We start from the raw sequence: 144179 nt of genomic DNA on the forward strand, positions 1-144179 counted from the left end.
TTTTTCAACTCACAAAGCATTCTTGCTGTCTGGGTGAACCATCTGTGATAGCTCTGTTTTGGCTGATTTTTCTTTTGTGTCAATGGCCAACCCATGGGGAAAGGACTAAACATCGTAGAAAAAAGTTCAACTTGATGTGTATCACCATTTCATTAAAGCAAAGAGAATTGAAAGCACTTTATTTATGTTAAGAAGTGTCCCTTAAAATTGCGGTACTCAGAAAATTGGTTATTTTAGATCTCACGTTCAGTGAATACAAAATGTACCCTCTGTGTAGCCCGTCAAGAGAAGGAATGAACATAATCACACAATCACTGGATTCAGCATGTTAACTACATTTTCAAGGCTTAGCCACTCTAATAAGTGGGACTGAATCCTAAAGGAAATACATATCTATTTAATGTAAATATCTTATTTCCTTGAAGGTAAAAATCTTTAATAAAAAGTACAATTCAGATAGTTATGGAGAAGCCATACAAAGGAAAATGCAGTCTTGGCTAACATTCATTGGATACTTACTATGTGTCAATCTTGATTCTGTTGTTTCTACACGGGTCATACAGTTTATTCCTTACTACTAATCCTGTCAAGTGTGTGTTACTATTATCTCCATTTTACACATAAGGGATGTGAGATAATGAAAGATTAAGCAATTCAGCCAAGGCCAGAAAGTTGGGATCCAAATGCAGGTAGTGAAGGAGCTGGGAATCAACTACAGGGCAGACAAATTACAACCAGTGCTAACCATATTCTTTAATGTGGTCAAAGTAAGGTAGGCTTTGCACCTAGTGAGAAGGGAAACTGAGACCTGATTCTGCCACCCAGTAAAGGTCTCATCTTGGCTACTTAGCCCCTTCTCAGTGAGGTAATGCATTTCAAAATAAAGCAATCTAGAAACTGAGGCTAATGAGAACGTGACTCAAATTCTTTCCTTGGATTTTGGAACACCATGAGGGAGAATGTGCACACTGCAACAGTAATTTCTTAAAGCCCCTCCCAGGAGTTTCCTGTCTTCTTCCCTACCCCTATTCTTGAAATGTAAGAGATGGAGGGAGGGAGAAAGATATTGAGAGAGCCAAGCCAAAATTCTTCTTAATGAGCAAGGGCAAAGATATAGCTTGTAGCACTCAGATAGTACTAGCTTTTGTTTGGTTATAACATTATTGTTATACATTTAAAGGCATTGATGACGGTATATATTTTGGACACTCTGAAGTTTGAAAATGTTAGATGTTAGAGCTTGGCCAGCTGGTATCGGAAATAAAAGCACACAGATTAATAATGGATTTATGGCTTTTTTTCATATTACACAATCCTTTCAAAATTGAACTAATACTATCATAATTACCCAAGTGGGTAGGCAGGGATAAAGGTAAATAAGAACAAGACTTCTAACAGATTCATTAAAGCTTGTCTGCCCAACTATCAAGATGGGCTGGCTGGTTTAAATAGGAAAGCCTTTGTTGTAGTGAGGTTTGTATGTAGGTGGTTCATAAGAGGTTCTGTATGAGAAATATTGATTACTAATACCATTTTACTGGGCAATAGTGCTTCAGTGAGTTTGGAATTGAGGGACAATTTCATCTTTCCTTTTAAGTGACTCAAATGAACATCTCATGAGCGGACACTTTCATTTTATCTGTAAGCTTCATGACATCATCTCTTTAAGCCACAGACATTGAGGAGGGGCAGCCAGTAGCTAAGCTGTAGGAGCCAGCTTGATTTTGTGCTTTATCCAAGAAGAATTCAACTTCCAACCAACCTCCCACTTTCACCAACAAGAAATTATGGCCAAATATGGCCAAATCCACCTCAAACTTAAACACAACTTGGGAAGCCCTACCTTCAAATGATAATTAACTATTTTTTATATTATCCACTTATCCTATTAATTAATTGGCTTCTGTAGATCTGAAATTGTATTCACAAAGACAAAAGAAAACCAATATTTATTAAGTTCCAGAATCCTCCAGGGCTTTATGTTAGAATGTAGCAGGTGGACCCTTCATATATGTTCATTTATTTAATCTTCACAACCATCTTCTAGACAAGGGATCATCCCCATCTTAAAGTTAAGAAACTGAACTCGTGCCACCACATTTAAAGAAGGGCTAGAGCAAGGTTCAAACTCAGACTTAAACATCTGGTTTATTTTTTCAGTATGTATTTTCTTACAATAATAGATAACAGGTTTCCCATATACCCTACACCCATATTCTCCTATTATTTTAACATCTTATATTGGTTTGTTCTATTTATCACTATTAATGAACCAATATTGAAACATTATTAATTCCATAATTTTTTCAGATTTCCTAAGGTTTACTTTAACGTCACTGTGACAGCCCACACTTAAGGAATGAAGAGTTATGCTCCACTTCCTTAAGAATGGATACATTATCTGGATAAATTATCTATTTTTCCAGATGAATTATTTGGAAGAATTCTTCTGCATGGGACATTGTTTCTTCTCTTCCATTTGTTTCCCCCATTTATTTATTTCTATCAGTATGTACTCATGGATAGCTATTTTACACTTCGGGTTATGATTTAATACTACTTTGTTTTGTTACTACACGTCTGAAATCCAGGTGTTGACAAGACCATGTTCCCTCCAAAGCCTCTAGGGGCAGATCCTTCCTTGCCCTTCCAGTTTCAAATAATCTCAGCTATTCCTTGGTTATGGCAGCATAACTCCAATATCTGCCTTTGTCTTCCTGTGGCTGTCTTCCATCTTTTTGTCTCTATCTCTGTGTCTCTTCTCCTCTTGTAAGGACACCAGTCTTATTGGATTAGGACCCACCCTAATGGCCTCATCTTAACCTGATTACATCTGCAAAAAACGCTATTTCTGAAGAAAGTCGCTTTCATAGGTAGTAGTGGTTAGGAGTTCAATATAACTTTTTTGGAGGGACACAATTTAACCTATAATGACACGTATAGTGGTTTCAGAATTGTTAACCCAGATGTGCATGGGAAACAGCTTGTTCAACTAGAATCCAGTTCTTATGTACAGTTTATTTTGCCCTTAGTCTCACAGACACTCCTCTTTTCCATAATTAATTAGATCAACTCCTTTCCCTCCATCCTCTTCAATGAGGTTGTTCCATACATTTTTAATAAAAGATTCTGTTTTTCATATTCATTCATAGAATGTGAACATTCTCTTCTCACCTCCCCGACCTCTTAAATATTTTTTAAAATGTGCTACGTCTCTTAAATGATTTTTTAAAAATGTGCTTACATAAAGGTTTATTCTTTGTGCTATAAAGTTCAGTAGGTCTTGTCAAACTCATAATATTGTGTATCCACCATTACAGTATCATCCAGAATAGTTTCACCATCTCGAAAAGTAACTGGTGCTTCACCTCTTCAAACTTCTCCCACCCAGCCTCTGTCAACCATTGGTCTGTTTACCATTTTTATAGTTTTGCCTTTTCCAGAATGTCATCTAAGCGGAATTAAACAGTATGTAGACTTTCCAGTATGTAGCTTTTCCTCTACTTAGCAATATGCATTTGAAATTCATCCATGTGTTTGGTGGCCTGAGAGGTTTTTCCTTTATATCATTGAATAGTATTCCATTGGATGGATGTATTACAGTTCGTTTATCCATTCACCTATTGAGGGACATCTTGGTTGTTTCCAGCTTTTGGTGATTTTGAATAAAGCTCCTGTAAAAATTCATATGCAGGTTTTTGTGTGGGCACAAGCTTCCAAGTTAGTTGGGTAAATAATTAGAAGTATAATTGCTGGATCATATGGTAAGATTATGTTTAGCTTTGTAAGCAGCTGCCAAATTGTCCTCCAAAGTGTATGCATCATTTTGCATTCCCCTCAGCAATGAGTGAGAGTTCCTGTTGCTGTGCATCCTCAACAGCAGTTGGTGTTGCCATTTCTTTGGGATTCGAGCCATTATAATAGGTGTACAGTGATATCTCATTGTTTTTATTTTTATTTCCCTATGAATAAGTCATATTGAGCATCTTCTCATATACTTATTTCCCATTTGTGTGTCTTCTTTGGTGAGAGATATGTTTAGATCTCTTGCCTATTTTATAAATTGGATTGTTTCTGTTCTTATTTTGGAGTGAACATCTAGTTTTAATGTATAATTTCAAAATATTGGGTAGGAAGGATGATCTATATGGACCAGGAACTCTGGCATCTCATACCAGCCTAAACCTGTTCCTATCAGGCAAGTATTATGATTCCTTTTTTAAAAATGAAAAATCTAAGTGATCAAATCTAATATTTAGAGATCAGACCTAATATTTAGAAACTACACAGCCTGTAAGACTAAGATATCCCTTTTCTAGTAGAATTTTAAAGTGTCTTTCAGACCTAACAGCTCCCTTTTTTATTAGAAATATGTTTATATCCTATTTACTATCACAAAATGATATTCATGAATAATATAACCTACTTAAACACATAATAAAAAATTAATATAAAACCCTGTGATATGAAAGAAAATAAGAGAGAAGTAAGAGAAAAATAAAATTTGTTTTTGTACATGTAAATGCTTGTGGAGGATTATATTAGATTATGATGCTAACAGTAGTAGCACCAACTTATAATTAATAAATTTAGGTGTAAAGGATCAAAAGCATTTCCTGAGAAAACACTCAGGAAATTAAAAGAGAATTTATATGAGTAGACACTAGAATAAAAACTGACCAGATTAAGTATTAGTCAACTAGACTTATTTGACTACAGTAAAAGAAGGAAAGATACTGCTTACGTGGAATAGGGAAAACATGCCAGGATAAATTGTAAAATCTAGGAGTGAAGAACCAAGGAAGCCAAAAGTCTTTGAAAACAAGGTGTATCCAAAAGTCACATAGGATATGGAAAAATTCTTTATTGGATGGAAGTGTCATGCATAGGAGCATGTTAACAATCCCTGGCACCCATCTCTTAGATTCCAGTCGTAACTCTCATTCACTGTGATAACCCAAGACATACTCCAAATTTCCGTAATGCCCCCTTATTTTAAACCCATACATTAATCATTCTAACTTGTAATATGTAATTCGAGGATTGTTGTGACTCAAGTTAAATTGTAAAATTTATGAACATTTCAGAATGTTTGGGAAATTTTAATTGATGGCCATAAAAGTGTTGAAGATCAGTAAAGTACCAAGCTTAAATTTGTCCAACTCATGGCCTTGAATCAAATGGACCTTATCTTGGATAGCACATGGGCTTTATGAAACTTAATAAAATATAATAGATAGAAGAGAGTTAGATACTTTAGATTTAGGCCCAAACTGGCCCAAATACATTAACATTGTCCCCATGGTTCTGCCTCACGTGCCTCTCAGCCACGGAATATCTCTCTGACAGTAACACTGAAGAATGGGCTGTGAAAAAATCATTGGTTTCATTTTAATGAGCATGCATTAAGATCTTTCTTGTTGCCAAGAATTGTGCTAGGTAAATATGGAAGATAGCTATATAATAAAAAAAAAACAGTTCTTCTTTTCGGCTTTTTAACCTTCCTGACTCTCATTTTGAAGATTAAGGGCATATGACAATCACAGTCTTAATAAACCAGTATGGCCTTGTCATCTTTGAATTTATCTGAATTTTCTTGGCATCAACTTATATTTTCAACCTGGGTCACCTCTTGCAGTAAAATATTTTATGGATTTATTCCTTTTTCTGTCAAACAAGCATTGCTTTTATTAATTCACAATTTCATTCTTCAATTTTAAGGCTCTCTTTTCTCATACCAGCCAGACAAACAGAAAAGAAGAGTAGTCAAGCTAGGGCAGGAGTGTAGGGGGTTCCTGGAATTTGGGGACTGAGGAAAGAAAAAGATATGACCACTAGGTTGCAGTAGCACACACAGGGTTGGTTTGGGTGCCTCTGACAGGTTTGCTTGTGGAGAAATCCCTCACATGATGAGACTGTCTAGAGGATACAGGATGAGGGACACCATCCAGAAGGGGAGAAGGACAAGGAAGTCCTGGGGGCAGATGGATCAGACAAGAGGCTTAATGTCTAGGTGATGTTGCCCAGTGGCATGATGGGAAATCTCTGGGTCAGAGAGCTCCTAAGGGCAGTAGCAGCTTGGGGTATGGACCATCCCAGGGCCATATTTGATCTATGACTAGCATGAGTTGGACAAAGTTTCATGGGGTATGCACAGTAGGCAGGCTCTAAATGGCGAAAAATCTGCTTATTTGGGTTATGTTTAAAACAACTACATGTGTAAAAAATTGTGTTTCGTGCCAGCAGGCCTTTGAGCTATTGAGTCTCTGCTGTGAAGAAATAAACAACCTAGGGGCTAAAATATGGAGGCCAACGTAGGCTCATTTATATAACAGAGATCTCTGTTTTTTTGGTAAAAAGAAGGTGGGTTTGGAGTCAGAGAGATCAGGATTTGAAGTCCCTATTTTCTCTCTTATTAGCTGTGTGACCTCTGTAAATTCCACTTTCTTTAAAAATCTCAGCTATCTTGTATGAAACAAGTGGGTCATAATAGCCAACTGATAATACTGACATGAGATTAAATGAGATAACACATGCTAAACACCAGGTATATAGTATTTGTTCAATAAATATTAAGTGCCTCTAATGATTCTTTCCCATACTTTGGGTAAGTTTTAATCTGAGTACTCTTGGATAACTGAGCTTCATCCAAGCGCCTGCATGCAGTTTATTTTGGGAAGTGATCTCAGGGAAGAGGAGTCGGGGCTAGAGAGAGGGAATTAGGGAAAGCTTATGTAGCAGATGTGTCCGAGAGTCTGTTTCACAGTTGCCTGCTATGGTCTGAGGAAGATAACGAATGTGCCTCAGGATTATTCATCAGAGGGACAAAAAAGGAGCCTTTGTCTTGGACACTTCTCTCCTTCCCACCCAAATGGGATAAGTCCTTCTCATTTCTAGTCTGCATGCTTGTGAGCACAGCAGGCTTTCAGCGGCTGTCTAATAATACCACCCCTGCAAAGCCAGAGAGGCAAAAGGGCAGAAAGCTAGAACATTGGTACCAGTGGGGTGAGATGCTTTTATACCTATGTGGAGCTGGTTACTGCAGCAATGGTTGGAATACACCACGGTCCAAAATGATGACGAAGGGGGAGCACCTGATGTGTTCAACAGAGAATGCTAAGTGAAACAGAAGAGAGATGATTATCCAATAATGGGCAAATCCATCTTGGGAAGAAGGGATTATTTTTAATAAAACCAAGAGCTAACATTGATTTTTCAGCTCGAAAGTATAACATCTTTGTAAGCTACATGCTCTACAGTTCTCCTTGATGATTTTTGAACAGGGCTAATTTTAGATATTTTCGATTGCCTATTTCTCTGTAAGAAGATAAAATGGTAAAACACGTGGTGTCTCCACTCTGTTAGATTCTTTTGGTTACAAGAGATTGAAGCTCACTGATTTTACTTAAGCATCAGTGATTATTTACAAGGAAACACATGTGCAAGAACCCATGGCACATCTTGAGATAGGCATAGTTAATTTGTGCAAATTCCATTGTACTGGTTTTTCTGAGGGTGAAGAGGAATAGTACATTTAAAATGTGTGGGACAGTCCTGTGACTATTCCGTTAATAAACATGTGCCCAAGATTGAGCCTGAGCTGGAAGATGGGAATTTTCTGTTTCCTTGGTCATTCTGTCTTACAGCGAGAAAATCACTTGAAACCCTGGGGATTAGTGTTCAAAGAAGCATATTTTTCACGCAAAATTTCTTCCAAAAGCAAGACAGTCACTTCATCTGGTACTCAAGGAAAGAAACCGTGATTTGTTCCAAAGCTAGGTGAAAAAAAAGATGTTTTGGTCTCTTTAGTGGCATTCTCCCAAAGGATTTTCAAGGGAAATGATGACTATCTTCAGTGTTTATCGTATGCACTCACCGTGGAATCTGAATTCTGAGAAAAATGTGAGGCAACTCATAACATAGACCAACAGGAGGGAAGAAAAACTAGTAATGCCCGTGCCACTGAAATGTTTTAGTTCTTTCCTTTTTTTTTTTGATGTCTTTCTCTACTGTTGATCTTTCTTCCCTTTATGCTTCTTTCTCATAGTTTGGGTTTATTCATAGATTTGACATATCAGGGCCTGTCATGGATCAAATTCTGTTTCACGCATCTTTTGATCATCCTCCTTCTGCTAACGGCCTAATTTTCTGGTCTTGTTTTGCTTTGTTTGTCTTATTTTCTTTTTAGCTTGAATTCCTGAGACTCTATTTGACCTAGTCCATTATTTTTTAGGCTGTAACACCTCAAGTGACCAACTGGAAAGTTTGCTATTTTGCAATGTCATTGTCCTAGAATCCCATCCTCTTTGGGGATAGCACGGTCATAGAGTCTGCATAAAGATTTGCAAAGAACAAACAGGGGCTATGGGCGAGAGTTTATACAGAAAGGGGCTGTGGCTGTGGCAGGCGTTCTGAGAAGTGGTTGACTATCAGTTATGTAGTGTAAAAAAAAGAATGTCTTTTACTTCACTGGCCAATAACCAGATAATATCCTGTATATCACTCAGATAAAATTGCAGCTGGAAGCAAAGCTTCTTTAGCAAGAATTCTGAATCCAAGGCTTCTTGCATTTGTCTTTTCTTCTTGTTTTTGAACTTTCCAGTTGTCCTCAACATAAAAGACCCATGCTTTTTATTCTTTGACATTCTCACTTAACTCTCTCTTGATTAATAAACAAACAACAACAAAAGTCTTATTCTAAGCTTCCTTGGGGACGAGTGGAGTCAGATTAACTTACAAGTTGTGGGTATCAAAATTAAAGTTCCTTCTGACATTTAAGAATATCCTAAGCTGGCCCGGTGGCGCAGTGGTTAAGTGTGCACATTCTGCTTCTGCAGCCCCTGGTTCACCGGTTTGGATCCCGGGTGCGGACATGGCACTGCTTGGCATGCCATGCTGTGGTAGGTGTCCCACATATAAAGTAGAGGAATACCGGCATGGATGTTAGCTCAGGGCTAGTCTTCCTCAGCAAAAAGAGGAGGATTGGCAGCAGTTAGCTCAGGGCTAATCTTCCTCAAAAAAAAAAAAAAGAAAAAGAATATCCTAAGCTGATAAGGACAAGGGCTAAGCCTCAACCAAGGGCAAAGAGGAAATATTATGTGGTGACAGAGCCACTGACATCTGCTTGAACGTCAGCCAGTTTGGACAATATTTTGTTGGCTTTAATAAAAATGCATTAGTTCTATTAAAGGTTAAAGCATTCTCTCTTTAGAACATCGTTCTCGAATAGTGAGAGAAACAGTATTCCTTATTACTGTAAATTAGCCAATTTCTTGCAGAAATTGAGTTCGTATATTTATAGTGGACAATGTATAAAAGAAAGAAGGATAAATGAGATAATATGCTGTGTGGAAAGGAGAGAAATAAAATTCATCAAAATTTAATTTCTAGGTTTTTTTTTTTAAACTCAGTCATGACTGAGCATGTTTTTTATAGAAGATAAAATATATCCTCGGATTTAGTTAGATGGTTTTGAAATCTATATAAATTATTTCACTTTGTAAGGGCTTCAGGATATAGCTCTTTCTCTGAGAGAGGTGGTCTCATTATGTTCTCAAATGATAGAGTATGTTTGGGAATTTAAAAAGATGTATGTTAATTAAATTCCACATCTCTTTCTAAATGTATTTTGCCATATAGGCTGTTCTCAATGTCATTACAGTATTCTCAATGTCATTATGAAGTATAATGATGCGAAATTTGAATCATTGAGACAAAATTTAACATGTATTTATCCATCTATATTTTCATCCTTAAACAATTAGTAAATGTCCACAATGGGAGAAGAATCTGCTTGTGTTTGAATAAGATGCAGAGGTGAGTAAAAAACAGAAAAAAAAAACTCAAAGAGAAAGATGACCATGCATAAACAATTATAATTAAAAGCAGTATATATCAAATGTCATAACAAAGGTAGCAATAATCTCATTTCCAAGTCAAACATTGGAGGAATTAGCTGGATGCATCAAATTAACTGGATGGATCAAGAAAGGCTCCACAAAGAAATAGGCATTTGGATGATTCCCGAGGAAGGTATGAAGTTTAAGGGGTATTGGGCAAGGAGGAAGAGAACTATAGGCAAGAAAAATAGTACACTGAAGGGTGAGGCATGAAAAACCGTTTGGGGAAAGTTTATGATAAACGTGGAGTTGATAAAGGAAAATTTGAGACAATAGGGCTGAGAAGGAAGACTGAGGTAAGCATGTTGGATACCTCGAATGTCAAGCTAAAGAGTTTTCGTCATTTTCTCTTTTCAACAGATGTGGCATAAATAGGTTAACAGAAATATCAGCAATTAATCTGATGTGTAAGCCCTCTTTGACCCCTGAGACTGCATAAGACAGTTCAGCTACTTATTGTTATGTCTTAAAGACAAAAGAAATTTTCCTCATGCATCTGAAACTGCCTTTGAGAGAGGCATTATATCCCCAATGATGGAAATGTTGGGCTATCTAAACTGCCACTTTCTTTTATAGATTCATTTTTCTTCACAAATTAGCTGGAAGAGAAATATTTCCTTAGTATTTGATACAGTGAATCCCTGAAGAACAAAACCACACGTCATCCCTTATATTGTCAGGTTTATCCAAGAGGAGCATCTCAGTGAAGCTGGAAGATGGTCATGTTTTCTGATCTTGATTGTCAAGAGAACAGACATAGTCCAGAGCAGAAAAAAAGTTGTTCAATGGGCAGTTCAAACATCTCTGCCCAATAGATGCTCAGAGATGTTTGATGCTTGGCGTTAGTGGGAATATGTTAACTTCCCTTAGCTAGGAGATATGACATCATTAATAGGTCACTGTCATTGGTTGTCTGGGTCTCCTAATAAAGGAGTATAGATGGAGAGATGCAAAGAATATTAGAATCTTCAGTAAAAGAAAAGTCAACATATTCAAACTTGCATACTGAAAGCTGATGAAACTGAGAGAGGGTGTGGTTTAAACAGCTTTAGCAAGAAGAGAGAGAAAACAGTGAATGTAACCTAGCTAAAGGGACACTTTGCAAGCCAAATGTAAGGCACAAAACTTTGCACTCAGGGATATTCAATAAATATTCATCAGTGATGATGAGAATCAGAGGATGGTTTAAAATTTAAGAAATCAAGCATATGTGATTTTATTATTGGAATTTTTTCTCAATCCAGACAGTTTCGTACATTGATTTCAGGTTCACATAGAAAAGTAAATTGTACATTTCTCTCTTGGCCTCAGTTTTCTTACTTATGAGATGAAAGATTTGAATGTCAGAAAATTGCAGACCAAGGGTCAAATCTGGATTGTTGCAAGTATTTGTAAATAAAGTTTCATTAAATACAGCCATGCCTATTCATTTGCATATTGTCTACGGCAGCTTTTGGGTGATGACAGCAGAGTTATGTAGTTGCAACAGAGGCTGAACGTCCCACAGAGCTAAAATATTTACTATCTGTCCCTTATAGAACTAGTTTGCCTACCCCTAGACTGGATCTCTTAAGTCAGTTGAAACAGCACACAAGTCTAGGAGTAGATTCTCATGGTAATTAGAGCTGTTGTCTACTATGCAATTCTTCAGCAAATGTCTTCCAGAATACGACACATTTGTATTGCTGAGAAACACCGGATTGAGGGGTTTCTGTGTGCTCATGCACAGTCACTGAAAAGTAACTTGAAAACCACAGCCTATTCTTCTAAAGAAAACCAAAGTCTAAACAACCATTCTCCCTTCTCTCACTGGGACTGCACAATTATTGCTGCATTAAACTTAATTATTTCAGACTTCATTAACTTGATATTTGTTATAATTCAGGCAGACTGGGCTGTGATATACCATTATGGCTTTTTTCTTTTCCGTTAAGGGTTTGTTGGAGATGAACATAATGAAAGGAAGTTTATAGGAACACATTTTACCTATAAACTGAACCCTCTTGAATCATAAGTTAAGTTGATTACAATTTTCTCCCCACTTTTTCAGTTTGTTTTTGAAACAGATTCCAAAGGATCTCCTCCTTGAAAACCTTAGTTTGCCGTTTGAATAAAAGACTTAGCCTGTGCTTTGCATTCAAAAGACACAGGTCTCCTTTCCAGGTCTGAAGCTTTGTCATGTTACTTAATTCCTTTGAGTCTCATAGTCCTAAAGTTCTTTGAGCCTCTTCCCATCAAGTGGTGGGGACTATGCAACTTTTCCTTTGAGTTTGGGTGGCTTGTGACTCTTCAGCCAACAGAGGTGCTTCTATGTGACTCCCAGAGCTTGGTCATAAAGATGACATAGCTTCTGCCTTGGTGTTAAGAACACTTGCACTTGGAGCCCTGAGCCACCCGGTAAAAAGTCTGCCAATGCTGAGGTCAACATGCTGTTAGGAAGCCAAACCATTCAAAGCAGTCTTGGTTTTCAAGTCATTGTGGAGCCTGACTTGAGAATGAAGGAGATCCAGATCATTCCATCTTACAATTCTTGAGTCATCCCAGCCTTTGAATCTTCTCAAAAGAGACCACAGAAATCATTGAGCCAAGAAAAGCCATCGCCATAAATAGTAAAATACAAAATGAGTAATAAAATGGTTATAGTTTCAAACCACCAAACTTGGGGGTAGTTTATTTAGCAACAACAATAATAAGGCTGTTCTATCATCTGCAAAATGGAAACAATAATAATAAATGTAATACAACTGTGTTGGGAAGACTAAATGAAATAAATAAAATACTAAAGTGCCTTATCTATCACAAGCAATACGTTGTAGCTATTAATATATAGCTCCTGAAAGTGATTCTTTAATTCCAATCTTTTTGTGACTGGGTTTTGTGTTTCTTTTACCCATTCTTCACAGCACGCACATACCCACCCTCACTCCCACCCAAGTAGAAACTATGAATCTAAAAATATCAAGCTCAGGGGCCAGCTGATGGCATAGTGGTTAAGTTCACGTGCTCCACTTCAGCCGCCCAGGGTTCCTGAGCTCAGATCCTGGGCGTGGACCTACACACCTCTCATCAAGCCATGCTGTGGTGGCATCCCACATATAAAGTGGAGAAAGATTGGCACAGACGTTAGCCCAGGGACAATCTTCCTCAAGCAAAAAGAGGAAGATTGGCAACAGATGTTAGCTCAGAGCCAATCTTTCTCACACACACAGAAAATCAAGCTCAGACGTTTAATAAAATAGATGATTAGTAATACTTATGTACTCTATTCAAGAAACAAATCCCAATGCGGTCAATATTGGTTACTTATTTATTTACCCATTTATTCAAATAAACATTTATCAACTGCCTACTATGTGCCAGAACCTCTCATATAGCCCATGATAATCAGCCATGGGAAAAATGTATGCTTTGCATTTGGCCAAGCAAAATAGTCATTGCAGTTCCTAATTTAGTAACACTATCCTTTCTAGCAAGAATTTTGTGATCCAGCTTACATCTTTTCACATCAGACACTTGCATACATGTTGAGACAATAAAAAGTCACCAAATCTCAGGATTTCCTTACATTGAGGAGTTAAATCCAAATATTTCCTCCAAATTTATCATGCTCTTTTGTTTTGTTAGGAAACAAGGAGATGTAGAATTCATGTGGCAGAGACCATCAGTGAACAGTGTGAGATTTAAATGCATGGGGAATTGAAGTGACATTTTTTTATCCAAAGCAATTCCATTCAAAGCCACATCATTGGAGAAGGGCACCAGTACTGATGAGAACAAATGTGCGTTGAGACCATTCTGTGTAGACAAATTGTCCTGCTCTTAAGCCTGCAAACAAGCACTCTGGTAAACTATTCTTTGCTTAAGGATCATAATTCAACTCGTTATTTGTTCCTTTTGAAGACATTCACACCGGCTTTGTTAAATTAGGCAGTAATTCTTCGATTATGTGGTGTCATCCTAATGGTTATGATCTTGTGCAGAACACTTAACAGATGACAATGGGATGGGAGTGCAGAGATGTACTACAGACTCAAGGAACAGTTGAATTCAGCAATAATTTGTTGGCTGAGAGGCCTCTGTCTTCTTGCAGACGTTAGCAGAGATAAAAGAGAATATTGAATTGATGGTGGTTTGGGGTTAAGTGCTAAGCACTGTTACAGGCACACCATGTACATTTTCCCATTTCATCCTCATGATAACACTTCAAGGGAGATATTGATCTTACAGTCTCCAGAAAGGGAAAGTGAGGCACCAGTTAAATAACTTGCTTAACGTGAAACAAGTTGAGACCTTCTGAAGTGGGAGCATGTAGCTGTCTCTTGGGGGAAGCTATTTAAGCCCATAAATCAAATGGTTGAATAGTGGGTAGAAATCTCTCTAACATTTTCTTTAGAGTGCTTATATGTGGTTGTAAATATTTTAAAAATGATTTTAAAAGGATGCATGCTCCATTAGAAAATTTGGAAAACAGCTGTTAAAGAGTAAAATAAACCTTTAATCCTACCACCTACAAACAGCCATTGTTAAGACTCTGAAGGACTATGATTTCTGTCTTTTTGCTATGACTTTTATTGACTTTAAATGCCTCCCTCTTAAACTAGAAGTAATGCACGCTCATTTGTGAAAGGCAGATATTTATAAAGAAAAAAATTAAAATCATTGGTAAGTCCACAATCTAGATATGTTGACATTTGGGGAAATTTTCATCCAAACACATGCATACACATATATTCATAAGCATAAGTGTGTATATAAGTATACAATTTACATATATTATACATTTTCTAATAATTTGACATCATACCCTAGTGTAATTTTATATCTTTATAAATCCATTATTATTATCTTGTTAGAGAAATCAACCATTTAAAACAGGTTTATTAAGAGAGGGAAAAAAGAAGGGAGGGAGGTGGAAAAGAGAGGATGTGGAGGAAGGGAGATATAGGGAGGATGGGATATGGGGGAGGGAGGGAGACAGAAAGAAACTAGTCATATTTGTCATATGACTTCTGGCTTTATCAGCCTTAATTATAACTGCAATTATTCATCTCCATCTATAATTTTTTTCTATTTAAGTCTTTGTGGAACATCATCATCAGAGATTATGTCCACCCTGGGAACAAATTTATGTTGTGCTTAATAGCACAGAAACAGACTTATAAACCTTGTAATCACAGGACATATCCCAACATCACCATCCTCATCACCATCATTATTACGATCATTATCATCATCATTTGCCGCTTGTTGAGTGCTTAATCCTACCAGTTCTTCAGAATTTATGTGAGGCATCTCATTTAATCCTTACCATACTCTAAGACTGGAAAAAAATTCTAATTTTGTTTTACAGATGTAAGAGCTGAGATCCAGAACTATTAAGAAAATTCCCCAAGTGCTCATAACTAAGAAATGGTGCTGGAATTTGAACCTAGGTTTCCTGATTCCTTAGACCATGACTACGGTCCTAGAAATCATACTATATTGATCTTCTTGATCAAAAGTTGGGACTGTAGCTTAAGTATTTGCTAAATAGATTGACAGTAGCACCACAGGTCACAGAAACATAAAAGTGTCACTTTTTAAAAATGGAAAGAGTCTTGGTTGATAGCATAGTGTCCTCATATGAAACATGAAGTAAATGGAACACAGAAAAATGAAATGACTTGTCCAAGCTCACCTAGCAGGCTGCAGACTTTGCCACATGATTTCCAGGCCAGTATCCTTTAAAGTAAAAATAAGCCACAACTGAATGGCAGGAAGGATGGTGTTCTGAAATAATAGCACTGAGATGAATTTCCAAGTCCAGCTCTGTCATGAACTTGTCATACGACCTTAGTCAAGTTATTTAATCTTTCAAAACCTCAGTTTTTGGAAAAAAAGTGCAACTTTTCTCTTCCATTTGTTTTTCTTGTGAAAGAATGAGGCTTAGAAGAAGTAATACTCAAAGACATAAGCTGAAAGTGTAGGCTTTCAAGCCTAAAAATGGAGTCCAACTCCCCCAGTTACAGGTAGACCTTTCCTTGTGTAAGTCACTTGACCTCTCCAAGTTCTCATTTATTTTATCCTTAAAATAGAGATAATAATAGTTCCTACTTGGGGGTTGATGTGAGGATAAAATGAAGAAATCTAAATAAAATACCTGGCTCGTTATATGTGCTCAATAAATGATAATTATCTAAAGTCCTGTGAGGTTTTGAAATTAAGCATTAAATATCAGAAAATAGTCATTGAATATCTACCACATCTCCAAGGTCACCTACCAAAACCAGCTTGAAATATATATTGCTTACAGAAACTCTTTATTTCAACTTCCCTGAATGCTAGGTCTTTAATTTGAGGAAGTAATTTTTAGTTCATGTTATTGTAGAATCACAGAGAGAGAGTTAGGGAAGACGATTTTAGAATATGCCCTTCACAAGGTTAAATCCCTTGATTAAGTCTGTGCCAGCTTTTTTCTCTCCCTAGAATTTCGATGTGACAACTCTTCATTGTAAGTGTGTATCCAGATTTATGGATTGCTTTACTTTCCTGGGTCTCTTCTAGTTCAATTTTCACTTTTTCAAGGTAAAAAGGAAGCGGATATACTATTGTCTTCATCACTGTTATCAGAGGTAAGGATTACAATGTGGTGTTCTTATCTGATCCTGTGATGACATTCTGCTGTTTGGATACATTTTATAATACAGCACTGCCTTCAAATGGCATTGTCTTGATTTTCTCAATTACAGAAACTATTGGCATATGTTCACGTATTGACTAGAACTAATTATCATTTTCAGCTTTGTCCACAATTAGTAAGAAAAAACAGAAACAACGCAGCAGTTGTTTCTAAGTACATCCTTAAAAGACCAGTCAATTCTTAAGTCTTGAGTTTTTGTCTTTCTTAAGTCTTGAGTTTTCTATCAAACCATTCCTTGGTAATTCAGACATAGCGGAAGAGTGGTGGGTATGTGAGGTTATATTTCCCCCTAAAGTAAGGTATACTTCTGAATATTAGACATTTATGAAGAAAAATCCATTTGCTTCTGTTCTATCAAAGGGATTCTCATGTTCACTAAACAAGGTTAAGGGAAAAAGTTGACAGGGTAGCACTATTCCCTCTGCCCGCGAATATTAAATGTCTTCCATTTTATATGATAAAATATTCTGGGCGCCTGACTTATAGCCACTTCTATAGACTTAGGCTCTTCCAGGTGGTGAAGGCAGAGAATGACTAAGCGGATGGGTTTAATTTTGAGGAAACAAAAGGAAGTCAGGATGTTCAAGAAGCTACCTCAGTAACTGATCAGTGATTTCTTATAGAAAAATAACATTCATCCAAAATATCCCTGTAACCCGAAAGCAGTTCTAACAATGTTTCATTCTCGTCATTCAGCTCGTCTTTGCCTCTGTGCTAGCTATGCTGCTTCTACAGCAACTCCTAATGCTGGTTTTATTTATTAATACTCACTTTGTGCCAGTTACTGTGTTACACACTTTGTGTGCAACTATGTAATCTTGCCTTCAAATACCCTAAAACAGAACTTCTGATGGGATTGGGTTACACGCTCAGTGTGCCATGCTGAATGCTCTTTTGGGCTGACTTCTGACCCCAGGAGATCTCATAAGCAAATGTCCTGTTTATAAATGACTTCGTTTGGCTCAGGATTTGAATCAGTAGGTAACTGCATGATGATGTGACAAAGTATACATGGTTTCATCCTTTAGGTCAAGGAACCTCTTCAGCTGTTTTGTTGCCAGGAACCATATAACAAGTAGGTCTATTGAAGCTTCTTTCTGTTTCAGGCAAAAATGGAAAAATTATAGTTACTATTACTAGTAGCATTAGTGTTATTATTACTACAATCTGTAACAGTAGGGATTATATCAATAACCTCCCTTTACATTAAAACCTTTCTCCTTTATGTAGATGAAACTTGCTGATGTACATTTATGTCACGCTACGTCTTTGCAAGAAAATAGTGTTCTTTGTTGAACATCTAACGAGGGAGTTTATGCTTGCTTTATGCATGTAAATAAAGAGGTTAGGGCTGTAGGAACTACCCTGGTGGTTTATTGGAAGCAACCTGTTCTAATTTCAGTGGAGCAGAAGGCAGGAATGGCTAAAACTGCATTAGAAGATAAAATATCAGTTGGAGCAAATAGTCCCAGGGCTTTTATTTTGCAGTTTCTTCACTCTGGTTTACCACAATAATCCTTCTTTCTGATAAGAATACATGAGTGTTCTTTAAATATGGAGAATTATTTTTCTTGTTTTTAAAAATTTCTTGAAAGCTTTAATTCCTTCGGATGTCAAATGCACCTAATTAGTATAAGCTGATGTGTGAATCTTATTCAGTTTCCTAAGACAAGAGGGGAAAAGTCTTATTTGCATGAGATTTAGAGCTGCAAATTTTAAAGCTCAGTTAAAAAATAAACCATCGTACATCTTAATTAACCTAGGAAATTTATCTGTAGAATGACAGATAGAAGCAAGGTTTTTTTAAAATTTTTTTTTAATTTTTTTAATGCAGCTAGATGTATAATGTAATGGAAAGTATTTTTGAATACAAGTCTGGATGCTGGTTCAGATTGTGCCACTATTTCTGTGATACTGGGCAAATTATTTGATATTTCCGATTTTGACTTAAGATTCCTTTCTGCAAAAAGTATTTTGATAATATGATTTCTGTTTCCTCCAAAAAGATTTGGGAATACATAACTATTATATATATATAAACTTTAAACTGATTTTCTTCTTCTCTTACCATCACAAAAATACCATAAGGAACCATTAAAATTATTGACTGCACATAGATTCCTAATCAAGAATATTTGATTTATTATATGATTGTATATATTCAGACATTCATAGGGATTTGGGGATACATTGAGCCCTAGATAAATGTTAGTATCTTTCTGATAATTTCATGTTTCTTTCTAATAGGCCTTCTTGAAGTACTGGGCGTCTTAACTGAATTATGGAATGAAGATACTCTTCAGTCCACTAAAATCTGGAAATAACATTCTCCCCTACAAATCCTATGCCGAGTTCATCTATGACCTTTCTACCCTTGCTCCACAGCAGACACCACCCCCACAAACAACTCACAAACATATAGAAGCTTTGTAGCAGCATTGAATGCTGAAGATCAGCTCTCACAGGGCAAAGTTTCAAACATTTTGTAAATCTCCTCCAGAAGGAAAAAAAATGAAAACTTTAGCAATTGCTCTAATCCCTTAGGGATGAACATGACAGCTGTTTTAACATCTGGGAAGTCATGTCTCTCATCAGCTCAGCAAAAGAGCTGTAGACTGCTGAACCTATCAGAAAGAAAGTGTGCATGAGCAAACTGTCTTAGAACTTCCACAAGACAAATTGATCTAACAGCTTTGCTCCTTTGCATAGTTTATAACCATAAGCTGTCAGCAGGTTGATTCGAAGACCTGGGAATGTTTCCAGCTCTCCGTGATTCTGAAGTCCCTGCTAGGGTCTCAGACTAGGAATGCTTTAAGGGGAATGAAAGCTCCTACTTGATAATTAGTATTAGTGATCTGAAAGAAAAAAAGATACCCAATCAACTGGATTTAAAAGCTGACTGAAATACTACATGGGCAGGAGGAGTGAAAAGGCTTTTAGAAGGTTTTATAGAAAAAACTGTAGATTAGGAGGCAGCACTATACATATAGTTAACCATTGATAAGAGCAATATGAATGGATTTGCCCCATCACCATCATTGGCCCACAATGTATTTTAAACAAATGTCTAAATATAGCTTCTAAGATATCATTCATTCACTTACTCAATCAATCATTCATGCCTTCCACATACTTATTGAGTACTTATTTGATCAGTCATCTACTGTACGTCAACTTTAGGTCAAGTGCTAAAATATACGTTACTTCTCCTCTCCTCATGGAACTTTGTGGGGAGACAATTGTTAACAAAGCATTCCAGGCGAAGAGAACAGGATGTGAAAATGTCCTGGAACATTTGAAAGGAGCATGATGACTTGAAAGAAAGAAGATCAGTGGTGCTGAAGTGTATAGGCAACATCAAGCCAAGACTCTGCAGGCCACATTAACTTTAGATTTTATCCTAAACATAGTTGGAAGCTTTGGAGCTTTAAATGGGTGAGAGGAACAAATACGATTAGATTTTCATTTATCACAGATCATTCTGGCAACTGGTTGGAGATTTGGATGGGAACATGTGGGAAAAGGTGGAGAAATGGCTTCAGAGATGTAAGTTAGGGAGCTCTTGCTGTGGTCAAGAAAGGAGATGATCTGGTGACATGACCAGGTGTGGGGATAGAGAGAAGTGAACAGATTTGAAAGACTGAGAGAAGAAGAATATATGGGATTAAGCTGTCCATTTGGGTTATTGTGCATAAGGAATAATCTAAATTATTGAATTTCTCAAATCTGGAATAATTTTACAGCAATACTTTTGCTGAGGGTTAGTACAAATGACTATAAAGTATTGCTAATTTCTTTGACATTTGCTTTCATATACTGTATATATGAAATATTACTAGGAAATATCATTTAATAATTTCTAGCCCTTTTGGAAGTTTTAGTAAAAGCTGATGGTTTCAATAGGACGACAAAAAATTGTCTTTAAAACATATTTAATATGAACTGCCTCTTATTCCTTTATAGTAGAAGTTGGCAAACTGCAACCCACGGGCCAAATTCAGCTCATGGCCTGTTTTTGTAGGTAAAGTTTTATTAGAACACAGACACACCCCTTTGTTTTACATATTGTCTATGGATGCTTTTGAACTATAACAGCAATGTGGAAGAGTTACTATGGAGACTGTTTGCCCCACAGAAGCTAAAATATTTATTGTCTGGTCCTTTACAGGAAATGTTTGCCGATTCCTGCTCTCTTAGTACATGAACTGATCTTAGAATATTTGTTTACTTAGTTGATTCGAACACTTTTTACTGGATATTTTACAGCATAGAAAGTGAATCACATTGTAAAATTGTAAATTTTTGAAATGTCCATCAAAATCCTCATTGCGTTAAAGAATTTAAACAGATATCTTTACCACTGAGAAATAGTTACTACAAAGGAGAGAAGAATTACCTTGGCCAGATCCATTTTTTAAAAATACAGTTGCCTTTAAAGATCTCAAGAGGTGGAGAATTGGTATAGAATTTTATGTTACTTTCGGATGCCAAATTCTGTAAAGAGATCCATCTATCTCACATTTAAGAATTTCAAAGACTATCTTAAATGTAGCAAACTGAAATGCTGAAATACATAAATTAAGGCAAATGAATGTTTACAAGTGTTTGGCTTGTGGAACAGTGAATATGGTTAAATAAATGTACAGAATTCTTTCTGCCACACCCACCTAGCTGAGATAGAATTATATATTTTCTCTCTATATTAATAGCTGTGAAAGTCTTCCTGATGCTACCTAGATATCACATAGCAAAAAAGAGGGGCTTTTAAACTTTTCCCTAGAGGCTTCTCATCTTGATTGCTTGTTATAAAACCATTAGCCAATGTCAAATCAATTTCACTGGATTCCTGCAAAAATAAAGTTTAGATCTGAATTAACTTTTCACCAAATGGTTTTCACAAAGCATGAAATTACCTCAGTGCTGAGACTCACCAACTGAAATTATACCCTTGTCAGAATTTTCCTAATTAGTCATTACTCATGGCGACTGACTGATTCGTTTTTCCTTTGCACATCTAGAGCTATCTGCATTGAGAGAGGATGATGCTTCTGCTCACCGATTGTTACTGGAAACTAGCTCTGTGAGGACTCCTCTTGCAGCTGAGAAATTCCTTGTGGAATGTGTTAAGCATATCTTTTGCAATGGCAGCAACCAGAGCCACATTCTCATTGCTGCTAAGTACCAAGACAGCATCATTAGAAGTATACCATTACATGGTAATATGCATCTTACAGACTACACTTTATATGTCAATGACCCCATTAATAATTCAAAAACAATCACCTTGGGGCTGGCCCAGTGGCACAGTGGTTAAGTTCACACATTCAGCTTCTCGACAGCCCGGGGTTTGCCAGTTGGGATCCCGGGTGAGGACATGGCACCGCTTGGCAAAAAGCCATGCTGTTGTAGGCGTCCCACGTATAAAGTAGAGGAAGATGGGCATGGATGTTAGCTCAGGGCCAGTCTTCCTCAGCAAAAAGAGGAAGTTTGGCAGTAGTTAGCTCAGGGCTAATCTTCCTCAAATACAAAACAATCATCTTCACAAGGGAGAAAGGGTCTGAGTATTAACTGTAATTTTATCTTCATTGGTGTTCTCCTTCAATATTCTTGGTAACCTAATGCAAACCTGTTCATTTTTTCACCTTGTGAAACTAAAAACTATATATTTAGTGAGAGGGATGAGATAAGTCAAGACCAAAATATTGATTTTAAAATACTGAGTGCAAAACTAAAAGAATTAGACATAATAATACTTTGCATATATTCTTCAGTAGAAGCAGATGGATTCCTTCCTCAAACTTAAGGATTATGTCTCTTCTGTTCCATCAGATCTCAATATTATTTGCCATGTTATCATTGAAATTGCAAAGAGATTATTCCACAATGTACCAAAAGTCTAATTAAGCAAAAGGACAATCTCCACATTTTCATTCCTTTCTTCAGTCATGAAACAGCTAATACAGGCCAACCCTGAATGTGCACAAGTGAATTCAGACCTGGTCTTTGATATCAATGACTAACAATTAGCCAAGTGAGGGAGGTAGAGGGACAGCAGATCAGGCAGAGGTGTTACTGAGCAAGAGAACATAGAAGCCAATACTACCACACCGGCTTTTGAGAGAAGAATGTGCTTTATTGCATGGCTGACCAACAAGGAGACAGGAGGCAAGGCTTAAATCTGTCTCCTCAAGCTGAAGCTGGGACAGAGTTTTAAGGAGCTGGGAGTGTGAGTGGTTATACAAATGTTAACTGGCAGAATCTGATTGGAGGGTGGGAGTGTAACAATCTTATAAGTCCAATGTGCTACAAATCAAGGGACCCCTCATTTCTTATTAGGTTCCCCATTCTGCTTTCTCTTCACAATGAATTCCATAGTTAGGGAACTTCTGGTTCCTAGGTGGTTCGAGGTCATCTGAGGACAAGGTTTCCATCTTCTGAGCATGCTCCACCTACCTAACTTGCAGTTTTTTCCCATTGCCCCTGCAAAACAACTTTGATACGTCGTTATTGATACAATAGGGCCAGTACCAATTGGTCTATGACCACATGTGCAAAAGCGTGGTGTGAGAAAGACAGTACAGCGCATATTTGTGCCTTGAATAAAGTCCATGCTCTTAGTAGGGCCCCACAAAACTATATGTCATTGAGCCCCTCCCTCCTTCCTCACATATATTATTCTTTTTCTTCATATGATAAACTAATTTCCATCTCATGACCTTTGCATTAACAGTTCCCTAAGCCTGAAAAGATCTTTTCAAGCTCTTAGCAAGACAATTTCCTTCTTAAACTTCAGATCTCTGATTAAATATTGCTTCCTTGGTGAGCTCTATCTCCATCCCTGGACTGACTCCTACTTCATTATTCTATTACCTCACCTTCTTCATCTATTTTATCACACACACTGTATGTCATAATTTTATTTGCTTTTTGGTTCAACTAGTTATCTTTCTTCCCCACTAGACTTTAAATACCATGATGGCAGTGAGTATGAATGTCTCTTTGATTCATGATTGTGCTCCCAGGGCCTAACACAATGCCTTGTTATGACAGAAGCATAGTAAATATTTGTTAAATACATATTCTAAAAATCTAGTGGATAAAATCCAATGATGATGCTGGACAGTCCATCAGAAGTCAAATCATGTAGACCATGAAGACCTTATTAATAAAGACTTTAAAGTTTATCTCAAGAGCAGTAGACAGCCTTGGATGGTTTTAAGCTGGGGAGTTAAACTATTAAGCTTCATGGACTGTCCTTTCTTATCTCCTGCAACTTGTCAATACTTACAGTTTGTCTTTGTAATCCCACAGCAGCTTCCCGCTGTTGAGTCTTCCATGGATTTCCAACCAAAAATTGACTACTCCCGTATGTATGCCTCTATTATAACAGTTTTCTATTGGTACAATTATTTGCTTTCCTTAGAGGTGTTACCATGAAATTCTGAGCAACTAGAAAGTAACGACAATTTTATTCTGTTTCATGTAGTGTTTGCTCTATAGCAGTTGTTCAATAAATATTTACAAAATGATGATTGACTGTAGTAAAGAGAATTTAGTATATTACTCTACAGGAATGGATGGGTAGGAGGACTACAAGTTTTGGCTAAGTTGCCTTGGGCAATAGATTTTAGAACCTTTGGTACTCACATGACGTATTTTTAACCCTTTGTATACTACTGACTTGGTGAAGGTTAGCTCAAGGGACAAGTTAATTGCCAAGGAAGTCAAGGATTTGTAGTAAAGGAAAATCACCTTATTAGCTGCATACACAGGTAGATATAATAAAAAACAAAACTCTGTTTCCTTTATCATTTCTGCCTGAATAATTCTGCCCTAACTCTCATCAACGTGTACTAATATTTCCAAGATCTTTGGGTGAGGTAGGGCTGCTTCACTCTAATCCACTGCTGGCATTATACATTCTGGTTTCTCATCTCTGTATTGAAGAAGACAAAGGCTGCTTTATTTCCATGGGTATCTGTAGCTTAGCCTACTCATGTGCTACAATAGCATAACCAGAAACCAGCACAATTTTGAGTGGGTCAGGGGTACTCAGACTCATGAATATGGCCTCATATGGCAGAGACTGGGAACTGGTAGGCCATCTGGCTAGCTCTGAAGAGTCTGTGGTTTCTGTCATATAGTCTGCCTGTAGCACAAAGACAAGCTTTATTGTTGATGATTTATGTTACATATATATATGCATAAACGTTAGTCAAAGGAAACTGTTTGGACATGGGTTAAATCTTAAATATCACAGAAAACACATCAGAAACTAGATATTTCAATTTGCCTTCTCTGATTAACATTTTAAAAAGCCACTGAACTAATTATTTTTTATTCTTTCGCTTTATTTAAATAGGAAGCCATCAGAAGATTTCCGTATTTCTTTTTAGGAGAAGTCCTTCTAATGAGCTACTCTGTTCAGCAATCCAAAGAGGAATGTGATTTTTAAAAATAATGCTTTCCCCCATAGTCAGAAGGCATAATCACTTAACGAGTGAGGCTAATTTTATTACCTTTTTTGTTTTATAGACTGCATTTACAAGATTTAGCCCCAGGGTAATTACAGTCATGCAAACTTTAAAATCAATTTCAGCATGACTTTTAAGGACGACAAATTCTGCCCACTTTCATTATTGAAACTGAACAGTATTCTTCCTCTTTTAAATTGATCTTGGGGAAAAACATGTTTCAGTGGTGAGTTTGTGTCATAATTTGAAAATGTTGGCATTTTGGACTGAGGAAACAATTATTTCTTCTCCTTAATTATGTCAAAGTCATCTCTGTGTAACCCTATTCTCAGATCCATGATGATTAGAGTAGCAAAATAACTCACATTTTATCTAAAAATTTTAAATCATGAAAGCCCTTTTTCCACTAAATAGACACACTATTTCTGGTTTTAGAGATGAACAATAATCAACTAAATTTAAAAAAAGTTTATTGAATGCCTCTGGGCACAAAGCTTGAGGCTTTGATAATGTGGTTGATGCAAAGATAAATGAAAGGTGGTTTCTGTCTTCCAGGAGATTAGCATCAGTTTGACAAACAGCAAAGACATAATTAATTCTGAAATAAGGCACACTCTGATCAGTTCTTTATTAGAGGTGCAAAAATGCATCTGTATATTGGAATATGAGTCAGAGAGGATAATGCCACCTGTATGAACTGGTGGGACTGGTTGCATGAAGAATTTTAAAAAGTGAAACCAATCTCTTCCCTTTTTCAAAAATCTCTTAAGAAAAGTAGAAGCAGGTCTCACGGAAAATAGGGCTTCATTTCCTGATTACAAAAGTTCCCAAGTGTGGTTGAAATACCTCTCTTTACATCCAGAACTCATGACATGTCCCTGGCTGCTGGAACGATAGAATGTGTCATGCATCCATCTGGTTCAGTGGCCACAGAAGCTTGACAAACTTCCTGACACCCTCTCTTTCCCTTAACAGGGTGGGTAGAATCTGATATAGAACCTGAGATAAATACCCTGGGAGATTTCGTGGGTAGAGACAATTTTCTCCTTGACCTTTACAACTTTATTACTCATGTGACTATGTAATGACATGGAAGAAAAATACTAAAAGATGCCTATTTGTGTGAATTAAGTTATTTCACAGTCTGTGGTAATTATGTGGCATATTTTCTTCTTACCCATAATTGACAGGGATTTTGAAGTTTGCAAATTGCAGCTCTAGTTAAAAAATTAAACAATGTTACCCAAAGCTAAAATGTACTATGAAATGTTTGAAATGTTTAAAGGGCCATCATCTTAACATAATGATTTGAACCAAGCTTTCTCTTCTGAAACTTTGTTCTCTTTATGGGGATACTCACTACAAAAGGAAAATGTCTGTGTTCATACCAAAAAATCAAGAATTGGTTAAAAATACAATTTCCTTAGCCAAACCCTGAAATAATCCAGCAGAAGGATCAAACATCATTGATGATCTTTAGAATACCTGAGAATTTATCAGTAATATTTATGGATGATGAGAAATAGAAGACATTTTGAGCTAATTTAGAGGTCTTAATGGTGATAACCACATCATTTTGTTGTCATGAGACTCTAAAAAGCTCCTTTCTCACATTATAGCAAACCAAGTGCTGAACACCTGTCCCAAAAAACATTTCCTATCTTATCCAAATCCAATTGGGCTAATCCAGTTGTTAACTCAATCCACCTGGGATTGAGCAGGATTTTACACAGCAATAAAAAACTTGTCAAGAGCATCAAATTTCCTATCTGATATCTAAAACCCTTATAGGAGTATGGGTATGACAAGAATAAAATAACTAACATTTTACTATTTATTCTGTGCCAAGCAATTTTGTACATGCTTTACATATATTAACATCTTGTATACATATATATTTATATATAACATGTATATACGACAATCTTATGAGGTAGTATTACACTCCTTTTTTACTGATGAATGAAGGATAGAGGTGCTCTATAATTGCCCAATGTCCTACACCTTGTAAGCGGTAGAGCCAGGAATCAAAGTAAGATAGTTTGTCTTCAACACCCATGCTCTTCACCACTATGGTATACTTCTTATAATAGAACTAAGAAAATAGCCCCTGATTTAGTCAGGGGAAACAATAGTCAGTGAGAAACAATTATGTGGGCTATTTAAATGGTCTTTCCTGTAGTTTACTTAAAATAAGCATTCTGCATTTCTGACTTCTTCTTAGCAAGGCTGTTTGTTGAGTTTTGTGGTTAAGGAGGGCTTGCTTTTATTAAAGAAAAACTTATTCTGACACTTAAAATAGGAAGACTTTGTTCAAAACTACAGCAATAGGAGCGAGAGATCAGGCTTGACTTCGAATAGAGCAAAGACAGCTGGGGTTTTATAGCTGAGGAGCAGGGTGAGAGGGTCAGTGGAAGGAAAACTACTAAGAGGATACATCAAGGTTAGAGGAATTCTTGCTTAAAGTGGGCCAAGGCTTTAGATATCAATGGTGGAGGATGACGAATGAAGAATGGATCAGATATTGAGGGTGATCAGATGTTAAGGGAGGGGTGGACTCTTGCTAAACTGACTTTGCCGTATTCTTACTGGGACTGAGCCAAGCAGGCCAAGGATGAGGCCTAGTAGAAAAGAACACTTACAGGAGCCTGAATAAATGAGGGAGTCTTTGTGAATCCCTCCTTTTGTTCAAGAAAGAACAGACGTTCTTTTTTCCTTTGAACGATAGAAGTCCATTTCTTGTTCTGTCACTTTTTGTTCATTAAGGACCAGCTAAAATAGTTGGTGAGACTAGTAGTGGAAGATATTTGCTGGATGATGTGAGCCGTTAGGAATTTAAGAGGAGGATTTCTATGAAAACAAAATAAAAACAAAGATAACTCAGATTCTGAGTCTGTAAGGCATAGAAGATTTGAGAAGATGTTGGGCTCAAACCATCTTTAGGTGTTGGAAAGAGGACAGCAGCAGCAATCTGACTGATTTTCTGGTTTGCAGTTTGAATGGCTTTGTTGATAGCATAGACATCAGTGTCGTGGTCATGGTTTCTTTCTGGGGCAGAGCATGGAAGATGCAGGTGTTCCAGTTAACTTCCTTAGTGGCCCATACAGCACAAGCAGGAAGATTGCCCATGCTTAATCTGTTGTGGTGATGAGTCCTTTGAAGTTTATATCAATTTGCCCAGCTTTAGCTGGCAGGGCTTATTTCAGCTCTTGACAGGAATATCAGCCACAAGATAACTGAGTCCAGGAAGGATCTGGGAAGCCAGATTTTAGTTCTCAGTGATGCCAAGTCAGGAGGGTGGGAAAAAAATTGGAAACATTAATTTGGAGAGTTGTAACTGGATATTTAAAAAACTAAAAGAATTGAGAATTTGGTAACGACTGACAAAGTGTGCAAGATGCCGTGATCAGGGGCTTGCCCGGTGCTGTAGTGGTTAAGTTCACATGTTCCGCATCTCAGTGGCCTGGGGTTTGCCGGTTTGGATCCCGGGTGTGGACGTGGCACCGCTTGGCATGCCATGCTGTGGTAGGTATCCCACATATAAAGTAGAGGAAGATGGGCACGGATGTTAGCTCAGGGCCAGGCTTCCTCAGAAAAAGAGGAGGACTGGCAGTAGTTAGCTCAGGGCTAATCTTCCTCAAAAAGAAAAAAAGTTGCCGGGTTCAGTTCAATTTACAGGTAGATAAGAAATAAAACAGAAAATGTAGTTTACCAAGAGCTAAAATATAGCTCAGAGAGACAATGATCAGGACTAGAAACTAATAACCCACAAAGATAAGCTATAGTTTTCTATTGAAATGTAAAATTTCTCTCTACAGACACCTTATTTTTGACTAAAGATGATCAAAGTAAGTCAGGTCTTATTTGATGTGGTCTGATTACATGGACCATATTAAATATGGACTGATACATTAGTGCAGGATGAACGGTAATTCACCATATATGCTTTTCAAAGCTTGCTTTTTTGGAACTTTTCATAAGGTATCTCAGATTAGACTTAAAAGCATCTTTAGGCTGGGAAAGGAAGCCAAAACTCACCACCAGATTTCACTTACAGTAGCTATAGATTTTGGTGAAGTCCTCTCTTCTCGAGGTCCCTGAAGTATCCTAAGGATCCTGGGCCTAACCAGGAAGTGACCTTCCTTACTCATCTGTAAAGCTGGGAACCCTGCAAGCCAAGTACCAAGCCAATTTTCCTGAGAGGGCTTTGATAAAATTGTTTCCATAAAGTCAGCCTTAATCCCTAAAACTGTGTTCGTATTTGATTCTATGTCTCACCTTTCTCAAATATGACATTCCAGTCAAAGCCTGTGCTATACAACCATTTTTTCCCCAATTATTTTCTATTACAAGGAGGACAGATTCTTATTGAACTTATGTAAATCATTTATATTGCCATGAAAATGAGAACACTTAATAAGAATTTCTGAATTCTGGAGGAATCAGACAGAAAGAAAAAAAATAAATGTTTCATTTCTCTCTGTAAAAGTATAATCTACTAATTGATGTGAGCTATAGATGGTGAGGAGAAAAAAGAAAGGGATTACTTATCCAGAAAATGGACCAATAGAGAACCAGTAATCTTCCAAACAAAAGCCATAAAAAATTATAGCCATTCTTTATCAGTGCATTCAGTCTTACGTAATTAATTTTTGTTCTGCTTGATGTTGGTTTAGCAGTTTGCTGAGCTCATCAGCTTTTCCACTAGAGTTCTGGAAATTCTTAGTCTGTTCAGTAGTATGATCTCAAAGTTATTTAAGCAATTCCATCAGAAGCCTGTAGTCAGAGTACCTGTCATAGTTTATTAAACCAACAATATTAAACTAATCTTAGTTGCCAAAGATTTACTCAAATTACATAAATTTGAAAAGCATTTGGCTTAGTTTCTATGTTTCTGGGGGTTTTAAGAATATTTAATTTGTATAAGTGCTTATTTATCTCTAAGCCAATCAGAATAGAACTTCTTTGCAGGATTTTATGAATTAATATAGTAATACCATCCAAAAGTAGAAAAATATCACATAAACATAACATATGTACATATATATACAAACAGACAGACTTTTGGAGGAGATGATCAAGAGGTTGTGACTGGTGGTTGCCCCATGGGCTGGACCTTGGCATTCAGAGGCTCCTCACCTGCTCCCTGTCCTTGGAATGTATGTTCTGCCCACTGTTCCCACAGTGGGAGCCATTTTCAAGGATGTAGCCTTGAGAGAGAAATGTGTTGTTGAGACCATCTGGATAGTATATTTGACTGAATTCAGTTAAGGCCCCTATGTAAGCTTTTACGATTCTGGTGGGCAGGTGAGAAGATCTGCTCATCTTGTGGCCACCCAAGACAGTTTTGTATGTGAGTTCCCTTGCTTATTAAGCCTGCCACCTACCAATCTGGAGTGGCCTGCCTCTTTCTTCTGTCTCTCCTTGTCCTCCGTGTACACGGGCCAGTTTCCGATTTCACCCAGGAAGCTTTCAAATCATCACAGACAGACACAAATAGGAATCTTATAGCTTTCATTGTAAAATTTTAGCCATGAGTTAGGTAAACACAATAATATAAAGCTCACTGGTAAGAAAAATAAAATATAAAAATAAAATAGTTGACTCTCATCTTTGCCCCACTTCCTATTTTTTTCCTAATTATGTTTCTGACAGATGGAACAAGTTAAGGTTATCTGCTCAATGTTACGGCTAAGGAATTTTACCAATATTTGTGAAGGAGGCAATATTTTCTTCTTCTCTGGTACGTAGTTGTTTTGGGGGATCCCTGAGTCCCTTGAGAGCCCCAATGGGCCTAAAGTTCAAGTGATCGTAGAGTGTTGAGGGGCTGGGGTGGGAAGGGAAAGGTCTGGCAGGGTGGACAGAAGCATATAGGAGGTAGGAGTTTGAAAGGGGGGGATATCAAAGGATTTAAGGGAGCTGAAGGGAAGACAAAAGGTAGTAAAGGAGGAAGAAGTGAGAGAGGAAGCAGTGAAAAGGGAGAGATCTTAGAGAAATCAGTTCAAGGAAGACATTCAAGTTCCAAACTATTCTTCATAAAATCATGGCAACAAGAACGGAAGCTGCCAGAGTTAGTGCCTTAGTGGCAGAGCATAGAATCAGTAGGGGTTTGAGAAGGGGTGATTTCTGACAACTGAGAATCTCCCATGTTCTTAACTAGTGGTACCTCACAAACAAAGAAGCCTGATACTCTAACCCAGTCTTTGTTTGACAGGTACATTAACCCAGCTTCTTACAAACAGAGAAGCTTAGGACCTGTAACCCAGCCTCCAGAGAATACTCAGAATCTGTCCTTGCTGTGCTTCAACAGACTGTCATCCAGGGCACTGGCTCTGAAGCCGGACTCACCAATGGATCCCCAATTAATCAGTTATGGGTGGGGATAAAGGATTCCAGGTGCATACTTGGGGTCCTGGGTGGGAGGTCTGGAGATCCATTGATGAATCTGATCCTGTCTGAGTAATGGCACCATAAATTTTGGCACTTATCAAAATGGTAAGGAAGACTTTATTCAAGACTCTTGCAATGTGGGAGAGAGATCAGGCTTAACTGTACATCTGATCTGCAGAAAAGATAAGTGGTGGTTTACAGCCCAGGAATAGGGTGAAGGGTCAGTGGATGCAACATTACTAAGAGGAGACATCAAGGGCAGGAGGATTCTTGCTAAACGGACGTAATAGGATTCTTGCTAAAGGCAGTCCAAGGGCTTAGATATCAGAGGTAGAGGATGAGGCACTTAATCAGATACTAAGGGTGATCAGATATCAAGGGTGGAAGGGGTCTCACTAAGCTGACTTAGCAGGATTCTTGCTAAGACTGGGCCTCAGTTTCTTCATCTGTAAGGGGTAAAATTTGTAAAGACTCCATGGCAATGCTGTGAGGATTAAACAAGATAATGTATACAAATAATTTAGCACAATACCTTGCATATAATAAGCATTTCATAACGCTTATCCATCATCAACATCATCCTCATGACCTGCAAGCAATATATTCATGCTACTTGGTAGGTGTCCCTCAGATGATTGTCAGTTTGCAAACTGTTACTAGGCCATGTTGGGATGAGTACCGAAATGGAGAATAAGCATTTAAATAATTTTATAGCAACCTGACACAGTAGTTTTACGCCTATTGAATCTAATGATAAAAAAGGTTTTGTGTTTTATACGCTTTTGGCTTTTTATTTCATTTTTCTAGTTTTGCTTTTACTGTATTTTACAAAAATATCCATCTGTGGTAGATTTGATAGGGGAAAAAAAGGAGCAATTGTCCTTTACCATAAATGGTTTGAGAAATGCTGGTGTAGACTAGAGAAAGAGATTAGAGACCTGTTTGCATACTAATTTTCTAAGTGGTCAAGGATTTGTTGGCCTGTGTTCAAAAACCACAATAACACAGCTAAAATCCAGCCTTTCCTTGTCTATCATAGGTTTCTCTTCTGTCTTTACAGTGTTTCTTTTATCTTTATACAGAATGTCTATCCTGTGTACAGACTATAAGTGTTCCTTTATATATATATTTATTCAAACACTTAAGAAAAGCTTGCTCTATGAACATACAATCATAATGATGATAACAATAGTCACAGACTATTTGGTGAGGTAATACTGGGTCTCTCTTATTATTGACCTGCCTCATGCTGTAGAGTATTTTGCAAACTTAAACTCACTTGGTGGAGGGCATTTGTGGCAAACAAATTATAGCTTTCCGTACCTTAAGCAGAGTGAACATAATTGAGGAATGACTTAAACTCTACTTCCACGGTCACTGGAAAGGAAATTCTGAGTCAGTCCACTGTTGTTTCTTCTCTGGAGCACGAACAATGAGTTTGCCTTGTTTTCCCCTTTACTTAATCAACTGGCAGTTCTGGCATCCTGTATGTGCAGTCTTAATAACTTGTTCATGGGTATAAGTAATCGGAACTGCATATTGATTAAATTTCAATTATAATAAAACAAGATGTTAAGAAATTTAAGGGGTAGGTACTCAGAATTATGCCAGTTAAGGGTTTTATTGAATTGAGGGGATTTAAAATATTCTGCCATGCTTCTTTTCTCCTGGATGATCTATGTTACTTGTCATTTACAAGGGAAACAAAGGGAATACGCTTTTTCAATATGCAGTAAACTACAATTTTACTTGTACTAAATCATCTGCTTTTAAGAAAGTCTTTTTTCCTTCTTCCTACGATGAGCTTGTAGTTTTTCCTATGTGGCGCTTTAATGTCTTTGCAGCTTGCATTTTCTTAACGTATCTTTGCTGACACAAATTTGAAAACACCTTTTGATCTCAAATTCATAATTATCCATTGAAGTTTCTTAGTCCCTTTTTCACAGCACAGCAGTTTCTTACAGGAAATGGTGAAGAGTGATATATTTAGCAGAAAGATTCAAAGTCCTTGATGAGTTTAGTGTGATCTTAGGCATTTAACACAGCTTTTGTGTTTGACTGTCCTCTTATGCCATCTGGGAACAAGGCTGGTCCTATTGATTTTGCTCGTGGCTTTGTGTGAAGAACACAGAAGATGTGGATATAAAATCAGTTTAGACATTCATTAAATGTATTCAAGATGCATAATATTAATATTATCTCAACTGAGATACTCTGGAACGGTACTTTACTTTTTCTTGTAAGGAATATATAAGTCAATGCTGAGCAAGCAATGTAAGTTTTGATGACCTTGTGACCTATAAGCAATACTTTAGTAAGGAGATGCTGTTCAAAGTTTGTATCTTTGATTTCATTACACTTTTACAACCTTGAAATTTCTGCCATCCTTTGCTTCAATCCTTGCTCCCAAGGCAGTAATCGGGTACCTCTTTCAAAATCACCCCCCCCCCCCCGACACACACACGTCTGGGAAGATAAGAGTATACTCTTATTTATCATAAAAATTCAACTTATCTAAAGAGAAAATCCACTTAGGCATCTATGATTACTGAAAATTTGCTTATATTTTCCCAGGTGGGTGCCAATTCCTACCTTCTCAGGAGTATTAGTGGTTCAATTGGGAGTGAGGATATTACTTCCAGAGCCATTTATTTGAGGGGAAATGGAGACATTCGGAGTAGGGAATAGAATCATGTGAAAGTTTCTATGAAATTCAAATTATCGTCTCTAATTCTGTCCCGAATGCACTTTCATTCATTGATTCACCCAGTATGCACCGGCTCATGTTCTAGGCCCTAGGGAATATAGCGGTGACAAAATCCCATGCCTTCCTGGAGCTCATGTTCTAGTGGGAAGATATAGACATTAAATAAAATAAGATATACGCATATAAATTGGTGATGAATGCTATGAAATTAGAGGGCACAGAATGTGGGAGTAGGCCAGTGGAAGGGGGTTACAATTTTAAATTAGGTGGTTAGAAAGAGGTAGACTTGGAACACGTAGAGTTGAAGGCTGTGAGGGAGGAGTGGTGTATCTCTGAAGTATTCCTGGTACAGATAAAAGCGGCTGCCAATGCTCTGAGGTGGGAGTGTGCCTTGTATCTCCCAGAAATGGCCAGAAGACCAGTGGGCTGGAGCAAAGAGAGTGAGGGGGAGATTAAAGGAAAAGATGTAAGCGGGTAGAAGGAAAGCAAATGGTGTTGGGATTTGTAGGCAGAGATTTGCAGGAGGGTGATTGCGGAGTGCTCTCAGGGCAGAACCTGTAAGGAAGTAATGGAATCGAGATTTAGCAAGGGGAGAAGTTGAACCATGATGTAATTGCAATGGAACCTCAGAAAATCATATGAGGAAATCTAGAGCTAAGTTGATCCTTCAGAGTTATTCCAAATCTAGACTTTGGAACAAAAGGAGCCTAGAACTTTCTACTCCTGCATTGACCAGTCACTGGATGAAAGCTGCCTCTGGGAGGGGAGTCCAACTTTGGTGAGGCTACTTCGTCTGGCCAAAGATAATTTCTGGAAAAAGACCCAATTATAAGTTATTAGCAGCCTACACTCCAAGCAGCTGGGGAAATGAATGTCCTTTTACTGTGGAAGATTGATATGTGAGTGACACCCCATAGCATTCAGTACACGGGGCTAGTGGGGATTTTCCAGCAAAGTGTTGAAATTATCTTACTTGTTTCATAGGCATCATTCTGGATCTCCATCCATATGTAGGCTATCAACAATAGAAATTGGGGGATATAATAATCAAGGCAAGAGAGATGGTGGTTTGGATGAACATACCAGTAATGGAAGTGGTAAGAAATGATAGAAACCTGGCTATATTTTGATGTAGAGCCAGTAGGATTTGAAATAGGACAAGTGAATGAAAATGCCATGAGTGACTCCAAGGTTTACAAAGTAACTCAAAGGGTGGAGGTACCATTATCCGAAAATGCTGAGACTACAGGAACAGCATGCTTTAGAAGGATGTTCACGAACACTTGGGACATTTAGAGTAGAACATTCTAGTACAGATGTAAAGACAACAGCCCTATATGTGAGTTTGAAAAATAGGGCAGGGCTGATCATGTTTCTGTGCAGTAAATGAGGCATTTTTGCTGCTAAAATGAGGAAAGCGAGGTCTTTCTTTGGCTGCTCTATGGTTTGAAAACCTTCAGGAACTTCCCTTTAAGTGGCTCAAACACGTTAGCCTAGACATTCTTCATGATTTTGAGTCAACTATGTAAATAATTTTAGTGAATTATTTCAAGTATAAGGGAAAGTATGGAGAATATCACCAACACTTGTATCTACCACCTAATTTTAACAAATCTTATGTTTTTCCATTTTAAATTTAACATGCACTTTTGCTCTTATTCTTGCTTTCTCTTTACAGATAAAGTTGGTTCTGCTTTTGTATGTTTTCCCAATATCATTTCCTTTTTTACTCCAGAGGTAACTGCTATCTTGGATTTGTTGTTTATCATTTCCATAAATATTTTTATCCTTTATCGATAACATATATGTAATGGAAAACAAAATGTATACATAAACATTTAAATGTTTATTATAAATAATACATAGGATAGTAATATATTCTCCAAGTTATTACATTTTCTATGAATAGTGTCAGAATATATTCTCAATCTACAGCTTACTTTATTTACTTACCATACTTTTTGAGATTTATCTAAGCCAATAAATAGTGATATAGGTATAATTATAGATATAGGTCTAGGTTATTTGCATTGATGCTTATGGTAATCCATTGTGTGGCTTTACCACAATATACTCATCCATTCTTCTATGATGGATATTTGGACTGTTTCTATTTTTTCACTTTTGCAAACAATAATGTGAAAAATATTTTTTATATGCCTTCCTCAATATTCCTTGGAGTTTTTAGGAGTGCATACTTAAGAGAGAAGTTGCTTGGTAGAAGGAAGTTGTACATCTTCTGGTCTACCTCATATTGCCAGAATACTATTTTTTAAAACAGAAGTAACATTGCTTTATAACATTATATAAATTTCAGATGTGCATCATTATATTTTGATTTCTGCGTAGACTACATCGTGTTCACTACCCAGAGTCTAATTGCCATCTGTCACTATACACATGTTCCCTTTTACTCTTTTCACCCTCCCCCCACCTTCCCCTCTGGTAACCACCCATCTAGTCTCTGGGTCTATGTGTGTTGTTGTTGTTGTTGTTTTTATCTTCCACATGCGAGTGAAATCATATAGTATTTGGCTTTCCTCGTCTGATTTATTCTGCTTAGCGTAATGTCCTCAATGTCCATCCATGTTGTTGCAAATGGCAAGATTTCATGTGGTGCTAGATAGCTAGCCAAAAAGAAAGAAAGAAAGATAGATAGGTAGATATATAGATAGATGGATAAACTGATCAAGTTTTTTGAAACACCCTATTTGGATTTTAATATAATTTTCATTGGTTTAATTCATTAATTTAGTTAGGAAAGAATTGGTAACTTTAATATTTTGTGACTTTATCTATAAAGACATGTGCCCTTTTTGTTAGATTTATGCCTGGGTACCTTATTTTTATTCTTTTTGATATTAATGTGAATGTGATTTTTTTTCTTATTAGAAACCATAACCATAACCCTGGGCAGCAGTCAATTAATAAGCACACTTCCAAAAGTCTTTCTTACATTATAATTAGATATTTACAAGTCTGTCCTCTAGTAGATTATAAGCTCTATGGGTGCCATATACGTTTCTGTCTTCAATAAATGTCAGATTGTTGGAAGAATGACTGAATGACTGTATTTCAATTACTTTTGCTGTATATCATTAAGAAGTCCTTTGTGGTTCATTGCTCTCTGCTGTTACCTCATCTATCAAATAAGATTGGTGAGAAATTGAAGCTCTCAGAATCTATGATGGGCTATAGATTCTTTTGCCTCTGCAGCATGGACTCAACTGGCTGAACTAAAAAGTAGTATATGGGTCTCTTCCACAACACGGGATTTACAGCTTAAACCTGATTCAGGTCTCCAGTTCTGTGGTATTAATAGTAACTTTTGCCTTGATGGATTCCTTACACTGACTTATCTTTTCCTGAGGTGAAAATGATTAGAGATGGCCACACTGCCAATCAAGGCAAGCTATGAAATGGAAATGATCTGAACTTGAACATGCAAACACTAAATCTTTGAATATTTCTCCAAATCTTTTCCACAAGTGGATTGTTTCCAGATTTATTCTGCACTGGCTCTGTCACAAGTAACCTCTGGGGAGGAATGTCTACCTGTCAGGTGGAGCATTTTGACTCATGAATTCTCCTTCGAGAGCAAGGATACCATTAACAAATAGGAGAAAAACACAATAGTGAAGAAAGATTTGAATTTGTAATTTAAACAAAAATTGCAGGAATAGGCATTGATTTATTCTAAATGTCCTTTCAAGGTTGGACAAGACCTTCTCAAGTTCGAGGACTTTTGATTTTTATGGCTCCTTTGTGTTATGAATAAAATATTCTTTGGAGCACTAGCAATAATGCACTAAGTTTTAAAGAGACTGCTTACCAAGATCTCAGCACTTTTGTAAAAAAGAGCCTTTAGTTTTTCCTCTCAATGCTTCCTGTCTCAAGAAGGTCAAGTTTTTGCCCACTTGTTTCTACTCTATATTACTTGGTCTGAGTGCTTTTCACTAATTCTGTCCCTAATGAATTTGATTTCTATATTCCTCCTTTTATTCTTGCATTTCAGTTTAAGAGGTAATTAAAGGTACTCTAATGCAGAGAAAGAAAGACACTCATGGTACACAAATTCCCTCCCCCAACATGAATATTTCCCTCACCCCAAGAGAATACTCTCTTTTTTAACCAAAATGGAAGGGGGAAGTATTAAGATAGTTACAGTGTGTGAGCCTGAAGCTAAGGATGTCTCTATTTTCTTTAAATAGTCCAATACACTTACCCCAGGGAGCAGAATCAACTTCCTGTGGGTAATGTAAATAATTTTCAATAACAATGATAAAAATCCTACTATGAAAACCATGATAAGAATTACAAGTAACATTGTTCACATTTATTTCAGGAACTACCTACGTTATCTCACTTAATACTCACAACTATTTTTTAGATAGATATTATTATCTTCATTTTACAGGAGAAAACTAAGACATAAAAAGTCAAAGATTGCATAGCTAGAACTAGGTGATTTGGACATCAAACAGACACTCTTCTGACTTGCAAACCAATACTTTCAATTACTGCTCTACATTTTCCTTCCTCATTAAAATAGTAGTAAGACAATGCAGAAAAGGAGCACAATGAATATTACTATATATTTGACATCATAGATGACACAAAATATAAAAAAAATACTTTTTTCTATAATTAGGACTACTTGGACTCATTTAAACTTTTACTTTTTGTAGAACCTGAGATTCAGTTACATATAGAGCCTAAGATAAAATACATTTCAGTGTTATTATGGCCAGATTGGAATTTTCCATTGAGAGTATCCTAAAGCCCACCGAAGAAGGATATCCTGTGTGTTAATCATTTGCAATTTTTTTGACCAGTGTGCCTTCTTTAGGATCCACCCACGTCCATCCTTCCTTCCTTCCTTCCCTCCCCCCCCGCCCTTCTTTCTCTCTTTCTCTCTTTCTTTCTTTCATAACCAGCAGTACTGTAGATATACTTTCCTAATGATAGTTATTCTGGTTATAATGCTTGTTCCCTAAAGGGAGTGTGATTCTACTCTGGATCTACTTGAGGCAAATCTTTAATGGTGTCTGAAATTCAGAATATATTGTCTTCCTGCTTGTCTCTTTCTATGTTTACTATTTACAAAGCTTTCAATTTACTGAGCTGGATGGGTTGTGAACTGAGCTAGATGCTTGCATCATCCTGGCTTCTCCAGAGGGCTTCAAATAAAGTGCACAGCCAAAAGCAGCCATGCAAAAAGGGATCAGTGTGTCTGGAGTGCAGGAACCATACGCTAAGATCCTCCTATTTCTTTCTATCTTAGCTTTCCCTCTCCCTGGGATGATTGTTGACTGTAGCTGAGAAGGATGTTGTAGGCAGAGAAACTTGATTTAATGAAAAAGTTTAACACAAATCTTCCCTTTGGTAGGATTAACTGCACTTCTAACACTGGCAGAAAAGTCATCCTAAAATAACTCCTGTTGAAGGGCCCAGACAAGGGGAGGAGAACTCAGTTTTTCAACTGAGTATCTGAAGAGGATATCTCCAGTTTTAATTCATACTTAGAAGCATTTTCAAAAGAAGCAAATAATTTTAGTAAGCGTTTCAAGGTAAGAATTGGTTGTTAACTCTAGTTAACAACCTTAATCACTGGGACGTTGACACGTCAAAGCTGTTTTTCTCTATTTGGTTGGTTTCTCTTGCTGTGCTAAGTGCTGTTAGAAATTAACACAATCATCACATCCAGTGTCCAATATTAAAAAGAGAGAATGAATACTAGACTATATATATCTATATGCTACTTTGTGGCTAGAATGCCTATGAGTTACTAATAGTTTAATGCAAGTTTTTAATTTCTAAAGTCAAATTACAGCGCTTTGGGGAACCGGCCTGTCTTTTTAAATGAAGCAAAAATTCACTACATTGGCTAATACTTCCAACGTTAGACCAAATTCTCATTCTGTAACTTTGTTTACTCAAGGCCCTGTTCTTGATCTCAACTTCTCTATTTATTATAAACATTTCGTACAGGATGAAGAATCCATTCTATTTTCAGAGTCCTGTTTTATTAAGTATGTGATTAAAACCAAAAAGGTAAGATTTTTTAAAGCCTCAATAAGTAAAGAATAGAATCATTGTCTTCTGAAAATTGCTAGTCAGAATTAAAAAAAGAAAACAAAACACACCATGAGGACTGGGAAACTAATTTACACAGTGCCAGGGATGAAAACCTGTACAATTTAATGGTGCATGACAATCCCTCCAAATGTTTCTTTCGACATCTCATTTAAAAATATCCTTGCCTGATTGAAATCGAATTCTAAAAGTGCTTTTTCTGTAACTATTATTGATTATCCTTTCCCTCCAAAAATCTTCCATTCTCTTCCAAATATCCTAATTTCTCCTGGGTTTGAGTGATGATGATGTAGCCTCAGGACCCTGGGGCAGGAAGGTTGTGCCACTCCGAGGCCCTTTGAATTGAGGGAGTGTAACCGAAAGTTCGGTCTCTGAACCCGATGCCAATCCAAATAACGAGAACAGTCTTGAGTGGAAGAGGAAAGGTTTTTACTATCCCAGGCACAGGGAGCAAAGCAAGGGCTCCTACCTCAAAAATCGCTAGCTCCCCGATGAGGAATGGGTAGGGATTTTTATCTGGGGTTTTGGGGAGGGGAGGGGGCGCATGTAGCTTGTGCAGCTCGGTGCTTTCCCACCAGCCTGCGTTTGGCCATGAGAGGCTGCTTGCAGCCAGGTGGGGGGTGGGGGGAGGGTGAGATAGGAGGATGGCAGGTGGGCATCCTTCGCCGGTGTCTCGTCTTCTCGTTTGAGGCAGGTTCCAGCGCCGGGAGTCGAGGAGTTGAGGTCTGGGAAGCCTCCGCTCCTTGATATCCTTGAGACAGAGGCTTTCTTGGCAAACTTCAAGGACACATGATTAAACTTTAGTGTGCCTCCAACTCCAGGCCACCTGGGCTTTTAACAATTTGTAACTCCTATTTAGTTGTAAAGCTCAGGGAGTTCAAGTTTAAAGAAACAGGTATTTACATATGAGTGGAGCTATAGAAGCAGGAAAGGGGGGTGGTGGGTTTTAGTTTTAACCCCGTATACGCTGGGTTCAGTGTGGGGGAACTGATATCAGGGCTGATGTTAAGAGCCTGTAACAAGAGAAAGGCAGAGGGGGCCTTAGTTTGCCTCTCCTTCCCTTTCAAGTCTTTGAGTGAGAAGGAGTTGGCATGACCATTAAGTATATTGCATGTTATTTTCCCCTTCATTCTGAGTCGTTGACCTTCTTGGCTAATAGATCTTTCATTCCTAATTCAATAGCGAAAGAATTTCTGTGAGCATTATTGGTACCTTTCTTTAACATCTAATATCTCTTGTTCTGCAAGAGCTTCCGGATGTTTACCCTGATAGCTTTCCTATGCATACTCATAGGTCTCTCATTTTATTTTCTTATAGATTATTTAACAGGACTCATACACGTTGAAAACTCACGAACACAATACTTACTTGACAAGAACATCAGAAAGCCTTGGAGATTTAGATGATACTAGTTTTATCAAGATTCTTTTTTCACTTTCAAAAACACTATCAGTTATTTAATCTTTGCAGCATTTGCAGTGTTGAGCTGTTAAACTATCCTCTTTTATGTTCTGCAAGCAATTCTTCTTTAGAAGACCAGTGAATTTTTAATTATATATATATAATACAAACACACACATACACACACCACAAAACAAATATATTCATTTGCATTATGGCCCATGTTAATCTTTAATGTGGTTCTTACAACAGAAATAATAACCCAAATGAATTTTTTTTATTGTCATTGGCATTGAGTATTAAAGTGTTCAATTATTTACAGTTTTGTAGACTGTTTAGGTGATCAGCAAGTGTGCATTTTTAATTATTCTGCAAAAGGTTTATTAAATTTGGAAGAAGTGGCCAGCTTGACATGCATCATGCAGTCTATTTCGCCTCATTACCTGGACTATTAGATTGCAACTAAAGAATATTTAAATACCTATTTATTATCTAATTCCTAAAGAAGCTTGATAAATTTAAGTTACTGGAACACTGAAAAAATAAGATAAATTAAGAAGTAACTGAGTGATTGATTCATCTCCTCCAGGGGAAAAAAAGAAAACATAAATGTGTCAAATCCAGTTATAGAGAATTGATGTTTTATGTAACTCCTTTTGAAGTAGAAATTAAATTTCCTTAAAAGGTTATATTAAGAAGGAGATGGGATGGAACCATGAACCAACACACCATTACTCTAATAAATCTGGGGGAAAATAAATTTTGAAAACTTTTCTGAAGTGTGGTATTAAATTGATTTATTCAGTCCTAAGCAGTAATTATAGAATGTGCTTATCTAGAAACCCTCTGCTTCTATTGATCCTCATGTCTTCTGATGAAAAGCTCATAATTCATTACATTCTTGAAGTTTAGAATTGTTGGAATTATTTATGATCCATGGTCCTAGGTGCTGGTAACTAAGGCAGTCAGAGTGATAATTTTACGCGGCAACACACTGGCTTTTCCCTGAGCCCAATGAGTAGCTAATGGATCCAGGCAGCGCATGTGCAGAAAATGCAGATTTCTTGTCAGAATTTGGACAGCCATTATCATGTTTGGAAACTATGGAATCTGTAAGGGTGTTAGACTTTGATGATCTACTTTTATCAGTAAAGGAGGGTTAGCTCTCATTGTATTGGTTCACTCAAATTTGTAAAATGCCCTGAACTGAGAGTCTTCTGGAAATATAATACCATAGGTTTCTGTTCCTGTGGGCCCTAGGCAGGCGTCTATCTCTAAGCATTATAAGGAAGATGTCGTAGCCTTGTTATAGCATTTACTTAGCCAGATTCCAATTTTCAGTGGCCATACCCTGGGCCTTTGTGGGGACCTGAGGTTGGCCACCCCAAGATATGTCTCTTTGGCATCAGGATTATTTGAGGCTGATTGCTTTTGATAAACTGGGACAGGGAAGGAGGCTCTGAGGAATGGAACTTGCCCTTTGTTAGGACACGTTTACGTTTGTAAGGTAAATCTCTATCTGTAAAAGTTGCCTTCCTCTCTGTAGCAGGAAGAAGAAAGGAGATGACCTTCTCTCTAAAAACTCTTAATCAATACCAAAGGCAAAGACTTAAAATCTGCATTTTATTGTGCTAGTCTGCTAACCTCCTGTACCTGACTTCCCTCCCCCTCCCAACATTGGCATTTCTTAAGGATTAAGCATCTTTCCTTAGGCTAGGAACTGATTGCTGAGCTCACCTGTGACCGCCCAGCTCCAGCCCAGTTCCAGACAATCAACTTGCCTCTGGCTACGCCCTCTGAGACAGCAGACCCACTACCTGCTGTGTCCATCAAGCACTGTGCCCACAGGGCAATCTTGTGACTATTGTGGGAGGGACATTTCAATCACATGTGAAACACCCTGTTTGGGGGTATATAACCACTCTGTGCACCCCACTTCTTCGGTGCCCTTTCTTCCTTCGGGAAGAAAGGCCCCGGGCCATGGTTCCTCATAAAGCTTTGTTTAATTTTCTCTTGCTATTCTGTCTCATGTGAATTTAATTCGTTCTCCAGCCAGACGAACCCCCATTTGGGGAGAGGAAATGTCCTCCTGCCCTACACCTTGAATCTAGACTAGCTGTTCTTCGTTTCAGAATGAATGTTGCGTTTGCAATCACCCTCACATGTGTTTCTTCCTTACCATTTGCCTTTTCTGATGATGGCACTCCAGTTTATCCAGTTGCCTAGCACAAGATCTTCTTCTTTTACTCTTTCTGTTCTCTCACCTCTTCTGTGCAGTTATTCAGAGGGTCCTGTCAAGGCTGACTCCACGTGTGTCCCCCATCTGTCTTTCCTTTCTACTCCCGTGGTCACTATCCATTTCAGGACTTCCTTCCATCTCATTTGGACAATAGCAATCTTCTCCTAAATGATCTCCCTGCTTCCAGTCTCTTCATCAGCCAATGCTTCCTCCTGCCAAATTAATCTTCCTGCAGCACAGCCCTAATTATGTCATTCTCGAGCTCAAAAACTTTTAATGACTCCCTTTTGACTCATAAATTAAATGTAAAGTTTTCCACTTGGCCATCATTATTCTGGGTAATTTGAACATACCAGCCCACTTTTGAACCCTTCCAACTACTTTTGGGCGACTTGGACTCTATGGGGTTGCCAACCAGACCAGTAGTTTCCAGACTTTGGGATTTTATTGATTTTTATATTATTATTAATTTTAATTTTGGGCTTTGGAAATATCCTTAATATATAATGATGAGGATGTTTAAGCTGCTTAATTTTAAAATGGCTTATGAAGAGGATTTTTAGGCTGGTTAGTTTTAAAACTACAGATGAGATTCAGGCTCCAAGGAGTGGAATTTGTTTGCCCCTTTGTTGGGAAACATTTACATTTCTAAGGGAAACCTCTATCTGTGAAGATGCCTCCCTCTCTGTGCCAGGAAGAAGGGGGGGGATGGTCTTATCTCTAGAAGCTCTTAATCAATGCCAGAGGCAAGACCTTAAGTTGGTTACTGTCTGGCAACCTCATGTAACTGACCCCCACCCCCTCCACAAATCCTCCTTTGTCTTTAGCCGAGGATAAAATTCAAGCGGTGACTTCTGCCATTTACTCAATCCGGTTTGATTCTTATCTAAAAGTTGTGGGACCGCCAAATGGCCAGACCAAAGGGGCACTGATACCATTTTAACTTTTTTACATATTCTTTGTCTTGTAAAGAGATAACTCACATACCTATGCCTTAAATTTAGCCCTAACCCTCAACTCGGGGCAGCAGCAGGAGCTCTGACTGCCCGTGAGTCCTGTCCCCACGCACCAGCTCTGCCTGCCCATGGGTCCTGTCCCCACGCACCAGCTCTGCCTGCCCATGGGTCCTGTCCCCATGCCAGCGGGGGCAGCAGCAGCGGCTCTGCCTGCCCATGGGCTCTGTCCCCATGCCAGCGGGGGCAGCAGAAGCGGCGGCAGCAGAAGCTCTGACTGCCCATGGGTCCTGTCCCCATGCTATTCCACACTATTCTCTAAATAAAAGAGCACTACTGCCAGATCTTGAGAGTCTAAGAAATCTTTCTTTCGACTCCTCGGCTCACCGACCCCGCATCATATAAGATTAACATAAAAAATAAAAATATACAAAACAGCCATCTACTATAATTATGCCATCATTTCATAAAATAAAGACTTTTAACTCTAAAAAATTAGAATGATTACAAATTTGGAATAAATAATTGTTTCTAAATTGAACAAACTTATCTTCATAAAACACTAACAATTATGTACTTATTGTCCTCATTTTGCCAATAACCTATAAAAAAACTCCCATAATGGTATAGAAACCACAGAACTAGTTTACTCTCCACATGCATACTGTGATTTCCCAGCTTAGGTGAGGTTCTTCTATATGTTAGAAGTTTTTTAAGGTTAGAGAGTGTGTCTCTTCTTTGGAGTGCCAAAGCCATGCACTTGAGAAAACCTGTATAACTTCCTAAGCACAGCTGCTGGCTCATAGCCAGTATAAAGTCATTGAATGAACTGACTCGCATGTCGTCCTTAAGGGTGGTTTACTATGATCGTATGGTCATTCAGTGTTGAATAAACTGGGTCAAAATTTGGACTCTTCATGAGAATGTGAATGAGAAACAGGGACTCAGGGAACAACAAATTTCTGTTCCAAGTGCCTATTTATCGCCATGAACTTGATTCTTTTGAAAGTCAAGTCATTTTATACTACTGAGATGGAAATTCATAATTAACACATGTTTTATCTATTAAGATACATATACTCACAATAGAAGATAATATTAGAAATTAGTTCTGTCCCAGAAAATTAGAATTGTTGTAGATTGACGATCAACAAACTTTTTCTGTAAAGGGCAGATAGTAAATATTTTAGGATTTGTGGGCCACACGCTCTTTGTTACAACTACCCAGCTTGGTTGTGGTAGGGTCAAAGAGCCATGGACTATACGTAACTGAACGAGAATGTCTGTAATCCAACAAAACTTTATTCAGATACACCAAAATCTGAATTTCACTAATTTTTACATATTATGAAGTATTATTCTTCTTTTGAATTTTATTCAACCGTTTAAAAATGTGAAAACCATCCTTAGTTCATGGTGTATACAAAAGAGTCAGCAGGCCAGATTTGGCCTGTGGGTCATAGTTGACCAACACCAATTATAGATGTAATACCAGCTCAGGTTGCTAAAGACATTGATGTCAATGGAAAGGGCTTAACTAAGCGTTATGTTAGTTTCAGCACAATCAATTTTAAATGAGAGGGTTATCCTTATTCTTAGATACCAGTGTTCTAATTGGATCTTTCTCTATCTGAAGCTATCTCTGAAATGGTTCTTAGATATAAGAACTCCATTCAGGACCCAACTATCTGTAGGGTAGAGATGGGGTGAGGGTTGATTTTCTCCTTGTGAATCGGTATTTCAATATCTGATTTGATTTTTGTGGACTAGAGAATTAGGTTAAGTTGGAGATCTGGGAAGTCTAAGTTGGGTTGTAGGGGAAGACTTTGCCTTTTAAATTATTCTTTGCATTTGTTTGATGCTGTGTTTTATATTCAAAGACTCTCAAGTGATTTGGTAGTCCAACTCCAAAAGAAATATACTGTATGTAGATTTTAAACATTCACCTCAGGCAGAAGGAACCTAAACAGGAATTTCTATTATGTTTTCTCAGGAAAAAGTTAGCAGCATTTTCCTTTCTAGTTGAAGCTTTCCATACATTTTTTTAAGGTACGTTTTCAGATAGCATCTTGTCTTTTTATATACCCTTCTCCTGACAATGTTTTCCTTGGGGTCTTCTGTTCCATGTTTGGTGAGCAGATCTAATTCAACCTTGAAATATTAATTGTAGTCTCTGGTGAAAGAATAAATTCTCTTGCCTTAAGGTTATCTGTAAAACTGCGGCATAAAATGTGAACTTCATTACTTTCCTGGAGAGTTCAGCTCTCTCTGCTTCCAAATTCTTAGAAGTCAAAGGAGCCATTCTCTTTGGGTTTCAATTACAGCTTCGGTTAACAATTCTCTATCATTAAATGTTTAAATCCTTGGGCTATTCAAAAACTTTTGTGAGCTTCTTCATGTTGTAGAACACACATATTTCATTAAACAAGCGGTAGGTTGCATAAGGAAAAGAAGCCACTTCCTTCATATTTTCTAAAGTATCATTTTTCCATGAAACTTTTCCTTCCATCACCTTCCCTTCTCTAGATCTTTCTTTTTGTCTAAATTTCTGTGCACGGAGCAGCTCTCCTTGAATTTCTGTCCCTTCAAGAATCATTTAGAGGGGCCGGCCCCATGGCCGAGTGGTTAAGTTCGCGCGCTCTGCTTTGGCAGCCCGGGGTTTCGCTGGTTCGGATCCTGGCGCAGACATGGCACCACTCGTCAGGCCATGCTGAGGCGGCATCCCACGTGCCACAACTAGCAGGACCCACAACTAAAATATACAACTATATACTGGCGGGATGGGGGAACAAAAAAAAGATTGGCAACAGTTGTTAGCTCAGGTGTCGATCTTTAAAAAAAAAAGAAAAAAGAATCATTTAGAATCTAACCTAATGTGGTACAGAAAGGAAAAGATTAAGATATAACCAGAGTCAGGAGCCATCCTTTACCTGACTATTCTAGCTTCTACCACTAATTTCTTATATTTGAGTAGAGCTTTACCTTTTGAAAGTATACTTTAAAACTTATTTTAGGAGATGCGTGGTGTGGAAAGCAAACATTTATTAAGCACATGCTATGGGCCAGTCATTTTGCAAGCTCTGAATAATACAAAAATGGGAGGAGCGCCCTGCTTTTAAGGAATATGTAATCCATTAACCAGAAAGGACAAGACAAGAGGATGTGCTCTGGACTAAAATTGTTGGAGTTTGAATTCCAAGTTCACGGCGATAATTTTGTAATCTTGGAGATATTACTTAACTTCTCAATACCTTAGCTTCCTTATCTGTAAATAGATGAAAACAATGCAGCTTTTTTAGTGTGCTCTGAGGAATAAATAAGACGACAGATGAAATGTGCTTATTGTAGATTTCATCGTAGAGTCAGTCCAGGGACATGAAATCTTTTTATTTCTGTTACAATTTTTATTACTACTATTGTTGTTAGGAAAGAGCAGGTAACAGAAGCTTCTAGCTTAGTTTGCAGCTTGGGGGAACAAAGGATTTGGGAAAGTTTTTTGGAGGAGACGATGCCTAGGTTGGGTCCTAATTTGCAGGGCCTCAAACGAGTCACTTAATCAAGCTCTTCACCTATTAACATGGGGTTAATGATTCGCACTCGGCAGTATACTACACAGAGCAATGCTCATTTCCCTCTCTCTCCTCCATCCTCACAACAATAGTCATAGCCCATGTCTTTACAGGTGTGTCCACCTTTCAGGCTAGATTCTAAAAGTGTTTTCCTTCAACTTCCAGTGTAGATGTTTAGAATACAGCATTGAAATGGAAATGTCAAAATAAGCTGGAAATGAAACTTCTTACAAAACCTATAGCTATTCTCAAGTTTGAATACTGTTCGGAAATTCTGAGGTCTCATGAAGATTAATAGCCTAGGGAGGCAGAGGTGTAGTTTCTGATAACAGACAGAATACAGCTATAACAGGTCTTGCTAACTATCAGTGTGTAGATTACCCGAAGGACATTATAGAAATCAAACGTTCACAATGCATTTTTCCATCAGGACACAGCTCTGGACAACACACAAAGTTCTCAGAGTCCGTGGATGACAGATAGCCTGTGTAATTGAGCATCTTTGAGTCCTCATTCATATGGCAAATCTTATTTTTGTCTAGTGAAAATGACAGAAGGACACTTCCCACTGGAGAGGTGAGATGAGTCTAAATGAAACCTATAATTCATATGATTATAGCCATTGCAAATGAAAGAATCTGATTTGCCAGGAAACCTAATAATAGGCAAGACTATGGGGACAAAATAGCAATCAGAGATTACTCAAACATTTTCTACATTTATGGAGAAAAATCTTGTTTCTTTTATGTCTGCTCAGAGCCATGCAGAGAAGCTCATGTTTCCACTCCACCTGTGATGCCCACCATCCTGACCCAGACACGTATTTGCATAGATATGGTTTTCACTTCTAAAGGCTGATTGTGTTAATAATTCTGACAATGTTTGCTTCTATTCGTAGCTTTATCTTTGATTCAGATTTGTTTTCTTGAACCTGATTAGCAATTACTTTTCTACTCTCTCTTTTTTTCCTGAACGCTCATGCTTGAAAACAATTTTTCTCTTTGGGCCACAATGTCCTCATCTGTATAACACTGGTGGCCAAGATCCCCTTAAAAATAACATCCTATGGTTCTCTTCCATAATTCTCAAAGAAGCATTGGACACCAGTTTCATTTTTATGCTAGAAGCTGCCTGGTTTCAAAAAAAGACCAAAAATTACTTTATATCCTAAATTTAAGTATTTTTCTATAACACAACAGTCAGTACAAGTGCATATGTAGATTGTCAAAATGATAACTGTCAGTAATTTTTTTAATATGAGGCAGTAGAACCTGTTTTTGGAGAACTAATTCTAAATGATTCACTTAGAGATTAAAAAATAATAATATAGTATTTTCTTTACTAACAGCTTATAAAAAAAAAGTGTAATGAATAAAATTCCACAAGTTCTGAATTTTAGAGTAGCTTGGAAAAGCTCCCCAAAATTTAAATATTTGTTATGTTTTACCTCACAGGTCATTTTTAATATTTGATAAAAACTCTTTATTTTTAGCTATGCCATTTATTGCTGTTCTGTTACTCTTCTTCTCCTTCTATCCCTTTTTAAAAATTAAATTGTTCAGTTTCTATTTTTCTCCTTCTTCTTTCTTTTAATTTCTATTGCACTTCTCCTGGCCATTCTCCAAATGAGTTCCCTTTCTTCAAAACTTATCACAAATGGAATCTTTTCAAAACTTATTGTCTTTGGCATAAAACTCCAAGAAAGCTCTTATTTTGTTCTTTTTTCTGGAAGCTTGAAAAAGAAAAAAAAAAAAGAAAATCCCTGCAATCATTGGTTTTCTCAAGTAAAGTTCTTCCTCATATCTTCAATCATTAGTGTCTCTAGTCTAAATAGGTATTGTTAAAAAAATTGAAATATTTCTAGGCTACGAGAGTTGTTTAAGACACAAATACTAGGGAACACGATATTGAGCCACTGGAATGTGTCAGGAGATTTTCTAGGTGGACAATGTTACATGTGTTATCATATGTCTGAATAATTTCTTTTTGAGAAAGGTATTATCTTCATTTTATAGAAAAATAATAAGATAATAGAAGTTTGAGTACTGTTCCCGGGGTGAAGTCATTAGTTATCTGGTAATGGTGAGAGCAGTGAGGGGGTGTAACTATAAAACCAGCTGTAAGGGACCCCAAAGCACATGCACCATCGAATCAGCATCCTTGATTCTAACAAGCCCAAGGCTGTCAATGCAGCATGGAAGGATTTCTTAAATTCTGAAGCAAAACATCTGCAGTGACTAGAAATCGCTCTTTGGCAGTCTAAAAAGACCCTTTGGCTCTTCTTTCTTATCGGAGGTGATTCACTTATGGGGCAAAGAACTGTCAACAAATTAACAAAAGCATCAGGGAAAAATGGGGACACAGGTGATACTGTGAGTGTGGTTTTAATTCAATGGTAGGGCCCAGAGCCTATATCTTCACAAGACAAACATTTGTGCTTTCTAGAGTTTGCACACTTATCATCAGATTACTAAACTTCAAGCAAACATTCTTCTCTTGCTCTTTACCTTCTAACAGGATTATTTTAATAATCCAATTTATCTCAACCCTAGGAAGAACTCCACTTTCCTCCAGATTATGATATGATCATCCACCAACTACTGGGGAAAAATGAAAACTCTGCCTCTCACCCAGCTGCACAGATTTTGTTAAATTTTGCTTTCTGTAATTTATAAAATGAACGGCACTGTTGTCTTTTTAAGGCAGACACAAACTTATATTTTTATGTTTGATTGTTTACTTTCTCTAACTCTCTCCTTTAATCCCTCCAGAAACAAGGAGAATAATTGCTACACTTGAGTCGGTGTAGACTCAACGCCTTTTAGAAAATACATAGGGTTTTTTATTGCTGAGATTATGATGAAAAGACAGTAGAGGAAGCAGTTTGAGACTGCTAAAGAAGGTACTTATAAGGTTGTTTCTAGGCAAGCCAGGATTGAAGATTTGATTGACAGATATTTTGTTGACTTTGAAGTTATGCCCTGGAATGATCTGAGGCAGCCCCCTTACATATTCTGCAACTGAACTACATCATTTGTCACCTTTATCCAAATGTGTAGGAAACTCATTTTATCTCAGAGTTATATGAAACAAGACTCAATCACTGAGCTACATTTTTACACCCTATGTTTTGTAAAGAGGTGATTTCATCATCATCTCAGGCTGATTGTGGTGTGGCTTCTCCTTCAAAGCAGTTACTGGTCCCCTGCTTATGCTGGGGAAATGGATATAAAAGTGTGTTTGTTGTATTATTGGGTCTGGCTTTGCTAAGAGCAGAGATCTGTAGCCACGTGCATTAAGTAGACCCTGAAATAATGCTTGCCTGCATGAGTATCATGAAGAGCAGGAAGGAGCCTCTTTGCAAAGTTTCTGTAATGGCTGTATGTGTTTAGTGAAGGTTCTTTACATTTTCCTGTTAGACTCACTCCAAAATTATAGACGTCTATGAAATAAAAGCCATCATAAAGATGAGACTGTTTGCCTCAGGAAATTTGTCCAATTCTCTATTTCTTCCAACCCTTGCTTTCCAACTGCCTGCTCCTTATATCCTAACATATCATCAGTTCCCTTGATTTTCTCAGCCTCATGGCTTACCTCTTGGCTTGTTCTCCCCACCCCATCCTGTTTTGGACAATTGGCTACTCAGATTCAGATTATTACAGTTTAGAGACCCCCACATTGTATGAAAGGGGGAACAGACATTTGCAACTCATCTCATTTACTGACTATGGTATGTGTTGGCCCTGGGTCAGTTAAGTAATAAAAGTTTAAAATGTCCTATGGGAAGATTAGTCACATGTTCACAGCCTCAAGTGCATACAGTTAGTGAATATATATTTTTATTTTGCTGTGGAAAATGGTCCCACAAAACTACAGGCAACTTCAACTCGAGCTAAACAAAAAGAGAGAGTAGCTCAGCTGCTGATTCAGAATGGAGGATGCTGGCCAATGTAAGGTACAGGATCATCAAACATCTGTGTGATCTCCTTTTCAGGAGGAGAATAATTTTTTAACAAGAGAAAAAAATTCCCCTCAATTTTTCTTAACTGAAAAAAAAAGTGTTACTTAAAGTGTAAAGGAGAGAATTTTATTAGAGTCATACTGTCAAAAAATCAGATAAAAAGTAAATCAACATTTTATTTTCTATAAACAGAAACAAGTACTTGAGTTTTAAAAAAAACTAATCTTAGAAGCAAAAACCTTTTTTTGAGATATATTTATATCTGCATGTATATCTGTATGTGTATCTAATTAACACTCTTAAAAACATTGTTCTATAGATAAGGAAAGTGGGACTCAGAGAAGTTAAGCAAAGCACCTCAATTCTCATAGTTAAAAAGATAAAGAGTTAGGCTCATATTTTAAAATTAAAATCAGGTTTTGAACTCAGGTCTATAAAACTCCAAAAGCTGCTTTCCACAGTGTCATGTCTTCCTAAGACAAAAGTTTGATGTAGAATCTGTAAGAGTTTTCCGGATAGTTAAGACATTTGGTGAAAACAAGAATATAGCAAGTCACTTCTAAAAATAATCAAAAATCCATTTTCATTGAGCTAACTAAAGGGCTGCCAAAAATAATGCTATACTTAATAAAGAAGGAAAGTCCAAAATGGCAAAATGGCAAAGTGTGTTTGGGATCCTCTGAACAGGTTGAATAACGTCAAATGCTTCAGATGTTTTGCCAAAATTGAAATTCAATTAGATTTGATATCCCTTGAAATTAAATGTTCTTAATTGGTATCATTTCACATGATTTAATTTCATGCTATTAAAATTAATAATAATAATAAATACTTTGAGCCTCCATGGACTGGGGTAGAGAGAAAGATGTAAGCTAGTCAGGAACGATTTGAAGTCGTTGGAATTGGGGCACAGAAGCGGTCTCCAATACACCCCAGGAACAGATGGTAATAATAAAATCAGTCTTCTGAATTGGTTGCGTATAATTTCAGATCAGGAATCATTACTGTTCTGAGGGCAATCGGAAAGATATTTTGTAAGTTTTGCCTATTAGACTTAAAAGTCAGTACTGCAATTTCTACTTCATTGTTCCACCTCACCAGCACTAATGGGTAATCTAAAGAGAACTGGCTTGTTTTGTTCTCACCATAGAAATGGCCTGGTCTCCGCACAGTGATACAAACAAATGGCCACATAACAACTTCACAAGATTTGAAAAAAATCCATGTACACCTTTACTGAAGATTTTCTTAAGGGGGCATCACAGGGAAATTACACAACGCAGCAAATGCAAAATGTCCAGAAAATTCTCTCTATGCAGTAGCCTCCCCAAAGTTATGCCCATCATGAAACAGCCACCTTGTAGGCACAGCTCTGCTAATTAAAGTCCCTGAAGTGCACGCCAGGCTCACTTACCACACTCTTTAGAGATGGCAAGTCCCTTAATACTTTCTGCATTGCATGAAAGTAGCACAGGTTAACCTTGGATGAATCATGGGAACATCTTCTTCATTGCATTTTCTTTTAAATCTCATGGTTGTGTACCGAGTATAGTTTCTTTTTAACCGGAATGGATTACTTGACCATACAATTTTGCCCTTATTTTTTTTTGTGATTCTACCCCCTCATTTCCCACCTTGCTCAACATCATAACATCTCAGACTATTAACTTGATCCCTTGAGACAGCATATGTGACTGTGAACTCGAACACTGCAATGCAGGCAATCTATGTATAGTAATGATATCCTTGGCAAGGAGAAATTTATTTAATGAGCTCTAGCGAACAATACTTTCAATCACATGGACATACTGAGCAATAAACATTAAAGTTTGTATTTAAGTGTGTGAACAAAAGATACATTTTTAGATATCTATGTGTGGAACTGAAGCCATTGTACTCTGGAACACAAGGACAGTTACACAAAAGTAATACATGGTGAGTGGTCCCACTTCTAGATAGCATTGGCCATTTTCCTAGCCAGACACCAAATAGCATGTGATACTTTCCTCTCTTTTTTTTTTTCAACTTGACCCAATAATGTCTAGAATTTCAAGAAAAGGTAGTAGAAATATTTATGAGGTTATTAACAGAAAATGTCGTTAATCTTGCTGCACTTTTTCCTAGGGTTGACTGAGGACTCTCACAGGGCACACAGTAGGAAGGAAAACTTCTCAGCTGTTCATATTCCTCTGCTCTTTTCTCCAGAATTTTGTTTGTTTGTTTGCTTTAGGGTGGGCAGAGGCTTAGCCTTCTGTTTCTCAGGTAATGGAGAGACAAGAAGCTGTAAATTCACAGGATATAGAGCTAAAGAAGACTTTTAAGAGCCTCCCACCCCCTCCAAATAATAAGAGGGCTAAAGTTAAGAGAAGTGAAATGGCTTATCCAACATCTAACAACGGGGCAGAGGTTTTGTCTTCTCTCACTACAATATCACAGATACTTAGCATATACCTGGTACATAATATGTACTTTGTAAATGGTAACCTAGTGAATAGACTGATTAATGAATTTGTTAATAACATACCTGGTACCAGTGTTCAGAATTCCTAATTTGTTGTATTTTTCCCTGTTCGAAGTCACTGTTAACAAAGCTTCATTTGAGTTGTGGTCCTCTTTCAATCCTTCCTGCTAATGAATGGAGAAGTCAAGAGAGTAAGATAAGAGACAGTAGAAAATCAAACAGTTTACAATATTGGTCTAAATGATTGAATGTGAGGCACAAGTTAGGAAAACTGCTCAAGCAAATGACCAGAAACTATTTGAGATTCAAAGATTGCTAAACTAGAAACTGGTGTGAAGAGTTTAAAAAATGGTGAATTTATGGTACAGCAAAAAGCAATGACAGACATTTCTACTTTAGCAGTATACTCAAATCCAAAGGCCAACTTGAGATGTGTGGTCAACACATATATGAGCTTCCCTTTCGTTTACAGAGGCATGTGTCTAAGGCATTACCTTCGAAATCAGAGCATAAGTGAAATGCAAAGTATCAGATTATCTAAATTCCTAATATGTGATATGTAATCAAAATAGATTAAAAATGTATATGCAGTCATTGTTTTATTTTTATGTTTTCATTATATATGCAAAACATATTCAATTTTTATAAATCAGTACACATAAAATATATGAACATACAGTCATGTGTTACCTAACAATAGGGATACATTCTGAGAAATGCATCATTGGGTGATTTCGTTGTTGTGTGAACATCACAGAGTGTACCGAAGGACGACCAAATTTGTCACCCGAAAGTGTGTCTGTTTAATACAAGGATTATTTCAGGCTGATATATTTTTTTCTGAGGAAGAGTCACCCTAAGCCAACATCTGTTGCCAGTCTTCCTGTATGTTTTTTTGCTTGAGGAAGATTCACCCTCAGCTAACATCTGTGCCAATCTTCCTCTATTTTGTATGTGGGTCACCACCATAGCATGGCTGCTGACAAGTGGTGCAGGTCTGTGCTGAGGAACAGAACCTAGGCCACAGGGCCAGCCCCTCAGGCTGATTATTTTTAAGAAACAAAAGACTCAAAAAGTTTTTCTTGTTACCTCCCCCTTAACTGCCTAAAAGAACTCATTAAATAAACCTGTCTTAGGAAGCAAGCTATCACCTTAGCATAACATGAACTATGTGGTGGACAGAGAGGAACCTAGAAAAGCCTGTTCGTTGGGCTCCCCTCTGTGTTCTTCTGTTTCTGTGTTGCCAAGCAAACACTTGTTTTCCAAACATTTGCTCCTTTTCACCTACCTGTGAATTGCCTTCCTTCCCTTTGAATTCCCTGAGTCTCCCACCCAAACATCTTCTTTTGTCTTTAGCTGAGGGTGGTATTTAAGTGACAGCTTGAGTATTTTGGCAAGTTAGTTGGTTTTCTTGGATTTCTCCCGTGTATGCATGTTATTAAACTTTTGTTTTTCTCTTGTTAATCTTTTTCATGTCAATTTAATTCTTAGACCAACCAGAAGAACCTAGAACAGTAGAGGGAAACTTCTTCCTTCCATATAGTACTTATATAAACCTAGATATAGGTATATAGTACTTACACAAGTAAGGTATAGCCTACTACAAACCTAGGCTATACGGTACTAATCTTATGGGACCAATGTCATATACGCAGTCCATCATTGACTGAAATGTCATTATGAGGCACATGATTATATTAAAAAGCATTGGGGCTGGTCCAGTGGTGCAGCGCTTAAGTTCGCATGTTCCTCTTCTTGGCAGCCGAGGGTGTGCCGGTTCGGATCCCGGGTGCGGACGTGGTAACACTTGGCAAAAAAACATGCTGTGGTAGACGTCCCAGGTATAAGGTGGAGGAAGATGGGCCTGGATGTTGGCTCAAGTCTGGTCTTCCTCAGCAAAAGGAGGATGATTGGCAGTAGTTAGCTCAGGACTAATCTTCCTCAAAAAAAAAAAAAAAAAAGCATCACTAGAAATCCTACCCTCTAGATAAAGCTGTTGTTAACATTTTATGTGTGTACATCCAAAGTTTCCCTTTGTCATTATGTACATTTGTGTTTTTACTTTCGAAAAATTAAAGTGATTAAATAGTAAACTCCTTTTTACCATTTCTTGCTTTGGGCCTTTTCTCCCTGCTCTCTAATTTCACTGGTATAGGAACTTGTTGTTTTGATAGTAGCCAATTGGTATGGGAATATTAATGTAGCGGTTATTTTTATCCTGACAAATGCACAGATATTCTGAACTGAGTCATGCCTTCATAAAAAAATATACTCTGTGTGTAAATGTGTGTGTATAGCTGCCCCATATCTTTATTTCCAATCCAGCATTTCTAATGAAGTAGATATTAAAACTTTTTTGCAAGTTCAAGATATAAAAAAGGGAGGTCAGGATTAAAAGTGAAAAAGAGCTTAGGACTAAACATTTCACCCCAGATTATTTTTAAGGTGAAAAACTTAGAGCTGAATGTGGTAGAATCTTTGTGACAAAGTAAGAATCCTTGTTTCTAAATAGTTCAGTAACTTGGCAGCAAAGCAGCTTTCAAGTGAGGAAGGAAATTCACTAATAAGTGATATGAGACTTTCTATCACGGGGCCATTGAGGCATGGGGAATAGCTGGATGAGTCTTTCCTTGTCTTTGGAGGCAAAGGAGGACATATGAACCCTTACTGTATTCAGGAGACCACGTCAGATGTTTTAGAGCTGGGCTGTCTCGTAATATAGCTTTTAGGCACATGAACGTATTTAGATTGAAGTTATTTAGAGTTAAATAAAAGCTCAGGTGCTCTAATGATTTTTCAAGTGCTCAATAAGCCACCTGTGGCCAATGGTCACTTCATAGGACATTGAAAATTTAAAACATTTCCTCATTGCTGAAAGTTCTATTGGACAGAATGTTCTCCACTAGAGAACACAAAACTCGTATCCTCCATAGTTCAAGTAGAGAAAGAAGACACAGATATTTAAGGTTAAATAATAGTAGAAGAGCTATCACAGCTCTTTATTTGATTATCATAGCTTATGAATATTGCTGAAGGAATGAGAATGATAGTTTTTCTTCTAAGTTCAGCCAAGGTGATGTCAATTCATGGCAGTCTGTAACTAGAAGTTCAGATAATATGAATAAGATGGCACCTGAAGTGGGCATCAAAGAAAATGTAGATTTGGAATAGAGGAGAATAAGGTGGAGTTTTTTTTACCAGACTTCAAATCCAAGGATAAAAAGAAGGGACTCACACTAAACACAGTCATGTGCCACATAACGATGTTTTAGTCACCAACGGATGGCATATACGACGGTGGTCCCAATAGTACCAGATAGCCTAGCTGTGTAGTAGGCCACACCTTCTAGGTTTGTGTGAGTACACTCTCTGATGTTCACACAGTGATGAAAAAGCCTAAGGACACATTTTCAGAATGTATCCCCGTCATTAAGGGACGCGACCGTAACTGAAACATTGCACAATATTTGATTTACTTTTGCCCTATAAGCAAACGTTTCAATTAAACACATTTGTATTAGCATGGCTGAGATAATTTCTAACACTTTGTCTAAATTACCACAGGCTTCAGCCTGGAATCTCAAACTCAGACTTCAGAGTATGCAGTCTGGGCTCTGGGCAGCCTGTGGACCGAATGTAATGGGGATCTTTATCATTCCCATATGGGCGTACTCATTAGTGACTATGAGCCTTTTTTTTTCTTATACTTGAAACAGAAATTCTTCCACAGAGAGCTAATTCAGCATCCACAGCCAGCAAACAGAATTCCAAAGCAGTTTTTCTATTTAAAGAAGTGTCTGGTTTCACACATGGTAATGGAAAATGAAAATACTCTTTCTGCTTGCATTTTGGATCTATGCAAAATATTGAAATGTTGCAGAGATGAAGTTGAAGGTCAGTTCTCCCTTTGGGACCCCATATCTATGCTTCGCTTAAAGAAATAATGAGGACTAAGTTGTGATATATTTGTCCAATTATTCTGAGATATAGAATTTTACCCATTAACAGTAATTAAAATTTAGTTACCTAGGGGGCTGGCCCGGTGGCATAGTGGGTAAGTTCACTCCACTTTGGTGGGCCAGGGTTCGTGGGTTCAGATCCTGGGCATGGACCTGGCACTAGTTGTCAAGCCAGGCTGTGGCAGCATCCTATGTAAAATAGAGGAAGATTGTCACAGATGTTAGCTCAGGGCCAATCTTGCTCACAAAGAAAAAGAAAAAAATTTACTCACCTGTGAATATTGTGGAACACAAGAGGATCCTAAATTACATCTAAACTCTGGAAGAAGAGTCCACCTCCCACAAGCAGACCTAATTTGGGAAAGTAGTACATCAATGCCATGGAAAGACCAAAATGGAATGTGGAAGCCTGGATGTTGACTGATATTCATTGCCCTCCGGCACCATGAATCACAGACTTTTAGAATTCAAAGAATGTAAAAATGTAATCTGTGTCCCCCTATATGACTATGTGAGGCCGAGGGAGAAGTGTCTTAGCCCAAGGTCACACAGTTATTTCGGGACAGAGCCAAGACTAGAATCAAGATCTTAGCGATCTCAATCTTGTTCTCTGTTAATATATCTCAAAGCCAGTTTGCATCTGCGAATTTGGAAGTAACACCTATCATGGCTAATGACACTGCTGGCTGAGAAAAGTAATGATTTTCCCCACCTACACCCCAATTTAATGCAAATAATTTAAATATAAAGGAACTTGATCAATTTTTTGTCTTTAATATACCAGAGGTTAAAAAAAAGTCTGAAATGTGTATGTGTGCCTTCTCCAAATGATTATAAGCTTTTTTTTAAGGAAGATTAGCCCTGAGCTAACATCCACAGCCTATCCTCCTCTTTTTTTGCTGAGGAAGATTGGCCCTGAGCTAACATCCACACCCATCTTCCTCTACTTTATAAGTGGACGCCTACCACAGCATGGGTTGATAAGCAGTGCGTAGGTCCACATCCAGGATCTGAACTGGGGAACCCTGGGCCGCCAAAGCAGAGGTGCGAACTTAACTGCTGTGCCACCAGACTGGCCCCTGATTTTAAGCTTTTGAGGTCAGGGACTGAGTTGTTGATTTCATGTGGTTCTTCCCATATAGTGCTATCTTTCCTCGATGTAGGTGCTCAGACATTGCAGTTCAGTGAGGAAGAGCACCAGTTCGTGCAGACTGGAGTGGCTACCACTCTCCGCTATACCCTTGCCCATAAGACAAGGTGAAAGAAATTACAGTTTTTGGCCTAGCATATCTGAGCAGTGGAGTTTAAACCTCCTTTTGAAAGGATGCTTTTGAAATTGTTCCTCTCTCTTTTTCTTCTTTTCCTCTCTCCGGCCCTGCTGTGAAATGTCAGAGAGGATTTCGGAGCTTTTACACATTTAGGTTCTCGGGGTAGGGAGAGGGTTTGAGGACCTAACCCTTATCTCCAGTGATGCAAAACCAAACAAGCAAAGATCAATCTTGTCTTTGAGGGTTTATAAAGACTTTGAGCCAGAACCTTTTGTCTTTAATAACAGTCCTGCGGGACAGCGATCCTTAGATGTTTAGAGCTGGTTACCTAGGTGGAAATAATCTCAGGAAAATGTTGTTGTCTTTTTTAAGATTGCACAGGATCTTCACCTGGCCTCTGTCCTAGTAAGTAATAATTTTGCTTTACTGTGGGTTGCTAACCACTTCTTCCTCAATTCCAGAGGGTGTTTGGTAATTACCATCGCCACATAGGAGTGGTCATTAGAAAGAAGAGAAACAGGGGTAGAAGATTGTTGGGGCATCATTTTCAGCTGGCCAAACAAGATAAAAAGGTGGTTGGTTCCAAAATGTGAAGAGAGGCCAAAATCTAAGCAAATAGGCAAAGCTATTATAGACAGAAACAAAATAACCTCACACCATAAAAGGCATACTAGAGCAATGAGAGGGAATGCCAAGAGCGTGGGTGTGGTTGCAGGTACATTGGTAGATTCAAAGGTGGAAGATAATGATTCTCCTTCTCCAGGATTTTTTACTGAGGGGATTTGAGTAAAGTGAGGGGATCTGGTGGAGGATATGAGGTTTGAAGAAAGCAGACAAGTAAAACATTCTGGAGAGAGGGAAAGTGACTTGACTGGCGAAATGTAGAGGGCGTTTGGGCATTTCTGAGCAGTTCTAAGTCCTCATTTGAAATTTGCTGTTAAAAATCTAGCTTGAATCCTAGCTGTAAGGTTGTATAATTTCTCTAGACACTGCACTATGGGAGCAGGAACAGAGCAGGGAAAGAATTGGGTTTAAACAATATTGGATTTTTGTGAGATTGGTGGTGGTGGTGGTGGTGGTGGTGAGGGGTTCAAGGGAATTGAAAGTACGTTGAAAAAGTGACTACAGTGATGGACCATAGAACCTAAGCTGGGTAAGAGGGAAAATGAGTACATAAGCTAGAGGAAAGTGGAAAAGGGGTAGGATAAATGGACTAGAAGTTCAAATGGAGCCAAGCTGTTGTCATGGATGGAATGGAATAAATGAGCATAAAATGTAGGTGACGGTGTTCAGAGAGATTTGAAATTGAGATCTTGGAGAGGTGGTACAGTTATTCCTGGTAATGTCTAAGCAATGAATGTAGGAGTGGATGGCCCAGTGGGGAAAGCCTAGAGCTTTTCATGGATCATCCCCATGACTGTTGATGCCACCAAGAATTATTCCAAATTAGTGGAGGTCAAAAGAAAAACAGTGAGCCTGGTGTTAAAATTGGAAGGTTGAGAGATGACAGCAATAGGAAGGGGTAGCAAGTAGTTAAGTGTGATGTCATGCCCTTCAAAGGAACAGAGGTTTTTGAGGGAGAAAGATCTGGAAATGACAACTAGAATCGAGATACAATCTTATTTCTGGGAATTGTTGTGTAAGGAGTATGGCAGTAACAAAAAAGCAACAACTTCATAGAGCTACAAGGGAAGCAGTGTGTCCAGGAAAGGGGTGTCATCCTATTCACAGCAAGAAGAAAGAGACCGATGACTGTAGAAGTTAAAGAAATGGGGAATTTTCATGATGACAGATTATGAAATCTTGAGGGCTTTGAGAGTTTTGGGAGACTGAGGAAAAGTGTGGAATTGCATCATAGTGAGGGATATACATATTCATATGAGCAAAAAATCCATGTAGGTGTAGAAATGGAATTTTAGACTTCTAATGGTGGCTGAGGTAAACAAGGATATAAGGAATGGTTGCTGATTTCCAAGCAATTTACCAAAGGAAGATGGGAAATTTCTAATATCCTCCCCTTGAGACTGGTTGAAGTAGTCAATTATGATCCCTATGGAATGGCATGTATTAGTGGTTCACCAAGGAGAGGAGCTATGGGAACACCTTGTTTCTTACTACATGGTATATTATAGCCAAGAAGACCATGTGGTGTTTTCAAGGCTCTGTTTAAGTTCAGAATCTATTCTTTTTGTTTGTTTCTTCCTTTTTTGCTGAGGAAGATTGGCCCTGACCTAATACCTGCTGCAAGTCTTCCTCTTTTTGCTTGAGGAAGATTGCTGCTGAGCTAACATCTGTGCCAGTCTTCTTCTATTTTGTATGTGGGATGCCACCGCAGCATGGCTTGATGAGTGGTGCATGGGTCCACACCTTGGATACGAACTTGTGAACCCAGGGTGGCCAAAGCAAAGCGTGTGAACTTAACCACTGTACCACAGGGCTGGGCCCTGGAATCTACTCATTTTTAACAACGCTCCCTATGTTGGCCCTTCAGAAATGAGTCTGTGGTCCTTGTTGTTACAAAACTGCCTTGGATTTTGCAGAAGAGCTCTGAGTCTTGATGATCTAGAATAGCACATCCTTAATTGGGAAAGCCTGGGCTTTCTTTTTCTCCATTTTTTTGAAGTGTCTATTCCCTTGCATCTGGGTAATACAAAAAGATCAAATGGGGCATTAGCAGGGCTTTTCACCAAAATATCTCTGATGTGCTCAGTGCAATCTATGAAATTTAAAAAGCATCTAGGTAATTGGGCTGCAGAGTTCTAACATCTCCTCCGCCTCGCCTACCTAACACATTCATTTTCTAATGTCAATGTTAATACTTTTCCACCTGAACTTGCTAAAATGGTGCAGAAGGATTATAACCTTATCAATAAAGTGAGAATGAAAAAAAAATGTGCTGCAAGATTTAATTTTCAGATCCCATGAATTTCTATTGATTTGGGAGTGCACAGCCAGGAGTAGCGAGAAAGTAATCTGCAATTTGTATCAAGGACACCCATTTCAAATGCCTTTGTGTTCTAAAACTGTTACACCGCAGAAAAACAGGTAACCCTGCTGATGGGAAAACTCATGAGGATCTTCCTATATTATATTTTCCTAAAATCCATTTTAAATGTGAGAATAAGAGGTAGTGATAACTTAGTCAACCTGTGAATGTATACACTCCAAAAAAAAAAAATTTTAAGTGAAGCTGCAAAGACAAAAAAGATCATATTCAAAACGACTTTATAAGAAAGAATGATTTTCTTATAATTTTGTCTTAGAATTTACCCTTTGGGCTTTAAAATGGGCAATTATTAGAATTAAATAGCAAGAACTGAAAAAAAAGAACTACTGGAAAAAGAATTTTGCCTTCAGATATGGCATTGACTATTTCAATGTGTGTCTGATTTTTCAAGTTAACTAGAATAAAAGCAGTTGAGTAAACTTAGATAACTAAACAAGTAAGGGTTATACTAATAGTTGCCTCAAACATGGTTTTACTCAGTTTCCTCTGCAGTATCTACTTCGGGCACTTTTGCGTCTAGATCAAGCGTACGTTGAATGAAGAGTGGAAGCAAATTAATAGTGTTGCTTTCTTGCCTACCAGATTCACACAACTGGAAGGATACACAGGCAGCAAAAAGAGAGTACCTGCCAGTAGAGAACTTATCCTGTGCTTGCAGAGAGAACATATATAAAATGGTACACACGGGAATCTAAACGGTGCTCCTAAGAGCTCTTAGAGTTCAACATGGTCCAAGGTGGATTGGAGGAGGCTATGGTCCAGAAAGGAGGTTGCCTTAAATGAGTGAAGGGACGTGGTCTAGCGAGGAGGTGGTTTTAAGTGTAAGAATTTGGACAAAGCAGAACCAGACAATGAAAACCTCAAGTACACAGGATCTATCACTGCTTTTGCTCCAACAGCAGGTTTGCCTCAAATTATACATTGAAATGCCTGGATTTGACAAAATGGAAACATTTTCTCATTGATTTAGTAAGTTATTTTGAAAATGCATTTATTATTTCACTTTAGTTGCCCATTCATACTAAGAAAATCAAAATTTCTCTGTAGTCTCTCTTTAAAAAGTAATAATGTCTATGAATTGTTTGTTTTTACAGTCTTTTGGTTTATAACGTCATTTGACCTCCAAAATGCAAAAACACATACATTCAAAGTTAATTTTGGATATAGTCCTGGGTAGTTCTGGATTTCCTGAATCCCCCTTGGACCCATGCACCAGGTTAAAAGTCCCTATACTGCATCTCTGGAATGCATATTTTCTATAAAAAACAAAAACAAAAACACATTCACAATGAAATGAACAAATTTATCTCTCTGGGAATTAATGCATTAGGTTTTATGAAGGAAGGTTGAAATTAATTAATATATTGTCTTTCCCTCTAGTATTTTTCAAATTTTTGTTTTGTGAAGAATGTGAAACAGACACAAAAATAGACAATAGTGGTATATATATGAACTCCCATACACCCGTCATCTAGCTTCAACAATTATGAACTAATGGTAAATCACATTGCATTTATGCCCTATCTATCTGCTCTCCCGTATTACATTGAAGTAAATGTCATTCACCATGTAATTTCATTCATAAATATTTCAATAGGAATCTCTAAAAGATAAAGACTTTTTTAGATGTAAGAACAATAGCATTGTCACACCAAAAATAATTATTTCTTTTCAGATTTACAACTAGTGTTCAAATTTCCCGTTGTTTTACAGAAGTCTTAGTGTTACTTATTTTTACCATTTATTAGAATCAGGATTAAAATAATGTCCACACATTGGGATTGTTTGATATGTGGTTTGTCTCTTTTACTCTATGTATTCTTTCTCTCTTTCCTCTGTCCCTCTCTTGCAATTTATTAGTCAAATAAACTGGGTCATTTTTCTCATGAGGTATTATAAAATCAAGATTTTATTGACTGCACTCCCATGGTATAGTTTAATATGCTCCTTTGCTCTCTGTATTTCCTATAAATTGGAAATTGGATCTAGAAGCTTGATCAGATTCAGATCAGATTTTAGATCATTTTTAAGACTATTTTCTAAGTGATGTGTTTTTCCATCAGGAGGCATAAAGTATCTGGTTGTTTTTCTTTTTTTTTTTTTGATGTAGACAGTCTTTGATGTTGAAGGCCTAAACTCATTTCTTGATTAGAGATTGAAAATGGTAGTATTTTAACATTAGCATTCCTTTTCATTCATTACTTCTCCTCATTTACTTGGTTACTCAATGACACAATTGGTATAAAAAAGGCAAAATAAATACTTGACTCTTCCCTTTATTTAGTAGTTTCAAATAATGAACTGGCTTCTATGATCCTTTAATTATAATCAATTTTTTTCTTATGAAGATCTCATATTTAAACATATTTGATGTGTTTTAATCAATTCCTCTTGTTGTCTTTATACATTTCTATATCATCAGCCAGTGGGAATCTCTTTAAGTTGACTCATGGGTGATTGTGACTTGACTTTTGCTGTTTAACATGACAAGAGCCCTCACAGTATTTTTCACATGAGAGTAACCTAAGGAATAAACAAAGAAAGGAAAGCTAGTCATCAATCAATAGTCCCTAATTGAGCACCTACTACTTATAAGCTTGAGTGGATGGATCTTGTGGGAGAATACAAAGACATATCCTTTGCTACTTTAAGTGGAAAATAATTGTGGAAACAAGACATACATGCATGGATGGTATAAAAGATGATGCCTCATTGAACTGAAAGATCAGTGCCCAATGAGAGGCATAGATAACAGGTACCATGAAATTCAAATGAAAAGAAAGTTTCCAACACACTAGAGTGCTAAGTTGCTGCTTTTATCTTTCAAATTATATCCAAATAATCAAGGAGCCCCTTGACAGGGTAGTAACGTGAGGCTCAGCTTTTGCTGAGAACTTCCATCCTACTTAGTCAAACTCCAACTCTACCCTGTGTGCATCTCCTGTGATTAAAGAGTGTAAAACATTCAGCAGTTTCCTATTTTGTCTCATTTTCTACAAGATCACATTTACCTGTATATATTCCCTGAATCTATGCCTTTATATGATATATAGTAATTAACAATGGTTCATTTCTCTCCTCTAACGATAGATCCCACTTCTAAGTGGGATCCCACTGCTCTTTCTAGAAAGACTCTTGAGACATTAGTCACTGTTGCAAACTCACATGAGAGCAGAAATATGGCAGTATGGGGGAGAGTACTACTGATTTAATATTATTAAATAATATACTTTTTAACGCAATGGGAATTTAAAATAAGACTTTGTCTCATCTTTGGCTGATTCCCCAAAGGCCTAGACTAATGCAGTAAATGTTAATCATCCTCATGTTGAGAAATAACGTGCTAGACCTTCTAGTCAGGACATGCAGAGATTGTAAAACTGTCCAGACTGCCGTCACCTAACATCCACCTCAGGAGTATAAACGACGTCAGGGGAGAAGGCTAGAAGGAGAAGGAGAGTTTTGAAGACAGCTGTTAATTTGCTGAGTGTTCTCTCTCTCCATAGATAAGAGGATTAGTGGGCTTTTCGATCACCCCATGTCCAACCAAAAAGGATTCAAAGAGACTCTTCAGAGAGTTGGCTACATCTTCTCTGGAGTCTGGGGATCAGTGGTTTGGTTTCTGGGACACTCCTGAGAAATCTGAAAGGGAGAGCCTGGCCAAATCTGACAGAACAAGGAGAGCGAGGATTGATTTGGACAGAGTAGTCCCTGTGCTGTTTATATTCCCAACCATGGGGAAAGGTAGAGGCAGCCTTCTCTTCAACTCAAATCAAGGGACAAAGATTTCAGGAGACCATTTAGTGAGCCTGAAAGGCATCCTCTGGAATCCAAGGGCCACAGTGACCAGTGTTTGACTCACACTTGAGTGTCTAAAGGTGAGATTCTAGGACTACAGGTGCCCCCCATGCTTGAATTGTAGAGTGTGGAAGGTTGTGTTGAGGGCCAAGCTGCATTTTACTCCATGTTTTACAGAGCAAAAACCTGAAGTTTGGGAATTTGATGTGGACCCCCAGAAAATGAAGTGGACTGAGGTCTTCTTGTAAAGTCCTGCAGAAGAAGACCGCAGGGAGGAAAAAGGGGCTCCAATATAGGAAGTGAAGGGTGACTCACAAGTGGCCAGCCAATGGAGAGTCACTAGCCAGGACAAGAGGACTGCAGCCTAGAAGATGTTTGAAGAACCTGCAAAAAGGTCCCTGAAGAAGAGTGAGCATTGGTCAGCTCAGACATAGAGAGTGCTGATGCCAGACTGCATCTGTACTAGCCATGTAAAGCTTTGCCATATTCCTCTTAAACCCCTCTCCCCTAGGTCCAGCCTGGGAGGGGCATGAATCAGCAGCTAGTTAATGAGAGATGTGGTGAATAAAGAGAGGAAAGAAGCCAACCAGGATCCCTTTTTCTATGGCAGTCTTCCAACCTTGAAGAAGGCTGGATAGTGGGGAGGGGACAAATTTTAACTTTGAATGATTTTAGAGTTACGTAACATCAATAATGCTTGAATAGGAACAGTTCTTTTTATTATCTAAAAATGAGTGGGAAAGCCAAGGGGCCTGCCTGAGATTAATCCAGGTACTGAGGAAAGCGAGTTTAGTGCGAAAAGGCAAGAGAGAATAATGTTGCTTTCATGACTGCATCCTACTAAGTTCAGCTCTTTCCAAAACTTGTATATGTTTAATTATAGCATCAAAAGAATAAGGAATAAAGGATGAGCCCATGGAGAAAGCACAGAGCCTAGTTTATGGTACTAACTATTCCTAGACAGAGTATGCGGAAGAAATTCCTAATTTAGGCTACTTGTGGCAATGACACGATTGTTTATTTTATTAGATATATAATCATTCAAACTTTGGTTGTCTGCTATATGTCCAGCACTGTTTTAAGTTCTGGGCGTGTGACAGTAAATAAGACACACAGGTCTCCGTTCCCATAAAGTTTATATTCTAGCAAGTGAAGACAAATGATAAAGAAGAAAATTAAAAATTAGGAATTTTAAATAGTGGTTAATGTTACAAAAAATAAAAATGGGAAATATGATAGAGAGTGCTGGAGGTGTGTGTGTGTGTGGGCGAAGGCTTTAATAGAGCTAATCTTGGAAAATCTCGCTGAGGAGGTGATATATGAGCTGCAATTTGAATATTGAGAAGGAGCCAGATGTGAAAAATCTGGAGGATGGGTGTTCTCGGTAGAAAGAATGTCAGATATCAAAGGCCCTGAGACAGGGAAAAGCAGGGTATGTTCAAGGAGTAAAAAGAAACCAGCATGGCTAGAGCCGAGGAAGTTAGGATGGTGAAATAAGGTTGGGAATGGCAAAAATACATAAGATCTTGGAGACCAAAATAATGCTGTGCTAAGCACTCTTGGGATGTCAGTTAGGGGTCATTGTGGAGAGCAGTTATGGAGATTAACAGACATGACTACTTCAGTTCACAAGATAGTGCCACATATGTGGCTGCCTTTTGAATTAGAATACAGCATGAAACGTGCCCAAGTCAGTCTACGTATAAGTGAAGCAACTGCTGTTTGCACTAGGCACCCTGTGACTCTTGAAATGCTCCCATTGTTATGCTATAATTACCACTGAACACAACTCAAAGCATGTCATCATGCATCTATGTGTCATGTGCCTGCTGAGGCATGAACTCTAACTAGAAAGAGAACCATCTAAGATGGACTTTCCCCTCATATCATACAGGTTACTTCTTGACCTTGGTAGCGAGGAGATGAGTTCCCAAGGTACCCGAGACTAGCTACTGGAGATAGCTGTCTGTGGCCTGAGCAGTGATGGTGATGAATTCCTGAAGAATTCAAAGCAGCCTCCCCATATAAGCAGGATAATTGCTTTGTTTAAAAGCATTGCCTCCCTATCAGAGCTCTTTACTGGGACTATGTTGTTTTAGAATTACCTGTCATGGCAAGATACAATATTAGTGTGTTTTCCATAGCCCTAGTTTCCATGCATCTTAATTAGAAGTAAATACTTTTTAAAAACCTCCCTATAACAAACATTTTAAATCTGTTTATATATATATTTTATATATTTATATTCTTTTATAAGTTTTCCTTTTTACGTATTTTGTAAATTTTATATTTTTATTTGCTAGTGCCATCGAGTCAATTCCAGCTCCTAGTGACCCTATGTATAGCAGAGCTGACCCCTGCCTGGTCTTTTTGCACCATCCTCTCATATTCCAGCACTATATCAGACAATGCTCCGCTGCTATTCATAGGATTTTCATGGCCAATTTTTTCAGAAGTGGGTGGCCAGTCTAGTCTGTCTTAGTCTGGAAGCTCCACTAAAGTCAGTCCCCCATGGGTGACCCTACTGATATTTGAAATACCAGTGCCACAGCAACATGCAACAGCCACAGTATGACAATTGACAGATGGGTGGTGTGGTTCCCTCGCTGGGAAATGAACACAGGCCATGGTGGTCAGAGCACCAAATCTTAGCCACTAGACTACCAGGGCTGACATATATTTATATATAAATATATATTACATATATATATTCTTTTTTATCCTTGCACAACTACAAAATGCTCTTAGAAGTTCGTTATGGGAGAGAATCAAGATCCACCTTGCCGTGTCTTGCCTCAGGCAGACATATATGATCTGCCTTGCTCCCCAAATCCCTGTTCAAGGATGAAATGCAAAAACACCACACAAGATTAGCTGTGATTGGCAATGTACCTTCTAAGAAAGAAAGATTAACACTTTACCACCAAGAAGGAAGGAAGATCCTTCTAAAGCCCAGACTGGTGTCTCACGGGGTTAGGTTTTAGACAATCTTTGGACTTATTCCATGGTTGTATTTCACATAGAATTAGCCTTTCGAGATCTACAGACCTCTGTTGTAACTTCTGAAACTCCTTGAAAATGTTTCAATTTAATCTCCCTTCTTCACCAAAGTCTCAGTAAATTTCCCAGGGCAGTCAGCCAGAAAAAAATCTCCTAGGATGCGTACTTCTTTGATACCAGAGCCCCCCTCCCACAAATTTTCAAATTCTACACCTACTGGTCCATAAATAGCTCCAGGAATGTACAGAATCTAAAGCCATGAATCCCTCTACCGGTGACAGGTGAGGAATTATTTCAAGTTCACTCTGTTTGAGGTCTGTGCGGGAGAATTTGTCAGTTTTTCTTTCCCCAACTCTTCTTGATTCTTTGATTTAATCTGGCATTCACTAAAATCCAACATTGCTGGATTCTATGTGGACCTTTGCATATCTGGGGTAGTCGGTGGGTGTTTGTCGGTAGCCGGTGAAGCTGCTTCTACTATTGTTTTCCGAGCAACTTAACTGAGCCCAGATCCCTGTAGGATCAGGGTCATGCCTGAGTGGGTTCGGAATCATGCTGGTTCTGCCACTAATATCCTCTGTGCCCTTACCCTTGGTTTTCTTATGTGTGGAATGAAGAGTGCATGGAGTAGATGCTCATTAAAAGTTAGTCTCCTCCCCCTTTTCTAATTGAGAACTTTCTACTTCTGGGATTCTCTAATTGGAATGTTAAGAAGTGTGCTAGTGAGGAACTGATGTTAATAGCTACTCTTCCAAACAGTGTACAGAGTGCTGCTTTACACAATGCCTGCTACTTGGTTGTTAGTCCATCATTACACATTAAGGGAAAACGTGAATGAATCTTTCAGCCTGTTTGTCCCTTTTAAAACATACTTTCTAGCAAAATACATAATCCATGGGATGTGTGTTTCTAAATTAAAATTACACAGAGACATTTTCTTTTCCTAGCCTCTTGACCCATAGTCACCCCACGACCCAGATACACTGAACAACTTGCCAGAGATAGTCTGAGATTCTTGCACATTGCTGCCTCTGCAAATTTCATCCTCTGTTTGGAAAGCTTCTCCTATCCCACCCCCTTTCCTGTCCACCTAAATTTTAATGAATTTTAGCTCAATAAGTATTTATTGAGTGAGCACAGGTATAGTGAAGCACAGATGAGCCCTGATTGTAACCCTTAAAGGATTTGCAGCTAAGTCAGAGAGACAGACATGTAAATAAAACATGTAATGTGATACGATGAACACCAATCTAGAGATTGTACAATGATGAAAGGAAGAGGGAAATTTCAGCTTATGAGGCTCAGGGAAGTTTTGTGGGAAAAAAAGGAGTAAGTTTCCACCAGGCAGATCAATGTTAGGGAAGGGCATTGCAGTCACAGGGAACAGCATATGTGAAGGCACAGAGGCCTGACATAGCATGGCACATTTGAGAATTCCAGGTAGTTTACTGTGGCTGAAGAACTAAGAAGCATGTTCTGTTTGTTTCTTTGTTTTTAATTAATATGAACAGATAGTCATAGGCCAGGACAGAGAGTTACTTGTATATCACACTAATGAGTTTGGAATTTATCCTAGAGAAAAAGAGGGACCATGAAGGTTTCTTAAAATCTGGAGTATGACATTGCTAGATTTGGGTTTTAGAAAGATCATTTAGTGTCAATACAGATCATATATTAGACGTGGATTAGACAGGAGTTTGAGAAATTAGTTGGAAAACCATATGGGAGGTGATTAATTTAGGGCAAGTTCATCCAAAAAGGCTTTTCTTCATCTCCTAGTATAGGTTGGCATATAATTTATAATCCAAACAGGATGCTTTCCAGGGTGAAACTGGGGGCCATCAATAATTAGCCAAGAGCAACAGAAGTAAACCAGAATTGTTTCAGCACACTGAGACTTAGGGTGATCTTAAACTCAGAGTTCCTCCAGTGTTCCAACAGCGCTGTTTGCTTAATGTTCCATATTCCCATGTTTTGCAATTGTTGCTTTTCTTGTCTATCTCCACACTGGACTCTATGGTCACTGAAGACAGAGCTCTCTCTCACTTCATTTCTGCCCCTTAACGTTGAACCAGCCAATGGGAGGTTCCCAATAAATTTCTTAATTGCATTTGACTGGCAACAAATGAATTAGAATTCATTTCTAATTGGAATTAGAATGATTTGTGTTGGACTGCATCAGACTGAAAGGGAATTTTTCACGTTAGGATATTACATTTTTGCTCTTGGCTACAACATCCATTCAATAAATGGCCCTAACTTCTCTGAGACCTTGACTTCCAGTCTGTAAAATGGTGATAGATAATACTGACTTTCCCTATAATGCAGAATATGTATCAGATGAGACAAGAGATGGGAGAGTGCTGTATATATATGAGAGTTAATTCATTTTTTCCATCCACTATGTTTCTAGAACGTTGTTTCTTTCTTTTATTCTCCATAGTCATTTGCACAAATATAGCAAAGACTTACGAATATAAAAAATCAGAAAAGCCTTGGGGAAAATTACTTTTTCCTCAATTTTGCCTTTCAGTCCCCTACCAATTTTTTACTTCACTAACACTGCCAGAATGCCTTAGATTTTCCTACAACTCTGAAAATATTAATTCTAAAAGCTCCAGCAGCTGAGTTTTTCTTCCATCAACATCTATTCAACCAAACCTACAAACTGATAGTCATTACTTCTTTGTCTCACCAGAATTCTGCAAAGAGTTTTTCTTCACAAGTAAAGTATTTGATTTGCAAGGAAGACTACACATGCTGATCTCTGCTGCATTCTCAGACTTTGAGAAAAAAGGATCCCTTATCAAACCAACTAGTTTATTTTTCCTTTTGGGAACAATTTTTAATGTTATTTTTGGGCTGGGTAACAAGATCCATAAAACCCAGATACAGCTTAAATATGATGAGCTTAATGAGATTAGTTTTAGTGTGAAAGCTATTTCAAACAGGACTGGGGAAAAAAAGTGTGTATTCACTTATAGCACAACACCAATATAGAAATCAGAGTTACTTTTTAAAATATCCTCCTTTGATTTTTTTAACATAACCTAAGATTATTTTAGCTAAGTTTATCCTGCCATATTTGACAACCTTCAGTTATGGATTCTTTGCTTATATTTGGTGACTAGATTAACTTAGATGACCATCCATGTGTTTACATTTTATGACACAGAAACCACAGAAAAAAACAACACGATATGGGCACACCTTGGAGATGTGGCGGATTCCAGAACACCACAATAAAGCAAATGTCACAATAAAGTGAGTCACACAAAGTTTTGGTTTTCCAGTACATTTAAAAGTTATGTTTATACTATAGTGTAGTCTGTTAAGTGTGCAATAGAATTATGTCTAGAAAAATGTATATACCTTAATTAAAAAATTCTTTATTTCTAAAAAATGTTGACCATCATCTGAGCCTTCAGCGAGTCATCATCTTTTTGCTGGTGGAGGGTCTTGCCTTGAGGTTGATGGCTGCTGACTGACAGACTGGTGGTTGCTGAAGGTTGGGGTGGCCATGGCAATTTTTTAAAAGAAGACAACAATGAAGTTTGCCACATCAGTTGATGCTTCCTTTCATGAACAATTTCTCTGTAGCATGCAATGCTGTTTGATGGCCTTTTACCTACAGTAGAACTTCTTTCCAAATTAGAGTCAATCCTCTTAGATCCTGCTGCTGGGTCATCAACTAAGTTTGTGTCATATTCTAAAACCTTTTTTGTCATTTCAACAATGTTCACAGCATCTTCACCAGGAGCAGTTTCCATTTCAAGAAACCACTTTCTTTGTTCATCCAGAAGAAGCAACTCCTCATCTGTTAAAGTTTTATCATGAGATTGTGGCAATTCAGTCCCATCTTCAGGCTCTACTTCTAATTCTAGTGATCTTGCTATATCTGCCACATCTGCTGTTGCTTCCTCCACTGAGGTCTTGAACCCCTCAAAGTCATCCATGAAGGTTGGAATCAACTTCTTCCAAACTCCTGTTAGGGTTGATATTTGTGACCTCTTCCCATGAATCATGAGTGTTCTTAACGGCATCTAGAATGTGAAACCTTTCCATAAGGTTTTCAATTTACTTTGCCCAGAGGCCTCTGAGGAATCACTATCTATGGCAGCTATAGCCTTATGAAATATATTTCTTAAATAATAAGACTTGAAAGTTGAAATTACTCCTTAATCCATGGGCTGTAGAATGGATGTTGTGTTAGCAGGCATGAAGACAACATCAGTCTTGTGTACATCTCCATCAGAGCCCTTGGGTGAACAGGTACACTGTCAACGAACAGTAATGTTCTGAAAGGAAGCTTTTTTCTGAGCCGTTGTCTCAAAGGTGGTCTTAAAATATTCAGTAAACCATGTTGTAAACAGATGTGCTGTCGTCCTGGCTTTGTTGTGCCATTTATAGAGCACAGGCAGAGTAAATTTAGCATAATTCTTAAGGGCCCTAGGAATTTTGAATTGGTAAATGAGCATTGGCTTCAACTTCAAGTCACCAGCTGCATTAGTCCCTAACAAGAGAGTTGGACTGTCCTTTGAAGCTTTGAGGCCAGGCATTGACTTCTCCTCTCTAGCTATAAAAGTCCTAGACGGCATCTTCTTCCAATACACGGCTGTTTCGTCTACATTGAAAATCTGCTGTTTAGTGTAGTCACCTTCATTAACTATCTTAGCTGGATCGTCTGGATAACTCGCTGCAGCTTCTACATCAGCACTTGCTGCTTCAGCTTGTATGTTTATGTCATGGAGATGGTTTCTTTCCTGAAACCTCGTGAACCAACTTCTAGCTTCCAACTCTTCTTCTGCAGCTTCCTCACCACTCTTGGTCTTCATAGAATTGAAGAGTTAGGCCCTTCTCTGGATTAGGCTGTGGCTTAAGAGAATTTTGTGGCTGGTTTGATCTATCCAGACAGCTAAAACTTTCTCCACTTCAGCGATAAGCCTATTTCACTTTCTTCTCATTTGTGTGTTCACTGGAGTAGCACTTTTAATTTCCTTCAAGAACTTTTCTTTGCATTCACAACTTGGCTAACTTTTTGGTATAAGAGGCCTATCTTTCAGCCTATCTCAGCTTTTGACATGCCTTCTTCACTAAGCTTAATTATTTCTAGATTTTCTTTTTTAAGATTTTATTTTTTCTTCCTTTTTCTCCCCAAAGCCCCCGGTACATAGTTGTGTATTTTTTAGTTGTGGGTCCTTCTAGTTGTGGCATGTGGGATGCCACCTCAGCATGGCTTGATGAGTGGTGCCATGTCTGCGCCCAGGATTTGAACTGGTGAAACCCTGGGCTGCCAAAGCAGAGCACACAAACTTCACCACTGGGCCACGGGGCCAGCCCCTATTTCTAGCTTTTGATTTAAAGTGAGAGATGTGCAACTCTCCTTTTCACTTGAACACTTAGAGGCCATTGTAGGGTTATTAAATGGCCTAATTTTAATATTATTGTGTCTCAGGGAATAGGAAGGCCCAAGGAGAGGAAGAGAGATGGGGGAACGGCCTGTTGGTGGAGCAGTCAGAATACACACAACAATTATCGATTAAGTTCACCGTCTTATATGGCTGTGGTTTGTGGTGCCCCAAAACAATTACAATAGTCACATCAAAGATCACTGATCACAGATCCCATAGCAAAATTAATAATAAGGAAAAAGTTCGAATATTGTGAGAATTAATGAAATGTGACACAGAGATATGAAGTGAGCAAATGCTGTTGGAAAAATGAGGCCAATAGATTTGCTCAATGCAGGGTTGCCACAAACCTGCAATTTGTAAAAAAATGCAATATTTGCGAAGCACAATAAAGCCAAACACAAGAAAATCCCTGTAATGTATGGCATGACCCTGTTCCTGTCACTAACTAGATTTTACACTCAGCCTCTAAGTTCTACTGCTGCTTGTTTTCTCAAGGACTTCTCTCCTGCTGCTGTCCCCAGTCTGTCTTGCATCATCACTTTTTCCATGTCTACTGAATCTTTGCCAACCAATGTACAATTATGCTGTGCCATTTACAAGCCCCAAAAAATATGTTAATAAGGAAAAACAACTCTCTAGGCTAAATGAACCTCTTAAGTTACAATCTCATGTCTCCATTAAACAGTATAGCAGAAATCCTTGGGAGAATTTTTTACTCATTGTTTCCAATCCCTATTTCCCATTCTCTCCTCAACTCTTTCCATTGCTACCACTCCATTGGAAACATTCTTGTCGTGATCAACACACTCCAGTGTTGCTGAATCCAATGGTTTATTCTCAGTCTGGAAGAGAATCAATCTCAACACAGAATTTTTATGCAGCTGACCACTCCCTGCACTTACTCTCTCTCATACACACACACACTATATGTATACACACATCATAGGATATATATGTATATGTGTATATATATACATATGTATGTATATAGTGGTATGTGTGTATGAGAGAGAGTGAGTCTCTGCTTATACCACATTTACCACATGCATGTTGACTAAAACAAGTTATGAGGCCAGATTCCAGGGGTTGAAAGGCAAAATCACACTGCAAATTCATAGATACAGGAAAAGGAAGCATTTGTGGAGAGGTGATAAGACCTCATAAGAGGGAAATAACTATGTGATGTGCCTAGACAAATGGGGCCTTAGGCCGCCTTGCAGATATTTCCAGGGCGTCAACAAGGCACAGAAGTATCAGAAGATTCCTTTATACCCATGAATGGCACAAAGTTAATAGAAAGAGCCGATTAATAGAGACGGGCTTTGTGGATGGGCACAAAGGATAATTTGAAAATGGCTAGCTGAACTAACAGCATGATGAGACCTCATGACTTGGTATTCAGCATCAATGTAGAGAGAAAAAGCTGTGAAGGGCAGATAAATTGAAATAGATCGAATGTTCCCATACCATGGCAGAGGAGGGGTTTGAAATAGAAATTTAGTTGCAATACAGAAAATTAAAGAGTGGTCTGTTTTGTCCATCTCTCAATTTGTGGTCTAAGATTCTTTCTCTAGTTGAATTTTCTACTGTTATTTATCTAATTTGTTCCCTACAGCCATGATCAGCCTAGAGTGTTTGGCCAGGGGAAAGGCTGTTTTTATAGGACAAGGACCAAAACACTGCATTTTTTCCTTACCTTTTTCCTTATTTCGGGGGTTCCTTTACCGAAATCCCACTGCCCTTTGCAATACTCAGTTTTAGAGCTCTTGACATGGCCAGCAACTAAGCCAGTGACTTGAGTCCCTGATGAATTACACCTCTGTGAGAACATGATGGGGCCAGTAGGCTGGGCCTGGGTTACAGCCTGCTCAGCGAACTGTTTGGAATTGTATGATACCTATTTTATCTTTTAATAATTTTATTTATTTTTGTTTATTCCCTTGCTCTCTTTTCTTTCTCCTCCAGCGTATTCTAAATTTTAGCATGTTTCTCTTTCTTTCCTTCTCTTTTTTGGTTTCTATTACTGTCATTTTTCTATGACAGAGGTACCTTTGGCGACAAAAGCTAGAGAGCTCAAACTGAATACTATGTCATATTACACAGCAAAGACATGTGAATATTAATAGCATTCCTTCAATTGGAGTATGAAAATATATTTAACAGACCTTTAAGTTGCTTCTAAATTTTTATCATTATAGGTTGAATAGTGCCATAATGAATATCTATCTATCTATCTATCTATCTATCTATCTATCTACCTATCTGTCTATCTTAGTGTATATCTCTGATTATAAATTATAAAGAAAATATAGTTAAAAATCTCGTTTAATAAATATTGCTAAATTGCTCATCAATAGTGAGAATGTCTTTCTAATGGGGGTAGGGGTACTCTTTGATACTGAAATATCTTTTAAGATTTGAAGGAATAATATTGCAAAGTCAAGGCAGGCTGTGAAGATGCTCGTCTTAAGAGCTCCTATGGGGTGTGGCCCAGGCACTGAGAGGATAGACCAGAAATGAAACTCAGGGGCTAACCTTAGAGTTAGAGACAACACTGGAACCACAGGGTAGAAAACATATCAGGAAAAAAGAACATACCCCTATCCAAATAAGCAATTTTAAGATACAGAAGTTATGAAAACAATATCAGATGATAAAGAATTGGGGAAAACATGCCAGGTATGAATGAGAAGATTCAGATGAGGGAGAGTGCAGACTGTTTTTCAGTGATAAATGCCTCTGGAGCTTCTAGGGCAAGAGATCTCAAACATTAGCGTGTCTAATATTTGCCTGGACCTGGGGGATTGGGTGGGGTCACTCATGGGCTCCACCCCAGAGACTGATTCAGTTTAGCTGAATTGGGGTCCAGGTGATTCTGGTGAAGATGTCCATTTACTGGCATGCATTTCAAACATTCTGATTTTAAAGGCACCTGAATTAAGGAATCCCTGCAATCCTTTAAAAAACACGAGTGTTTGGACTCAGATCCTTTCAAATACATGTTTGAGGGCCTTTTAACTGTCACTGATGGTCTAGGGGTGAAGAGGTGAATAAGTTACCTTATGTCTTCTTTCCTAAGGGACTTATCCCAATGGGCAGCTGCCTATCCCCCCTACTTTAAAAACCTCATCTGACCGTAGGCAGGTGCTGTGTATTGAGTCTGAAAGCTCAGTTTTTATTCATTAGTTTGTATCTCTTTCCACCCCCTCTCCCCTCCCTCCCTCCTTTGTACTCTCAACGAGGACAGTCATTTAATGACATTCTGTAGCCCAGCAGATAAAGCTGGATTTCTCCGAGCTGAAAGCTGCCTTCCTTCTATGGGAACATGTTCTGATACACTGTACACAGACAAGGAGCATTAGCATCTGATCTGCTTTATCCTACAGCAGCAGCAGCCCCCGTGCTTTATGGTGGGAAGCCAGTCTGTGGCGTATGATTGGAGATATGGAGCTTCTCCTTGCTCAGCTTGGTCCAGGATCAGTGCATAAGCTTTGTTTCCAGCGGTGTTGTGTGACAAATATCTACCCAAGGCCAGACTGCATCTCTTTAGTGACGCCTAGCCCCCATCCTCAAGATTTCAATTAGCGCACACCTTTTAACCATCCTTTAAAAGAAACGCTTGTTGCAACAGAACTAGCAATAGACTCCTTTACTAGTTCCAAACTTTCTTTGGAAGAACTAAATTCTATGTGTAATATTATGCAGATTTGGTCTTTTCTAGTGTCATGGTTCTGTGACAGACTAAAAGAAGGAAAATAGAAAATAGCTGCTTTTCCTGCTTGCCTGTGAGTTGACTGAAAAGATTCTTATGTTGGCTAATTGCAAGGCAGCCAGAGAAACACAGAGCAGGATGGAACTGGTTTGAGCTCCCTGTGGTCACTCAGACACAGAGAGGGCTTAGAGACAGTCACATCTCTGCCAAATGGAACGGCAGGATTTCATCGTCTGAACAGGGCCCTTGGAGGACGAAGTGCACTGTACAGTAGCAGCCTTTCTCATGGAAATTGAAGTGCAGAGTCACCTAAATTTGAGTCTGCAAAAGCACTCTTACAAGTGTCCCCACATTTGATCCTCATGATTGACACATGCTAATTTTTGCCCGTCCTTGGTGTCTTCAGCTCTCCCTCCTGCCAGCACTATGCCTGCCTCCCTAGCCTAAATCTGAATGGAATCTTTTAGCTAATTCTCTTTAGAAAAGCCAAGACATTGATATTAGAAAAGAATTTTATTAACAACTGAGAAAAGCATTAATGGAAAATACAAACAGAACTGAAACCAATTTTCAAAGGACATTTGCTATTCCTACAATCAGCATCTCTCGTGGTCAAAAGAAACCAAGTTGCAGACTTCCATTTTTTGTCGCCTGTTACATTATCAAATGAGAAAGTTTATGCAAAGTGAGGTGTTTTTAATTTTCCGTTTAATGCATTGACACTTTAAATTTTCCATTTAACAATATTTCTACTTAACAAATTAACACTTTTATAAATTTTCAACTGCAATATATATAACCACTTGCAAACATAAGACCAAACGTCTAAATCTGAGGAGAACTTTTGTGACCACAAGGCTCAGGCCAGACCTTCTCACCCTCCACCACTCTGTATTTGCTGCCAAAATGGCTGGTACTGAGTCTGTGACATCGTCTCAGACTCCCTCCTTCTCAGTTTGTCAAATATCTCCATCAGGGGATTCAGCATCTTATTTCACACCAGAGTAGGGGAGTTTCCCCTCATTAGAACCCAGTCAATGTTCCCAAGCAGATTCAAATCGTCCAGGCCCCTCACACTCTGTCTTCCAGGCTGAGATTACACAGAATGACCTCTCTTTAGGTAAGACTCACTTTATCCAACCACGCTCCTCCCTGTACACGAAGAGGCCAGTAGCAGAGCCATAGCACTAGGAAACCTTCACCATTTAAATACTGGAGCCATGTGTAAGAACTACCTGCATACCCAGCAGAGGAAGGCAGTCCCTCACTAGTAATATTTACCTGCAGTTTTCCCCTGCATATGTGCATCAAGACTCCTACTAACGGGTAAATTGCCTGTGCATTAGTCTAGGTCCTAGGTGGGCTGACAGCCAGCCTTCTAATTTGCTACTTGCAGAATGCACCATATCACAACACTGGTCCAGAAGCTCCCTCTTTAGGTTCTTGCATACTTCCTCTGGGTCATCAACATAGCAGCATACTAACCAATAGGATTTCTTCATAAAATAGCTACCTTGTCCTAACATCTATAGTATTTAACACACCCTACTAGGAGCTGTGGGAACACAAATAAAAATACAACATAATCTGGGTCCTAAAGGGTATAAGTTCTAGTAGGATTTTAGTTGAATGCCATATAAGGTTGTAATTAAAAATCCAGGGGCCAGCCCTGATGGCCTCGTGGTTAAAGTTCAGGGTGCTCCACTTTGGCAACCTTGGTTTGGTTCTAGGGTGTGGAACCACACCACTTATCTGTCAGTAACTATGCTGTGGTGGTGGCTAACATAGAAGAATTAGAAAGATTTACAACTAGAATATACAACTATGTATCGGGGCTTTGAGGAGGAAAAAACAAATGCAGGTATCACGGAAATCTTGACTTTGCCCCTTGTTAGCTAAGGGAACTTGGACAAGTTTCTTAACACATTTAAGCCCTCTTGATTTTTGTTGTTATAAAAAGGGGTGATAATAGTGTCCATTCCATAAAACCACTTTGGTGCGATAACTGCATGGCATAATTTTCATAAAGTACTTAATATATAAGAAGTGTTGCAAATTTTGGAGGAATTATTAATAATAATTCCAATGTTACAAGCATATCTATGTGTGTATACACACAGAATATGTATTCTTTTCTCATTTAATTTTCTTTTTGCCTCGAGGAAGATTCTCCCTGAGCTAACATCTGTGCCAAACTTCCTCTATTTTGTACGTGGGTCGCCACCACAGCATCTGCTGATGAGTGGAGCAGGTCTGTGCCCAGGAACTGAACCTGGGCTGCCAAAGCAGAACACATGAACTTAACCACTAGGCCACCTGGCCAGCCCCTCATTTAATTTTTAAAAATTGCATGTATGTCGAACCATTAATGTAAAATAATAAGAGTTTCTCACGGATAGAGATGCTGCCTTTACAGTATTTAAATCTTTAAACATTCTGCATTCAGAATAGGTGATTCTTAAATGCTTGATGATTTTATGTGCTGATTAACAAATTAAATGAGACGTCCTTCTAATAAGCCTGTACAGTGTTTCTGAAGAAGCTGAAGATTGGTAAGAACTCAAAGACAGTGGCCAGCAAGTTCAATGCCTTTGGAACCTAAAACTGTATTACAAGTCCACACGTGCTAAGCGACTTGGGGCAAGAACCTAAGAAGCTTTAAACATCCATTTCCTCATCTGTAAAATGGGATTCAAATTGCTTTATTTCAAAATGTTGTTTTTAGGACTAAATATAAGTATACGTATGACAATTTTAACATCGTGCAGAACACATACTAAGCATGCAGTACTTGACTATTCTTGCTATGGATCTGGGCATGATCCATCAGAGCTGAGTAAGTCACACACACAAACATGACTTGCAGCCAAGGCATTTGGAGTGCTAGCTATCATGTGACTGAGAACTTGGAGATGGAGTTGATGAGCAAATTGACATGCAGGAATGGAAGATGGGATATGATAGAAATTATTTATCACAAGAATAAGAATCTTTAGGAATAAGTGAACACCATTATTTTTGGTTTGATGCATGCACTCTTACCTAGTGTCAGCTAACTGAATAGTTGTTCGCACCAGTTGATCATTTATTTTGCACTGGGCTCTGTGCTAAGCCCTTTACGTGGGTTATGCCATTTAAACCTTATGGTCACCTTGAGTTAGATACTGTTCTTATCCTCAGTTTACAGAGGCTTGGGAGATTTAGGCAATATTTCAAAGTCTCTCAACTAATTAAGTCTGATGAGTAGAACTTGAATCCAGGTCTAATCTGACCCTTGGGCCTGTCCTCCCAACCACTGCACTCTACTCTATTCACCAAAACAGGAGCATCCTGATCTTTATTCTCAAGGTTTTTGACCCTTTAATCTATCCCATGTGTAATTTATAAAATTCAGAAAAATTATAGCCAAGTTCGGAGTAGTAAAACTTCTTGGTTTCTTTATTAAACTTCTAAACATTTTAGTTTAAAGAATTATAAACATAGCTTGAAACTTACTATTAAAAGATAGTAATTGGCAAATTTGAACCTACAATCTCTTATCGCTGTGTATCATGTTTATCGACGATGACCTGGTAAGGGGAGTATTAAGGTAGTTTGTTATTCATTCTTTTGAAGAACCAGCAGACGACTCTCTTTACACCCACTCAAGCCTGCACTTATCAATAGCCTTTGGCCTGAATATGAAAGATTTTCTCTTTTTGGACATGAGTTTGGAGCACAAAAAACAAAAGAATAAAAGCAAAACACACCCATACCTCTAAAAGAAGTTTTTGTACAAAACATTTTCAAATGCCACTGCATTTTTTATCTTCTCAGTAGCAACTATTTATATTGTAAACAGAAAACTAAAGGTTTTTGGAGTTAATTGCAAACATTTTATGCAGAGCAGAAAAGCACAAAAAAATAAGCATGGGTTTTAAAAATAGCTTTTATAAGATCTACCATGTAACTCTTGCGTCAAGTGATTTTAGAAATTATTATTCTTAGTATAGACTTTCCAGGAGCAATTATGTTTTTATGTTTTTAGCCCTCCTTCACAAGGTAAAGTATGAATTGAACAGACATTCTGTGTTTGTCCTGCTCACAATTGTTCTTAAGTGTGTCAGAATATCGGCTTATGTTGTGTTATTTAATAAACTAAGCATGTTAATATTTCTCAGAACTTGTGTGTAAATGTTTGGCCATGTTAGACCACAGGATCTTAGTATAGTCAATATATGAAAAGATCTGAACTTAAAGATGAACTTGAAGTAATTTTACGCCCAACATTTTGCTTAGCCATATTCTGTTGAATCTTCCTTCCAATATTTTGGACAGATCCCATGGGTTCCCTGTCATGTTTGGTTAGGGAAAATTCCAGTTGCATTTAATCCAAGTGGAAATATAATGCCTTTCTAAATTAAAGCCCGTCTCTTTTCTTGGCTTAGGGACTTGCTTTAAGGACAAGACTGGTCAGTCTTTTACTCATCCTCTACCTTGATTTTGAGTCCTCAATTTAGTACTAACTAAACAGGTCAGCATTGTGTGTATTTATGGAAAACATTTTTGAGTTTGGTACTAGAGACAGAGAAATGAATCAGCCCTGTTCTCTACTCTCAAAACAATCACAGATTGATGAAAGAGAAAGACATTAAAACAACTTCATTACAATGTCATGTGATAAGAGCAACAATGAAGAGATAAAGCTAATATAATAATGAACATAGAAGTCAGCTCTTCCCAGAGTGGATTTCAGGGAAGAGTCCATAGAAAAGCAGTTGGAGCTGTGTTTTGAAATTGGCTTAGAAGATCAGGTAGAGAAAAGTTACTCTGGGAAGCAGTGACAATGTACACACAGACAAAAACAGACAGATATAATCTGATTTTTCTGAGAACGACATGTAGATATTATGTAAAATAAATGATGGCCAAAGTTATTAGAGTCTGAACTAAAAATAGCTCTTCAGTGCCTGGGGCCCACTCTCTAGTGTGAACATTCCATCGCCATGGGTTTCACTTTGTTATATAGTGAACACAGCTGAATCCCACATTGTAGTATCTAGTGTGAGAACTTTGGAGAATTCGGAAAGAAAGGCCCATAGCATTAGAATTCTTAAAGGAGACTTGAAAATTTATTGAGATGAATATATATTCACTCACTCATTCTTGTACTGTTTATCGTTGCTAAGTATATGTAAGCTACATGTTGGGGATTCACAGATTCAAGGCATAGTCACTCCATTTGAGAAATTGGCAGACATGTAGAGCATGTAAAAAATGTGGGAAGTTCCTTAAGAAAGGGATAGAATGCATGGATTCCAGAGTAGGAGATCATCATTTCCAAGTAAGACGTCTAGTGGACAGCTTCCTTTATGCTTTAGTAAGTGGTGTTTGACCGAAGCCTCGAAAAGTAAGTATAATGTTGATAGGTTAGGGCAGGAGTTTCAGCAAAAACTTAGAAGGGAGAAAGTATAGGTAGGCATCCCTGGGGTATAGTGAGAAATTTGGCCCTTGCAGGAGAGTAGGAGGAATAAAACTGGGAAGTATGTTGAGGCTGGAAATAAATGGACTTGAATGTCAGGCAGAACATATTCACTGGTAATCAGTGGAGACTCACTGTTTCTTGAATATAAAAAAAAATATCAGAGTGTGTATTAGGAAACTTCCTATGACAACAATATGATGGTGAATTGAAGAGGGAGGAGCACAGAGAGCAGTTACAAGGCTACTGCAAGAGCACAGGAGAGGAGTTTTGAGGGTAACAGAAACTTCATAGGTAGAATAGAATTTGTGAAGTATGACATGGTGGGATATGGTGGTGGCAAAAGATGAGAGAGAAATCAGAGGAAGAACTGGTTGTGAGTTGAAGAGAAGAGAGAGCTGCCTATATTAAGCTGTATCCTATATCCACGTTTAAGAGTTGGTTGAGCTGTGGCACATAAATACACATGACACAGCTTCATTATGTGTGTTGGCAGTTGTAAGAATGAAATCCGTGCAACAAGCTGGTGACCAATTGGTCCTCTAGAGAGTATATTATTTGAAAAATCAAGAATTCAGAAAGATAGGACCACAGTAACGCACTTTGCTTTTGGACAGCTGTGCTCCACGTTTGACCTGCATCAGCAGATTCGGATACTAACGTCCTGGCATTCACATACTGCATGCTACTGCAGTTTGACAGTGAAGAGTTTTGCTTTGCCCAAAATGTTAACTCCTGAAACAAAGGAACATTTATCCCAAATTAGTTATCCCTCATTTTATCAACAGAAAATGTTATCTTTTTATAGGGAGAAAAGAGCTACTGTGATTCTCACCCATTAGGTTGAACCATAAGAAAGTTACTGTCATGGAGATCAAAAATGGTCAAATACCACAATGCTTCAACCTCCATATTCCCAATAAGAGTGATATAGTGGAAAGAACATCAAGTAAAGCACAAAGAAAACCTGACTTCTGGTTCTGATTCTCCCATTAGCTAGATATATGATCACTATCAGTCAGTTCAATTTCAAAGCATGGAACAAGTAGAGAACCAAAGAATTATAGAGCCAGGAGATACCTGTGAAAGAAGCTTATTTTATCAGAACAGGCAGCCATTATTAATAGTAGTATTGTCACTCATTCAGTATCAACTATAGGGACCGTAGATTGTACTGGTGAAGGATACAGATTCTGAAGCCAGATTACTTGGTTCGGATCCTGGATCCATCACTTACTATGTCCGTGAATTGGGTCGTTAACCTGTCTGCTTCAGTTTCCTCACTGGCAAAATGAGGATAATAAGAGTACTACCTTATTGGATTGTTGTGAGATTTAAAACAGTTAATACATATAAAGTTTACAGGATAACATCTACTCCATAATAAGCACTTTATCCATAGTTGCTATTATTATCGATTATGAAAGCTCTTTGCTGGAAGATTCTTGCTACCTTCTCTTTTCATTCAGCCCAAATGGACTAGTGCTAAACTGTCAGTGGTCAACTTTGAAACCATGTACAAATCCCTAGGGATAGGAATCAATAGTGACAGTAGCTAATTGTGTTGCTCAAATATGGGGAATCTTAATTGAAAGAAATCAATGGTATCAAGGAACAAGATAAAGGCCCAACTGGAGAAGTTTAAAATGGAAAATAACAAGGGCTAAATTACACTTGAAACTTTCGATCGGGTCATCAGCTGGTACAGAACAGAGTGTTTTATTGCAGAAAAGTAACCAAGCAACTACTGTACAGAAAAGCAGTCACGTTTTAGGAGTTGCTGGTGGTATGAAAGCACTTAGCTAACATTAAGCCCAATTAGTGATGGGATATACTCTCCAGCCACTTTAGCCAAGGGGAAGGGAAAAACAGCTATTGAAATCTGAGAATACTGGAGTGAGGGGAGAAATCAGCTTCAAGGTCAACTGCTAGGAATGAACAAATTCAGTTTTGCCTCTCAATCCTTTGCCTTTTATTTGTTGCATGCCCTTTCTCTTTGCCCTTACTTAGCTCACAGAATAACTTCCAGCTCTCCCAGCCACAGATGCTCTCCAAGATTGCTGCAAAATAGAAATTGCTCATAGTTCTTTGTGCACAGCACACAATGGGGACAACATTAAATATACGTTTTCTCTCCACGAAGAATGTTTGCACTAAAGCTTTGGGCCTCATGTCACAAAAATGAATAAACAATTTTATTTTAAATTTTAAAGATCAGCATTTGCTTACTCAAATAAATCTTGTCATTTGGGTTTCTCCTTCTTATTGTAGCATCAAGGTCAACAATCAATAAACTCATTAGGACTTACAAGCATCTTTGATTAATATTCCTTGTCTAATTCCCTGAGAAATGTACTATATCTTCTAGTTTAATGAAGACAAGGCTGAGTTATTTAGGTGTTTGTTAGTGAAGCTTATTTGCATATAATTAACTAGATTCTCTGTTTATAGCAAGCAGTAAAAATTTTGTACCAATGGATGTACTTTTCACCAGCTTCTACACGATTAACCAAATGCTTTTGTTCCACTGGAAACTTTGATTGAAAGGTTATTTTTTCTATCTATCAATTAAAATCAGACATACTCGTGTAAAAATTGGTTGGACTCTTTCTTGAGAGCAATTTTCATATTTCTCCTTTTTAAATTGATGAACTTTTCAAAAAGTAGTTTTAGGTTCACAGCTAAATTGAGTTGAAAGTATAGAGTTGCCACATACTCCCTATTGCCACATAAGCACAATCTCCCCTACTGTCAACATCCCACAAAAGAACGGTACATTTGTGATGACTGATGTGCCTGCATTGATGCATTATTATCCCCGAAAGCCCATAGTTTACATTAGAGTTCACTCTTGGTGTTGTACATTCTATGGGTTTGGACAAATGTATAATGACGTGTATCCACCATGGTGGTATCATTCAGAATAGTTTCACTGCCTTAAAATCCTCTTTGCCCTGCCTAGTCATCCCTCCTTCACTCTCCCAACCTCTGGCAACTGTTAATCTTTTAATTGTCTCCGCAGTTTTGCCTTTTCCGGAATGTCATATAGTTGGAGTCATAGAGTATGCAGCCTTTTCAGATTGGCTTCTCCCACTTAATCATATGCATTTAAGTTTCCTCTATGTCTTTTCATGGCTTGACATCTCATTTATTTTTAGCACTGAATAACATTCCATTGTCTGGATGTACAGCCATTTATTTATCCATTCATCTACTGAGAGAAAACTTGGTTGTTTCCAAGTTTGAGCAATTATGAATAAAACTGCTATTAACATCCTTCTGCAGGTTTCTCCCACGTGGAAGGCTAGAGAGGCTGGAGTTGAGTATTCCCTGCCCACCTCCTTCCCCAAGTAGGTTAGGCTCTGATCAAACCCCAGCAGATTTGTTATCAGGTAACAGAGTTTTTCCTGAGGGCAGGCCTTGTTAGAAGCACAGAATGCCCTGGTGTCTTACAACATTGTTCCTTTTCCGTCCCCTTGCCAGAAGCATAAAGGCATTTTTGTCTGATATTCACTTTGAGGAGCTGGTAGAGCTCCTGGAAGTAAAACTCACAAATGTGTGGGGGCCCCCCTGCGACTGAGTCTCCCTAGAGTTCCTAACTCTCAGAGTTGCCCGCACTGAGCCTCCCAGAATTTGTCAATGATAGTTCGGGCTCTCCTACCTTGGCCCTGATTCCCACAAAGATTTCTGCCTGTGGATTTCCTCTGTAGTCAGGCTGTGATTCTCTGTACCCACCTGTCAGTTCTCCGAATTTTGGGGGACAGTGGTTTGCCCTGCGACGTCACTTCTCCGATGAATCTAAGAAGAGCTGTTGATTTTTCATCTTTTTATTTGTTGTTAGGATGGAGTGGCGACTTCTAAGCTTCTTCCATGCCAGACTGGAAAGCTTGTTCGCCTTTGAAATATCACATATATTTTGATTTATGAAGGCAGAAGAATAGACAAACAAAAGGACACAAATTAAGAAATTATAGAAGTAGTGAATGTGAGGAATAGGAGGTCTCAGACCTGATTAGGTTACAAACTGGTAAAAATTGACCAGGTTTTGTCTTTTGATTAGCTTCAATTACTGCTCAGGTGAGGTGAGTTATTTAAAGGTTTCCTCCACTATACGTTCTATAACTGCTTTAAGAAGATGATGGTCTGGATTTGAATATTAACTCCAAGAAGGCAAGGACTTTGTATCTTTGGCCTGGTGTCTACTCATGGGTTGAATGAGGAAAGGAAGCAAAGGGTGAGGGAACATAAAAGCATTGTAAACTCTAGAGTATTAATAAACGTAAGGCAGACCCTTTCAAAGGCTTCCATCAAACTGCTGCAGAGAGGAATGCAAATTCTGGGAGTGTTGAGGCTGTAGTCAAGAATTATATCCCTCCCTTGAGCACAAAATGTTTTTAATCTCAAGTGTTATCTCAGAAATAAGTTTAAATATTACATAATCAATCTAACTTTGTTCTACTATAAAATAAAATTTTACAACTTCTGAGTCGAGTGGATGCTGCCAAAAGGTGTGTTCTATTTGTTCTGTGACCTCAAGGAATCTCTAGCCAGCTGGTAAGTAACCTAGGGGTCTGGGTTTTCTCATTTCAAAAGCTTAGCGTAAGGTATCATTGTCATAAATTCATGTCACAGAACTATGGGATCAGATTGCAAACTACAGTATTCACTAAAAAAGATGAATATTTATCACCCTGCCAAGCAAAGATATCACATGGCTATTTTATCAAATGATATCATATGTAATCTAAAGAATTGATAAAAATTGACGAAAGCCTATAAAGTCTGCCTAAGCTGAACAATATTTCTTAACATTTTTCAGTTCTTAGATTCTTTTGAGAATGTGATGAAAGCTATGAACACTCTCCTGAGGAAAAACAGATATAAGCAGATAAACTAACATTTTTCATTCAATGTTCATGAATCCTCTACAGGCCTGCACTCCAGGCTGAGAACTCCTATTATGTAGATTATAAAATGGATTAATCATGATGATAGCAAACATTAAACATTCTAAAATGAAAGTGTGATGCATGGTCTCTACCGCCTTCTCCTCTTCCTCTTTGTTTTGAGAAACAATATAGGTGTTGGTGTCTAAATCGGGTGGGTTATTTTTCTTAATACAAGTATGTGGTAAAAATTACTAATGGTACAAAAGGTTATACAGTAAAAATTTTCTCTCTTTCAGAGGTTACAACTATTGTTTCTTTTGTATCTGCCAAGAGATACGCTATGCATACACAAACATGTTTCATATATATATACACACAGATATAATGTATGCATACACACATATGCTTATGCTAAAAATACTTGCACACTTTACAGACTGTTCTATGACTTCATTTTTCCTCTCAATAACAATGTATTACAGATATGCTCAACGTTTTTAACATTGCAGAGTATTCCATTTACACACCATTGTTTACTTACCCCACATCCTATTGATATACATTTAGGTTTTTTGTGATCGTTTAAAACTAAAACCAATGAAGCAATAACAACCTTGTAGGTATGTCTTTGTGCACATGGGAATTACTCTATCTTAAACATAATGAAAGAGCTGGGGTGGCTGTGAAATGACTGGCATTTGTTCGCAGACTCGCCACGTTCGGCACAGCACATTTAGTCTTAAGAATGCTGTACGGAAATTAATTCATTATATTCATGCCACCTCAGGGTACCAATCATCGTTTCTATTCTTGCTTCTATGTCTCTCATTGTAGCTTGATTCTGTAAGGGAACAGAAACGAGGCTGAGCCTTAATTATGTTTCAGCCTCTAGCTTGCCTGAATTACAGACAAGCTTTCAAGGCTCTGTCCCACCCTGCCTGCATGTCCTTCCCAGAGCAGCTGTCCAGCATTTCCTGAACACTGACTATTGTCTGCAGGGGTAGTTGGCAATGGCTCACACTGAGAGTCTCTGTGGGTGTGGCGGCAGTGGAGTGCTGACTCCCTGGATTTCTGGTACATAGATTTTCTTATTGTGAAAAGAAAATCAAGACATTATGAGAACAAAAAGGCATAACTGTCAGGTTTCTCTAATTGATTGAGTGAAGGTGCTTGGCTATACATCAAGGCCAACAAATTGCCCTATGATTGGAGACTTCCTGTTCTGGAAGAAAGCAAGCATTCAAGACACTTTCAAGCTTCAGCCATAAATTATCTCAGTATCAACGCTCCTTTGTTACTCATGTAGGCACTTCCAACAATTTTGCATATGGTAGATAAATACTAATCTTTGTTTCAGTTGAAATCAATTACTTTCCCCTGGATATGCTGATTTGCTATTTTTATCTTATCCTATGTCCAGCTTGCACATTGGCAGTGGTTTACTTCTGGTGCTTGACCCTCTGCTTAATATGACCCCATTGGTGCTTCCAGACCGCACACTGTTCACAACAGTTATGATTCTCAGCACTCCTAGATGTGTCTCCAATCCAACTGGCCTGTCTTCTTTGGATGGACTCTATTCTTGTATTGTCTCTCACATTGTTTTCCGCATTCACAAGTGATTGGGCTATCAGTGGAAAACAGGAAGTAGAAAGCAGAGCGATCACATAGGTTTTAGAGGTCAGAGTAGAACATGAGTCAGGTAAGGCAGCCTCAGAAGAGAGTATACCAGCAGGAGGTCAGGATTCAGTCAGATGACTTACAACAAAGATCCAAAAATCAAACTCAAGCAAAGTGGGCTAACAGCCAGGAAAATTGACATGGACAAAGAGAGCCATAGGTGTTGAAGGGGAAGATAAAAGGGATGAGAAGAGACGAGGAACGAATGCCAGTAAAAGATCTTATAACTCATTCGGTAAATCATGCCTACTATGTATTGGAAACTCCACTAGGCACTGGAGATACAATGGGAAAAACCTCACAAAAATTCCTGTTCTCCTGGAGCTTATCTGAAACAAGGTGTCTCTTCATATAATTAAAGAGAAGGAAGGATCAAATCTCTTTGCATGAATGACCTGAGATTTGTCTATAGAGATCATTTATAATGCTTGGATTGTATAGGGCAATATTTTTAAAAGTATCTTTTATGGAAAATAATCCTATAGGCTTAAAAAAAAGTTTCTGTGTTCAAATATACTTAATAAATTCTAGCAAAGATTAAACAGATTTTTCAAAACTCTGGAATTATCAGTACCTTTAATAGGCCAGAATGCCATGTGAATTTACAAGAGAGCTGTACATTTTGAGTGTTTTCTAAACCTACATATTCATTGAACCCTTTTTTAATTGAGTATCTTCTGGAACTGTTATTTCCTAAAGCACATTTTGACAAATGCTGATGTAGGGAATAGGGGAGTAGGATAAAAAAAGATAACTCTTGTCACCTGATGCCTGCAATGATTTCTATGGCTCCCCTTGATCCTCTACTTCCAGTACTTCTTGTGACGATATCGACTTTGTGTGGGGACAACTTCAGCTACTTAACTTTCCTCCCTTCATCTGTCATGAAAGCCATTGGACCACATGGAGAAAATCTGTGAATTCTTTTCTGCAGCATATGGAGAAGTCACTGTTAGATGCAAGTGGAAAGAATGGCAGGTGCCTCCCTTCTTTCTGGAGTGGCTGATGACTTTATACATGAAGGAAGTGCTACCATCTGTATGTGAAATCAGCTGTCACCCCAAATGTGAAAATGTGTGAAGTGGCTATCCCAGATTGCCATTCTGCTTTGACAGGTGGAGTAGTAGAAGGTTTTCCTCTAAATCTGCGTTATAAAACATCCTTTCTAATATAAGTTAATCCCTTCCCATCGCTTCCAAGTAAAATTCCTTTCATCCATATCTAAAATGTATCCTTCAGAGTCTTAATTTTGAGGAAATCTCATAATTGCCCATGGCTGCCTGCGGCATATCTATTTTCTTTAGAAGAATTTGATATATGGGGTAAAATGTATATACTTACATGAAAAATCTATTATTTGAATTGTGTTTGCTAGGTTTTGAGAAAAAGGAATAACACATTTTGAGAGTTGTTCTATTTTCTACTTTTGTATAAAAGGTTGTTTTATGACTGCTAGTGAAGTATATTTTTTCACTGTTTTCATAATTCCAGGAATAATTCATCCAACTAATTGCCCTGATATATAATAGAATCTACAGCACTCGGTCTGTCTCCTTATAATCAAAACAACAGAGAAGTCATTGAAGAAAATACCCAAGCCCTGAAAGATAACTGTATGAAGTATGTCTGATATGAAAGGGAAAGAGGGAATGCCCCTATTGATAGTTTTATTAAGGCATAAATGTTGTTTTCAGAAATAATGAAGAAATAAGAATGCCTTTCTTTAGAGCTCATGATGACAGGTTCAATCGCTATGTTAAATTGGTACAGCTGTCAATCTAGTAGGTCTTGAAGGAACATGGTTAACTTCATTGTTCAATAGATTGGAAATAAAATAAGGTGTTGATTAGCCTTGGTATCTATGTAATTCATCTGGGTATTTTGACAATCCATATCCAGTCTGGCACTAATTAATGTATGATTCATGAGGAGTGAGAGTTCAGTGGCTAAATGTCCTAATTGTCACAAAAATTTTCTACTTAGGGTGACAAGAAGCAGAAATATGGGCAAATCACTTGTCTGTGATGATAAGCATCATGGTGAATTAAAAAGTAAAGATCAAAATGTGTGTAAAAGGAGTTAACTGGAATGGACAGCACGCTCTCTCAATACCCTTTCCTTCTCAGACACGGTTGGGAAAAAGGCAAAGGGAGGCCGCAGGGATGTAAACAACTGAAGATAACTGACATAGCTTTTGGAAAGCAGTATGGCAGGAGGGAAAAAGTCTGACTCTCAACCTTAGATGGACCTAGGTTAGGATCTCAGTTCTAACGTCATTTATTAGAACAATTCTGTGACCTTAGGCATGTCTCAGAATCATCATCTATAAACATACATTTTTGGCAGGATAAAATGAGATAACATGGAAAACAAATCAGACATAGTGATTGAGTGATTATCGAATAGTGAATGCTTAATAAAAATTGTTTTTCCTTTCCATCCCTCCCATCACATTTATATTTAAAATACATGCCTATTTTATATCTCTAAGTTTCTTCTTGCTTGTCAAATCTCACTTTCATGTGACCCAGATTCAACTTTGATTTCATGTGTTGTGCATTATGGCATACATATATATAATATATATTAATATAAGATATAAAATAAAATTGGTATATATATAAAAATTGGTAATAGCACCATATTAAGAGAATAGATTTATAGAGATAATAAGACAGCAAGCATCATGTTTAACAGTTAAAAGAGGTAGAAAAGAAAACAGGAATGTCTTAGGAAAACTTAAAAACAGCCAGTTCATGGTCTCCTGCCTCTACTCTTCTATCGTAGAGCTTCCTTGTTTCCACTGTCAGCCTGAGGACTATAATGAGCACCATTATACTACTTCTCTGTCTTCTTTTTCCACTTCCTTTCCCTACAGACATATATGAAAGCCTGACCTAGCTCAGAGAGGACAGGATGAGTTAAAGTGCCAGTCTTTCCAGGTTTCAAATGTCATCATTAGTGTATAGATGTCTACAGCTTTTTTTTTTAAAGATTTTATTTTTTTCCTTTTTCTCCCCAAAGCCCCCCAGTACACAGTTGTATATTCTTCATTGTGGGTCCTTCTAGTTGTGGCATGTGGGACGCTGCCTCAGCGTGGTTTGATGAGCAGTGCCATGTCCGCGCCCAGGATTCGAACTAACGAAACACTGGGCTGCCTGCAGCGGAGCGCGCGAACTTAACCACTCGGCCACGGGGCCAGCCCCGCCTCTACAGCTTTTTAAAGTAATTTAAAACTCTTTATATTTACTTCTCATTATATCTTCCCTAAGAACCTCTTTTCTTAGAAATAGATGCTCATTATTTCCTTTAACTCATGAGGCCACAGAAGCGTAGACAGAGTAAGTAACTTCCTCTTCCACTGAGCAGCCCAAAGCGAGGCAGAAGTCAAGCCTCCTGATTCACGGGTGTGTCTTTCATCATTCCATCTTTCCTTGTACAATCCAAAGTTCAAGTCAAATTTCTAATGAAGTTCTAACTAGAACACTCTGGAGTGGGAGAATATGCTAAAATTCTTACATCTGTGCTTCCTCATATCTATTGACTTTAAACACATATAATTGAGTTGGTTGACAGACCAGTTAAAACACAATTACATTGGGGCCGGCCCGGTGGTGCAGTGGTTAATTGAGCACATTTCGCTTTGGCGGCCTGGGGTTCGTCACTTCGGACCCTGGGTGTGGACATGGCACCACTTGGCACGCCATGCTGTAGTAGGCTTCCCACATATAAAGTAGAGGAAGATGGGCATGGATGTTAGCTCAGGGCCAGTCTTCCTCAGCAAAAAGAGGAGGATTGGCAGCAGTAAGCTCAGGGCTAATCTTCCTAAAAAAAAATAAATAAATAATAAAATAAAATAAAATACAATTACACTTTCTCCCTGGCAGAATCCCACCTTTGAGACTAATTTGTGGAGAGCAATCAAGCAATAATCCTCCTTTTCAATCCCATTAGGTAGACTATATGAAGTCTACATAACCTATGCTGAGATTCTGGTAATTGACAGGAGGGCTTAAGACAGGGCATGTGACCTTAGATTTAATATGGAATTGCAAACTTTTATTCATTCATTATCTAAATTTTAGGGATAAAAAGAAAACAATTATTATCTAATCAAAGTCTCTCATTTCACAGAGGGAACTTGGTCCAGAAAGTGAATTGAGCTGCCCAGAAAAGCCCACAGTTAGTGGTTGTTTTTTTACTAAAATCTGGATAGTTTGACTCTTCTGATGCTGGGTTCAATATTCTTTCATCTTTTTACTGTATCTCACAATGGCTTTTTTAAACCTACATAACTCTACATAGTTCCTCACAACTTACAACTTTGATATCATATTCTGATGAGGTGCTGAGTTCCATGAAGTGTACTTGATTTCTGACCACCTACAATCCTTTTTAAAATTGCTGATGCCTGAACTAGCCCAGGGCAGTCATATTTATAATTTTGTTTTTTTCAGCTTTATTGAGGTATATGTTTATACAATATTTGCACCTATTTAATGTATACATTTTGCTGAGTTTGCACATATGCATGTACCTATGATATCATCTCCCCAATCAAAGTAATAAACACATTTATCACTTCCAAAAGATTTCTTGTGTCCACTTGCTGTGCATGTGTGTGTTAAGAACACTTAGCATGAAATCTACCTGCTTAATGAGTTTTTAAGTGCACAAGTAGCATCTCTTTTAAAATGATCTGTTGGACAGTAGAGCGCTATAGTTAACAATACTGTATTGTTTACTGAAAAATTTGCTAAGAGGCTAGATCATGTATTAAGCGTTCTCATCACAAAAAATAAATAAATAGAGAAAGAGGGAAGGAGGAAACTTTTAGAGGTGATGAATATGTTCATGGCATAGTTTGCAGTGATGGTTTCATGGGTGTATACTCATCTCCAAACTCATCAAGTTGCATACAATAAATATGTACAGCTTTTTGTGTGTCTATTGTACCTCAATAAAGTGGTTTTGGGTTTTTTTGGTGAGGAAGATTGGCCCTGAGCTAGCATCTGTTGCCAATCTGAGCTAACATCAGTGCCCATCTTCCTCTATTTTTTATATGGGATGCCGCCACCACATGGCTTGATGAGTCATGCATGTCCACCCAGGGATCCGAACCTGTGAACTCCAGGCTGCTGAAGCAGAGAGTGCAAACTTAACAACTATGCCACTGACTGGCCCACTAACGTGCTTTTTAAAGAAAGAAATAAAGACAGAAGAAAGACCTATGAGGTTTTTAAAAAATATATATTCCCATCTCTACCGTAGAACTAGCAAATCAAAATTTCCAGACATGATGTCTAAAAACAAAAATAGAGAGATCTTGTCAAGATAGCGGTGTAAGCAGACTCTGAACTCATCTCCTCCCATGAACACAACCAGATTACAACTATTTTTGGAAAAATTACCCCGGATTGAAAACTGAAAACTGGATAAAATGAACCCCCACAACAAGGGACAGTGCTGACTAAGGGAGAAGAGGCAGAAATTCCTCCTGGAGAGGAAAAAAGCCACGTTTGGGAGCAGCAGAGCTTCTCAGCTGGCCAGGCGGGAGCCACCCTAAGGTACACAGCCCTCCCTGGAGGAGTAAGTTCCGGAATGGGGGCCGATACTGCTATAAGCCTCCTTCAGGCTTAACCCAGCTGAGACGGGGGTCTTACCATCTGGATTTGCTGGCTATTAACTGCAGCAAGGATACCCCCAGAAAATCTATTGGCCAAAAGCCAAAAAGACCCCGGTCTTAAAGGGCCCATGCACAAACTCACTCACTGCAGCAACTTAAAATCACCAGAGACAAGGCTGACAGTCCTTTGGTGAAAGGAGACTCTCCTGGTGGGCTCTGGGGGCCTCTTGGTGAGCGGAGGGACCTCTTCAGAGACTGAGACATTGGTGGGGGCCATTGTTCTGAACTGGTCCAGGCATGCTGACACAGACCCCAGTGGGCGCCATTGAGGTTCATCCCTTGGCCTGTTAGCCCTGGGTCTGCCACACCCACTAGAGCACAGATTTAATCCAGTTCAGCCAGGGCAGGAAACCCACCCTAGGGACTGGCCCCACCTAACAGCAAGCCCTCAGGCTATTTTTCAGCCTACATTGACTGGGTGCCTTGATCCTCTACAGGCAGGCAAGGGTGTCTGCCTCTGTGGGGCAGGGCCTGTGTGAGGACCAGGTGAACAGTGGGGGGCATTGGTGGAGAGGTGGGGGCCTCTGTAGTGCAGTGTCGGGGTATGCTCCAGAGGGTTGAGAAGTTTGCATGGACCAGGACTATGTTGACGGTATATGTGGTCCTGTAGGGGCTGAGGCTTATCAGCGGCAGAAGACCTGTGCTTCACAAATAGCCATAAAAAGGATCATCCCCACTTTCCAAAGCCTGAAACAATTAAGTACCCCCATGCCTAGGGCTAGCCCCACTCAGCTGCACTCCTAAGAGAATTGACAACAGCCTTGTAGGCCTAAGGCCTATCGCAACTATAAGCCCCTGAGCCTAGCAGCCAGCTACACTGGGTACCAGCCCAATTAAGAGGAAAACTGCAATAGGAGTGTGCTGATAGACTTTGTAGCCAATGGTACTGAGGCTCCCCAAAGTGGATTTACAAACAGCTGGCCAGGGAAGGAAAGACTAGACTCCCTGGGTATGTGCAGTGGGAGCAACCCTGCCACAGCAGAAGGACACAAGTAGCCCACAAAGAGGTCACTCCTGGAACTTCAGGACTGGTGATGAGAGGGAAGCACACTGCTGGGCCTCATAAGGCGTCTCATACATAAGGCCACTTCTCCAAGATCAGGAGACATAGCCGACTCACCTAATAAATAGAAATAAGCACAGAGAAAGAGGCATAATAAGGAGACAAAGGAATACTTTCCAAGCAAGGGAACAGGACAAAACCCCAGAAAAAGGACTAAATGAAACAGAAACAAGCAACCTACTTGACAAAGAGTTCAAACAAAATATCATGAGGATGCTCACAGATATTGGGAGAAGACTGGATGAACACAGGGAGCTCATCAGCAAAGAACTGGAAGATATTAAAAAAACAATCAGAAATGAATACTACAATACTGGAAATGAAAAATTCACTAGAGGGACTCAATAGCAGAGGATGCAGAATAACAGATCAGCGAGCTAGATGAAAGATTAGAGGAAATCACCCAAGCAGAACAGAAAAAAGAATAAGACAGAATGAGAACAGTCTAAGGGGACTCTGGGACAATATCAAGCATGCTAACATTCAGATTATAGGTGTCCCAAAAGGGGAAGAAAGAGAAAAAGGGGCAGAAAATTTATTTGAAGAAATAACAGATGAAAATTTTCCTAATCTGAGCAAGGAAACAAACACCCAAGTTCAGGAAGAACAGAGAGCTCCAAACAAGGTAAGCCCAAAGGGGTCCACACCAAGACATATTATAATTAAAATGTCCAAAATTAAACATAAGGAGAGAATCCTAAAAGCAGCAAGAGAAATGCCACAAGTGACATACAAAGGAAAGCCCATCAGGCTATCAGTGTTCTTCTCAGCCAAGACCCTACAGGCAAGAAGAGAATGGTATGATGTATTTAAAATGCTAAAAGGAAAAAACCTACAGCAAAAAATACTCTATCTATCAAGATTGTCATTCAGAATGGAAGGAGAGATAAAGAGCTTCCCAGACAAGCAAAAATTAAAGGAGTTTATCACCAAGAAACCTGTTCTAAAAGAAATGCTGAAGGGACTTATTTAAGTGCGAAAGCAATGACCACAAATAGAGATTAAAAAAAAATTATCAAAAACACAAAACAACAACAACAACAAACCAGGCAATAAAATCACTTGTAAAGGTAAAAATATAGTAAAGAAAGCAGATCAACTACCTGTGAAGATAATATGAAGGTTAAAAGACAAATGTACTAAAATCACCTATTTCAATGATAAGAGAGTAATGGATAGACACACACTAAACAAGAGACTATATATGATTTGAAAAACATAAAATGTGGGAGGAGGGGAGTGAAAAAGTACAGCTTTTAGAAAGAGGTCAAGCTAAAGAATCTATCAACTCGATATAGACTGTTATATACATAGAATATTAAATAGGATACCCATGATAATCACAAATCAGAAACCTATAATAAGCAAGAAAAAAAGTAAGACAAAAGAAATCAAACGTATTACTAAAGATAGCCATCAAACTACAAGGGAAGAGAGCAAGAGAAAAAGAAAGGAACAGAGAAGAACTACTAAAACCCAGAAAAAAGTAACAAAATGGCAATAAATACATATTTATCAATAGCTACTTTAAATGTCAAAGGACTAAATGCTCCAATCAAATGCCATAGGGTAGCCAATTGGATAAAAAAAAAAAGACCCATGTATATGTTGCATACAAGAGACACACTTCAGACCTAAAGACACTCACAAAATGAAAGTGAAAGGATGGAAAATGATATTCCATGCAAATGGCAAAGAAAAGAAAGCAGAGGTAGCAGTACTTTTATCAGACAAAGTAGGCTTTAAAACAAAAACTGTAACAAGAGACAAAGATGGGCACTACATCATGATAAAGGGAACAATCCAACAAGGAAATATAACACTTGTAAATATCTATGCACCCAACATAGGAGTACCTAAATAGATAAAGCAATTATTAAGAGACATAAAAGGAGAAATAGACAGTAAGACAATAATAGTAGGGGACTTTAACACTCCTTTTACACCAATGGATACATCATCCAACTGGAAGATCAATAAAGAAACACTGATCTTAAAGGACACATTAGACCAGATGGACTTAGTAGCTATATACAGAACATTCCATCCAAAAACCACAGAATACACATTCTTTTCAAATGCACATGGAACATTCTCTAGGATTGATCACATATTAGGCCACAAAACAAGTCTCAATAAATTTAAGAAGATCGAAATAATACCATGCATCTTTTCTGACCATAAACATATGAAACTAGAAATCAACTACAGGAAGAAAAGCCACAAAAATGTAGAGATTAAACAAAATGCTGCTGAACAATGATTGGGTCAATGAAGAAATCAAAGGAGAAATCAAAAAATTCCTGGAGACAAATGAAAATGAAAACACGACATGCCAAAATCTGTGGGATACAGAAAAACTGGTTCTACGAGGGAAGTTTATAGCAATTCAGGCCTACCTCAACAAAGAAGAAAAACCCCAAATAGATAATCTAAAAGCACATCTAAAGGTACTGGAAAAAGAACAACCAACAAAGCTCAAAATCAGCAGAAGGAAGGAAATAATAAAAATCAGAGCAGAAATAAATGATATAGAGACTAAAAAAATAGAAAAAATTAATGAAACCAAGAGCTAGGTCTTTGAAAAGATAAACAAAATTGATAAACCCTTAGCTAGACTCACCAAGAAAAAAAGAGAGAAGACTCAAATAAATAAAATCAGAAAGGAAAGAGGAGAGATTACAATGGATACCTCAGAAATAAAAAAGATAATAAGAGAATACTATGAAAAGCTATCTGCCAACAAATTGGATAATCTAGAAGAAATGGGTAAATTCTCAGAAACTTACAACCTTCCAAAACTGGACCAAGAAGATGTAGAAAATTTGAATAGACTGATCACCAGTAAGGAGACCGAAACAGCAAAGAAAAACCTCCCAAAAAGTATAAGTCCAGGACCAAATGGCTTCCCTGGTGTATTCTACCAAACATTCAAAAAAGACTTAATACCTATCCTTCTCAAACTCTTCCAAAAAATTGAAGAGGAAGGGAGGCTTCCTAACTCCTTCTATGAAGCCAACATTATCCTGATACCAAAACGAGACAAGGACAACACGAAAAAAGAAAATTACAGGCCAATATCACTGATGAACATCGATGCAAAAATCCTCAACAAAATACTTGCAAGTCGAATACAACAATACATTAAAAAGATCATACATCATGATCAAGTGGGTTTCATTCCAGGGATGCAGGGATGGTTCAACATCCACAACTCTATCAACGTGATACACCACATTAACAAAATGAAGAATAAAAATAACATGATCATCTCAACAGATGCAGAGAAAGCATTTGACAAGATACAGCATCCATTTATGATAAAAACTCTAAATAAAATGGGTATAGAAGGAAAATACCTCAACATAATAAAGGCCATATATGACAAACCCACAGCAAATATCATTCTCAACAGAGAAAAACTGAAAGCTCTCCCTCTAAGAACAGGAACCAGACAAGGATGCCCACTGTCACCCCTCTTATTTCACATAGTATTGGTAGTCCTAGCCAGAGCAATCAGGCAAGAAAAAGAAATAAAAGGGATACACATTGGAAACGAAGAAGTGAAACTGTCACTCTTTGCAGACGACATGATTTTATATCTAGAAAACCCTAAAGATTCCACTAAAAAACTTTCAGAAACAATAAAGGAATACAGTCAAGTCGTGGGATACAAAATCAATGTGCAAAGATTGGTTGTATTTCTATACACTAACAACGAAGTAGGAGAAAGAGAAATTAAGAATACAATCCCATTTACAATTGCAACAAAAAGAATAAAATACCTACAAATAAACTTAACCAAAGAGGTGAAAGATCTGTACACCGAAAACTATAAAACATTGTTGAAAGAAATCGAAGAAGACACTAAGAAATGAAAAGATATTCCGTGCTCTTGGATTGGAAGGATTAACATTGTTCAAATGTCCACACTTCCTAAAGCAATCTATAGATTCAACGCAATCCCTATCAAAGTTCCAACATCATTTTTCACAGAAATAGAACAAAGAATCCTGAACTTTATATGTAACAACAAAAGACCCCGAATAGCCAAAGGATTCCTGAGAAAAAAGAACAAAGCTGGAGGTATCACACTCCCTGATTTCAAAATATACTACAAAGCCATAGTAACCAAAACAGCATGGTACTGGCACAAAAACAGACACAGTGATCAATGGAACAGAATTGAGAGCCCAGAAGTAAACCCACACATTCATGGACAGCTAATATTTGACAAGGGAACTGAGAGCATATGATGGAGAAAGGAGAGTCTCTTCAATAAATGGTGTTGGGAAAACTGGACAGCCACATGTAAAAGAATGAAAGTAGACCATTCCCTTACACCAGGCACAAAAATCAACTCAAAGTGGATTAAAGACTTGAATGTAAGACCCGAAACCATGAGACTTGTAGAAGAAAACATAGGCAGTATGCTCTTGGACATCGGTCTTAACAACATATTTTCAAGTACCATGTCTGACTGGGCAAAGGAAACAAAAGAAAAAATGAACAAAGGGGACTACATCAAACTAAAAAGCTTCTGCACAGCCTAGGAAACCATCAACAAAACTCAAAGACAACCTAACAATTGGGAGAAGATATTTGCAAACCATATATCAGATAAGGGGTTAATATACAAAATATACAAAGAACTCATACAGCTCAACAACAAAAAAACCAAGGATCCAATTAAAAAATGGGCAAAGGATCTGAACAGAGATTTCTCCAAAGAAGATATATGGATGGCCAACAGGCATATGAAAAGATGCTCAACATCATTAGCTATCAGGGAAATGCAAATCAAAATTATAATGAGGTATCACCTCACTCCGGTCAGAATGTCTATAATTAACAAGGCAAGAAACAACAAATGTTAGAGAGGATGTGGAGAGATGGTAACCCTCGTACACTGCTGGTGGGAGTGCAAACTGGTGCAGCCACTATGGAAAGCAGTTTGGAGTATCCTCAGAAAATTACGAATAGATCTACCATATGATCAAGCTATCCCACTGCTGGGTATTTATCCGGAGAACTTGAAAAGGCAAAGACATAAAGATACATGCACCCCTATGTTCATTGCAGCATTATACACAATAGCCAAGACTTGGAAGCAACCTAGGTGCCCATCAAGGGATGAATTCCTAAAGAAGATGTGGTATTTAGACACGATGGAATACTCCTCAGCCATAAGAAATGATGAAATCCGGCCATTTGTGACAACATGCATGGACCTTGAGGGTATTATGCTGAGTGAAATAAGTCAGAGGGAGAAAGTCAAATACCATATGATCTCACTTATAAGTAGAAACTAAAAACAACGACAAACAAACACATAGCATTGGAGATTGGATTGGTGGTTACCATAGGGGAAGGGGGGAGGGGAGAGGGCAAAAGAGGTGGTTAGGCTCACATGTGAGGGGATGGAGTATAATTAGTTTTTGGGTGGTGAACATGATGTCATCTACAGAGAATTCGAAATATATTATGATGTACATCCAAGAGCTCTATGATGTTATAATGCAATGTCACTGCGATTAAAAAAATAAATAAAACAAAAGTAAACAAAATGTCTTAAGTTATTCTGTTACACTACACATGGGAGCTGCTTCACTAAGCTAAGTCACGGGCCATAAAATAAAAGCTTAATGGTTTTGGAGAAGATGCATCTTGGATTTGCCAACTAATCTGACAACAGAGAAACCTGGGATGAGTATTGCCCTTATTTCCGAGGTACTGAGGCCCCTGCCCTGGACACTGAGCTTTACAGCATCTGCTCTTACCCTTCTCTAGCTGTATCCCACCCCCTTCTCTGGGACAAGGAGTCCATAGAGAGAATGGCTATGTCTCCCGATGGTCTAGGCATGTATATTCCCTTCTAGACCATGCTCCAGGTACCTGGGATTCAGAAATTTCCCTGTTCAACCTGTTTCCAGTCTGTTTCAAAGCCTGTGAAAGCCTCTTTTCAAATCCAGCCTATTGTGGGCGGACTGCCCCTTTATTGAGCGTAACTGCTGGCCCAAGGTAGGGTAGGGATAAAGCCCAGATATGTAGAGGGATGTCCATATACACGCCAGCCAGGCCTGGTTGCAGGGAGAGAAGGATGAGAGTCATTCATTTATACTCATGTTCCAAGCCCCTTGTATGTCAGGAGCAGTCTGTTTGGAGTTATCTGATATCATAAAGCATGGGAAGTCTACGAAGACTTGAAGTTTCTCAGATACCATGTTTTTGTTTTAATGATATCTTTAAAGTGTAATGAGAAACCAGTATGTTGGTTATGGAAAAACATGAACCAGGTGAAGTGTTTTTTTAGCGTTGCCCAAACTCAAACTGTCAAATTGCCTTCCACAACCATGACAGGCCACTCCAAACCTTCTCTTCCAAGGCAGTGCCCTTGGGTGAAAGCAACAAGGACAATTACCAAATATATCTTTGCTGTGTGGTGGGTGCCTGCTCTCTTCTTTCAGAATCTAGTCAGTTAATTCATGTTACCAGCTAACATATGGCCCTGGGCGTCAAACCTTACATGCACGTGGTCTGTGCACATGTCACCTTCCCTTCTTTGGCATTGTCTGATTCACCAAAAAGTCTTGTGAGGTAGGCGTGTCAGTAAAACATTACACTTTACAAATGAGGACGCTCATTCTGAAGCTTTTTTGGTTTCCTATTCAAATTTGCATCCCAATAATTGGTGGGGCCATGTCTAATTGGGGAGGACACAATTCAACCCATAACAGACACATTTTACTAAAGTTGTATACATGGTATTGTAGGGAGAAGATATTAGGGATGAAGAGACCAGAGGGGAGAGCATGTTTGGTTCTGTTTGTGACCGCAGTTTGGAGGTAGAAATATCCTTGGGTTTAGGAAGTTAGTAAGGAACATTTTTACTATGATCCATGTTTAAGAAGAACCACCTGAAGAATAAAAATTAAAGAGTAACTTTTACATCTGTAGAAGAAAATCGACATCTATTTTTAAAAGGCAGGAAAGTGGTGGAGGAGGAAAGATACAAAAAGGACAATGTGGCAAGTAGAAAATACAAAATAAGATTCAGAAATAAATCCAAATCCATTAGTAATGAAGTAATTATAATACATGTAAATAGGCTAAACTCACTGATCAAATGATAGTTTGTTAAGACTGAATAAAAATCAAGTTACACTAATATTGTTATAAAAGAATTACATTTAAAACAATTATTTTTTGTTTGAAAATAATGTATAAGCCAAAAGAAATCCAGGTTAGGAATTTTAATATCAAACCAAATTTAATATAAGAGTAGATGAGAGAAAAAATGCATCAGAAGGATAAAAACGATTAACATGTGTTGAATAATATCATTTTAAATCCATAATTAAGAGTCGACAGAACTATGTGAGAAAAAAATAAATGAACAATTCTAGTTTAATAATTAAAAATACCGTTTTCTGAAAGGAAGAACTCAAGCAAATACAAATAAACAAATATGTAGCAGATTTGAAAATCATGTACTTTATAGTCAACCAACATGGACTATTCACTCCCTCCTTATTTTCTACTTTCTCTTCTATTTATTTGCATTTTTATTCTCTCGTTAAATAACTATAGTTTTATAGATTTTAAAAATAAAAGAATACTTTTAGCAGTTTACATATCAATAAACATGAAAATCTAGATAAACTTGATACTTTTTGAGAAAGATAAAATGCTAAAGTTAGCTAAATATGAAATAAAAATGTGAATAACATGATAACAACAAAGACTTTAATTAGTAATGAAACTTCAAACTCTATTTCTGTCAAAAAGCCCATGTCTGGTTTAAAGGTGAGTTCTGCTAATTTTTCAAGAGACACATAATCCCAATCTTATATAAGAGGTTATGAAAAATAACATAAAGTAAAGAAGGAAGTTATTCAATTTCTTTAGTGAAGTTAATTGTAATCTTGATACCCGAACAAATTAAAGGTAGTGCAAGAAGAGAAATCATAGGCCAATTTCACTTTTAAATATCGATTTAAATATTTGAAGTTAAGTAAATCTATCAGAAGCATAATACTATGTTAAAAATAATACATTGTGAACCAATGGGTTTATTACAGAAATGTAATCATGTTTTAGCACATACATCTCTCAAAATATGCAGAAATATGATAATGTTCTATATGAATTTATGATAAAAATAGACAATTTTGAACAAAAGATAATTTCCTTAACTTAATTTTAAAAATGGCAAAATTACAAAGTTGACAAATATTAATGTACTGCTGAGGCTTTTATAAATTCTTGTGTATTGCTGGGGGGGTGATTAAACTGTCCACTCATTGTGAAGAAGAGATGGTCATTGCCTATGATATATTTTTATATCATTTCCTTAACACCAAGAAATTTCATCCCAAGGTTTATATCTCCAAAAAGCCTGCATAAATTCATAAAAAGACACGCACAAAATTTTTTCTCATAACCCTTTTTTTTTTTCCATGATGGCTGGCATAGTTGGAAGCAACCTGCATGCCCATTCCCAGGGGACTGATTAAATAAAATATGGTATATGCATAAAATAAAATATGATGCAGAGTCAGAAGCAAAGAGCCAGATTTATTGCAATTAGGCTACATCTCACAAACATGTTAATAAGAAACGGGAGTGAGAAGAAGATTTATAGCACCACTTATGCAAATTAAAAACATGCATTAACACTATATATTTTTCAAGGATACACATATATCTAAATAGGTACACAGAGGAGAAATTGGAAAGATATATATTAAAAACACTACTGTGAGTACATTTCAGAAGGAGAGGAATAGCCGTAGAGATGAGAAATGAAGAGAAAATAATGCAATGAAATAAAAGAGGGACCATGTAAGGGTGAGTGGTGAGAGTGGCATGAATGACTTAATTTAATTTATTTCTGTGCTTCTAAGGTACAGATAAAATTAAAAGATAAAAGTAAAATTGACTGTGTGATATGTGTATAAAAATTTTGTATTTTTATTTGTTCCTCACAAGTCTTTTTTATATAGCAAGTTCTCCAAGTACATTTGAAATAGGATTCAAATTATATACCATTTTTTCCCATGAAGACATCTGTAACATAAAGCATTTTCACCTGTCGTGCTCTGAAAAGTGGTTACTTTGCAGGAAATCATAACTTTTCTGTCCATCCTTGACTGGAGGAAACATGATTGAAAAGTTTGCATATTTCCTTTGTCTGTTCAGACAGTAAGGATAAAAAGAAGTCTGTGGTTTTTAGATAGCCTTTGAGTTGACAGGCTGCCACTTTGAATCTGAATCTAATTCTCCAGGGGTCAGGCTAACAAAGTAAGCCATGCTATGAATATTCTTTCCTGATGCTGAACTGGCTTGAATGAGGAAGCACTTCTAACGCAGCCCGAAACACCTATTGCTGAAATGTACAGACAAGCAAATAAAGGTAAATCAAATAGTAAAAACACACAGCCACTTTTTCAAGAGCAAGTATTATTTCATGTTACTGGCAAAGGAAACCGAGGCACATAGTGACATAGTATTCCAAATCGCACCATGAATCAGATAAAACTCAAGTCAGAACTGGAACCACATTTTCTGATTCCTAGCCAGTGCCACTTCCAGTCCTGTGTGCCTCTGCGAAGTATTCAAGTACATACGATTCATGGCATAATAACAAAAGGCATCATCAATATTTAAGACTCTTCATATGAGACATTCCATAGAGTTTGGATGTTTATGAGAAGATGCAAAGTAGCAATTTCTGTTTGAGATAGAGACATTTTAAACGACTCAAGTTTTAATTAACCACTAACTTTTTTCTTCCCAAGGTGTGCACGGTAAACTTTATGTGTTTGCTGTCTAAAGCTCTGTGTTTTCAAATTGGGAGCTCCTGCTTCTTTCCATTTTAATTAAAAATTGTGAGCTTGACATAATCAACGTCCTTCCTTTCTTGGATGTTTAATGAACATTAATGAAACAAAATTAGAGTGCTATTCAACATTCAGCCAATTTATTAACGGTTAGGCAGGCTAACTTTGTTTCCAGGGACTGGGGTTGAACTTAATAATTTAGGGAAATTAACTTTCCCACTAGCATTTAATAAAATCACAGTAGGGCTTGAGGCCTGCAAAATTAGGTCAACATGCTGTTGATGTTATTGTTTATATTGAGAAGGCATCCTGAAATCAGAGAAACCACCGCAAGTTTAATCCACAATTGCTTCCACTTGATTAAAATTCTGGCCTTTCTGATGAGGACAGAGGCCATTTTCTCACAATAGTCCTTATTGTCCACTTCACTCCTGTTTTCTCTATTGGCACGTGTACTTCTCAACTATTTTTTTGTGTACATTTTCTGCTTACATATTAAATGTCTTCTATATACCTAGTTCTACCCTGTGTTTTATTAATTTTTAAAAGTCTATGAGAGGAAATATAGTGTTTTGTGTAAGTATTCAAATTTTGGCAACAAAAAACCTTTAATTTTGAATCCTAGATCTACCCTTTACTAGCTGTGGGATCTTGAGGCAAGATTATCTTCTTTGACCCTCAAGTATCTGTGTCTGCCTCATAGAATTTATCATTCAGTCAAGAAATATTTTTTGCCAGCTTTTGCAGTAGATCTGGGTTCATTAGGATGAACAAAATGAACATGTTTGTGCTCTCGTGGAATTCACCTTTTAGCAGGGGAGAGAGTCTTAAAACATTGTCATATATAATGATTATTTACTTAAATTTTTACCAGGTTTAGTGAAATGCTTGGAAGTCTGGAAATCATGATAGTCTTCCCTAAGGAAAAAAAGAATATTAAACTAGAACTCAAATGATAAGTAAAAGTTGACGAAGAGAAAAGAGGAGGGAGAAGTGTCCCAGGGAAAGGAAAAGCATAAGCAAAATCTGTGAAAGGAAAGGAGTTTGGTTTTCATGAGCATCTGAGGAAGGCCAGAGAAGAGACAGAAAGGAGGAGGTTGACATACATAGGCACAGAGTAGATCTTGCAGAACCTTGTAAGCCAAATTGAGATGGTAGACTTTACTGAAATGCATTGTAAGCCACGAAAGGGTTTTAAGCAGCACAGGAAAGAAGAGTGTGCTAGTTTTCTACTGCTGCCCTAACAAATTACCACAAACTCAGTGGCTTAAAACAACACGTATTGTTTACCTTATAGTTCCCTAGGTCAAAGGTACAGCATAGGCCTCACTGACCTAAAATCAAAATATTGGCAGATCTGAGTTCTTTTCTGGAGGATCTAGAGAAGAATCCATTTCCTTTTCTTTTCAAGCTTCTAGAGGCTGCCCACATTCTTTGGCTCATGGCCCACACCCAACTCCTTGAACGCCAGTAACAGCAGATGGAGTCTTTCTCACATTTTATTACCCTGATCTCTTCAACTGCCTCCTTTTTCCACTTTCAAGTATGCTTGTGGTTATAATAGACCCACCTGGATCATCTACTATACTCTCCCTAGCTAAAGTCACCTGCTTAACAGTGTTGACAAGCTTAATCCCATCTACAACCTTAATTTTCCTTTTCCGTGTGATGTAACTTATTCTCAGGTTCTGGGCATTAGGATATGAACCTCTTAGGGGGCTCATTATTCTGCCTGGCACCGGGAAGAAGCCAAACTAGGGTGTGGTCTCAGAAAAGGTCCTGCAGGGAAACTGAAGAGTGTAAATTCGCTTCAGAATTATTCCTGAAGAGTCACTCCAGGGAGAAGTAAATTCATAGGTGCTCACAGCCTGAGGACAGACCTCCTAAGGAGATGATTATGGCTGTTGAAAATGAAAGTAAATCAGGGCAGGTACAATGCACTACTATTTTATGTAGCACTAAGAACAAATATGCTGGTAATTATACAATAGTTCACCAACGGTAAGATGTTTCCTGATTTCAATGATGATACAATGTGAAAATGAGCATCTCACAATCAATGAAATCAGAAAATGCTGTTAAAATTTATTAAGCACTTATCTGTACTGTCACCATTCTCTTGAATATTTTTTGTGTGTGCCCACATAGAATATGTCGTCAAGTTACACTCTCCCATTTGTTGACTCCCTTTATTTTTCTTATTCTTCTGGTTAAACAAAATATTTGCATCAGGTTCATCCATTAACGTGGGCATGGCAAATACAAGGTACATATGCTGCCAACTCTCCCAGCTTTTTACACTACTCTTAACCCAGGGGAGATATCATAAATCAATTAAAAATATTCTCATGGAGCTTTAGGAAAACTCAAGATCTTTCTAATAGTTGAGGTGACAACATAATTGATTGTTGAAACTAGGACTCTTCTGAGAGTCAAATTGAGAGCTATTAATAAATGCTTGAATAAAAAGTATGAAATGAGAACATCCTAGGTGAAATGGGATATGTTGTTTCTCTGCTCATGAAAGTTCCATAATTCATTGCCAACTGATTAGAGTTAGCATGAAAGTTGAAATGTGTTTGCCAATCTTGTCTAAAAAGAAGGTTCAGGAAACAAAATATGGTAACTGGAAACAAAAGAAGCTTTGGGCTGGACTAGAAGTGGATGAGGCTTCAAGATCCCTGAAGAATCCTGACTGTTGTTGCCTCCAACCAGCTCCCCTGTCTGTGTGTCCCCATCTCCTGTCTTGCTCTTTGTCTGACTTTTGTTAGCTGCGTGTGCCTTAACTCCAGCCTTATCAATCTGGGACTCTGAGCAGTTGTTTGCTGAGGCTGCTTCTTCCACTTTTCTTTGCATGTGGCTTCTTCAGAATTGCCAGTGTCTCCCTGCTGACTACAGTGGGTTGGGCGTTGTCCCCAACCATAGCCTGATTTTAACAACTGGATGTATGATGTGCCTCAGAAACATGGAAGAAAGAAGTCAAGAGACACTGAATCACAAAACAGGCAGAATTTGCAAGGGTGGCACTCCGCAATGAAGAAAGACTGAAAATATGAACATTCATAATTTGTTAAATGTCTAAATATTTTCTTTCATTTCTGACTAGAGATTTGTGAAAAATTTTGAGTGAACTATAAACACTCTAAAAGAGATGCACCACATACTGAAGTGAGGAGAGCAAAAGAATTCCATTAAATGATTTGACGTTTTGTCTCTATAATGCAAATGATCTAAACAAGTGAAAATGCATGTGAAAATACAAAGTATCTGGTAACCTTGTGTTCTTTGATTTAAAGTACACAGTTAAACATATACTTTGATACAAAAAATTAAAAAGAATTAGTGCCATGATGTTCTTTCTTCATTTAAAAAACGTTAAATCATAAATCAGGCTGATTCCTACTCTCTCTTATCTCAAGGGTAAAACTTGAAGGCCACATGGCTTAGAAAAACTGCTATTTTTTATAGCACAGTTGTTTTGTTTGTCTGCTTTGAAAAGAAGAATCCAAGCATAGATAGTTCTATCATAAATATTAAGGTTATACATACATACATATACATACATATACATTTTTGTGTGTGTGAGGAAGATTGGCCCTGAGCTAACATCTGTTCCAAATCTTGCTCTTTTTGCTTGAGGGAAATTGTCACTGAGCTAACATCTGTGCCAATCTTCCTCTATTTTACGTGGGATGCTGCCACAGCATGGCTTGATGAGCGGTACCAGGTCTGTGCCCAGGATCCGAACCTATGAACCCCAGGCCACTGAAACAGAGTGTGCAAACTTAACCACTATCCTACCAGAGGCCACAAGCCTTATATTTTAATCTCATAATATAGCCTGAAGGAGAAAGTTGGGAAGAAGAAAGAGACAAAAGATTTGAAAGAAGAGAAAGAAAAAGATAGATAATAAAGACCTAAGAAAAAAAGGAAACTAGGGGCTACCCCATTGCCGAGTGATTAAGTTCACATGCTCTGCTTTGGCGGCCTGGGGTTTGCTGGTTCAGATCCCTGGCACGGACCTAGCACTGCTCATCAAGCCATGCTGAGGCAGCGTCCCACATAGAAGAACTAGGAGGACCTACAACTAGGATATACAATCATGTAATGGGGGGTTTTGTGGAGGGAAAAAAAAAGCAAGATTGGCAATAGATGTTAGCTCAGGGCCAGTCTTCCAAAAACTAAAGAAAAACTATCTAAGTAGCTGAAGACAAAGGTGGTTACCTATCTACCCATCTATCTCTGAATATTTCCTCCCAAAACAATACAGAACAGCAAGAAGGGGCTATATATTTAATATATATGACATACAATATAATATATATACACATATATTATGATATGTATCAATTATACATTTATCAATATATCAATTTTATATATATATAATCATGCCCTCTCCATAAATGACAATGTCCAATTTTCACAAAAAATTAAGTAAAAAGAAGAAAATCACCAGATCCCAGTTACAACTGCTCATGCTCTCACTCTACCTCCGCTGCCCTGCAAAGCTTTGGGCCAAGCAAAGACAGGTGGAGAATAACTGTGGGGAAGAGAAAGCACAGTTAACTGTGATGCTTAATCTTAACATAAAACTACATCCATTAGTATGCACATACTAAGAAGTTTCCTGGTAGATCAGAGCATGCTACAAGAAGAGACTTAAAGATATGCATGATTTAAAGGGGGTAGTTGAAAAACATAGTTTCTGAAGGAAGAACGGGGAAATAAAATGGAAAAAATAAACACTCTTTGGTAATTGGGTGAAAGGGAAAAGATGCAAACGAGGAAAATACAGGATTTGCGAAACAAAATTTAGGATTGGCAAGACACGGAATCTAAGGACTTATAACACCTCCCTCATCACCACAACAAACAAAATCCATTCAAGTGTTGACACTGATAAAATAGAGTGCCTTTAAACCAAGAATCTTGTAAAATACCCAATACCACAAAAATTCACAGAAGGAAAATTAACAAATCCATACAGATCTAATGTAAAAATTCAGAAAACAAAATTTTAAACACAACTGCAGATAATTCTCCAGAAAAACGGGAAGCAGAAGACAATTACAAATCAACACTGTAAACAGAATTGAACACACCCAAACAAGCATTTGAGGATATGATAACTACCTGGAATCAGAAATTCAAAAACTGAAAACAGCAATGCTCAAAAAATAGGAAGAAATGAAAAGAGATGTGGTTAGACCCAAGAAAGACATCAAAGAAAAGTATAAAGTTATCTCAGAAATTAAAAATAAATAATGTTACCCAAGAAAGAATAGACTAAAATAAAAATGTAACAAGCACTTTTGAAGAAAGGCAGGGAATCAACTAAGAGAAGGCAAATGAGCTAAAAAATTGTTAAAGAAAAAGTAAGAGAAATAGAAGACTGACAAAGAAGGAATAATAACAACAGTATTAGCAGAATCCCTGAAGAAGGAAAACAATACAATTGAACAGGACCAATAAATGAAATCACCACTTGGCAGCACCACGTTAATAATTGTTACTGGAAAAAACCACCAATGAATGCTAATACTAGTGGGGCAAAGTACAATGAGAAACAGGAGATGGGCATCGTCTCAAAGTGTCTCCCCATGGTATACTTATTAATTACAAAGGAAAAATTAGCAGCTTTATACTGGAAACCTGTCAGATGTCATCTTAACCAAATGATCAACGTTAACATTACCAGTAATAAGATATATGCACACCGTGTGTGCCCTGTTAGGATGCACCCAGAAGCACACAATGTCACTTCTGTGTGACTTCTATAAAAACGGTACAACCTCATGAGAAGTCATCAAACACAATTGAAACACAGTTGAAAGATATTCTGCAAAAAATGGTTACTGTTAAAATGGCAAGGTCATGAAAGACCCAGAAAGACTGAGAATTGTCACAGACTAGAGGAGCCTAAGGAGACATGCTGAGTAAGTTCGATGTGGGATCCAGAATGGGATCCTAGACCAGAAAAATGACATGATGGAAAAACTGAGGAGCTTTAACACAGGTCTTAATATTACTTAATAATTTTATGTCAATGTTAATTTCCTGGTTTCTATTATCTTACTGTGGTTCTGTTAGACGTTAATATTAGGAGAAGCTGAATGAAGGGTGTAAGGGAACTCTGTATTACTTTGTGCAGTACAATCTTTTCTTTGTCTACACTTATTTCAAAAAAGGAAAAGTTAAAAAAAAAACGGGTGAGAATCTCTTTGGTAATAGCCACTATTTTCAGTCTATAATGTTGCTATGTTCTATAAGAATACTATAACATATATTAATGCTAAATATTTTATTTTATTTTATTTGTACATAAATATAAATATATAGAATATGTAATATACATAGATATAAATGTCATATATGTGTATATACACAGATAGATATGTATATGTAAAATCATATTAAATGAAAGATTCTCCCCAATGCAACATATTCTTTAAAAAGTTTTCCTTTTGCTTGTAAACTCTAATAAGTCTTATACTTGAATAGGTATCTACTTATTTATTAATTTGGTTATCATTGCATGTTTAAAATAACATATTATAATGACTTCTTTCACACATTCTATAAAACCACGTTCTTTGAATTGTTCCAATCATCTTTCCCATCCCTATTTTCATTATTATTGCAGTCACTTTCTGTGTCATCTAACATGGTTATCTAGAGCATACTTTCTTTATTTCTCTCTAAATTGTTTGAGATATGGTACTTTTCAATCTATCTATGAGGCTGCACTTAAAATTTTTATTCTGAGACAGGGTACTAAATCATGAGACGTTAGGATGATTTTCTTTTTTTTTAATGCATCTGAAATTAGAAAAGTTTGGCTGAATGATGGAATGACTTAGTACATTGTTTTCAAAGTAGCCTTCAACAGGTTTGTTTCTCAAAAAACATCCAACACTCACAATCAAAAATAATGCTTAATAATCTATCTTAAATTTGTCTCCTTTTAAAATTGTTCCTGTCACAGGAATTTATAGTCCTCAAAACTAATATTGTTTGAGATCTCTTCAGTCTAGTATGCATCCCCAGACATCTTTTAATGTGGAAAATTAATTAAGAAACCACCTCATCGTATTGGGTCCGTAAGGTGATTTGTTTTTGCTTTTGTTTTTAAAGGGGCAATAGGGCATATACTATGTTTCTCTCATTATTTTACTTTAGAGGAGAATGCCAAAAATCCAACAGACTTTTAAAAATGTTTTCACATCAGTGATTCAGAACTGTGTACACACTTCCAAAGTGAGATTGTTACTTAAATCACGCCTCTGTGCATTGGGCTGGCTGGACCACACTGATCCTAATCAGCCTCTGACCGTCCTCCCTCTTCTGTGGTTCTGATTAGAGCAGAATGGCTTCAGGGAACCTTTACAGTAGCACATAAAAGTCTACCCATTTTTGTGGAAATCAAATGATGTCTGACAACTGGTCAGAGATAAAATGAGATGACAAGGCTCCTGTTTCCTGAAGCGTCCAGGTCCAGTGTATACTGCTCTGCAACAGCTGGAGATAAATCTGTCAGCAGGATTTTATTCTCCTTGTCTCTAAGACCATACAACTCCCTTTGCAAATATTTTTTTTCTCTTTCACAGAGCCGCAAATCAATATTTACTTTTGTTGGAGAAATGTATGTGGTAGAGGTGACTTAGTTTCCAAACTCAAGTGTTCAAGAGGAAACGGGTGGGGAATTCTCTCTCAATCACCCACGGGATGTTTACAGGTCTCTGGGAAAATCCAGCAAGTTCTAATCTCCAGTCTGTCATGGTTGTTGTTGCTGCTGGCCTTATTGTTCAAGTCCACGTGCTTCCTGGAAGAATGTGGGCTCTTGGATTCCATGCCACATGCTGGCATGTGATTCTTACCAAGTCAGGGAAAGCCAGGGACCAGGGGCCAGGGAATGTCGTCCCTAAATTTGTCAAACTTCATCCTCTAGATGTTTTACCAGCACGCTGGAGAGATGTCCATAATTGGAGGACATGCTGTTCCTGCTGCCTCTGAAACCCAGAGACCTCTAACTTCTACTTGGCTTGGGGAAAAGATCCCTTTCTCCTCTTACAACATGCAAGGGTAGAGACTCTCCTCCTTCTTTTCCAATACACCAAGAATGTTCTCTTCCCTCAGTTTAAGTTTTTACTAAAGAATGGAAGGAAGCCTTTCACATTGAAGCTTTTGCTTTATACCTATAAAACTCTGGAAACAAACATTAAGACCTGTGTGGTTTGGAGGAGAGGCAGAGGATAAGCAAAAAGGGAACAATGCCCTAAATAAAACCAAACTAATATCTTAAAAATTATCTTGTGGCAACTAGACAAATTAATATTGACTAAAAGTGTGGCCAAATGAATCCCAGGAAAACATATTATACCTGTCTCTTAAGGAACATGTCAGCACTATTTTGTCACAGTGATAGAAACCTGATTATTTGCATCTGAGAGAGAAAAGCCTCATAAAATACGCACTTGTTGCCATATATCATCGCATTTGTTTATTCCAGATGCTCACCTTTCCCAGTCAAAAAGGACCTCCTTCCTGTTCTGTGAACGCCCTAAATGCTAATGTGTGTCTCTTTCGCTTAGCTCTTCTAGCTTGCATATGTACATACATGCTTTTTCTCCAAGTCATAGGCAAGCTCCCTGAAGTTATGATCCATGCTGGCTGCGCATCTGTAATGTTCGCAGTACTGGGCATAGTACCAGACACACATAATATACACTTAATAAATTCACTGGAATTCAACTATATGAGTATTTAGCATATGCAAATGCAACTATACAAGATGTGGAAAATAATAATTAAAAAAATAGATTGATGCTCTTTATCCTGCCAATTCACTCTCTGGGCATTGGGACTCACTTGCTCTCAATTCCCTGTGGGCCTCAGTGTTCTGTTTCCCTGACTGTCGTTCTAAGGATTGTGATGATTGTATGTCCCTAAACACATGCTAAGTACAAAACTGAAATATAACAATCTGCTGTAACACTAGAAATAAAACTGACTGTACTGAATTTAGGGAGAGATAATAGAATGCTGCTCTTTTGGGGAAATTGATGGCATGCTCAAGGCTAACGTTTGTCATAAGTAATGCTCATATGATGCCATGACTGGAACCTAGCTGCCATGTGTGGTAGGTCTTTTGCATTGGGTCTCTCAGCCTACTTTCTACCTGTGTTATCTTTGGAGAGGCTGGCAGATTTGGAACCACGTTTCCCAGACTCTCTTGCAGGTGGGTCTGGATATGAATCAGGTTCTGCCATTAGAAGAACATGTGCACATTCAGAATCCAGATGTGAGTAGTTCAGACACAGGTCATCATCCTTCTGTGGGAGCCACGGGAACTGTTTGCAGCAGCTGCATGTCTCGCCCTAGTGTTGTTTCAGTTTTCAGAACTGTGGTGGGGAAAGGCCTTTCAGACTCGGCAGCAGCAGCAATTCGCTAAGCTCAGGATTGTAACTACAACAAAATGTTCTTAAGTTTAGCAAGCCAGAGGTAACTCCCTGACTTGTGCCACTCTGCCTTTTTCAACTGTTTTACAAGCACCTCATTCTGCCTTCTAAATGGGTAGGAGGGGCTTTGCAAGAAGCCACCTGGTTCCCCCCACCAAGAGGCAGTTTGAGGTGTTGATAAAGAAAAATAATAATTAAGATACATATGTGTATGCATGTATGTGTGTACGTTGTAAATATCTGTGTGTGTATTTTACTGATTCTATTACCTATAACATCATAAAATGCCAGAGCAATAAGGGACCTGAAAAACCATATGACCCCCGCCCTTTCAATTACAGATGAAAAAGCTGAACCCCAAAGAAGTTTTGGCTTGTCCGGATTTAAACAACAGTGACCTAGAGCCAAGGCGACACCCAGGTCTTTTGGCCTTGTGTTCAGGGCCTTATCTACCAGACAACTCTGCTTCCAAAAGATTCAAGAAGACACTCTATCAACTTAGTAAAAATTATCACTGATTACTGTGTTCTGTTCTCTCTCTCTTTCTGTCTTTGTCAATCTCTCCCCCTCCTTTTTCTTTCTTCGCTACTTGTTTACACAAAGTCCAATTAATTAAAACTCAAATTTGATGTTTATACTTACAGTATGACAATATGTTTCTATGTGTGTAAATGTGAATATACCTGCACGTGTGATGTGTTCTCAGGAAGATGACTTAAACCTGAAGATGATTTGAACCCAGCAGTACTGTTTAGATGATACATTTACAAAGTAGCATTCACTTGGGAGTATTAGGCAGGTTCGAACACTTTATTAACTTCGCCATGTGGGAAAGTTTCTTTACCTCTCTGGGCCCTGGTTCAATCATATGTAAAGTGGAGGTAATACCAGAGCTATTAAACAGGGCTTTTCTGAGTATTAGGTTGATTGTGCCCATGCATAACGGGGCAACTTTTTCATCATCTGCATGGGACCCAGTATTGATCTACTGACACTGGGATTGCAAATTCTGGGGATATACAAATACAGCACTTTTGGGACAGACATTGGTTTTCTCTTGATTCGTAGAAGCAGCTGTGAGGCCTCTCCAAGCAGCCATATAAGCAATTAGAATTTTGAAGAAAGGAGGAATGGACGGGGCAGATTCCTCCTGGTGACTGTAGCTGACAGTAACACTTTTAGGACGTTGAAAGCATCCCATTGTGGACCTCCAAATATGGTTAGGAAATATTTTCAGGGGGTTTCCCACCTTGCTTGGGAGACTAGATGCTATCAAGATGTTTGTTTTTCTGGGGCTGGCCCCGTGGCCAGGTGGTTGGGTTTACACACTCTGCTGCGGTGGCCCAGGGTTTTGCCACTTTGGATCCTGGGCTCGGACATGGCACCACTCATTGGGCCATCCTGGGACAGCGTCCCACATGCCACAGCTGGAAGGACCCACAACTAAAAACATACAACTATCTACCAGGGGGCTTTGGGGAGAAAAAGGAAAAATAAAATCTTTTAAAAAAAGAAAAAGAAAAAGATGTTTTCTATTTGCATCATAAAATTAAAACACTGATAACAAAGCATTTGGTATGCAATTTCCACTAAATAATTGGTATGCCATTCATATACAGCTACTGTATTTTGTCTTTATAATATAAAGAAGATTTTGCTTCTTCCCCATGGGGAAAAAAAATCTTTGCTCAACCAGTTTCTTTATTTAGCAGAGCTTTAGCAATGGCTAGATTAGGAGGTGCTATCATTTCAAGATGATTAAAGACCTAAAGGAAGTCATTTGCATCAATCACTGAAAGACAAAGTTAGGGGCTATATATTTTGTAAAAGATCCAGACACAGACATTGATTTTGCGGTAGACCATCGGAGTCCACCTTCTGTCCTGGGGAAGTAAAATGTAGTGCCATTTAAAAAAAGTTAATTAAACCCACTGATGTATGACCGGTAAAAAAGTGAGCATGTCAGAATGCTGGTATTGCAAGAAGGCACTGGGAGAGAGCAGACTTCATGACTGAAAGGGTGTCTTAAGAATGGTGCCAACCCCTGTCCTTATCTCTCCAGAGAAGCTCAGAGAAAAGAATGTAACCAGGGAACAGCTATTGAGGAGTCTAATGGCATAATGTAACAGAAACAACACCAGATAATGAGCCAAGGGATCTGGAGTACTTCCTCCCCCATTCATTTATTTAAAAACATTTATTGAGCGCCTGAAATGTACTAGGCACTGTGCCAGCTCTGAGGCATACAGCACTCAACAAGAAAAACAAGGTCTTTGATTTCAATGAGTGCATATTCAACAGGTTCTTGTTCTACTTACTGTATGTCCTTCAACAGATCCTTTCCCTCTCTGGGCCTCAATTTCCTTATGTGTCAGTTGAGTGAATAATCTGTGATTCTATTTTTGTCAGAAATCTAGGAAATAGGACATGTGAGATGATGTATAGATTTGGAGGAGGGCAATGGAGAGGTGATAGGTTTGATTTTGGACTTATTGAATGTGAAGTCCACCAAGTGTCGAAGAATCCTGGCTTGGAACTAGGAAGGAGATGGAGATTAAACATGGGGAGGAGCTGAATCCACAGAGGTCAAGCTTCAACAGCTCTCTTCCAGAAGAAGAAGAGTTCACAAAAGAAGGGAAAAAGGGGATGAATACAGGGAAACCACAAGGCCAGCGCCAGTACCATGTTCCTGCACTCCTCACAGCAACTCTGTGAGGTTGGAGGCTCCTCTTGTATCCGTCATAGAGATGAGGACATCAAAATGAAGCAAGATTGAAACGTCAGATTACACACTTAAGAGCTTCCCAGTTCACTCTAACTCTCTAGCCTGTGTTTTTCTTTCTCCGTCAAGTGGACTTTCCTAGAGCATACAAAGAACAGAGAAGGAAGCACCAAAGAAGGAAAAAGCACTTCCTGCTGGGGGAACTCTTATGGAGTTTTATGGAAGAGGTAGCATTTAGGCTGGATCACATCAGGACATATAGCAAGGAGGGACAGAATGGGATATTATAGGCCAAAATGCAGTATACATAAAGACGTAGAATGAAAAATTGAAGACTATAGAAAGAATAGTAAGGCTGAAGCTTACAGGGTAGAAAAGAGATGGAAATAAGAATAGAAATGTAGTGGAGAACAGTTTGTTCAAGGCTTTGAATGCCAGACCTATTATTTCAGACTAATAGCTGAACGGCAGAGAGTCCAGCTTTGAAAGTTTCTGAGCAAAGCAGTGATGTGCTCAGAGTTATACTTTGGAAAGACTAATTTTCCAGCATTTTCAGATGGACTGAAGTCCTTGGTCCATATCACCAAAGGACCTTGAAATTTAGGGGAAGGAAATTTTAATTGTGGGCTGTCGTTTTTAAGGTTGACTTTTCTAGGCTAATCCTATTGGTTTATTTTTTGCTTCTCCCCCACCACACCTCCTAAGATATGTTAGACCCATTATTCTCGGAGCTTCAGCCTTCTCCATTCCCTTTAGGTAAGCCATGGCACCCAGCTCTGATCTAAGTAACCTCTGATATTTGCTTCCTGTGCTACTGCGTTGCTTTCTGTGTATCACCTTGATAAGTGTGTGTCCACGGGGCAGAGCAGCTCAGACACAGCCTTTTAGGTAGATATACTCTTTAAACTCCTTGCATTTTGCCTTCCTCTCTAGCCTCGAGCTCATCTCAGCAAATCATAAGCTTTCTCCTTTGACAGAGAAAAATCCTTGGGGGATCTGAGCAAATGACTCCCAGAGCGAAAGCAGGGATATTGTTTTACCCATCTATTCCACTTTCATCTGAAGGCCTCAAGAAAATAGAGAAAAAAATAATATCAGCTCCTTATTTTTGTGTCTTTCTGGAATTATTGCATTACAATGGTATTCAAATGCCAATGGATCCTGCATACCTTTTAAAAGGGAAACACTGTTTTTAATCCCTGATAATATGTTTGTGGACCCAGGTGAGGAAAAGCTGCTCTACAGTGAGCATCTATCTCTGCACGCCGTGCTATGATAAAGTTTATAACCCATCTCAGAATTGGTCCCTCTCCAAATGCCTGGGTGACTACCTCCTGATATCAGGCCCCTAGCATTTTCCTCCTAATTCTGAAGGCTGAATTGTCCCCGCATTGCTTTTTTTTGGTAAATATTAAGAAGAGTCAATTTACGTTTTAAAGTAAGGTACTAAACAAGGTTCAGTGGATTCACTCAAGACCCAACAATAACAACAAAATAAACATACAAAATAGTGTTTATTCTTTCTCATTTACATGGCAAGTATAGAGGTGGTTCCTAATCGTCTTACTGATAGCTAGGCATTAGAGTTGGTGACTATCTAATTAGATGCATTTTATTGGAAGCCTAAATATGGGCCATTAATGGTTCTCTTTCTATTACACCTTAAACCACAACCACGAGGTGGGGTATGCTTGAATATTCCTTCAAGACTATTTATCAGAGAATTTAGAAATGTTCTAAATCTCATAAGGGTTTGTAACACAAAATATTCCAAGAACGTAGGCCATATAAAATGCTTAATTTACTGTTAAATATTATGTCTCTCAATATTTAAAAAAATAACCTATTATAACTTTAGCTAGCTGTTTCTTTTACTAGAACATTCAATCTACAAATGCTGTATATGTTAAGACTATTCTAGAATCAAATTCTTAGAATTAATTTTCTATTAAAATGTATATCTAAGATTTATTCTAACTGTAGACAAATATTTTTTATTAAAAGTCTACTAGAACACAGGGTGAAATGGGTTAGTTATTAGGCTGGAGTTAGTGCATAGGATGTCACTTTGGGGTCAGCAAAGAGAGATGCAAATTATGGATGGTAAACAGAGTGAAAACATAGCTCCTCAACAACAACAAAATCCCTGTTGGCCCCCTCCTATAGTTGAAAATCAACCTAGTGTTTATCATTTCCCTAAAACGAAACCAGAAATATTTTCTTCAGCAGGGAAATCTGAAATCTCATTCATTTTAGAGAGACTCAGAATACCTAAACAAGAGGGTCCCATTCTGAATAGACTATATACACACAAAGAGAAGGTGATCCTAAGAGAGACTGCCCATACGCAAAGACCAGAGAACATCAGTTACTAAAAGAATTGCATTAATTCTTCCCCCTGCTTATCTGTAAACCCAAATGGCAACTATTTCCAAGAATTTTATATCAAGTTGCTTTTATTATGCCCATAATCTGACCCTCCTGGGTTTGCTGGCAGCTCATCTTCATTTTATTTCCTTTGATTATTTAATCATTTTTGAAAGCCCCTCTTCCCTCTGGTGCTCTCCAATTCTATAGAACCTGACAATAGAAAGATGTATTTTTACAGCATCCAGTGAGAGACTTGATAAATTCCATCCACTCTCAAGATAGCGCCTAGTTTAAGATGATCAGTGTGTTTTGCCAGCATATACATGACTCATGGTTCTTGCTCTTCAGAAGGTCATTTAACTGAAAGTGATTCCACGTGTCTTTCATTTGCTTTAATCCTAATTCTTCTCAGATCTTTTTTTTTTCCAGAACTCAGCCAGTATTCAGATTTTGTCATCAATCAGTGAACGACCCCTTGGTTGGCAGGAAGCATGAAAATCCAGGGACCATCAACTACATTAGAGTGTGGGTTTCACATTTCATTTTTGTTACAACCTTGAGTACAACACTCTCAGATTTATTTTAGGACTTGGTTTGTTCTCTGTAAGACCAAAATTGATTTTCAAATGCCCTGTTATTTATAAGCACCCACTTTTGCCTCCACATTCTCTCTGGAAAAATCTCTTCTTGCTTTCTCTTCCTGCTTCCTTCCCTTTCTCTGTTGTCTGGGCAATGACTATAGTTGCCAAAAGTTAGATATGGCATGTGTCAAAATATTAGCATGCAACTGTAATGGAGAACAAAGGTCAAACTTCATAGTTGCTGAAATAATGTATTACTATTAATTATTGATATTTTTTAAAAATACATAGGAAAAATAGGTAAAATCCATTGTTATAAATAAATAGCCATTTTCTTAACTGTCTGCACATTTTTTAATGCATAGGGAGTTTGTTTGTAGCTCTTCCCTGAAGCACATCCCCTAATCCAGTCTCTGTCCTACAACAAGAATGCCAGTGTTGATCAAGAAATCTTTCCTTGGCTGCTATCTCATACTGGGCATTATAAGAGGTTATACCGCGCTCTAAATCTGCGCCTGTTTCCTGAGGCACAATGCTAAAATTGTTGGAACTGTTGATCAGATTAGATGGAAATGTTGCTTATAGCAACAGCACATGTTAGTGACAGATAAAGCCTCATTACACAGCAATTCCAGCATTGAATCCTTTATAAAACGATGTGTGCTCTGTGTTGTGATAGGGAGTAATTAAAAATAAAAAGCCTATCTGTGATGAATGTTACATATTTTATTTTTCAGAAACCAAGCTCTATGTTAATAAATAACTGTGCAGCTGTAGTAGTAGTCTTTTGGGGGGGGTGTGCATGTGCACGTGTGTATGAAGGAGGGGAGAGAGAAACAGAGAAATAGAGGTTAAAGCTAGTAATAATATAATAATGGTAATAACAGCAACAAAAATAAGGCATAATATTTATTTAGTGTTTACCATATGTCAGGTGAGGCAGGGCTGAGACTAGGGTGAGGCAAGCGTGAAACTCACTTCAGAAGCAAAATTTAAGAAGGTGCCAAAAACTCAGTAATCAAGATAAATAATATATATATATTTTTAAAGATTTTATTTTTTTCATTTTTGTCCCCAAAGCCCCCCGGTACATAGTTGTATATTCTTTGTTGTGGGTCCTTCTAGTTGTGGCACATGGAACGCTGCCTCAGCATGGTTTGGTGAGCAGTGCCGTGTCTGCGCCCAGGATTCGAACCAACAAAACACTGAGCTGCCTGCAGCAGAGCGCGTGAACTTAACCACTCGGCCACGGGGCCAGCCCCAAGATAAATAATATTTTAAAGCGCTATTTTAAAAATCAAAATTAATGGTAAAAAACATTTTGAAAAAAATATCAGAATATTAAATAAAGACAAGTTCAATAGTAAGATATTAAACTCTGCCTACATGGTCTCATTTAATTCCCAACCAACCATGGATAGTTGGTATTATTTATATACATATTTTACTGATAAGCAAAGAGGCTTAAAGCAGAGAAGAGCAAGAAGAGGGCGAAGGACCTAACAGCTTGCACCCTCCAGGTTTGGAATAGTGTTTCTTGGGAGACACGTTCAGAGGCAGGCAGAGGTATGTGGTCACCCCATGTCCACTGTGCTCTGGGAAGTGCATAGGGATCTAGGCAGGACCAGATGTCAGATGCAGAGAGGAGCTATGGCCCCAGGTTGTGGAGCTTTTTAGCTGCATGATGAGAATGAGGCTGACTTGTTATGATGTGGTGGATCAGTGGCCTCCAAGCCCTGTTCTTGCACCTCAGTAATCAGGGTTGGTAGAGCACTGGCCCCTCCCCTGGCATAGCTAGGAGCAGGAGAGCATGCATTGGTTGTAGCTGTATGGTCGCAGTTTCCCTACCCCCATTCTAGGTGGGAGGCTCAAATCCCTTGCCTCGTCCAACAATGGCCAGTTTCCATGGTGCAGGTTCAGTTCTCCAATGACTCTGCTCTATAGGAGATGAACTCCTTCTATGGGCCTTTCTGGGAGGCTATCCTTCAGGGAATCCATCATTCCCTGAGTTAGCCTTTACCTCTAAGTGTTAAATGTGTTTGTTCAAGGCCACACACTCAATAAATTTGGAAAGTCAGTATTCAAATACAGGTCTGTCAGATTCCAGAGCTCAAACATTTAGCTACTATGTAATATTGACATTATACATTTGTTTGTTCATTCATTCAGAACATGTTTATTGAAGATATAATTCTTGCTAGATTTTCTAAGTTCCAGGGATACAATAGTCAACAGTCACTGTCCTTATCTTCATAGGGCTTATTAAAGGATAAGGAACATAAATCTTTATGGTTTTAAAGCAAAGGGACTCTTTCAGTGGGTCACTCCCACTTTCTCTAGGTTTATGTTGTGTGACATGCTCTGATGGACTACCAAAGAATGTCACAACTGTGTTTAGAATGAAATCCAAACCAGACCACAGCTTGCAAGGCTATGTGTTTAGAGGTCCTTTCTCTCTTTTGTCACCAATTCACACCACAGTCTCCCTTGCTCATTATATTCCAGCCATTCTGGTCTTGCTTTAGTTCTGCAAACATAGAAAGTTCCTTCCTGCCTTGGGAAATGCTCGTCTTGCCAAGAGTGATGTTTCTCCCTAGACTTTTCTTTCTAAGCTTTCTTATCTTTTGGGTCTTAGTTTAAATCCATGTGACCAGGAGGCTTTCCATGACCACTCTAGATAAAGCGGATGACCACCCTAATCATTTTAATTCTCTCTCAGTGCATCATTGTTTCTTTTTTTCACAGCGCTAATTGTAATTTGTAATAACTATATTTATTCATTTGTTTATTTGATATTACTTGGTCTCCTTTAACAGAAGTGAAGGCAGGAAATACATTTGTCTTGTTTATTATCTCCCCAGAAATTTGCACTGTGCCGTGTGTAGAAAAAGTGCTCAAAAAACATTTGCTGAATGTGTAAATTATAAACTCATAATTAGAGTGATAATAGCTACCAAGTCACCAAGATTTAGTCTGTGCCAGAGCCCTTGGCAGGTACTCACAACTATGAAGTAGAAGCTCTTTTACAAAAATGTCTTATTTTATAATGACAAAATAATCCTCAATGGGAAGAAATGCAAACAGTGCAGACAACATACTTCCATTTGAATCCACTCCCCTGATATGACCTCTGTTCACAGCATGCTATATATCCTTTCAGATACATTCTATGCCCATAAACATTGTGATTCTTTCATATGCGTCCCTAAAAGTCAATAACTCCACATTTCAAAGTGAGTCTTTAGACCAACAATGAAAAACTTGGAAGAGTTGACCAAGATCTAGCTGGTTATGAAGCTTCAGCAACTGACCACCTATCTCCATCTTCTAAGACTTTGAAGAAACCAAGAAAGAAGATGCTGGAGTTTAGAGAAAAGATTTATTTGGAGAGAAGTGTTGGCTCTGTGAGTTCCCTCCATCTATGCCTTGAAGGGTGGAGGGGTTAATTTTCTCTTATCTCAAGCCTCGTCTCAAGGGGAAAATCAAATGTGTCTCCTGTGAAGATTTCTGGAGCAGCAGAGGAGAGGGCTGCATTTGAGAAGCAATCACGTTCTCAAGATGGAAGGCCAAATGTGCGAGTTTTCACTTGACCAGATATGAATCGTGTGTGAGAGAGAGCAGGCCTAGCAATGTCTGAGAGAGTCACCTGGAGGAGCAAGCCACCCTCAGCTGAAAGAGTTGAGGGATGTGCCACCAAATGCCACAACTCCGCTGGAGTTACATTTCTGTGAGGCCACAGAGCTGTAGTTGAGATCTTCAAGGCTAGGTGTTTCTGAAGAATCTACCAAAGACCCCAGAGAGGAGAGAGTTAGCTTTAGATATGTACCTGGTTCAGAGGAAACACAGGGCAAATTGCTTTAGTACTGGTCAGTGAGACCTTTGCTGGTCCCGCTTTCCTTCTTGCTTTTGTCCTTCCTTCCAGAAGTAGAGGTAGAATAGAAGAGGGTTTCCTGTAAAGAGAGAAGATAACGTCTATGCTAGAATTTTGCAGTATATACTTCCTTACTGGGGTAGTTCCATTTACAGAGGAGAGAGGTATTAACTTACATGAGTTTCGATCATCACATGGAATTGAACATTTTAATTACTTAAATGAGATTTTTCAGCAGATAGGAAAATATTATCTTCTCTGACAGTGATTGAATAAGATCTGGAGCCTGCTCAATATTCTAATGTGAAGTAGAGGGATAACCAGCCTCACAGGCAGGGTTCAGGTGGGAGAGAGTGGGAGAGGAAGGCAATATTTTCTTATTGCACCTAGAGTCCCATTTAATCAGTTTATGAGATTATACACACCCACACCCTTTTTTTAAAAAAAACAACAGAGTTAGGATCACAGTATGCCTCCTATTCTCAATGTCTCATGCATATACTTCCATGTCAATAGACAATCAGCTATAAGGTAAGTGCTATTGTTATCCTCATTTACACCGCCTAAGCTTCCTTGTTCCAGCGTATCACTAGGCACCAGGTAAATGGGTACAGCCAACAAATCACTTTTTCTGATCTAATATAACAAAAATGACAAACCACTTTCTATGGAAGGCAGAAATTTTCTGATGTATGAAACTTTTGCAATTAAGGAATTTGACCCAAAGACGCAAAAGAGGTCACTGGGCAGGAGGAATTCAAACAATACTGTTTTATTGCATAACCTTCATTCTTTTCTACCGCTCATTTTTGGCAAGCTAGATGTGGCCCAAACTTAGCAGGCATAAAGGGAGGACTATTGTTGATTAGGGATGGGGCAGGTGCTATAGGATGGACAGTATGATTGGTGGAAAGGATATTGTCCTAGATGTAAGAGATCCTCTTAGTCCTGTTCAAATCCTGCCATTTACTGGCCATATGACCATGAACTAGTCATTTAGACCCTTAGAGCATCTCATCTCTTCTATGTAAACTAGAATGAGCAATATTTAACACGCACAGAATTATTTTGAGAGTCAAATGAGATCAGACATATCAAAGTACTCCAAAAGCTATAGAGCAATAGGTACACATAAAAGATGATTATATTTTTTATCAGAATAGGCAAGAACTTGTTTCACAACCTGCACATCTGGGTATGCAGTTTCGATTATTTCAGGTTTAGGAGAACTTTGCTAATGTTTGCTACGTTGACTAACTGCAGAAGTGAAACCCACTGGTTTCCAGAGGGGTCTACTATCGCGCTTAGCTTAGAATCAAGGCTATTTGCTCTGATTCTATCAGAATTTGCTCTGCACTTTCTAGTCTTGTGTCTTTGGACAATTTGCTTCTCTCTGAGTCTCTTTTTCTTCATTTCTAAAATTGGGTTAATCATACCTACCTCATAGGTTTGTTCTCAGGAGTCAAGGAGATGATGATTTAAAGCACTTAGCTGGGGTATATTAAAAGCTCGAAAGTTATAGTTGTTCTTACTATCCCATTCCTCTCACCTTCTTATGCAGTTGGCGTGGTTGGGGAACAGAATCCTCTGTTTCAATCTGTTTAGGAGCCATCATCCCAGCTCTGAAAGGGCCATGATAAATGGGGCACACGTCACTTCTTCTGGGCTAAGAGAATGGCATCGGCACACTGCCTTGTGCAGGAGGCAGGACCTTTCCTATCTATGAGGGTTTTACAATGTTTATATTGCTGCTGCTGATCCAACAGTACCTCTCTTGGAATTTATAGAAAGAAAAATGGTGACCTTGTAATCCTTAAAACAGAAGGAAAATAAACTGGATTTTGTTTGAGTCTATCCAAGATTCCTTTCTTTGGATTGAACCCTGACCTTCATGTCAAACATGAACAGCTAACAAGTTTTTCTGTTTGTTTACCTACTTCTAACAATGGTGAGGCTTTGGGGGAACATTAGCATAAAGTACAGAAAAGAAAGATTGTGTTTGACTCTACATCGCTGTGGCCCCTTCTGCCATCTAAGCTCTACATAGCAGCCAGAGGGATAATTGACCAGTATAGGACTATATCACCCAGCCCTTGTGTTATGGACTTAATTGTGTGCCCCACAAAATTCATATGTTGAAACCTTAACCCTCAAAGTCACCGTGTTTGAAGATAGGACCTTTAATGAAGAAATTAAAGTTTAATGAGGTCATAGAGGTAGAGTCCTAACCCAATAGAACTGGTACCTTATAAGAAGAGGAAGAGACACCAGGAGTGTGTGCGCACTGAGGAAAGTCCATGTGACGACCCGGTAAGAAAGTGGCCATCTGTGAGCCTGGAAGGGAGGCTTCACCAGAATCCAAAGCTGCTGGCACCTTGATCTTGATCTTGGACTTCCAGCCTCCCAAAGAGTGAGAAAATAAATTTCCGTTGTTTAAGGCACCCAGTCTGTGGTGTTCTGCGATGGCGGCCCTAGCAGACTAATACCCCCTGTGTAAAAGTCTCCAATCACTCCACTCAAGTCAGAACAAAGTTCCATCTTTTTAATGTGATGTCTGAAATCATTTATCTGGCCTCATCCACCTGTCCAAGCTTATCTCCTGCTGCTCCCTCCATTACACTCCAAACACACTGGCTTGCGTTCCTTTGACAATCTATGTTTACAGGGAAAAAAATTGTCATTAAAGTCCCTACACTTGAAGTTTGTCTGGAACTCTCTCTCCCTGATAGTTTCCAAGACTGGCTCCTTCTCCACCTTCCAGTCTCAGTTCAAATGCCCCCTCATCAGAGAGGTTATGTCTGATCATCCCCTCAAGAGTATCTGCCTTCATTCCCACTGCCAGTACCTCCTGCAATAGTCTCCTCTCATTTCCTTCTCAGCATGTATCACTATCTGACATTATCTTGTTTATTTCCTATTTGTTTATTGTTTGTCTCTTCTCTCTAAAATGAAAGCCCCATGTGGGCAGGGGCCTGTCTATCTTGTTGAGTGTCTGTTCTCTATCTTAGTGTCCAGCAGAGTGCCTGGCATGTGAAGTGCTCAGAATGTGTATACTGAATGTTAAATGAATGAATGTTTTTCTTCTTTCTGATACCTATTGTACATTCTCCTTTCCACTGACTATCTACTCATTGCCTATCCCATAGCTCATGCTCTAGGCTGCCTGATGCTCCAGGCTGCGTGCTTTTAGAGATCTGCTCCAATTAATTAAAGCCCTTACAAAATTAAGATAATTCTCCTTGCCTGGGCAGTTGTATTTCCTCTGGAATTAGACTTCCTATGTTGGAAGTTTAGTCAAATGAGCACATATTGAGGGATACCATGACCAGTATGATGCCTTGTCAAACTGAGATCACTGTTAATAACCTTAAAGTCCACTCAATCTAAGGGCCTTACAGGCCTTAGCCTATTTCCAGGCTATACAAGGAAGGATTGGTATTTATAAAAGGAAAGTGATAAATTTTTAAGAAAGTGATCATATAAGAGAGAAAACCTTGGCTAGTGTTGAAGGTCTTTCATTGCACTAAGGCATCAACAAAAGACAATTCCCTCTTCCCTGAAGGTGTGAGAGAGAGAAAATGTGGAAATGTGGTGGTCACAAATCTAGGAAAGACTCCACAGCCAATGACATTGAAATTCAGGCTTGAATGCTATAAACGACTAGGCCACTGCTGGTGTAATTCACAACTACACTACTTCACATGCTGACAAAGCAGCGACATAATGTACCAAATAGAATTGCTAATCACTAGTTTCCCTGTTTCAAGATGCCCCCAATCTATTTTCAAACCTTGATCTCCCTCTGTTCTTGCAAGTCGCGCTAACTAAAACCTACTGATTCTAATGCCGATATGATGTTACCTGTCATTTTTCATTGCAAGTGTTTACATAGAAAATATTATTCAGCTTTCACGGAGGAAGACTTGAAATTCATCTCTTCCTTTACTTCATTACCCTGAGCCTAAGCTCAGTTTCAATATCAAACACAGAGAGAATGATCTGAAGCTAATGGAGTAGAGATTGGTCACGGAGAAGAATTAGCCAGGCCCCTGTGAGCAAACATGGTTTCTCAACCAATATCCTGCTAACGGCTTCTTCCTCCTGCTTTATTAAAACAGCATGATAACTTGGAATAGTTCTATCTTTTTTTTTCCATCGGCACCCAATACATAATTTTAGTACTTTGCCAAGGAAGATTCTATTAGGTGGTGCTATATAGTTAGCATTGGATATATAGTTATTTTTCCCCACTCGTGCATAATAGGAAAAGGCTACTTAGTTCACAGGATGCTTAGCACACAAATAGCTTGCCAGTTCATTGAAGAGCCCTAATAAAAACCAGTCTCTCTGGGATTAAATGCTGCCTTCAGTCTATCCCATTCCACTGATCCCCATTGCCTATGCATGTAGAACCTTGTCTATTACCTTAAACTTGGTTAGCTTAAAGAGAAGCTGCTTGTTTTTTCTTTGCCAAAACAGAGAGAGCAAAGGCAAATAGACTAGAAATACCGCTCACCTTTAACAGGAGAGAATAATAACAATGCCCTCTGAGCAATGCAGGAGAGTTGGTGAGACAACAAGTAGCGGGAAAAAGAAGAGTGAAGAAGAAGAAAAAATCTTTAAAATTGTAATAAACTGGGAGATGAAATACATTACCTTCTCACCCTGGCAATGATTTCTGCTGAGAAAAGCATTGCTCATTTTTTTCCCCCTAAAGAAAAAATTCTTTATCATGGGAAGGTTTTTTCCCTATTAAATGGAAAATCATTACAGTTTTGCAGTAATATCAAAAAAAAAACTAACAATAGAATATATTCTATTTGTAAATATGTAATCCTTTTGGCTGACTTAAGGAATAAACCAGCAGCAATGTTTTGTCTGGCATTTATTTCTACTTGTAGGACGTCCCCCTAAATTAAGTTGCTGATAACATTCAATCCCACTTTTAAAAATAGATGGCAGGGGGCTGGCCCGGTGGCGCAGCGGTTAAGTTTGCACGTTCCGCTTTGGCAGCCTGGGGCTCGCTGGTTCGGATCCCGGGTGCGGGTATGACACCCCTTGGCAAGCCATGCTGTGGTAGGCATCCCACATATAAAGTGGAAGAAGATAGGCAGAGATGTTAGCTCAGGGTCAGTCTTCCTCAGCAAAAGGAGGACTGGTGGCAGACGTTAGCTCAGGGCTAATCTTCCTCAAAAAAAAATATAATAATAATAGCTGACAAGAATTTTAAAGGACTTGTGTCTTCTTTGCTTATAAGGACAATAAAAATCCTAAAAAATTAAAATTCTAGTATTTATCAATCATATGTAATGGTTTACCCATTTAAATATATGGGGCATGAGATGAAAGCATGAATCCATACTATCTGTACTTTTAATGATCACTTGCTTTTTCCTCTACAAATGAGAATGTTATTATTCATTGCGCTCGCCTCTCTCCAGTTCTTAAATAAGAAAGATGCAAAACTCTGCAACCACTTATTTCCATAGTCCTTTCTCTTGATATGTTGTCTATGGTGAGTTAGCATAATCTTATCATCATGAGGTCAGACCAGATTTCAAACCTACTCTATATTTGTGTATTTCCCTTAAGATTACTGCAAAGTTATATAGCTGGATATATAGTAATGTTTTGCTAGCGTTGTAAAAAGAATAGCGGTTAAGAACTCACCCTATTACAGTGTGCCTGTTTTCTAAAATAATTCAGCATATTGTTTTTGAAAAATAATTCTTAGTTTATTCTATTTTTTGTTTTTCGTGTATTTTGTTTTGTTGGAATAAAAGAATGTAGTCTTTAAAAACTCCAAGTGTAACAGAATACTTACTCTTTTTCACTCAAACACTCTCATTTACTGCATGTCTTAATCTTCGTTGCTTGTCTTGCTTTTTATAAGCAGCAATGTTCCTGGACACTGCTACTAGAAGAAGAGGTAGTTCTGCTCCTCTTAAGTCTTTGAATTATAATCTTGCTCTAGAAGGATTTATGCTCTTAAATCTTTGAATTATAATCTTGCTCTAGAAGACCGTCTGTTCTTATGAAGATTTGTGTGCTTATCAGAAAAGACACCACTTTCATCTCTGCATTTCTCTAAGAATAGAAAACATTCATTGAATATTTACTGTGTGATAGACACTCATCTAAGTGTGCATTGTTCAGGCACCCAGCAGGAAAGGGATGGCGTACGCAAAATGAATTATTAGAGAGTTTAATTAAAGGACTATTTACAAAAATATGAACAGAGTTAAGAGAAAACACCAGGGGATGGTGAAGTTCTCCAGAGTTAGCAAGACAGAGAAGCTGCTACTACTCCTTGCCTAGAAAGAGCAAGAGGTGGCAGAGGTTACCAGAACTTGGCAAAGCTTTGGCTGCGGAAGACTGTCACTCCGGATCAACTTGGCTTTTGCTGGAGGACTGCAGCACCGCCTCTCTGTGGCCTGCAGGGAGCTGTTATGGGAAAGAGTACACAGACCTCACTTTTCCCCTGCCCTCCAGTCTCCTGCAGGTGTGTCTTGTATTGACAAACCTAAGTGGAAGCCAGAGGAGCAGCCTGGTTGCTTCAGAACACAAAGTTCTGCGTCCCAGGCACCAAAGTACGGGGGAGAAGAGCGGAGGAAGTGAAGACTATCTAGCACAAAGCGATCCTGTACGTGACTGAGTTAAACGTCACAGTGACCATATCATATGGTTAACTGATATTAGCTCCGTTTTACAGTTGAGGCAACTAATTTTAGGTGATTTGCATATAGGTCATACATCTCGTTAGGAGCAGAGCCAAGATCGGGACCCAGACTCTTTCCCCAGACACTGTTTTCTGAATCACTGTGACATGCTATCCAAGGAATAGATTTCTCATCACTCCATGGACAGGAACCAAGGCACAGAATGTGGCTCTCTTCCTGGAGCTTTCCTTTCCTTTCCTTGGCTCCCATTTTTCTGTCTTCCTGTAGTTTAATTGGAGAAACATAGTAGCCATGGAACTAGTGTGATCCCTGTCATATGCCTTAGGATGTAAATGACTAGTTGAGGGACTTTTCTCATGAATAGAACAGCTACATTTCTTGAATCAGTAACTATTTTAAGAAAGTTAATTCTGTCTTATTCTTGGCCTTTTGAGCCATCATTTCCAACTGTGTAATTATATACAGAGGTTTCCACTCTCTTGATCAGAGAGAAAGAAAAAAAAATATTCTGAGCAATGGTATTGTGGTGTAAAGGTGAAATATGCGCTAAAAGTTTAGACATTTATCAGAAAGATTTTCAAAATTTCTAACTTCTTTTATACTGGAAATCACATTTAGATTAGGTTTCTGCTATTCTGGAGTAGAATTAAATTCTTCTATGTCAGAAAGCTTACTAGAATGCATTTTTAAACCATATCCTTATAGAAGTCAGACTTTTTCTGTTGCAAGTAACAGAAAACCAATTCACACTAGCTTGATGAAGAAAGGACTTTCCTGGCTCATGGTAAAAAGAAAGATACTGGGTGATTAGCAGAATGAAAATTAGGGTCTAAAGGATTGTGATCTAAGACATCATTCTAGGAAGGATCTCTCTCAGTGTCTCTCTGACTCCACCCATATTTAATTTCTGCTTTTCCCAACTTCTCACTGTGTTGGTGTCCTTCCCTTTTACTTAGAGAAATACTTTTTTAACATGATAGGATGGATGACCGTTGTCAGCTCCAGTTTAGCAACTCCAACAGGAGTTTCTTTTCCTTAGGTTCCATGTATCAAGCCAGGGGATGAACTCTGATTTCTCCAGACTTGAATGACTATCCCATATCCTAATCAGTATTACCAGGGACATGGGGTGTGATGATTCCACAGACCTGGCTCACCTGCCAACCTATGTGATCAAAAGTACTATGTGAGTTACCAGAAGAACAGAGACAGGAAAATGTGTTAGACAAAGGGGAAAAAGAAAGGATTTGTTACCACGGTCCAATAAAGCCAGCCAGCTACCTCGTGATTTACAAATGGTTTGCTTGCCTCCTTCCTTCATATTCTTCTTCCTCAACCATCCAAGAGATAAAGATCTTTTAATTTAATTTACTACTTTATTTTGAAATGTTATAAATTTTAAATTTTTGAAAACCATTTAGAAATTTTCTAATTAAAACTTCTTATTAAAGAATATTTTTGTATATCTTACGTCTTTTTTTTCTCTTTTCTTTTTGTGGCAAAGATTCACCCTGAGATAATATCTATTGCCAATCTTCCTCTTTTTTTTCCCTCCCCAAAGCCCCAGTACCTAGTTGTATATTCTAGGTGTAAGTCCTTCTACTTCTTCTAGGTGAGCCGCCACCACAGCATGGCTACTGGTAGTGGGGTGTGGTTCTGTGCCTGGGAACTGAACCCTGGCTGCTGAAGAGGAGTGTGTTAAACTTTAACCACTAGGACATCAGGGCTGGCTCTGTATCTTATGTCTTGATGAAAAACATGAAAAAAGTTTAGCCACAGATGTTCCATGAAGCATCCAAAACTTGCCTGTGATATATGATTCACATTATTTTTCTTCTCAAATCAAAGTAGGAAGTTGGTGGCACTATACTTCTTAATCAAATGTTCACAATTCACTATCTTATCTATCTGGAATATTGGCATGTTATTCTATTCTCAGCCAATACAATAAAGCCCATTTCCATTATCCCCACTATCAATCTTTAAAAATCTATTGCAATTTTTCAACTTTTGCATTAATATTGTATCAGTTAATTCCTGTTCCCTATCCTCCATTTTTCCCAGAGCTATAAAAAATAGTAGGAGGTCCACATGTATTCATGCTTGTCAGAGGTTGTTTTCAGAGTTCTGAAATTTCTAAGGCAAACAAGTGAAAAAGCCCAAGATAGAATAATTATTTTCTCCACTTATAATTTTATTAGGCATTTATAAATTCCGTTGTGGTAGTAACTGAATCTTTTCTTCAACTAAATTGCAAATAAAATGATGGAAGGAAACAACTTCCATTTTTTAAATTGCGCATGGTACTTAGGAGAGTGACATACACATCACAGTCATCATAGACACTTATTATGAATTGGAATATAGCTATTTATCTTGTCCAGACAAAGTTCAAGAAGAATTTGAATACTCCGTTTGCCCCAAACAGCTTGAAATTTTGAATCCGTCTTTCTTTTAGATTTTAGTAAGGATACGTTTGCAGAGAATGTTTATTTGAACATCTTTTTCTATTTAATCTCTTACAACTTTATGATATCCCGGGACCTTCTGGAAGAATTATCTCTGAATATTAGGGTAGGAGTAAGACACAGGAAAGAGGGATAAAAACACAGAAAAACGAACTAAGTATTGAGTGTATAATATGCTAGATATTATATGATCTAGGTGTATTAGATAACTTTTATTGAACATTTACTATATAGAAGATCCTAGACCAAGTGCTTTGGAGCATTATGTCATTTAATCTTCATAACAGTTGAATGTGGTAGGAATTAGAATGCCCATGTTATACATGATAAGTTGAAGATGGTTGAGGCAGTTACTCACAGACACAAACTCACAAACATTAGGGGCCACAGTGGTCCAGCGGTTAAGTGCGCACTTTCCGCTGTGGCAGCCCGGGGTTCGCCAGTTCGGATCCCGGGTACAGACATGGCACAGCTTGGCAAGCCATGCTGTGGTAGGCATCCCACATATAAAGCAGCGGAAGATAGGCATGGTTGTTAGCTCAGTGCCAGTCTTCCTCAGCAAAAAGAGGAGGATTGGCAGCAGTTAGCTCAGGGCTAATCTTCCAAAAAAAAAAAAAAAAAAAAAGAGCTTTAAATCAAATACAGGATTGTCTGACGTCAAAGGTACTAGTCCTAGCCAATATGTATATCCTAATTTTCAAGCTTTGTCACAATATCATGATTTAAGAATTGTTGCCACTACATAGGTGTGTTAAGTGTTTAAAGAAATTATATGGTTTACCCAGTTTCCCACAGTTAATACAGGACAAAACTGGAATTGGAACAAAGATCAATTAGACTGCACCACCACCTCTAATAAAAAGCACACAAAGGCTACAATTGTATAACTTCACCTGCTGCTACAATGAAGCCCCCTAGGAAAAAGCAGCTGCTATTTTCATTGTGCTCAGTTTGTCATAAAGATTTAAGGTATATATTCTGGAACACTCCACCTCTAACAAATTAAAAGTGACACTAATGATATCAACGAATGAGTGGACACTTACCTGCACAATTTCTTTCTTTTGTATCCTTCGTCACTGCTGTTATTTACAAACCATCTAACCAGGCCTGCTGATTTACTTTTCAAATTAGTTGTTGATCCACGCTATAGGAAGAACAAATTGATTTTTTTCGTTAATCTCACACTTGTTCGGAGAAGTCCACAGGAGAAAAGATTCAGGGTTATCATGAACAAATATCTTCTTCTTTAAGAACTTTACTGTGGCTCCAAATACCCACCTCGAAAACTTGACACCTGGAATTAACCATGAGTGGCTAAAGGAAACATAAGGAGTCAAGGCCCTGTCCCTAATACTCTGTCATATCCCTCCACGATGGCCCAGGTCACAGTCATATTCTGATGTAATAGTCTGAATGGTTAGTCTATTCTTATGTGTATTAGTTTTCTATTGCTGTATAACAAATAATCAAATACTTAGAGGCTTCATACAAAACTATTAATTATCTGAGAATTCTGCAGGTTAGAAGTCATGACACAGCTTAGCTGGGTTCTCTGCTCAGGGTCCCAAAATGCCTTACTCAAGGTATACTCAAGCTGCGTTCTCATCTGGAGACTAAACTGGGGAAGAAACTGGCTCCAAGCCAACTCAGGTTGCTGGCAGAATTCATTTCCTTGCGGATCAAGGACATGTGTCCCAGGCTTCCTGCTGACTTTTGGCTGGGGCTGCTTTCAGCTGCCAGAGGCCATTTGCAGTTCTGTGTCATAAGGCCCTCACCCTAGGCACTCTTACAACATGGCAACTCATTCTTTCAAGGCTAACAAGGGAGAGCTAGACACACTAGCAAGACAGGTACTAGATACTTATGTAATTACCCTAACCTTTGCCGCATTCCGTTGTTTAGAAGCAAGTACCAGGTCCCGCTCCCACTCAGTGTGAGGGGGTTTTACAAAGTCACAAATACCAGAAGGCAGGGATCATAGAAGTCAACTTAAAATCTGTCCCACACTGTGCAAAATGGAAACAAACTGACTCTGAAAAAGGTGCAAAAACTAGTTTCAAATACCTAACACCTATTCTCGCTCACTGGTATCCTTTAGAGAGCCAAGATCTGGAGTTTTCTCAGAGACGAACTATTGCCAGGAGTAGTGCATAGTGGCTTAGTACTTGTTTTCAGCTTGTAACAGAATCTGATTAAAGCTAGCTTAGGTAGGGGCCAGCCCAGTGGTGCAGCAGTTAAGTTCTCACATTCCACTTCAGTGGCCTGAGGTTTGCCGGTTCAGATCCCAGGGCAGACACGGCACCACTCATCAAGCCATGCTGTGGTAGGCATCCCATATATAAAGCAGAGGAAGATGGGCATGGGTGTGAGCTCAGGGCCAGTCTTCCTCAGCAAAAGGAGGAAGATTGGCAACAGATGTTAGCTCAGGGCTAATCTTCCTCAAAATAAATAAATAAATAAATAATAAATAAATAAATAGCTGGCTTAAGCAATAAAAAAATAATTTTTTGACAGTAAACTGGTTATCTCATAGTATGCAGGCTTTAGGGACAGTTTGGAATCAGGCGTCACATAGTTGTAAGGAAGCAGCATTCCTCCATCTCCATCTTTTGTTTTGGTTTCACTCTGAGTTTCTGCTGTATCCTTTCTAACTGTAGGCCTATTTTTCTTTTTGTGTTAAAGTACATGTAGGAAAAGGGCTGGTGTGGAAGAGAGGTTTTGAAGAAGCATCAGTTGAAGCCCTGCAGGTCAAGAACTCAAATATGAATCATTCAACTATGGTCCAGGGGCAAAATTATGTTCCATAAACCTGACTGTGCCTGGCTTACAGTGTTGAGATGGAGGTGGGGAAAAAGGAAAAGACTTTTCTGGGAAAGTGGCAGATGATAGAGTTGGAGTCCTCTCTGCATTACTTAATGCCTAAGAAATCTATCTATCTATCTATCCATCTATCTATCTATCTATCTATCTATCTATCTATCTTTCTGTCTATCTGGCATCTATTTGGTGAGCTACCCCTCAGACTATGAGTTTTTCATGTCTTCAGCCTTTGAGGTCCTGGAGGACTGGAATCTTAGCATTATGCCTTGTACATTTAAATCAACAAATTCTGAACTTGACCTGTTCTCTTTTTCAGTGACAGTCAGTCAGAATTCTATACCCCCACTTAAAGTCTTCCAAAGACTTCCGATTTTATTTAGAATGAAAGCCAATGTTCTTATGATATGCCACATTGTGGTTTACAGAGCAAATGGGGTCCCTGTTTCTTTCATGACCTCTTCTCCAGCTACTTTTCCTCCCACTCATTTTGCTCTAATCACACTGACATTCCTGCTGGACCTGGAACATATCAGGTCAACTTTGACCTCAGGGCCTTTGCTCTTGCTGTTTCCTGTCTTTGGAATGGTCTCCCTTTGGATAACTGAGTAGTTCTTCCTTCTCTTTGTCCCCAAGCCCAAAAGTTGATAGAAATCAACATTTATAAATTCATTAAATTTTTTTCAGCTTTATTGAGGGATAATTGACAAAACTGTATATATTTAAGATGTACAACTTGATCTTTTGATGTATGTGTGCATTGTAACGTAATCACCACAATCAAGATAATTAAGATTTCCATTATCTTCAGTAGTTACGGTTTATTTATTTAGTGGTGAGACTACTCAAGATCAACAACACAGCACCGTACTGCTAACTATGGTCACATTGCTTCACAGCAGATCTCTAGAACTTATTCACACTACTTAATGAAATTTTGTACTTATTGAACAGCAACCTCCCATTTCCCCCTCTCCCCAACCTCTGATAACTACCATTCTACTTTCTGTTTCTATGAATTTGACTATTTTAGGTACTTCATATAAATGGATTTCTGCAGTATTTGTCCTTCTGTGACTGGCTTATCTCATTTAGCGTAATGTCCTCCAGGTTCATCACCTGTTGTCACAAATGGCAAGATTTTTTTTTTATGGCTGAATAATATTCTATTGCATGTCTATACCACATTTTCTTTATCTATGTATCCATTGATGGACATTTAGGTTGTTTCCATATCTTAGCTATTGTGAGTGATGCTGTGATGAAGATGGGAGTGCAGATATGCCTTTGGTATCCTGATTTCAATTCTTTTAAATATTACCCAGAAGTGGGCTTGGTGGGAAACTGATGTTAGCACCACTTTCAGTTTTTTCGGGAACCTCCATACTGTTTTCCAAAGTGGCTGCAATTTACACTTCCATCAATAGTATACAGGGTTCCCATTTCTCCACATCCTGGCCAATACTTATTATCTTTTGTTTGTTTGTTTGTTTAGATAACAACTATCTTAACAGGTATGAGGTGATATCTCACTGTGGTTTTGATTTACATTTCCCTGATGATTAGTGAGGGTGAGCACCTTTGCATATCCCTGTTGCTCATTTGTGTCTTCTTTGGAGGAATGTCTGTCTAAGTCTTTTGCCCATCTTTTAATCAGGTTCTTTGTTTTCTTTTTGCTATTGAGTTGTAGGAGTTCCTTATATATTTTGTATTAACACCTTATTGGTTATACAGTTTGCAAATTTTTTTTTTCATTCCATGGTTTGCCTTTTCACACTGTTGATTGTTTCCTTTGCTGTACAGAAGATTTAAGTTTGATTCCATCTCACTTGTCAATTTTTTGCTTTTCTTGCTTTTGCTTTTGGTTGTTTTTGTTTTTTTAACCGTTGCTTCCTTAGTAACAACTTGACCATCATTTTTAAATTTGCAACTGCCCCTCCGCCTTCATTCCTATTGGCATCTCCTACTTTATTTTACCCACAGCATTTATCCTCAACTGGCATACTATATATTCTATTTTACTTAGTCACGTGTTTAGTATATATTTCCACTTATAGAATGTAATCCCCTTGTGGGCAGGCATTTTTGTCTATTTGCCATGTTATATTGCCAGTGCCCAGAGCTTGGCACATAGGAGCCCCTTGACATGTGTGTATGTGTGTCTGTACGTGGGTCTATATACACACACAAATAATCGACTCTTTAAAGCCACATACCTTTCTTGAATTATTTTATTTGGAATGAGGCTGTGGGAATATTCCTTTGGGCCTTTCTTTTCAGCAATGTGTGGAAGGCATATTCCTGGGGTATGTATAGGATGCTAGATGGAGGTAGAAGGCATGGGTAAGTGTGAAGGGAGAATGTATGAGCAGCAGTATGATGAAATTCTACGGCCTCTGAAATTCTGTGTTTTATAATATCATTGTTTAGATATACTTTATAATCTAGTTTAGTGACTCTTAGTTGACTGGTTATTGGGAGCAGTGATCTTTGCTTTTTCCTACAGCTGTTTAAATTTAAACATTGAATAGGATGTTCATATAAGCAGCACATTAAAAAGAATGTTGTCAATGTCAAAATCATACGCCATAAAAATGACAATAAAGTAGCAGTCTTTTGGTTGTGCAGCTGCTGTTATACCTTGTTTTATTAACCCTGGCAGAATTTTGTATATTGGATTTATATTTCCTCATTTCTATGAGTTTGCCTTTTTCATTACTCTCAGCTTGGACAATCAAAATAAGATGTTTGTTATGTTTCTCTGCTGGGTTTGCACTTCTGTTCAGGCAATAAACTGGAGGGATGCCTATATATACAAATCAGATTAGAGAAGAAACTCCACCCACCATTTAATAGGGCTTCGTAGCTTTCAGCAGACCTCATGGCCTTTCTCATTTACCAGGAAGTTTGTGAAAAATTCAGTCTTTGGTTAGAAGCAGTATTATGAAATAGGACAGGTGACTCTAAGATGAATGATGTCAGGGGAGCCAGTGAGGCCATGATAGGTCATAAGTGCACTCACCTGTTCCCAATCTGACTCATTACATCAGGCACTGTTTATGTACAACCTCAGACCTTCTCAGTCTCACCTGAGTCTTATTCCAGTAGAGGTTGCAGCTCATCCACAGTCAGAAAGGACTCAGACCAACTTCACCCAGCCTCAGCCTGACAGTACTCTGCCTCATGTTTGTGCCAGGTACTTCTTGCTCCCCACCCTGGGGCTTCTGGGTGGACATGGGGCCATTGGATATCACGGATTGCATTTTATGATCACATTTGTGAAACCCAGGAAAATGTGGGAATTCATGTACTGTGGTGCGAAGCTTTGATCACTGGGAGCTGAAACCTGATGGATAAATTCTTCCCTCTATCCATCCATGGTTAGTCTATCAAGATACAGTTAATACAGTTTTTGGAGGACAATTGAATGAGATCCACTTCGTGGACTCTAGCTCTATAACATATCCTCATATTGTCTCTTTCTTGCTTCCTATCTCAATTTCCTTTTCCTCATTCCTGCTCTTTGGGATAGCACTCCTGATAAAGCAATAGCTTATACCTCTTTGCACTAGACCCTACATTGCGGGGGAAGGCAGACAAGACAGTTGGTATTGCAGGTGACTCTAGAAAGGAGGTGGGAATTTGGACCTGGATTACTCTCTGATCTGATGACAAGAAGGATCTCATCGCTGGTGATAAGTGAGGTGGTCATTACCATTGAGGCTTTCACTTACGAATAATGAGAATGAAATACAGGTGGAAGGTGAGACACTGGCTATGCAGTAGCTGAGGGTCTTAACGTGTGAGGGAAATGATAATCATAAGAAATACGAATTTGTTTGGTTCTTCATTGGGAAACCTGAAATAAGAACATGATAGGTTCAGGGCAGCCAACTGCTAACTCAAAGTATTCTAAATCCAGGGACCCTCTCAGGCAAGTGTTAAGGAGATTTTCATCTTCTGAAGCCACAGCACAGACTGGACTGAACATTAGGCTCATTGTAAGAATGATCCCTCCATATAGTATAATTCCTCAAGAAGACCAGCTACCCACATGGTGGCAAGTTAGTTAAATTGGACTCATTCCACACAGAAAGGGAAAAAACTGGCACCTATTACATACATGGGTTTTTCTTCCTTACCAGAAGTACTTCTACCATCACCGCTTAAGAATTTATGAAGTATCTGATCCATTGTCACAGTAGCCTACAAATCCTTGTTTCAGGAAAAGGGACCCTTTTACGGCAAGGGAACTCTGACAATGATCGCTTGATAACAGATACATTAGTCTTACCATCAACTTCATTATCCAGACAGAACAGGATAGTGAATTGTGAAAGATTCAGCTAAAGAGACAGTTCAGAAACAAAATCCTGGCGACTAGGCACTGAACATCAGAATGCAGTCTGTTTGCTGGCCCAACAGCGGCCATAATAGCTCATACATATGGGTCTGGGAAACAAGTAGTGGAAGCAGGATTGGCTTATCTCACCTTACTCCCAGTGAGCTACCTGTGGAATTAACACTTTCTGTCCCTCTGACCTGTGGCTTTGCCAAGGTTCTGGTCATAGATCTCGGAAGAAAAAATGCTTCTCTTAGAGACACTAAGGTTTCTGTTGGATTTTAAACTATAACTTCTCTCTGGTTGCTTTGAGCTTCTTACTAGTGGGACAGGCATAAAAAGAGATGATTCTCGTGGGAGTAGCAGACCCTGATTACCACACTGAACTAGGGTTTTTTCTACATAGTGGGTGATGGGAAGAATGTCATGAATCTATGGGGTTCATTGCAGCACCTGTGCCTCCATGCCCAGCGATAAGAGTAATAAGAGTGAATGAAGACTGGCAAAATCTTTTTAAAAGTCTTTAAAAGAATAAACCAATTAAGGGCACAGATATATCAGAGATAAGTGCCCAGCTCATCCCATCAAGTAAGCTATCAAGATCAGTTGAAGTGCTGGCCAAGAGCTAGGGAAATCTAGAATGGATGGAGGGGACTGGATATTGGTGTTTTCAAGGATAAATTGAACGACTGAGTGACTGGGGATGTTACAGAGGGATGAGATGACCTTTAGAGTTTCTTCTGATCCTGAGTTTCAGTGCCTTAAGAGGTGCAAAAATTCATTTATTTTCTTAATCTGTTTAACGTCTTCCTATTTTGTATCTGTCTCCTAAGTCCATTTGGATAATATTATTAATCATCTTGATAAATATATGGCAACAGCATACTTGACTCCCTTACACAAACCTGTTTTTCGTGATATATGAGGTGCATAGAAAACAGGAAAAGCAAAGTTCTCAAGTAATGCCTAAGATGATAATTGGATGATGATTAACTCTCAGGTGCAAAAATACATACACTTCACCTATAGCAGGCTGGTGTTTAGGCAAATTTTTTTCACAAGAAATGCAAATAAGGAGCTGGTGATTATTTCTTTAGGGTAAAAAGAAAAAAACCTCCTTAATCAGTGAAGGTGAGCAACCAACTTGATAAGACTAATGAGATGTTGGGCCTCAATAAAGGAGGATGCAGGAAGGAATTATTGCCATTATCAGGTTTTGCTGCATTGCTGTGTTAGGAAGTCTTGGAGCAAAGAGT

This window comes from Equus asinus, chromosome 2 (genome assembly GCF_041296235.1).
Source record: "Equus asinus isolate D_3611 breed Donkey chromosome 2, EquAss-T2T_v2, whole genome shotgun sequence".
NCBI lineage: Eukaryota > Metazoa > Chordata > Mammalia > Perissodactyla > Equidae > Equus > Equus asinus.